Source organism: Orcinus orca, chromosome 7 (genome assembly GCF_937001465.1).
Source record: "Orcinus orca chromosome 7, mOrcOrc1.1, whole genome shotgun sequence".
NCBI classification, from domain to species: Eukaryota; Metazoa; Chordata; class Mammalia; order Artiodactyla; family Delphinidae; genus Orcinus; species Orcinus orca.
The window spans coordinates 17,078,258-17,220,758 of NC_064565.1; the positions used below are offsets into that span (position 1 = coordinate 17,078,258).

The window sequence follows — 142,501 nt, forward strand, 5'->3', positions numbered from 1 at the left end:
AATATTGAAGGAGAAGAACAGAGTTGGAGGACTGATGCTACCCAACTTTAAGACTTACTATAAAGCTACAATAACCAATATAACATGGCATTGGTGAAAGAAGAGACAAATAGATTAGTGGAACAGAATAGAGAACCCAGAGACAGACCTATGTAAGTATCATCAACTGACTTTTGACAAAAGAGCCAAGGCAATACAGTGGCGTAAGGTAATATTTCAACAAATGGTGATGGAACAATTGGACATCTACATGCAAAAAAATGAACCTAGACACAGACCATATGCCTTTCACAAAAATTAACTCAGAACGGATCACACACTTAAGAGTAAAACTTAAAAGTATAAAACACCCAGAAGATAACATAGACGCAAACCTAGATGACCTTGCCTATGGCAATGACTTTCTAAATACAACACCAAAGGCACAATCCATGAAAGGAATCATTGATAAGCTGGACTCCATTAAAATTGAAAACTTCTGCTCTGTGAAAGACAATGTCAAGAGAATGAGAAAACAAGCTACAGATCGGGAGAAACTATTTCGCAAAAGACACATCTGATAAAGGAATGTTATCCAAAATACACAAAGAACCCTTAAAACATGACAATAAGGAAACAACCAATTAGGGCTTTCCTGGTGGCGCAGTGGTTGAGAATCTGCCTGCCAATGCAGGGGACGTCGGTTCGAGCCCTGGTCTGGGAAGATCCCACATGCCGCGGAGCAACTAGGCCCGTGAGCCACAGCTAGTGAGCCTGTGCATCTGGAGCCTGTGCTCCGCAACGAGAGGCCGCAACAGTGAGAGGCCCGCGCACCGCGATGAAGAGTGGTCCCCGCTCACCACAACTAGAGAAAGCCCTCGCACAGAAACAAAGACCCAACGCAGCCATAAATAAATAAATAAATAAAAGAAAACAACCAATGAAAAAATGGGTCAGGGACTTCCCTGGTGGTCCAGCAGTTAAGACTCCATGTTCCCAATGCAGGGGGCATGGGTTTGATCCCTGGTCAGGGAACAAGATCCCACATGCCACAACGGAGGCCTGGTGCCGCCAAATACATAAATATTTAAACAAAAAAGTGGGTCAAAGACTTTAACAGATACCTCATCAAAGAAGATATACAAATGGCAAGTAAGCATATAAAAAGATGCTCCGTGGCATATGTCATCAGGGAAATAAAAATTAAAACAAGAAACCACTACACATCTATTAGAATGGCAAAATGGTACCGGTACTTCGGAAGATAGTTTGGCAGTTTCGGACCCAGTTATTTGTTTACTGGTAGTAATGCCCTGTACCTTCATTGAAGTATTGGTGCATTGGAAGTGTAGGATTAAAATTCCATGGTGAAACCTACGTATATGGATCTGTGAAATAATAAAAAATATATCAGGTCTTTTCCTCCAGCTCTAGGCACAGAGTTCAAAAACACTTGGAGGGAATTCCCTGGAGGTCCAGTAGTCAGGACTCCGCACTTTCACTGCCCAGGGCCCGGATTCACTTCCAGGCTGGGGAACTAAGATACGGCAAGCTCCTGCAGAGTGGCAAAATAAATAAATAAACCAAACCAAAACAAAAAAACACTGGGAATTTCCTGAGTGATAGGAGTGTCTTTTGTTATTCATATCAAGCCCTTTCACCACACCTGTTTTTATGCTAAGGTGGGCCTTTAGATAGTTTCAAGGGAGGGGCTAGCTACATCAGAAAGATCAAGCTCGTGATTATAGGGTTGGAATATCCAGCCTCAGCCCCCAACCTTCCAGGAGCTCAAGACAGCTCAGTCACACGACCAATGATGTAAAAAGATGCCAGGAGAACTCTGGACACCCAAAGTTCAAGGAGCTTCCTAGCGGGTGAACACATTTCTGTGCTGGGCGAGTGTCATGCTCTGACTCCACATATGGGACTTTTTTAGACCTTGCCCTATGGGTCTCTTCCATTTGGCCATTCCTTAGTTGCACCCTTTACAATAAACCTGTAATCGTAAGTATAACGCTTTCAGAGAGTTTCAATGGGTTGTTCTAGTGAATTCTCAAAGCTGAGGGAGCCTGGGGACCCCTAAATGTATAACTGGTCAGTCAGAAGGGCAGGAGGCTCCTGAGACTTGCAGTGGACATCTGAAGTGGGAGCAGTCTTATGGAGAACTTTGCCCTTAATCTGTGGGGTCTCTGCTAACTTGGGTAGTTAGTGTCAAAATTAAATGGAAGGACACCCAGTTGGTGTCAGTGAATTGGTGTCAGGGCAGGATTAAAGTCTCATGATGAAATACAAACACACTTAATCTCATCCTTTGTTGTGGTTTTAATATATGTCCATAAAATCATTGATATTCCTCCCTTTAAGAGATGGAGCCTGTTTACAATAGCCAAGAAATGGAAACAACCTAAATGTCAGATGAATGGATAAAGAAGATGTGGTACATAGACACAATGGAATATTACTCAGCCATGAAAAAGAATGAAATAATGCCATTTGCAGCAACATGGATGGACCTAGAGATTATCATACTAAGTGAGGTAAATCAGAAAAGAAAGACAAATACCGTATGATATCACTTATATGTTGAATCTAAAATACGACACAAAGGAACCTATCCACAAAACAGAAACAGACTCACAGACATAGAGAACAGACTTGTGGTTGCCAAGGGAGAGTTGGGTAGGGGAGGGATGGATTGGGAGTTTGGGATTACCAGATGCAAACTATTATATAGAGAATGGATAAAAAACAAGGTCCTACTGTATAGCACAGGGAACTATATTCAATATCCTGTGATAAACCACAGTGGGAAAGAATATGAAAAAGAATGTACATGCATATGTATAACCGAATCGCTTTGCTATACAGCAGAAATTAACACAACATTGTAAATCAACTAGACTTCAATAAAATAAAATAAAACCTTTGGGATTAAAAAAGAGAGAGATGGAACCTAATTCCCTTCCCCCTGGGTACGGGCTGGATCTAATGACTCACTCCTAATGAATAGAATAAAGTGAAAGTGACCGTGTTGGACTTCGGAGACTAGATCAGAAAAAGCACTGAAACGTCCTCCTTACGCTCTGTCGGATCGCTCATTCTGGAAGGAGTCAGCCGCCACGTTGAGAGGACACTCAGACAGCCCTGTGGAGAGGTCACATGGTGAGGACTGAGGCCCCCAGCCAACAGCCACACGAGTGCACCATCTTGGAAGCAGCTCCCCAACCCCAGCCCAGCCTTCAGTGCCCACAGCCATGTTGACCACCAGCCTGCAAGATCACGAGCGACCCTGAGCCAGCATCACCTACGTGTGTGTGAGGATAAAGATGTTGGTTATTTTAATTTTTTAAGTTTTGGAGCAATCTGTGATGCAGCAATAATTTATACACCCTGTAACATTGATCCAAGAGCCCAAATGTGGATTTCTTCCCCTAAATATTTTCTGGTTCTTATGTAGTTACAGGATGGCATGGTAGCTAAGAGGACAGGCAGTGGAGACGCATACAGTTCGTCATACACTGGTGAGGCCACTGAGTAGCTGTGCCTCCTTGGGAAAGTGCTCACATCCTCAGGGCTTTCGCAGACTCATTTGCAAAATGGAAATGTGAATTGTTCAGCAGAGTGCGTGGCTCTGGGCAGGGGACTCAACATGGAATTGTATTGTTATTATTCAATATTTCGCTGTCATTGCTGCTTACCTACCTCTCAGTACAAAGAGGCTTGCTTCCCTCCTGACCCGTCCCCGTTTGGAGCTGTATCCACCAGGCTCCTAGCCTCTGATTCCGGGTTACAGCTCTTCTGCTGCTCTTTGGACCTAGTATCTCTGTTTGTTCTACAAGGGGGTTGGGGGTTTGGTAGCATCAGAGCACCATGCAGCTGCGGTCGGCCTCCCTGGTGGACAGCTAGAGCCCCTGGGCTGCAGCTCTGGCAGAATCCTCACAGCCTCCCCTGGGACCACCATGTTCCTTGGCCATGCCATCTCCCCCGCCAATGCCCATGCCACCTCTGCCTCCTGGGCTCCATTGTCAGCTGGCTTCTGAGCTCCTTTGCGGTGCTGGCCACTGGGCAGGCAGCAGGCATGAGAGATAGGTCAAAAGTTCCTATCCTCTGGAAGGAGACAAGCACGGACATATCTGTGGTGTGATGTTGCAGCATTAGGAGCACAAGGCCAGAGGAACCCAGGACCCTGAGGAGGGAACACTATCCAACCTGGGGGTGAGGAAGGTTGAGAGGCAAGGATGGAACGTTCCTTGGAGTATGGCTTCAACTGAATGTTGAAATCTACGCAGACCCTCCAGACAGGGGGACCAGTGTGTGCTAAGGGGCAGCAGCGTGAGAGGGGATGAAAGCTCTGGGTATGGGAAATACGTTGGTGAAGGGGGCATGTGGAATGGAGAGAGTGGGTGACCCCCATTCATTCCCTTAATTGGACCCCAAAGCAGACACTTGGCCATTTACCCAAGGTCTTCTTATTTTCACCCCAAAAGGTTCTTTACACAATGACGTGACCCAAAACCATTCCTGAGGGATCTGAGCTCTTAGTGATCTTGTTTATGTTGGATTACTATGTCATCCATTAATCTTACCTTTGGACATAGCTGTACCAGGGACAGTTCCTGAGGATTTCCTGCCCCCATTGTGTAGCAGTAATGATATCTCCTCTTGAAAATTAAGCTCAATCTCACTAGTCAACATTTTTTTTAACATCTTTATTGGAGTATAATTGCTTTACAATGGTGTGTTAGTTTCTGCTTTATAACAAAGTGAATCAGTTATACATATGTTCCCATATCTCTTCCCTCTTGCGTCTCCCTCCCACCCTCCCTATCCCACCCCTCTAGGTGGTCACAAACCACCAAGCTGATCTCCCTGTGCTATGCAACATTTTAACTCTCTTTTTTCTTGTTTGTTCATTGACATGAGGATCCCCAGATAGCCAGGTGAGGGTCTCATCTTCTCATTTAATTTAGCTTAGTTATTCTAGTGGATACATTCCTTCCTTCCTCGAGTTACCAAGACTACTTAAATAATGGAGCCCAAAATCATGGGGTTATAAAGACAAAAAACCTGTGTTAGTCATTAACATTATGAGGGAGGTGACTAGCTCTTCAACTCCTGGACTCAGATATGCTGCCTAAGAGGAAGAAACATGACAATGTATTGCTAACTGATTCAGGACATCGATTGTACCGTGTAGAATAGAAACTTCTGTGAGGCGTTGTCTCTTATCTGGTGCTATAACGGGGTCTTTAATAGGCCATCCCACTGTCCTATAAGGTCAACTGCTTTGGAGTGAACAGGTACATGGTAAAAACCCATGAATCCCATGGGTATTATTAACCCATTGTCTTACTTTTCTTAGGCTGTGTAATAAGTTACTTGATCAGTAGCAACGTTGAGGGACTAAGGGCCCCAGTAAGTCCACAGATGATGCTGCCGGTAGAAACAAGTCAGATAGGGAAGAAAAATCCCTTTGAAGAACTGTCTAACCTAATAAGGAAAAATCACTGCCACCCCCATGATGGAGGGCGACCAATGCAACCAACCAGGTGGAAGACTGGTCCCTGAGGGTATGGAGCCATATTGAGGCATTGGGAATGACAGTAGCCAAATCAGGGTTTTTTGTGTGTGTGAGCAAATTCAAGTTAAGATCTATCCTCTTGGGACTTCCCTGGTGGCACAGTGGTTAAGACTCCATGCTCCCAGTGTAGGGGACCTGGGTTTGATCCCTGGTCAGGGAACTAGATCCCACATGCTTGCTGCAACTAAGAGTTAGCATGCCACAACTAAGGAGCCAGCAAGCTGCAACTAAGGAGCCAATGGCCACAGCTAAGGAGCACACGTGCCACAACTAAGGAGACTGCCTGCCGCAACTAAGACCTGGTGCAAACAAATAAATGAATTAAGTAAATATTTTTTAAAATATATCGTCTTTTTTTTTTAAGTTTTTTTTTTTTTTTTTTTTTGTGGTACGCGGGCCTCTCACTGCTGTGGCCTCTCCTTGCAGAGCACAGGCTCCGGACACGCAGGCCCAGCGGCCATGGCTCAGGGGCCCAGCCACTCCACGGCATGCGGGATCCTCCCAGACCGGGGCATGAACACGTGTCCCCTGCATCGGCAGGCGGACTCCCAACCACTGCGCCACCAGGGAAGCCCCTTGTTTTTAAGTTTTTATTTTTTACTGGAGTATAGCTGATTAACGTTATATTAGTTTCAGGTGTATAGTAAAGTGATTCAGTTATATATGTACATATATCTATTCTTTTTCAAATTCTTTTTCCATTTAGGTTATTACATAATATTGAGCAGAGTTCCCTGTGCTATACAGTAGGTCCTTGTTGGTTGTCTATTTTATTTATTTTTAAAATTTATTTATTTTATTTATTTATTTGGCTGTGTTGGGTCTTTGTTGCTGCGTGCGGGCTTTCTCTAGTTGCAGCGAGCGGGGGCTACTCTTCGTTGCGGTGTGCGGGCTTTTTATTGGTGGCCTCTCTTGTTGCAGAGCATGGGCTCTAGGCACGCAGGCTTCAGTAGTTGTAGCATGTGGGCTCAGTAGTTGTGGCTCACAGGCTCTAGAGCACAGGCTCAGTAGTTGTGGCGCATGGGCTTAAGTTGCTCTGTGGCATGTGGGATCTTCCTGGACCAGGGCTCGAAGCCATGTCCCTTGCATTGGCAGGCAGATTCTTAACCACTGCACCACCAGGGAAGCCCTGGTTATCTATTTTAAATATAGCAGTGTGTACATGTCAATCCCAAACTCCCAATCTATCCCTCTCCCCACCCCTTCCCCGCCGCCCCCCCCCCTCCGGTAACCATAAATTCGTTCTCTAAGTTTGTGAGTCTGTTTCTGTTTTGTAAATAAAACACTTTTAGAGTGATCAATTCCATGCTGTTGTGCCAACATTCAACCTCCACCTCTGCCATCACTGTTCCACTTTGTCAATGAGTAAGTACTGGCTGGGGAAAGAGAGGGATGACTAAAAACCTCCTCTGCAATGGGTATTCAGAATGGGAAGCATTCACATAAGACACAAATATTGTCACATGATGGGCCCATTCTTTCTCTAACCTTGCTATCAGTTTTTCATCTAGCTACTTCCAAATTCCTTACCCTGACCTTAACTCCCACGCACAAATCAGGAGGGATCCTCACTTCATATCATCTATAGGATCGTGCAATGATGTACTGGTTGGAGTTTTGGCTTTGGGAGGATGTCCCATTACCACTGTCTTTCAGCACACCACTGACCTGGGCCGTCGCTCCTCGGGGGTTTATCTTCAGCTGGCTGCCACATATTGTTCAGGGCCATCTGAACGGGGCTTCAGTGCTTTCCTCAACTGGTCTTAGGGTGGGTTGAGGGAGAGATTGCTAGTGGGTGGGTGAGCCAGCTGCTCGTGTGCCTTCCTTGTGCTTCCGGGACTTGCATGAGCCCAATTCCATCCATTTGATGGTGGGATGATCTGACAACCTCCAGCTCATGTTGGGCAGCTCAGTTTCATGGTCATGGTCATCTGGTGCCCCCTAGGTATTCACTCTTAACCAGAGCAAAATCGGTTTCTTAAGGGAATAGTTACAGAAGAGGATACTGCTTGTTGGAAATCAAGTGACTGAGTAAATGTGGGTCTATGTCTGGGTTCCATGACATCTGATCCTCATGCCTGTATCTCACTGACCTGGTTACTAAAGCATATGGTGAATCTTGAGGTCAGGTAGTATGAAGTCCATCCATTTTGTTCCTCTTTTTCAAGACTGCTTTAGATATGCTGGGTCCTTGGGATTTTCATACAGATTTTAGAATCAGTTTGTCAATTTCTAGAAAATAAAAAGCCTAATGAGATAGAGACTGCATTGGATCTATAGACAAATCTAAGAACTGACATTTTAACAATATTGAGTCTTTCCCTAATGACACTGATATGTCTCTCCACTGATCCAGGTCTTGCACATCTTTGGTTAAATTCACTCCTAAGTATTATACACCTTTTGATGGTATACTTGGAATGTATTTTCATTTAAATTTCCAACTGTTTGCACACTGACTTATATTGTGTGATCTTGCTAAATTAACTTTTAAATCCTTGTCATTGTTTTGCAGAGTTCTAGGTAAGAATTTTCTATGTAAAATACAATCATGTCATTTGAAAAAAGAGATAGGTTTGATTCTTGCTTTCTGATCTGCATACCTTTTATTTCTACTGCCTTATTGCGCTAGCTAGTGCCTCTAGTACAATGTTTAATACAAGTAGTGGGAATGGACATCCTTGTCTAATTCCTGATATTAGAGGGAAAACAAGGTATTTACTCCAAGATAAACTGGATGCTGAGCATTAAAACAAATCTTAATAAATTTTTAACAAAGGACTGAAATCATGCAGAGTATGTCCTCCGACCACAATGGAATTACATAGAAACAAATAATAATATTATACCACTTCATGTAAAATGCAGGAAGCTTGAAACTGTATAGATACATTTACAGGCATATTGCAAATATATTGCAGGTTTTGTTCCAGACCACTGCAATAAGGTGAATATCGCAATAAAGTGAGTCACAGAATTTTTTTGGTTTCCCAGTACATATAAAATTAGGTTTACACTATACTGTAGTCTATTGTGTGCAATAGCATTAATGTACACACCTTAAATTAAAAATACCTTAATGCAGGACTTCCCTGGTGGCGCAGTGGTTAAGAATCCACCTGCCAATGCAGGGGACATGGGTTCAAGACCTGGTTTGGGAAGATCCCACATGCCGTGGAGCAACTAAGCCTGTGAGCCACAACTACTGAGCCCATGTGCCACAACTACTGAAGCCAGCGCACCTAGAGCCTGTGCTCTGCAACAAGAGAAGCCACCGCAAGGAGAAGCCCACGCACCATAACAAAGAGTAGACCCCGCTCGCTGCAACTAGAGAAAGCCCACGCCAGCAACGAAGACCCAATGCAGCCAAAAATAAAGAAGTAAATTTATTAAAAATAAATTAAATAAAAATACATTAAGAGGGACAATATTCTATTATATTTATCCACATATTTCTTACCTTTTTTTTTGGCTGCACTGAGTAGCCTGTGGGATCTTAGTTCCCCAACCAGGAATTGAACATGCACCCCCTGCAATGGAAGTGCGGAGTCTTAACCAGTGGACCGCCAGGGAAGTCCCCACGTATTTCTTTTTTTATTTCTCTTGCTCTTCGTTCCTTCCTGAATATTCTATGTAATCAGCCTGAAGATGGTCTTTGCTACCTCATAGTGCACATCTGCTAGCAATTGTCTTAGTTTTCATTTATATGAAAATCTCTTTGTTTTTCCATCATTGTTTAATAATATTTTCAATGAATAAAGCATTCTGGATTTTTTCCGGCATTTTAAAGATGTCATTCCACGGTCTTTGGCTCCCATTTTTCCTGATGGGAGGGTAACCACAGTTTTTATCATTGATTTTCTGAATATAATGCATTATTTTTCTCTGGCTTTTTAAAAAGTTTTTGCTTTATCTTTGGGTTTCACCCATTTGACAATTAAATGCCTAGTTGCCATATTTTGGTATTTATTCTTTGTGGGGTTTGCTTACCTTCTGGAATCTGTGAATGTGTGTCCTTCACCAACTTTGAGAAAATGTTGGCCATTATTTCTTCAAATATTTTTACTACCCCATGTTATCTCTCTTTTCTTTTTTTTTAAGTTGAAGTATAGTTGATTTACAATGTGTTAGTTTCAGGTGTACAGCACAGTGATTCAGTTTTATATATATATTCTTTTCCAGATTCTTTTCCTTATAGGTTATTACAAAATGTTGAGTATAGTTCATTGTGCTATACAGTAGGTCCTTGTTGATTATTTCTCTTTTCTTTCTAGGACCCTAAATACAAGTGTGTAAGGGATTTGAATATTGTTTACAGTTCCCCAAGATTGTGTTCATTTTATTTCCAGTTTTTCCTCTCTGTTCTTCAGATTGGATCCGTTCTGCTAATCTCTCTTCAAGTTCACTGATGCTGCTGACATTTACAAACTGCTATTAAATAAAGCCAGTAAATTTTTAATTTTAGATGTTACATTTTTTAGTTTAGAATTTTCAATTGGGTTCTTTTTTTTTATAGTTTTTATTTCTTTGCTGAAGTTTTAAAGTTTGATGTAGTCCCATTTGTTGATATTTGCTTTTGTGGCCTGTGTTTTTGTGTCATATTCAAGAAATCATTGCCAAATCCTATGCGTGATGCTTTTCTCCTGTGTTTTCTTAGAAGAGTTTTATAGCTTTAATTCTTACATTTAGGTCTTTGATAAATTTTGAGTTAATTTTTGTATGTGATGTAAGGTAAGAATTCGAGTTTATTCTTTTGCATGTGGATATCCACTTCTCCCAACACTATTGGTTGAAAAAATGGTTTTTGTCTTATTGAATGGTCTTGGTATCCTTGCCAAAAATTATTTAACTATATACACAAGGATTTATTTGTGGTCTATCTATTCAATTCCATGGTTCCGTATGTCTATCTTTATGCCAGTATTAGTTTTTTGGTTTTTTTTTTTGCAGTACGCGGGCCTCTCACTGCCGTGGCCTCAAGCACAGGCTCCGGACACGCAGGCTCAGAGGCCATGGCTCACGGGCCCAGCCGCTCCGCGGCATATGGGATCTTCCCGGACCAGGGCACGAACCCGTGTCCCCTGCATCGGCAGGCGGACTCTCAACCACTGAGCCACCAGGGAAGCCCCAGTATTAGTTTTGTTAAGTAAGTTTTGAAATTAGGAAGAGTGACTCTTCCAACTTTGTTCTTTTTTAAGATTGTTTTGGCTATTCAGAGTCCCTTGAGAGTCTGTGAATTTTAGGGAGGATTTTTTTCTATTTCTGCAAGAAAACATTGGGACTTTGATAAGGATTGCATTGAATCTATGGATCACTTGGGTAGTATTGACAACTTAACAACATTAAATCTTATAATCCACTAACATGTGATGTCTTTCCACTTATTTGTGTCTTCTCTAATTTCAGCAATGTTTTGTAGCTTTCAGTGTACAACTCATTTGTCTCCTTGGCTAAGTTAATTCCTAAGTATTTTATTCTCTCTGATGCTATTGTAAATGGAACTTTTTTTTTTTAATTTCCTTTTTGGATTGTTCATTGTTAGTGTATGGAAATGAACTGATTTTCTAAAAATTTTAAATGGGTTTATTCAAGTTACCTTTAAAAATTATTTATTCAAAATAGTCCCTGTCAAAAAATGGAAATAAAAATGTGATTAAAAGTTAAAATAAAGGAGAAGGTTTTCTTCTTCCTGGTATTAAAACGTACCACATTGCAAGGAGGCACGTAATAGTGAAGTACAGTTGAGAAAAGTAGGAAAGGAAAGTGGTTAGCAGTAGATGAAAGGTACCAAGAAACTCTAGGAAGGAAGAAATAAGACAGGATGGTGTTCATGAAAGAAAGGAAGTATAAGAAATCTTGCTCAGAACATGCCCTTCATAGAAACTGCAAGACTCTTTGGAACTGATTTACCTAAAACACCTCCAAGAGAGGTTTTGGCAGTAATGGTATGAATTTCTGGTAATGGTAGCAATGAGAAATTGGATGAAAACGAGAGTAATACTTGAAAACTGGTCTACAGAGAAAGTTTTCCCATCTTCAACTTTCTTCATCTCTGTGTGCACAAAAACAGTAAGTTTCTTAAGTTCAGGAAACACACATACACCAACACAATAAAAACAGTACACACACAAACACCTATTTTTTTTTTTTTTTTTTATGCGGTACGCGGGCCTCTCACTGTTGTGGCCTCTCCCGTTGCGGAGCACAGGCACCGGACGCGCAGGCTCAGTGGCCATGGCTCACGGGCCCAGCTGCTCAGCGGCATGTGGGATCTTCCCGGACCGGTGCACGAACCCATATCCCCTGTATCGGCAGGCGGACTCTCAACCACTGCACCACCAGGGAAGCCCCACACACCTATTTTTAAAATCACATGTAACTTGACACTTCTCCAAACCAATTAAACAAACAAAACCAAAATGCACAACTGAGATTTTTCTCCCCCCAAAATGAATGAATTATCAGGAGAAATGTATAGAGTGGTGTTGTCCCAGACTCTAGCTCTCCTTTCTTTTGGTATTTTTGGAAAAAGACAGCACAATAGTTAGCTCTTTACAGTGTTACCTACAGCAACATTTGCCAGTCAAATCCTACTCATGTACGTGATTGCCCGTCAGTTTTCCAAGTCTGCGTTAGAACAATAAAAAAATAACAGTAACAAAACAGGTTTATTAGTTAAAAGTCATTCCATTTTGAATCACTTCAGGAAAAGTCTAGAAAATGTTGGTGGCTGAGATAGGAAACTGTTTATTGGTTTTATTTTTATTTTAAACTCATATATTTCTTGACTATGTATTAAATGTTTATATAAATATACTTTCTGCAGAGTGAATTAGTATACTTTATATTTCCTTTCTTGCATGGATTTTCTACCAACTCATCTTTAATTTTTAAAGATATCTTTTTTCTTGCAGTGTTTTACTACATCCTTAAGTTATTTTAAATCTCCAAAAAAAGTTTCTAGCTTACAAAATCCTCAGAACAAAGTTACTTGAGAAGCAAACTGATTTTTGCATGTTGCTTCTATATCTTCGCTGAATTTGTTTGTTAGTTCTAGCAGTTCTTTTGTAGAATCTTTAGGATTTTCTACATATTAGGTCATGTCATCTGTGAACAGAGGTACTTTTACTTATTCACCTCCAATTTAGATGCCTTTTACTTCTCTCTGTTGCCTAACTGCTGTGGCTAGGACTTCCAGTACTATGTGGAGCAGAAGTGATGAAAGCAGTCATCCTTCACTTGTTCCAGATCTTAGGGAAAAAGTTTTCAATCTTTCAGCATTGAGTATGAAGTTAGCTGTGAGTTTTCCATATGTTGAGGTAGTTTCCTTCTATTTCTAGTTTGTTGAGTGTTTTGATCGTGAAAGGGTGTTGAATTTTGTCAAATGCAATTCTGTGTCAATTGAGATAAATGTGTGCAGTTTTTATCCTTCATTCTGTTAATGGGGTGTATAAGAGTGATCAAGTTTCATATGTTGAACTATCCTTGCATTCCAGGAATAAATCTCACTTGGTCATGGTGAATAATCCCTTTAATAAGCTGTTGAGTTTGGTTTGCCAGTATTTTGTTGAGGATTTTTGCATCAATGTTCATAAGGGATATTGGTCTGTTTTTTCGTATAATGTCTTTGCCTGGCTTTGGTATCATGGTAATGCCGGCCTCATAGAATGAGCTAGGAATTGTTCCTTCCTCTTTAGTTTTTTGGAAGAGTATGAGAACGATTGATGTTAGTTCTTTTCTAAGTGTTTGGGTGGTATTCACCAGTGAAGTCATCTGGTCCTAGGCTTGTCTTTGTTGGGAAGTGTTTTATTGTTGATTCAGTCTCCTTACAAGTTATAGGTCTGTTCATATTTTCTATTTTCTTCATGATCCAGTCTTGGTAGGTTGTGTATTTCTAGGAATTTGTCTATTTTATCTAGGTCATTCAATTAGGGGGGGTATACAGTTGTTCATAGTACTCTCTTGTAAACCTTTTTTGTAAAATTGGTAGAATGTCTCCTCTTTCATTTCTGATTTTAGTTATTTGACCCTTTTCTCTTTTTTTCTTGTCAGTCTAGCTAAAGCTTTGTCAATTTTGTTGATCTTTTTGAAGAATGAAACTCTTGGTTTCATTAATTTTCTCTATTGTTTTCCTATTCTCTCTTTTACCTCTAATCTTTAGTATTTCCCTCCTTCTGCCAGCTTTAGGTTCTTCCTTTTCTGGTTCCTTAAGGTATAAAGTTAGGTTGTTGATTTGAGATCTTTCTTTTTTTAAATGTAAGCACGTACAGCCATAGATTCTCTCTTAGCACTGCTTTGTTGCATCCTATAAGTTTTGGTATGTTGTGTTTTCATTTTTATTGGTCTCAAGATATTTTCTAATTTTCATTTTGATTTTTTTTCTTCACCTGTTGGTTGTTAAAGAGTGTGTTGTTTAATTTCACACATTTGTGAATTTTCTGATTTTCCTTCTGCTGCTGCTTTCTAGTTTCATTCCGTTGTGATCAGAAACAATGCTTTGTATGATTTCAATTTTTTAAATTTATTAAGACTTGTTTTGTGACCTAACATATTGTCCATCCTGGAGAATATTCTGTGTACACTTGAGAAAACTGTATACTGTGCTGTTGTTGGGTGTATGTTCTGTATAAGCCTATTAGGTACAATTAGTCTAAAGTGATATTCAAGTCCTTTATTTCCTTATTTATCTGCTGTCTGGTTGCTCTATTCATTATTGAAAGTGGGACTTTGGAGTCTCTGACTGTTATGTTAGAGCTATTTCTCCGGTCAGATCTATGTGTGAGTAATCATAGCCCAATAACTTGCCTCCCCAACAGCTTTTTGTTTTGTTTTTATTGTGAATTTTTTGTTTTGTTTTTAATATGTGTATCCTACATAAAAGAGTGCATATACATATATGGGCATTTAAAAACTAAAGCAACTCCCCATTTCCCCCCATTGGCACTTAAAATCCGTATTTTTCTACATAGTTATGTATCCCTTTACAAGGTATTGTTTAGTTTGCCTGTTTTTACACTTTTTATAAATAGAAAAAATTCTTTTACAACTTGAGTTTTTCCTTTCAAGATTATGTTTCTGAGATTTAACTGCATTGATGCATGTGACTGTTTTTATTTCATTTTCACTGCTGTATGTATTTCTGTGTTGAATTTGTTCATACCAACATTGTTAATCTATTCTACAGTTGAAGATGGCTACTGCTCCTCTTTTTTATGAACACTTCTGCTCTGACCCCTGGTGCACAAGTTCAAGAAGTTCTCCAGAGAATATACTTAGGGGTAGAATTGCTAGGGCTTGGAATGTCCACATTTAACATTTTCTACAGTGGTTTGCCAATTTACACCATCCTCAGCACTGTTGCACAAGTGTCCGACACTCGGTATTTCAGACCTTAAAGTTTTTGCCAGGCTGTGAAATTTTATCTCATGGCCTAAATTTGTATTTTCCTGACTACTAATTATGTTGAACAGTGTTTTATATGCTTATGGGCCATTTGTGTTTTCTCTCTGGGCAATTCCTCTTCAATTATTTTGCCCCTTATTCAACTGAATGTGTTGTCTTGTTCTCACTAATTTATGGGACTTCTTAATGTATCCTGGACACTAATCCCATGACAATTATATATACTGCAATGACTTTTTTAGTCTGAAAATATTGAGCTCTGTAACTGTAGATCTCTATCCTCTTTTCCCCTGGCCCACCCTCTTTGCCCATCCCCCTTGACCCATCCCCCTCTGCCCCTGCCTTGAGGTCATTTGAAACAATAGGTTCAGGTGGGAAGGCAACACCCTTAATCACACCCTTAATCCAATCTTCCTGGTGGGTTTGCCCCCTTCATCTGGCAGAAAACTCTCACTAGAGTGAGACTGAAAAGGATGCGAGACCATTTTTTTGTCCCCAGCTAAGACTGTTTCTTCACATTCATTGCACAGCATGGGGGATATGGGGTGGCAGGCGTGGGGGGTGGGGGAGTTGTGGAGCAGCGGAATTCAACTCTTTAAGGCTACAAACCAGGACCCTCAACGAATTTAGAATTCAGGTTGTAGGCAGAGTGGTATTTCCTTCCTTCTCCAACCAGGTGGCTCTCGACTCGGTTTTCTTTTCCTTGTAGAACTTGGCTCAGAGCAGCCAGAATGAGCTGAGTCAACACACGCCAATGTTCTGCCCCCTTTCCACCATCTGTGCTAACCTACAGACTTGGGTGGCACAGAATCCAGCTTCCAAAGGACCACAGGCAACCATTTGACCCAATGTTTCACTACTATATGACTAAAGGCAACAACTTTCCAGCCTGTCACGTCTTTACTTTTATAGCCTCAAACCCAACCCTCTCCATTCACCCAATTTTAAAACTTTAGATTCTGTAACTTGCAGCCCCCAGTACCAAATTAGGATCAATTAATATCATTTAAGATCTGATGGGTAGGACTTCCCTGGTGGTACAGTGGTTAAGACTCTGTGCTTCCAATGTAGGGGGCCCGGGTTCGATCTCTGGTCAGAGAACTAGATCCCACATGCATGCCGCAACTAAGACCCGGTGCAACCAAATAAAAATAAAAATAAATATATAAAAAATAAATATTAAAATAAAAAATGATTTGATGGGCAATTCAGGGCTGAAATAGTGTCTCTATGATGTCTTCAGGGATTCAATTGCTTTTGTCTTTCTGCTCAGACAATGTTAGAATGGGCATTTAGCCTTCACAAGATGGCTGCCTGAGCTCCAGCCTTCACAGCTGCCTTCAAGGCAGCAGGGAGCATGAAAAGGCAAAGGCAAAAGGATATTATTGATCAACCGATTCAGCTCTCCCTTCCAGTTTTCTTTGCCATAAACTATATTTACATAAGCATTTAGGTACTTATTTAGGTGGGAAAGATGATACTCAGATTTCTCTACTAGGTTCAACAGAATATAATGTTGAAGAATGCTACTGTGTGGAGTAGGTAATGGCACACTGAAACAAATGTTAAACAAGGGATACTTAATCTGCAAAGAGACTTATAATAATAATTTAAAGCTTCATCAGCAGGACTTATTCCCATTTAAAACAGTAAGAGATAGGACCACCAGGAAACAAAATCAACTTCTGAGAATATGAAAAGGGATGTAGGGCAAACTAGATGGAAAAACAGTATTTACTGAGTTATAAATATAGGTTTTCCATAAGGTGGACATGAATTTCGTTCCCCTAACTTTGAAATTATTGAGGAATAACTGACACAAGTTATTGAATATATTTAACATGTACAATGTGATGATTTGGTATGCATATACACTGTGGAATGATTACCAAGATCAAGCTAATTAACACATCCATCACCTCCCCTAGTTAGGGACATTCATTTCTATTCAATGACACATCTTGTAAATACAAAATAAAACCCAAATCAGTGGTCAGGGAATTCAAAATTTACCTGCAAAAAGGGCAAGGCAATAAACTCAGAGTCTAGCCTGTCAACTATTTCCTACATTAACATTATGTACAGAAGCACTTTGCCAATTTGTACCCAGCAATTTCTTCTGTAGCTGACTGGGGTCCAGACACTGAGTATGAACGTGTGTGCAGAGCCAAAAGCATTCTCCATGGGCAGGGGTTTATCAACAGACAGTGGAGAGAACTAAGGTTTTATATCTTTCTTGCTTTACCATAATTGCAAATATGCATTTCAGGGTGTGATTTTGTTTTTGAAGATACTTCCCTTGAATATGTGACCTATGGTTACAATGAACAATAATAAGATGAAATTTTAGTTTTGGGGAGCTGACCCACACCACCCCATCTGAGGATCATTACTTTGCGGGATACACTGAAGTCAGCTCACCTTTAAGGAACTTCCCCCAAAGGTCCACCCACCAACTTCTACTCACATCTCATTGGTCAGAATTTAGTCATGTGGTTAGCTCTCCAAGGGAGCCTGGGAAATGTAGTTTTCAGTTGGCCACAAATTGCTAAGCCCCAGCAAGATCAGAGGTTTTTCTTGTTGTTTGTTTGTTTATTTTAACAAAGAAGAAGGAAAGAAGAGATCTTAGATGGGCAATTCTACCTGGCTGGGGGCAGAAAGGAATTTCATTCCTGCAGAATTGTTAGAAGGGCTGAAGAAGCAAGTCTAAGCAATGCTCCCAGAAACGGTCCTGCTTAATTGGTCTGATTAGCCTCAGGAACACTTTTTCTGCTGCCACCCATGCCAGCAAAACGGATGACCTCTGCACAGCCTGCTTCTTCATGTCACTTCCAAATCAGAGCCTTTGATGAGTGCATCTTATTGGTAGAAACTAGGTCACAGATCTGCAAGGGAGGCTGGGAAATGTAGTTTAAAAATTTGACCTTAAGAAGGTGGGATTCACAATTGTGATAAACCAGCATATTTCACTGATTTTAAGAAATGATTTTTTAAATTTTTTATTTATTTATTTTCTTTCCTCCACATTTTCATGTCTCTCAAATCAGGATGCTTCTGACCATTGGTGATGGCTCTTGGCCGTTTGCCAGTTTTGTGATGGAGTTGGCATTGCCCGTACGTGCATGAAACTTCTTTATAAGGTTGTGAAACACCTCCATCAAAAGGGTGCAGGGGCTTCCCTGGTGGCGCAGTGGTTGAGAGTCCGCCTGCCGATGCAGGGGACACGGGTTCGTGCCCCGGTCTGGGAAGATCCCGCATGCCGCGGAGCGGCTGGGCCCGTGAGCCATGGCCGCTGAACCTGCGCTTCCGGAGCCTGTGCTCTGCAACGGGAGAGGCCACAACAGTGAGAGGCCCGCGTACCCCCCACCCCCCACAAAAAAAACAAAGTCTTACTGTATAGCACAGGGAGCTATATTCAATATCCTGTGATAAACCATAATGGAAAATAATATGAAAAAGAATGTATATATGTATAACTGAGTCACTTTGCTGTACACCAGAAACTAACACAACATTGTAAATCAACTATACTTCAACAAAATAAATTTTTTTTTAAAAAGGGTGCAGGGGGCTTCCCTGGTGGCGCAGTGGTTGAGAGTCCGCCTGCCGATGCAGGGGACACGGGTTCGTGCCCTGGCCCGGGAAGATCCCACATGCCGTGGAGCGGCTTGGTCCGTGGGCCATGGCCGCTGAGCCTGCGCGTCCGGAGCCTGTGCTCCACAACGGGAGAGGCCACGACAGTGCGAGGCCCGCGTACCACACACACAAAAAAGGGTGCAGGATTTTCCTGGTGGTCCACTGGTTAAGAGTCCGTGCTTCCACTGCTGGGGGTGTGGGTTTGATCCCTGGTGGGGGAAATTCCACATGCCACACAATGCAGCCAAAAAAAAAAAAAAAAAAAAACCAAAAATAAAAAAGGGTGCAGTTGAGGTATCTGCAGCTTGGAAGAAAATTCTGGAACAAACAGTGCTCATAAACGCTGCACCATCAATGCTCCATCCCCAAATGCAGAACCTATAACAGACTACTATGAGTTAAAAGGGGACCCAGAAGAGTTGTACCTGAAAATATAGAGAACTTCTAGAAATAAGTTAAATGATCTCCTTTGCTTATGCTTTCCTTCTTTGTGTGTTCACAAGAGAGACAGATGTCTCAGTAAAGAAAATGAAATCTTTCAAGAAGAGCAAAATGCAGATTCTAAGTGGTAAGAAAACATTGTGTCAGAGTTTAATTCCCAGTGTTTTCTCTTATCGGTCCATAAAATAATAGGACATCTTACAATTGGGAGCATCTTAGATTCAATGAAATAGTCGGTCAAGCATGGGGAAGGAGTCAAAATATTCTAGGCAACCAGGGCAAAGTCTGCACTGGTGGACAGGACAGTGAGGAAATGTTTCCCGGCTCCTGACCACTGGAGGTGGCATGGTAGGAGCGGGGGAATTGCTGGTGAACGTGGGGTCCTGGACGTATGGGTAGTGTGCCTGGTTCCAAGGGGACAGCTCTCAGGACTCCTCAGGCCACCCTGGGAAGAGCAGGGAGCTGCCCAATGGACAGAACTGCCTCCTGAATGTACCCAAGGCCCAGGAGGGAAGCATGGCTCCCTGGCAACCCCAGGCTCCTGCAGAATCGGGTTCTGCAGGTGGGAGTATCGACCCCTGGGTGCAGAATTCTGCTCCTTCCTAGGGCTTGGCAGGCTGTGGAGCCCTTCCACGCCCATTGTGCCTTTGCTTCCTCCCAATTCCACACCCCACCGTGGGACCATGTGTTTGCTTGCACATTTGTCTCCCGGTATCAAAGCCTCAGCTCTGTGAGGATGGGTACCATCTGTGTGGTTGCCCGACCAGTAACAGAGCTCAAAAAATACTTGTTAAATGAATGAATGAATAAGATAACAGATGACAGGGGCGGGACTAGGACAGTGAGACTCAGAGGGCCCCCAGGTCTGGTGAATGGTAGAGCCGAGGGCTTTGCCCCTCCCCTCATCCCTGTGCATCTCCCACCTGCCGTCCTAGGAGAGACCCCCCGAGAGCAGACTCTGAGATGGAGATCGGGTGCAGGAAGTTTCTGGGGGAGTGCTGTTGGCATGGATGTAAGGGTGTGTGTAAATGAAGTGCACGGAGGGGGAGTTGAACTGCCAGGCAGATGCAAGGAAGGCGTCAGCCAATCCCATGGCAGCTCTGACGCTGGGATGGCCTGGCAGCATTGTCCCAAGCTGGGGCGTGGGAACCAGACCTTTATATGTCATGTCGACCAGCCTTTGGGTGTAGGCGGCCCCAGTGAAGGGGACATGACAGAGGAGGGAAAGTTCCAGAGAGGTGCCCAGCTGTAAAGTGTCAGCAGCCAGCATTCCCAGGGCTGGGCAAGGGTGGGACAGGTGTTTGGACCTAAAGGGGATGCCTGGACAGCACACTGCGGCATCCCCTACACCCACAGGTGTTGTCATCTCAAGACACGAGAAGAAGTTACTCTGGAAGGGGGTGTGTGTGTGTGCACTTAGAAAAAGAAGCCTGCACTTCCATTGTGGCTGGTTTCAGGAAGGTAGATGTGCTGCTAGGAAACTCCAGACTTTACCTGAACGTGAAGGAGCATTTTTGAGAGCGAGTGAAGTTCTCGCCAGAGGAACTGGCACCGTGGTGATGGAGATGACGATATGGGTAATTGGCCGGTGGGATTCCAAGGACAAAAATGTGATTTAGCCAAGTTTGCAGGGTAACAGGTGTGAGGAAGAGGCACGGAAAGTCGGGAGACCTCAGCTCGTGCTGGAAAATGCCCTTACTCTGTGTCTTGGCAAGTCCCCTCACCCACGTGCCTCCGTTTATTCCTCTGTAAAATGGGAATAATATGTCTTGCCTGGTGCCCCTGGCAGATACGAGTCTCCTCCTCAGATCCATTCTCCCATCTTCCTTGGTAAGAAACCCCTGATTTTAGCTGGGCATATGCCATACCTTAAGAACTATATTTCCCAGTTTCCCATACAGCAAGGTGAGGCCAGGTGACTAGGTTTACAATCATTGTAAGTAAGAAGAAATGGTGTGTACATCTTCCGTGAAGAGAGAAGATGTGGGACTTCCCTGGCGGTCCAGTGGTTAAGACTCTGCACTTCCACTGCAGGGGGCAGGGGTTCAATCCTTGGTCGGGGAACTAAGATCCCACATGTTGTGAGGTGCAGCCAAAAAAAAAAAAAAAAAAGAGAGAGAGACAGAGAAGATGTGCCCTTATTCTGCGCCTCTTTGTGGCTAATGGGAGTGCTGTCAGAACAGAATGGCTGGAGCTCCAGCAGCCATTTTATTTTTATTTTTTAATAGATCTTTATTGGAGTATAATTGCTTCACAATACTGTGTTAGTTGATGTTGCACAACAAAGCGAATCAACCATATGCATATACGTGTCCCCATATCCCCTTCTTCTTGAGCCTATCCCACCCCTTTAGCTCATCGCAAAACACCAAGCTGATCTCCCTGTGCTATGCTGCTGCTTCCCACCAGCCAACTATTTTACATTTGGTAGTGTATATATGTCGATGCTACTCTCACTTTGCCCCAGCGTCACCCTCCCACCCCATGTCCTCAAGTCCATTGTCTGTGTCTACCTCTTCCTGTCCTGCCCCTAGGTTCTTCAGAACCTTTTTTGGTTCTTTTTAGATTCCATATATATGTGTTAGCATACAGTATTTGTTTTTCTCTTTCTGACTTACTTCACTCTGTATGACAGGCTCTAGGTCCATCCACCTCACTACAAATAACTCAATTTCATTTCTTTTTATGGCTAATATTCCATTGTATATATGTGCCACATCTTCTTTTCCCATTCATGTGTTGATGGACACTTAGGTTGCTTCCATGTCCTGGCTATTGTAAATAGAGCTGCAATGAACATTGTGGTACATGACTCTTTTTGAATTATGGGTTTTCTCAGGGTATATGCACAGTAGCAGGATTGCTGGGTCATATGGTAGTTCTATTTTTAGTTTTTTAAAGAACCTCCATACTGTTCTCCATAGAGGCTGTATCAATTTACATTCCCACCAACAGTGCAGGAGGGTTCCCTTTTCTCCACACCCTCTCCAGCATTTATTGTTTCTAGATTTTCTGATAATGGCCATTCTGACCGGCATGAGGTGATACCTCACTGTAGTTTTGATTTACATTTCTCTAATAATTAGTGATGTTGAGCATCTTTTCATGTGCCTCTTGGCCATCTGTATGTCTTCCTTGGTGAAATGTCTATTTAGGTCTTCTGCCCATTTTTGGATTGGGTTATTTGGTTTTTTTGATATTGAGCTGCATGAGCTGCTTATAAACTTTGGAGATTAATCCTTTGTCAGTTGCTTCGTTTGCAAATATTTTCTCCCATTCTGAGGGTTGTCTTTTTGTCTTGTTTATGGTTCCCTTGCTGTGCAAAAGCTTTTAAGTTTAATTAAGTCCCATTTGTTTATTTTTGTTTTTATTTCCATTTCTCTAGGAGGTGGGTCAAAAAGGATCTTGCTGTGACTTATGTCATAGAGTGTTTTGTCTATGTTTTCCTCTAAGAGTTTTATAGTATCTGGCCTACATTTAGGTCTTTAATCCATTTGGAGTTTATTTTTGTGTATGGTGTTAGGGAGTGTTCTAATTTCATTCTTTTACATGTAGCTGTCCAGTTTTCCCAACACCACTTATTGAAGAGACTGTCTTTTCTCCATTTTATATTCTTGCCTCCTTTGTCATAAATTAGGTGCCCATATGTGCATGGGTTTATCTCTGGGCTTTCTAGTCTGTTCCATTGATCTATATTTCTGTTTTTGTGCCAGTACCATACTGTCTTGATTACTGTAGCCATTTTAGACTATGCTGTGACCTTGCAAGTGGAAGGTACACATGGCAAAGAAACAAGGTATCAGAAGGCTGGGTTCCTGACACTGCAGAATTCCAGGCACTCATTACCTCTAGGACAGTTTCACAACCTGAGCCCTATTGACATTTTGTACCAGAGAATTCTTTGCTGTGGGGCCTGTCCTGTGCACTGTAGGCTGTTTAGCAGCATCCCTGGCCTCTACCCACAACATGCACCCCACACCCTGCGTTGGGACAACCAGAAATGTCTCTAGAGATTGCCATGTGTCCTCTGGGGGGCAAAGCCATCTTGGGTTGAAAGCCACTGCTCCGGACCAGTCTGTCCAATAGGAATATAATGCAAGCTACAGATTTAAATTTAAAATTTCTAGTAGTAGTCACATTTAAAAAAAGTAAAAATAAATGGGTGAAATTAATTTTAATAGTATTGTGTATTTAACTCAACACAGTTGTCCCTTGCTATCTGCAGGGGTTTGGTTCCAGGAGCTCTGCAGATACCAAAATCCAAGGAGGCTCGAGCCCTTTACGGCTGCCCCTGCCCCCCTATCCCAGGGTTCCGCATCTGCGGATATCGAGGGCCAGCTGTATATTCAAAATATTATCATTTATCATATGATCAGTGTAAAAATTATTGATGTGCTACATTACATTCTGTTTTTCATATAAAATCTTTGAAACTGCTGTGTACTTTGCACTTTTGTTTATTTATTTATCTGTGGCTGCACCTTGTGGCTTGTGGGATCTTAGTTCCCTGACCAGGGATTGAACCTGAGCCCTTGGCAGTGAAAGTGCGGAGTCCTAACTGCTGGACCATCAGGGAATTCCTGTACTTTGTACTTCTTTTTTTAAATAAATTTATTTATTTATTTATTTATTTTTGGCTGCTTTGAGTCTTCGTTTCTGTGCACGGGCTTTCTCTAGTTGCAGCGAGCGGCGGCTACTCTTTGTTGCGGTGTGCGGGTTTCTCATTGCGGTGGCTTCTCTTGTTGCAGAGCACAGGCTCTAGGCGCGCAGGTTTCAGTAGTTGTGGCATATGGGCTCAGTAGTTGTGGCGCACAGGCTTAGTCGCTCCAAGATATGTGGGATCTTCCCAGACATGGGATCAAACCCATGTCCCCTGCGTTGGCAGCCGGGTGCTTAACCACTGTGCCACCAGGGAAGCCCCTTTGCACTTTTAATACACCTCAGTTAAGACTAGCCATATTTCTTTTTTGTTGTTTATCAATTTTTATATTGAAATCTAGTTGATTTACAACGTTGTGTTAATTTCTGCCGTACAGCAAAGTGATTCAGTTATACGTATATATACATTCTTTTTCTTTTAATATGCTTTTCCATTGTGGTTTATCCCAGGATATTGAATATAGTTCCCTGTGCTCTACAGTAGGACCTTGTTGTCTATCTATTCTCTATATAATAGTGTGCATCTGCTAACCCCAAACTCCCACTCCACGCCTCCCCCAGTGCCCTCCACCTCGACAACCACCAGTCTGTTCTCAATGTCCGTGATTCTGTTTCTGTCTCGTAGACAGGTTCATTTGTAAGACTAGCCACGGTTCAATTGCTCACTGGCCACATGTGGTTCATTGGCACCGTATCGGACAGTGTCAACACTCTAGACTTTTAGAACTTGAGGGAGAAATAAACCTCTATCTCATCTGAGCTGTCTTTATGTCGAAGTTGCTGTTACTTGCATCAGAATGTAATCCTAACTTGGACTTGGGGTTTTTTACCCACTGCACACTTTGGAACATTCGAGAAGGAGTGAACACTCAGATTGGTGATGTGCAGCAGAAAAGCTGACAGTGTTTAGGGAAGCTGGGAGCATCCTGAACACTCTCTTGCTTAGTCCTCCCAACGTATCCAAGACGCAGGCGGCGTCTTCATTCCGTAAACAAAGGCTCGGCTCGGAGAGCATGGTCACGTCCAGCCCAGGTGTGCCCTCCCAGGCCGAGGCGCTCAGAGCATAGCACTGGCTGGGTCCCTCTCTAGGACTGGCCACCAGCTGAGTCACTTTGCCAAGGTCCCTCCCTTCCCCAGGGGCAACCCGTGCCTGATGCTACTGGTCAGTGTGAGTATACAAAGACCTGACTTCCTTGTCCCATTTCTAGAAAACTCGGAGGGCCATTCCAGTCCCCGGGTCCCTTTAGGATACATGGAGGTCTCATAGCTTAACTCGCCCGTCTGCCCACATCTTCCCTCCTTCACCCCCACTGCCCACAGCTGCTGATCCCAAGAGCACTCCTCAGTAAATGTCCGTTGCAACTCTGCAACAGAGAGGTTAAGTGACTTACCCAACGCAACACAGCCAGTCCACTCCCCAGAAGTCAGAGGTCACCTGGCCCCTTCTTACTCCCTGTGGCTCCCACTTTGTTGTCCCCCTAGAGAACCACACTTTCTCCTCCCTCGGCACCTTTGCACATGCTGTTCCTCATGCCTGGAGAACCTCCTGCTGTTTTCTTTCATCTACAGAAATCTTACCTACCTTGGAACCCAGCTCAGATTACCGGCCTCTCCTTCCCCAAGGAAGCCTGCCAGGATTATCCAGCTCTAAGATCTCTGGGCAGCCCCGGCAGCCCTAGTGTGGCCCCTGCAGCCTCCTTCGGACACATGCGTGCTCATGGGCGCCACACAGCTCGGGAAGAGTCCCCAGGAGGCACACTGATGAGCGGGATGGGGTGGAAGTCGGGGGGGCTGAACTTTTTGAATGTTGTGCGTAATTCTATGTTATTCCTAGAACATTAGTTAATTGCATAATCGACAGTACTAGTGATTTTCCTATCGGAAGCGTCTCCCATTGTGGGATCTTAGTTCCTAGACCAGGGATGGAACCACGGCCCCAACCATGTGAGCACTGAGTCCCAACCACTGGGCCACCAGGGAATTCCCTCCCATGGTGTTTCATGTCAGTTCAAGTCATTCACATTAGAAGAGCAGCTCCTAAGTAGCCTTTGTGTGAGGACCCCACGCCACGTGCAGGGGACGCATTTCCAAGGAGGACGTGGGCCCTGCCTAGGAGATTCCAGAGCCCGCTGGGGGCACAGACTCACAGAAGATTGCTGCTTCCTCAGGAGGGCTGTCAGCTCCTGAGGGTCTTGGAGACCCCTGCCTCCCCCAGCTGTTGGGTGCACATGGGGTGAGGTGGGCCAGCTGCCCCACCCATGCCCTGGCCTAGGCTGGGGGCCGAGAGGCGGCACCGGCACAGGGCACCGGGTCCAGAGGCCTAAGGTCAGGAGGCTTGGGTTCAAATCCGGGATCTCAGTCCCCTCGCCTTGGGCAGGTCGTTCCAGTGTTTGGAGCCTCCTGGGGTAATCGCAGCGAACCTTGCAGGGCTGTAGAGGAGAGAGTGCATTCGTGAAATGAATGCCTGTGTAGAGCCAGGGCTCAGCAGATGGGAGCTTCTGGTGTGTTCCCTGCCTGGGGCTTTGCCCCTCAGCGGGAGTCAGGGCCCGAGGTACAGTCAAGAGGGCCCCACAGGCCAGACACCAAGTGCAGGAGGGCTCCCGCCTGCCAGCGCCAGGCCCATCCCATTCCCCTGCCTGGGCGGAGTGTACAGCAGCGGGGGCGGGCCTGGCCTCCAGCTGGAGGATGCTGCCCGCTCTGTATTTGCAACCCACTGTCCCCAAGCCTGTGGGCATAATAGGGCCCAAGGGAGAGGCTCGCCCCAGGAGAACACCCCTGCCCACCAGCTCTGTGGGGCCCCAGGCCGCTCCTTAGGAGCAGACACACCTCTGATCCCAGCACGTTTGCCCAGCCTCATGTGAAGAAAGAAACGCAAGGCCTCGGGACAGGAATTGATGGTAACCAAAGAGCACAGGCCCTGAACTCTCAGCTCTGGCCTCGAAACCCAGCTGTGGCATTCAGATTCCTGAGCCTCAGTTTCCTCATCTGTGAGATGGGGTGATAAGCCTACTTCTCAGCATTGGCAAACTCCAGGGGATGGCGCCAGGCCTGGCACAGAGTAAAAGTCAATAGTCCTTCCTGGTGGTGCAGTGGTTAAGAACCCGCCTGCCAATGCAGGGGACACGGGTTCGATCCCAGGTCCGGGAAGCTCCCACATGCCAAGGAGCAACTAAGCCTGTGAGCCGCAACTACTGAGCCTGCATGCCACAACTACTGAAGCCCGTGCGCCTAGAGCCCGTGCTCCGCAACAAGAGAAGCCACTGCAATGAGAAGCCCGCGCACCGCAAGGAAGAGTAGCCCCTGCTCGCTGCAACTAGAGAAAGCCCGCACGCAGCAATGAAGACCAAACGCAGCCAAAAAAAAAAAAAAAAAAAAAAAGTCCATCATAAGTGAACGGTGGACATTTACAAAATGAAAAGAGAGACTGATAGGCTATCGCCTGCACGTCTGTCTTCTCCTGACAGGACTGGGAGCCCCTGGGGCCCAGGCTGGTCCTAACTGTGCAACGATGACAAGTCACAGGCAGGGGTACGCATCCTTGTTCACACAGCATGACTCAGAGGCAGTCTCCAAGGGCATTGCCAATCCTACACTCAGGAGAGTCCAAATCTGGGAGTTCCCTGGTGGTCCAGTGGTTAGGACTTGGCCCTTTCACTGACGAGGGCCTGGGTTCAATCCCTGGGCAGGGAACTAAGATCCCTCAAGCCGTGCAGCATCAACAGAAACAAAAGAGTCAAAATCGAGGAATGGAGTGAAGGTCTGAAGTCACCTCAAGGGACAGAGAAGGCTGGTCATTCCCGAGAGGCTACGCTCACTGACCCTAAGTTTCATCACCCCCTTGAAACGAAGCCTGATCACTCCCATTCACCAAAGGCAAGACTGAGGTTCAAAGGGTCCAGTAATCATCTCTCCGGTGGTGTGAGACAAACCATGTCACCTGTTCGTGGCTTAAAGCCGCATCTGTGTGTTTGCTCTCAGGGCTGCATTCTGGGCAGGGCTTGGTGGGTGGCTCATTTCTGCTCCATGCGGTGTCTGCTGGAGCAGATCCACTGGCCCAGCCAAGACGGCCCTTGCTGGTGGCCCGAATGGGTGGGGCCTGGTGGGCCTTGCTCCCCAGCGGGGTGGTTGGACTCTCCCCTCGGTGTCCAGAGCTCCAGGAGAGTGCAGGCAGAAGCTGCCTGGCTTCCTAGGGCTGACTGGAACTGGAACACCTGTATTCTACAGTCAAAGCAAGTCCCAGGACCATGCTGACGTGAGAGGCCGCATGCGGTCCATTTACCCCAATCCAGGCCCACACATCCTGACGAAGCCAGGTGGGAAAGCTGGATTTGAATCAGGGTCGTCTCCTTCCCATGCTCCCCATGCCCTTTCTCCAGGCTTTTGCACAGGTTGCGTGCTCGTCCAGCCTTGATTTCACAGATTGGCCAAACTTCCGCCCATCCATCAGGAGACATCACACTACCTGGGAGACTTTTCTGAGCTCCAAAATCCTCCCTTGAATTCACAGGGCAGCCTCTACAACCTTGATCACACTGCACCGTCATTGCTGCTCACCCACCGGCCTCTCCAGTCAGAATGCAAGCTTGCATCTCGCACCTAGGACCATGCCTGGCACACGGCAGGTGCTCTGGGGGTATCTGCCCAGTGAGGGAATCCAGAAGAGGGCACGCTGTTTCTACACCACCTCAGAGCACCTCCCACGTGAACACCGGACTTGTCATGGACCCTCAGACGGAGCTTAGCGTTCAGGATATTTATTTGGAGGTGCCCTTGAAATTAACACCCATGCAAGGGATGGGAAGGAAACAGGAGTGTATGAAGAAGGTCCCGTGACAGCTCTGACTGGCCCCACGGGGGATCCTAAGCCTACAACAGCCCATCAGCAGAGATGGCCAGACTTTGATATTTTGTGTGGGTAGTCATTGGGGTCACCCCAACAGGGGGTTACCTTGGGCAAGGAGGCTCTCCGCAACAGAGCCCCTGGGGCGGAAGGCTGCGGGCTGTCTGCTTATAGTCCTGCCTGTAGCTGGTGCAACAAATCCATCCGTGAAGGGGGATCTGAGTGGCAGGAGAGCAGTGGGGAGGTGGTGGGCCCTCAGAGCTGCCCAGAGGAAGTGGTTGCCAGTTGTGACCAGTGGCTGCAGTGGGGCAGGGGGGACCTAGAGAGCAGATTGAGGGAGGCTTTGACTCACCCCCATGCTTGGGGGAGCTGGGAGTTCTGGCCTGCAGTCTCCGGGGGACGTCATTTGCTCTGAATACCAGTCTGGGATAGAACGTGCAGCTCTTCTGTGCCAGGCACTGGACCAACGTGGGGACGGGGTGGGGTGTGAATGTCACTCGGGTGTGGGTCATGGCTCTTTGACCTCCACTCCGTCCTAACTGCCCCACCCCCGTGACCCACTGCCCACACTCCTTCCAGACTGATCCTTCCAAAAGGCAGCTCATACATGCAACTCCTCTGCTGAAAACACACTTAGAATAAAAGCCCAGCTGCTTCTTTGCCAGGGCCTGCCAGGCCCTCTTTGATCTGCCCCACTCACCGTGCCCACCTCACCTCCTAAGCTCTCCCCTGGGTCACCCAGCCCCAGGCCACGCCAAAGTAGGTCAGCCGCAGGGCCTTGCTTACTGTTGCCCTGCCTGGAACCACTTTCCCTCCGGATATTCACAGAGGCATTTCCTCTGAATCTATAAGGCCTCAGCTCAAGGTCGCGTCCTCCAGGAAGCCTTCTCTGATTACTCACTTGATGCACTGCTTTTTAAAAATATTTATTCAGCTAATATGTATTGAGCACTCACTATGTCCCAAGCACTTTTCTAGGCGGTGGGGATAGAACAGTGAATTAGAGAGTCCACAGCCTTGCCCTCTTGGAGACAGACAGTCCATACACAAGCGTACATTAAACAACAAAACAAAACACGATTTCTGAGAGTGTCACAGTGCTATGAAAAAGCAAGAGCAAGGGAAGGGGTCCCTGACATCCAAGCTCACAGCGGCCTCTCCCCAACCGCGGTACCGCTCTGGGGACCCGCCCTGGGCACCCGCCCTGGGGCCGCGCGAATGGGCGCGCGGAGGAGGCGCGTCGGTGACACCGGGGCTGCGGTGATGGTTACCTGGGCCCCGCCCCGGGGGCCGGGATGGAGCCCGGGCCTCAGCCCCCGCCCGCGGCCGCGCCGCCCGCTCGCGGTCGCCGCCCTGGAGGCGCGCTCGCTCCCGGGGAGGACGCGCCCGTGCGGGTCACCAGGTGAGGCGGCCGCTGGAGCCATCTCCCGGCCGCGCGGCCTGGGGGCGGGTCCGGTTGAGGCCCCGCCCCCAGGGCAGTCCATAAATGCGCGGGGGCGGGCGGACCCAGCGGTCGGGAGCGCTGCTGGCAGGTGACCGAGAGAGGTCGGCGCGCCCCGCGTCCCGTCCGCCGCGCGCCTGGGTCGGGCCGGGCTCGGAGCCCCAGCCATGCTGTTCTGGCACACGCAGCCCGAGCACTACAACCAGCACAACTCCGGCAGCTACCTGCGGTAAGGGGCTTGGGCCGGGGTCTGCGGGCCGGGAGCGGGGCGGCCGGGCCAGGGGTCCCGAGCGCCCCCGCTGCGCCCCCGCCTCCCCTCTGTCTGCCCTTGGGGGACTGAGGGAGACCCGCCCAGAGTCCCGCCTGGGACCGACGGACCGACCCCAGCGGGAGCCGACGCTCAGAGTTGGGGACCCCCCCGGGAGGCGGGTTTGCGGAGCCTGGTGCCCGCGGGGGCTGCTTCCCCGACGACCCCGGCGGGCGCAGAGCGCGCATCTCTGGCCGCAGCCTCTTCGGGGCCGTCCGCCTCCCTGTCTCTCCTCTCCCCGCTCGCGTCGGAGAAGAGGAAACTTCCTGCCGTCGGTCTGGAGCCTGTCCCGGGGAGTCTAGTTCCCTGCTCTTTGCCCCTCTCCGCCCGGTCCCTCTCCGAGCCTCGCGTCCTCTCCAGTGTCCTTGCTCCGGCCGAGGGGCGAGTGAGCGGCGAGCGCGGCCCTACGCTGGGCCTCGCGGGCCGGCGGGGGCGGGCGGGGGCTTGGGAGGGACAGGGTCCCCCCTCCCACCAGGTGGTCTTGCGTGTGTAGGCCCGAGGCCCGCACATTGATTGCCCTTGATGGAAATCTTTCTTCTTCTGCAGGGATTTGACTAGTGCTCTTCAAAGGGAAAAGTAAGTCCTGCCTGTCTTGCAAAGTTTTCTCCCCTGTCCCCTTGAAGGAAGTGGCACCTCCGTTAGCTTCAGTTCCTGGAGGATTGTTTTTCCCTGTTGTGCAGCTGGCCGGGTACTAATGGGCGGTCATTTCACTTTCTGAACTCGCCTGAACCAGCTGTAGCCTGTCTTTATTTCCATCCTAGTCACAGTTTATGAAATGTGCCTAATTTAACCCAAAGGGCATTTGGTGTGAGCTCAGAGAAAGTGAATTGTGGGACCTAGGTGGGAAGTCGCTGGTACAGGCTGCCCCACAGTGAGAGCCCGTCCTGCATGCTTCATTTCATTTTTATTTTTGGTCCCTAGAAGTTTCAAGTCAGATTGAGCAGTACAGGTGATTTGGAAATCCTGGCTTTTGATAGATATTTGTCCAGTAGTCGTCCCCGAAGGCATCCCCATTTCAGAAGGCAAAGGAGTGATTGGGTTTATGTAATGTGTCTGCTGTGTTTTATCATGGGCCAGAGTGGTAGGGGATGGCAGAAGTCTAGGGTCTTAATTAAGGACTGATGGCTTCTCTGCAGACCATGGTGATGTCACCAGAGGGAGACTGCTCTGGGGGATGTTAAGCCCACCGGGAAGATTTTTTTTTTTTTTTGGCCATGCCTTGCGGCTCGCGGGGATCTTACTTCCCCGTGCCCCCTGCAGTGGAAGCGTGGAGTCCTAACCACTGGACCGCCAGGCAAGTCCCCTACTGGGCAGATGTTAATCCCTGGCAGAAGGCTGTGTCTGTTCGCTTACTTGAAATGCTACAATGGGATACATTTATTGTACCGCGCCATGCAGTTTTAGGTGTGATTTTGCCTGAATTTTGTAGTTTGTGGCCATTCGGGATGTTGCCATAGATTAGAAATAAGTTTGGAGGTGACCCTGAGTGGAGACGTGAGTGTATTTAAAACTTCCTGGATACCGAAAATGTCATCCTTTTAGGGAATAATTCTCCTCTTGGGCGGGAGGTGCCCCTGCTCCGGAGATGGGATTTTGGGGAGTACCTTTTAGGAGTTTGGTATTGCATTCAGCGGGGTGAGGTGGGGTGCGAGTTGGGGTGAAAGGTCGTTTGGGGAGCATGGATTAAAAAGCATGTTGGTCCACACTCTTTTTTTTTTTTTTGGCCATGCCTGGCATTATGCGGGATCTTAGTTCCCCGACCAGGGATTGAACCCGCGCCCCCTGCAGTGGAAGCGTGGAGTCCTAACCACTGGACAGCCAGGGAGGTCCCCATACTCTATTTTAATTTCACTTCTTGGAAGCTGGGGTGTTCACCCTTGGAGAGGTTGACCTCGGTGAACGCCAAGGTGAGGGTCAGTGAATATGCCTCTGGTCCCCCTGGCTCTAGAGCGAAGGTCTTGTCCTTTTGTTTAGTTTGTGCATTTTCTTTTTGGTCCTCTCCTCACTGAGCGGCACCTCTGCAAGTTGTCTCACCTTCCCAGGTAGCGGCCTGTACTCCCTTCTTCCCTCCTTCTGTTTCATGTCCTGGTGACTTCATTGCTCAGCAAATAAGGATGCCAGGCTTGAAACAAGTTACTGTTGAGTGATGGCTCTTACCCACCCTCCTCCCCTGCATCCCTCCCTTTTTTTAAATTTAAAGGCACCAGCCCATGGATTATTAACTTAACGTGGTCTGGGCAAACACAAAATTATGCAATCGCCCAGGGAGCACGCCTGCCTGCTTCTCCCCTGTTCCTAGATAACCTCTTGGGCTGGGAGTGTGCCCCGGTCTGGGCAAAGGAAGGTGTGGGGTGGGAGAGCCAGGGCCATGGATGGTGGCAGGGCTGGCCCCCCACAGGGGAGGTTTTCCACGTGAGCCCCAAACCAGACTTTTCCTTCTGAGAGTTGTTGCAACATGTTGGGATGTGTGCCGGGTCTGTGTTTTAGAGCTACTCGTTTGTGGTGCTGTCTGAGGAGCAGATTATACCAGTGACTCTGCTGTTTATATAGTGAAGTGGGGTCAGTGAATCTGATTCAGAACCCAGGATGCTCTGAGGGTAGAGGGCACGGGCACTGTTTTGGCATGAGTGTCCGTGCCATAATCTGTTCGTAATCCAGAGAGCATAACCAAGTCTCTCCTGCTTTCAGGTCCTTCATGTTCTCAAGGATTTCTCTTTTCCTTGGGAAGGCACTTAAGAAATACATCCAGAAACAAGTTATCCAGTCCTAGGCTGATGTGAGGCTGATTTTTTGGATCTGATGGGGATTTTTGTTTAGAGGTGGAGGAAAAGAATCTTTGAGCATCTCAGTATTTTCCATTTGGGTAAGAAAACTGAACAGAAACCAAGGTCCTTCTTGTTTTGCGTTTAGGAGATATTAGTATGACCCTTAAAATAGGGCTTATGGGCCAGCTGTCCTTTTTTTTTAGAAGGGTGGAGGGTTGTCTCAGTTTGGGTGGGTGAAGCAGTTTCTCCATTTGCATGGTTTCCAGAATCCGGAGGACAGGAAATTGTCTTGGTCTGAGAAGTGGCCAATAACTGGAACAGTTTATTTAAAAAGATTAAAAATTTTGTTCGGGCTCTTATTCTAAAAGCCAGACTCTTGTGGATGGCAACCAGGCGGCATCTGAATCAACCTCTCGAAGGTCTTGGCGTGAAAGTAGAATCATCCAGGATTGGTCTCCCTCACTGGAAAGCACCTTAGAGTATCTGTGACACGCGGTGCGGTAGGCTGAACCCGCCTGCTGCACCATGCTGGGCTGCGTTGCCCTTGACACCAGGGCTGGCCACATGGCCCTGTCTTTGCGAATGGGCTCCGGGGACCCTGCTCCTGACCCCTCCCTCCTGTGTTGCAGCGACGTCCTCGCCCTGCCCATCTTCAAGCAGGAGGAGCCCCAGCTGTCCCCCGAGAACGAGGCCCGCCTGCCACCCCTGCAGTATGTGCTGTGTGCCGCCACGTCCCCAGCTGTGAAGCTGCACGAAGAGACTTTGACCTACCTCAACCAAGGTAGTCCTGGAGCACCGGGCCGGGGTGGAGCCTGGGGGCTGGGGAGACCGCCCAGGAGCGGGGAGTTGACCTGAATGACCCATTTGGGCCTGTTACCTTGTCAGGGTGGGAGAGTTGGGGTTCGGGAAAGGAGCGCTGGTGTCCTAGCTGCGAGACTTCTGAGCCTCAGTGTTTTCATCTGAGAAATGGACACATCAGCTATGTTTCACTCAGGCCAAATGAGTGAAGGTTCACATTCCTCGTATGGGCCCTCCAGGGAGCAGATGATGCTCAGTGATTGGCAACCATACTTATAATTACTACTTGCTGGGACCACACCCGGTGTCCTTTCCCGGACGTAGATTGAGCACCTTTGGTATACAAGGTCAGCTGCCCTTTCTGGAGCTGTACCCGGCAGTGATGGGAAGGCCCATCCTAACGCAGCCCAGGGGCCGGATTCCACACATGCCAGGCAGGAGCCCTTTGTGGCGATGGGGACAAGCGTGTCCTGGGAGAGATGGCACGGGCGTTTGACTTTGCTTTCCAGCCCCAGTGCTTCCCAGCTCTTTGACTTTTCCTCTGAGCCTCAGTGTGTTCACGTGTGAAATGAGAAGCGTCATTTTGTGAGGTTTGAGAGGACGAAGGCGTGTGAAGTGCCTGTTCCATTTCTGATGTCCTTTATCAGGACCCGTGGACCAGTGGCCTAACCGATGGTGTTTTTGTGGTTTCTCTATGCTGTGTGCCTGTGTTTATTGCCCTTCCCCTCTGGGTCACCTCAGACGCCCTGGCATGCAGCGGATTAGTTGCCCCTGTGTTTAAAGTGAGCAGAGCCGAGGGGCAGGGGGACGCAGTACTTTCTGGAAGGGCAGGGGATGACCGTGTGGTTGCAGTTTATCTTCCACGGGCGGTTTCCTTTCTGCAGAACTCTGGCTTCCCGACCTGGGGAGCCAGCCGGGGGCGGAAGTCCAGCCTGACCTCTGACAGCTCAACTGGCCAGCTTCTGGGCCAGGGACCAGCTCAGAATCAGCAGGTGGCTCGGCGTCGGCCTGTGGACGTGGCCAGGGCAAGGGCATGCTTATCCCTGTGGGGGGCTCTGGGGCCTCAGCTGGTCGCCAAGCCGAGCTCAGTCGGCTCTCGGGTGCCTGGCTCAGGCCCTGAGATCTGTGTTCCATTTGCTGAGGCTGGTGACCGCTGACGGCAGGTGAGCTGGCTGTGTGGAAGAATGCCTCTGTGTGTCTGTGCTTGTTTGCGGAATGGCTTTGACCATTTTCCTTTCTCTTTCACAGAAGGTCAAACGCTACCAACCTGTATATCTTGGAGCAGGGGTTTTCCCCTCTGGGCCTCTGCTCTCTTGCCTAAGTGCAGCATGAAGAAACTGGGTGAGGTTTACAGAGAGCTGAGGTCAGGGGTGGTTCTTGTTCCTGGCCCATCCTGGGGTCAGAGGCCCAGCTGCTGGCCCAGCGCGCCCGCCTCCCCCCTCCCCCATCTCTAAGGCCTTTGACTGCCCCACCTACCTTCTCTCCACCCCATCCCTCCTTTCTTTCAGTCAACTTTCAACAACGTTTGGCAGTCAACACACTAGGTCTTTTTAAAAGAGTTATCCTTTGCTAATATAGAGAAGATAAAAGAGGCAGAAAGAGTTGCCCTTGTGTTAATTTAGTGTATTTGCTTTAGGTCTTTTTAGTGCATTTGCTTTAGTGTATTTCTTTTTTTTTTAAATATGTTCCTAAAATAAATTTATTTATTTTATTTAATTTTATTTTTGGCTACGGTGGGTCTTCATTGCTGCACGCGGGCTGCGGCGAGAGGGGGCTACTCTTCGTTGCGGTGCGCGGGTGTCTCACTGCGGTGGCTTCTCTTGTTGCAATGCACGGGCTCTAGGCGCGTGGGCTCAGTAGTTGTGGCTCATAAGCTCTAGAGCACAGGCTCAGTGGTTGTGGCGCACGGGCTTAGTTGCTCTGCAGCATCTGGGATCTTCCCAGACCAGGGATTGAATCTGTGTCCCCTGCATTGGCAGGCGGATTCTTAACCACTGCGCCACCAGGGAAGTCCCCACAGGGCTTAATCTTAAACTAGCATTTAAATGTAACCTCATTACTAATGTGGTTGAATATTTAAAATATATTTATTAGTCTTTTAAATTTCTCCATCAGTTAAATTCATGTTCTTTGCACATTTCTTATTGGGATGTTTCCATCTCACGGATTGTAAGAGCATACCCTAAATGAAGAATATTAACCTTTTAGCTGCCGTATATTGGAAACAATTTTTTCCCTGACCATTTAACCATATTTATTTTGTGATAACTATATTTATGGTGTGAGATGTATGTCATGGATAGAAATTGACTTTCAACATCTATTGTCAAGTCTTTCAGTTTTCTAAAATGATTTTCCTTTTATGTTTAGAATGCCTGCCCACCCCAAAATCAGCTTAGTGGTTTCCTAAAGTTCATGTAGTGGTTTCTAAATTTTAACATTGCAATGTGCTTGGAATTCTTTTGGAAACGATAATTAGTCATTTAATGATGATTTTGGATTATTACTATATAAAATATATGTATTTCTTTTTTTCTCCCAGCTTTACCAGTGGGATTTATACTTTCATACGTTATATTTGGAGTTTGTGATGTGATGTAAAAGTCTAAGTTTACTTATTTTTCTAAATAGTTGACCTACTAGTTAATGCCTAGTTTACCTCTTATTCTCACTGGTTTAAATGCCACTTTCGAAACATTTAAAAAGCCATATTCTAAACTATGGGTCCAGAAACAGATGCATAGATGTTTGTCCTGTACACCTGATTGTTGCCCCATTTCTAGCTGAACTAATTGTAGCTTGGAAGTATGTTTCCCTTTTTGGGAGTAGAAGTTCCTTTTATCATTCTTCTTAACCTTTCTCAGTCACCTATTCTTACAGACGGATTTTACAACCATTGAATCTTCCTTCTGTACTTTTTAAAAAAATATTTATGAGATCATATACTTTATAAAGTTGTTTCTTACTTCTATTAAACTATTCTTGTAATATTTTCTATTATAAAACCTCTTAGACATCATTTAAAATGTCCGCGTAATATTTCACTATTTTCTTTTATTATTTAGGACTGATTATTGTCTTAACTGCTGGGATGAAATATACAATGTAATTACTTGAGTGTCTGTCTCCCATAATAGAATGGAAGCTCTGTGAGGGCAGAGCCATGTCTGTGTTTTTAACATTATATCCCAAGTGTTAGGCTTGGTGCCTTGATAGTAGATGCTCTGTAAATATTCAGAAAATTTAAAAATAAGGATGATTTATTTTATTTCCATTTCACTTTTCTCTCTCTTCCCCTCTCTCTTTTTTTTTTGTTGCTATTATCAGTAATGCTGTACTTGATATCTTTTTCAATGTACCTTATTTAAAGTAGCTTCTATGCCTGTGTCATACGACAAATAAGCATCAGTTTAAAAGAAAAGGAGCTTTGACATATCAGTCAACAGTCAAAACCTTTCTGTTTAATTAAAAAGTTTGCTATTAAGTGTTTAATGTTTATTGCGTTGGCTCTATGATGTTTAGGGCACTATTTCTCTGAGGCCATCCCATGTCTTCTTTCTTGTGATGATGTGTTTAAGGTTCTCCAAAGACATGGAAGGGATGCTGGATCTGTAAATGAAAAAGTCATTTAAACCATTGGATTTTTCAGTGCAGTGTCAGACCAGTGCCCTCACATCATGGCTAGGATAAGGTGTGTTCCTTGTGGGTGTCTTATCACCAAGCCCGATGGCTAGTTTTGGATACAGTGAAAATGGTTTGAGAACCAAAGTACGTGCTCTTCCCCTGAAATGGAGTCCTAAGGTGAAGGGGTAGACAGCTGTTGAATGGAGGTCTTTGAACTCCCAGGCCAATCTCTTTGTCAGTGGCCGAAGGTCACTGTGGAGACATGTTTCCTGAAGGCTGGAGCCGGAGGCAAGGGATGAAGTAGGTAAGGTGGTGGGAGAGTCAGGGAGATCAGAAGAAAGAGGACCCCAGGCAATCTGTGTAGGCAATTCTGCCTTTGAGATAAGAACAGCTTTGCAAGAATGGCTTGTTATGGAGAAAACTTTGGAATTTCCTACCAAAGCAACTCTTCGATCTTAAATACAGTGATGGATTTTTCCAACAGTCTTATATTCATTCATTCATGGAATAAAACTTCCTGTCCATTGGAAAGAGAGGATGATGGTTCAGGGAGAGAGAGAAAAGCCACGTGCAAAGGCAAGAACGGGTAGGGTGTGGGTGCAGTTAAAGCACACTGTTTATGAAGGATCCTAAGCAATTCAGTATGACTAGGGTTTGGAACATGAGGAGGAGTATGAATGTATATGGCTGGAGAGGTAGACCAGATAGCCAAGATCTCCCGCTGCCTTGCTGAGGCTGAGCTATTGGGCAGCCCTCCCTGGGTACGTCCTTTAAACAACCTCCCAGTGCTTCCAACTCCTCATGTGTAAAAGGAAGGAAATAGAATCCCTACGAAGTACGTGCTACTATGTAGCTAAAATAAGTTAATGCAGGAAGAGCACTGAAAACAGTGTGTGGCACTTTATATGAACTCGCATATTAGCTATTATTAATAGTAAAGTGGATGCATGTTTCCCCTAGTCCTGTTAGGAAGTTAACATGGCCATGAAATTGGGACCTTGATGTATTTTATTTTATTTTTTGCTACTTTAATCCTTTCTTTTCCTAATTGAAAGATTAACACAGGGTTGGTTCTAGAACTAAGAATTGTACCTCTTAGAACTGAAAGGTGGTAGCTTTGGAATAGGTTAAAGGTAGGAAGGCCTGCTGACCTTTTCTGTTAGTTCTTCATTCACTGTACAACCAGATAATAGACGTAACCTGCAGGAGACATTCCTAGGCAGGATGTTAAAATACTGTCTTTAAAATAGTGATCACAGGGGCTTCCCTGGTGGCGCAGTGGTTGAGAGTCCGCCTGCCGATGCAGGGGACACAGGTTCGTGCCCCGGTCCAGGAAGATCCCACATGCCGCGGAGCAGCTGGACCCGTGGGCCATGGCCGCTGAGCCTGCGCGTCCGGAGCCTGTGCTCTGTGGCGGGAGACACCACAACAGTGAGAGGCCCGCGTACTGCAAAAAAAAAAAAAAAAAAAAAAAAATTGTGATCACAGAAAGCGCTGGACCCCTACAAGATGTGAGTTGTTGTGTTAGGGATTACTCTAATTGCAAGGTGAGGACCCTAGCCTTTAGAATTTCCAAAGCACTTTATGGTATTCTTTCTTTCTTTCTTTCTTTAGGCTGCACAGGGTCTTAGTTGCAGTGTGAGGGATCTCTAGTTGCGGCACACGGGATCTAGCTCCCTGACGAGGGATCGAAACCGGCCCCCATGCATTGGGAGCACAGAGTCTTAACCACTGGACCACCAGGGAAGTCCCTGGTATTCTCTTTGGAGTAATTCCCCTAAAATGTATTATTCTCATTTTACAGGCCGAGAGGGGTGAAATCTGGCACGCTTGGGGGGAGTGGTTGAGCATTCATGTGACCGTAAAGGGAATTCTGGGAGGGGCAGGCACCCTTTTCCTAGGGCTCCCTACAGGCAGGATTCTAGGCTAGCACTTCCAGGGTTCCATGCCTGCCGCCTGGAACGCCTGGTGCAGCTCTGAGGGGCCGCATAGGAGCCTTGCAGGGAAGAAGGCCAGGAAGGAGCCGAAATGGAGCCGGGAGAAAATGCTTCCTTGAACAACACCCAAAACCCTACAGTTTCTCCTACTCCACCCCGGCTCCCCATGCCTCCGCCCACCGTGACCTGAGGGAATGGTCAGGAGATAAGAACTCCCAGCGGGAAGTCTTGTTTTCCCAGATCCTAGAACTGAGGCAGCTTCTGCTCTAGGGGGATCACTTAACCTCTCAAATCCTCAGGCTCCTCACCTGTGGAATTGAGCCGGGTAGCATTTTGTGCGTTGCCTCGAAAATTAAGTGAAGAACAAATGTCTGGCAAATGGTACGCCGCATAGTTTCCCCTCTCCCCAATTATATCAGTGACTTTGAATTTAAGGAATGAGGCAAAAGATTAGTTACTTTGTTTGTTATCCTTCCTCCTTAGCTGAAGTTTTCTTTCCAGATTAATTTTTAGCCTGAAGTTTGGGAATATAAACTGAGGAAACCAAATGACCCTTACATACATTACTTTTTTTTTTTTTTAATGCTTTCTCCCTTATTGTTTGAGTATAAAAGTAGCACATACTTCTTGTTAAACAGAACAGCCAAACAGTACAGAAATTTGTACTCTAAAAAGCTTCCCATAATCCCACTTCCCAAATTTTTCTTAGTCATACATTAAATGTATGTCTAATTATATAGGTGCACACACATACGCACTTATAGGAATGTGTGTCTCTGTAAGAGAAATGAGATAATGTTATGTGTACTGTTTTAGCAACTTTGTTCCCCCCGCCACCGCCCCAAACAGTGTATCCTCAAAGTCTTTCCATGTGGGTACATTAAAAACAAACAAACAAAAAAGCTGATCTTTACTGGTTACATTGTGATCCATTGTATGGGTGTTGTGTAATTTGTTCTCTTGAGGAACATTAGGCTTGTTTCCCTTTTTTTCATAATTACACCCAGCACTCCAGTGATCATCCATGTACACATATCTTTGTGCTTAAACAGGAGTGAGAATATCTGTAGAATAAATATCTAGAAATAGAATGGCCGGCACAACATTTTGATAGCATCTGCCGTATTGCCATGCAATAGAGTCAATGGAGTTGCACCAATTTGTCGTTTTACGAACAATAACTATCTGAGTAATTGTTTATTTCCTCCTTATTCACCATTGCTCTTCCATCCCTACACACCTGGAACATAAACTCCCAGAGGGCAGAGACCTGGGTATCTTGTTCACTGCTAGTCCTAATACAGTGCCTGGCTCACAGAACTTCTTTGAATGAATGGAGAATGTCTATTTTTCTATCCTTTTGCCAACACTTTTTAACCTTTGGTAATTAGTGGGGAAAATATAAGGTATTCCTCAATACTTTCCTCACTTCCTCAATGATGCTGAATGTTTTTTCATATTTGATTTGATTGTTTCTATGCTTTTTTGCTTTTCATCTGATTTACCCATTTTTCAAGTGGGAGTTTTCATCCTTTTTAATTTATTTGTAAGGGCTCTTTGCATATGTGGGATAATGTGTTAGAAATATTTTCCCACGCTTTCATATATTTAATTCATTTTTCTTTCATTTGTTTGCTTGTTCTTTATTTTACATAATAAAAGTTTTAATAAATTTTTATGTGATCAGGCTTATTGGATTTTAATGTTTCACATCCCATTTGGGAAAGGCCTTCTGCACTTGAAGATCTTAATAGTATTCACCTGTGGTTTTTTTAAATTTTTAAATTAAAAAAAAAATTTTTTTTTTTAATTTAAAAAAAGTTTTGGCCACACTGTGTGGCTTGCAGGATCTTAGTTCCCTGACCAGGGATTGAACCCCAGTCCCAGCAGTGAGAGCACCGAGTCCTAACTACTGGACCTCCAGGGAATTCCTTTTTTAAAAAAATTAAAAAAATTTTTTTTTATTCACTTGTTTTTTAGAAATGTTCTCCTCCCCCACCCCCAAACCTGGGTCTTTCATACTTTGGTACTTATTTTCGTATGGAAGGAATGAGGTGGGAATCCAACCATCATATTGCCCCAAAATAACTTATTGAACAGGGAACTTTCATTTGGTAGAATATGCAGCCATAAAAAGCATGAAGTGGATCCTTATGTATATCCATGAAGGATATCCAGCATGTGCTATTAAATTAACAAAACAAAACAAAACAAAACAAACGTTCTCTTTGTTGGTAACACCAATTAGGATAATGCTGTTAATTATCCGTTCTTAGAAACTTGGTGGCAGATTGAAAGCCAGGAATTTTGGAGCTGGATACACCCATGTTTCAATTCCTGGCTCTCTGTTCTTTCCCAAGTTACCGAACCTGTCAACTGTGTTTTCTGTAAAATACAGAACAACTTCAGGTGTTGTCTTGAGAATTAACTGAGGTATTGGTTATTGTTGTTTGTTTTTGCTGTGCCAGGATACTTTATTTTGGCTCCATAAAATTTGGAAATGTTTCCTCAGCAAAGGATTTTATAAACCACACAACAAAGCTTAAATAAAAAACCCAGAAATTAAGGAACAAATGTTTTCCCAGATGTCAACTCCTCATAATTCATTTATGAATTCATCAGCTAATAAAAACACTAAGAAGTGAGCTGGGGTTTTGGTTATTGATTTGGTTTTATTATTTCTTTGTTTTTTTTTAAAATAATGTTTTTCTTTTTTTTTAACATATATATTTTTAAATTAATTAATTAATTTTATTTTTGGCTGCGTTGGGTCTTCGTTGCTGCTCACGGGCTTTCTCTAGTTGCGGTGCACGGGGGTTACTCTTCATTGCAGTGCGTGGGCTTCTCATCGTGGTGGCTTCTCTTGTTGCGGAGCACGGCCTCTAGGCGCGCGGGCTTCAGTAGTTGTGGCACGAGGGCTCAGTAGTTGTGGCTCATGGGCTCTAGAGCGCAGGCTCAGTAGTTGTGGCACAGGGGCTTAGTTGCTCCACGGCATATGGGATCTTCCCGGACCAAGGCTCGAACTCGTGTCCCCTGCATTAGCAGGCGGATTCTTAACCACTGTGCCACCAGGGAAGTCCCTATTTCTTTGTTTTTAAGACCAACATTTATTGAAATAAATAGGAGCTTCCTTGTACAGATTTCTTATCACAGCTCAGCATAGAGAAATGATTTTTAATGTTTCAAAGGTCTCCTGGTCGTGTCACATGTCAGTTATGCTTTAAGCAATGGTGGAGTATTTAATTAAATTAAGGTAGAATACTTAGACAATCTAATTCCACGGGGTCCAATGAACTAGGAATGACATATTCTTAAGAATTATGTAAGGGGATTCCCTGGTGGTCCAATGGTTAGGACTCGGTGCTCTCACTGCCAGGGCCCCAGGTTCCATCCCTGGTCAGGGAACGGAGATCCTGCAAGCTGTGTGGTGCAGAAAAAGAAAAAAAAAAGAATTATGTTAAAAATTAAAGAAAACCAGACAGCTCAAGGTAAGGAATTTAACGCTTTTCTATGTATGGGAAGATACAAGAGTCTGGGCTGATTGAAATCATTCCTTTGGTATGCACCTTAGCTACCTAGGGTCAGTATCCTATACTTTCTCACCCTGAGTCTCCTCGGGGTGCATCATTGGGGGGGTGACTGCAGCGGCTGAGGCTGCAACATCCTTTGTTTACTGATGGCAGGCAACATTTCTTCATAGACCTCCAGAAACACTATATTAGAAATTATAATATGAGAACAAATGCAGCATCAGTGAAGCAACACATTGAATAGAGTTGGCCTCCATCGGGATTAATTTAAAGAGAAGACACATCAGCTGTCCTGCCGTGCTGGTATGTGTTCAGAGGTTGGCTGCTGTAAATCTGAATCCAGCCTCCACATTACCCTGAATCATTGTGCTTTTCCTTTTGCTCCCCTGGGGACCTGATGACGCAGGGATGTCCCGATCTGTTTTCAATGGAGGTTTTATTATTTTTCAGGCATTGTGAGGCCAAAAGATAAGGAGACATTACCATGAGAAAGACAGTTTGTTACTCATGGTTCCCACGTGGAGGGCCTTAGGGAGAGGTACCAGGGTCAGTCAGGAGGCAGAGGGAATGAGGGGAGAATCTGGGCGAGACCCTTTCTGGTGGTCTCTAGGGGAAGGAATGGGTGAGGCAGAGAAAGCAGGTTTAGAATTGGCTCTGGGGCAGAAAGGCTGTCCCTAGGTGTCTGGTACCCACCCAGCTCTGGAGTGATTAGGGCAGGGGACTGGTGGAGTGTGACGTTCTGTGAAAACCTGATAGAGCAGGGGATGGACTGGAGTATGGACTCTAGGTTAGTTTGCATATGAAAAGCATACTCTAGGCTAGTCATTTACTATCCCTAAGAATTGGCCAGCCCTGGGAGGGGCACCCTACCCAGGGTTCACAGGGCTCCAGATGTCAAGGCATCAGAAACCCATGGTTCATTTAAAATTACCGGACCTTCTTGGGCACTGCCTTGGGCTGCAGGTTGAGTTACAGGCACAAAGGGGCCACTTGGGAAAAGCTGGATTTCCTATTCTGTTTTAAAAATTTCTTTTGGCCTTGTCCCGCAGCTTGTGGGATCTTAGTTCCCCGACCAGGGGTTGTACCCGCGCCCTTGGCAGTGAGAGCACGGAGTCCTAACCCTGGACCGCCAGGGAATTCCCTGGATTTCTCATTCTAAGTCAGCCATTTTTACTTGTGAGTGTTTTCCCCCCTTCCGATTGAGCTTTCTCTCAGGCTATACAACCATCAACAAACTCTCTTTCCTTTGTTTTTCCCTAATTGAAGTATAGTTGATTTACAATGTTGTGTTAATTTTTGCTGTACAGCAAAGTGATTCAGCTGTACATATATATACATATATTCTTTTTTAAAATTAATTAATTTTTGGCTTCGTTGGGTCTTCGTTGCTGTTCACGGGCTTTCTCTCTGGTTGCAGTGAGCGGGGGCTACTCTTCGTTGCGGTGCGCGGGCTTCTCATTGTGGTGGCGTCTCTTGTTGTGGAGCATGGGTTCCAGGCACGCAGGCTTCAGTAGTTGCTGCACGCGGGCTCAGTAGTTGTGACTCACGGGCCCTAGGGCGCAGGCTCAGTAGTTGTGGCGCATGGGCTTAGTTGCTCCGCGGCATGTGGGATCTTCCCGGACCAGGGATCGAACCTGTGTCCCCTGCATTGGCTGGCGGATTCTCAACCACTGCGCCACCAGGGAAACCCCTCTCAAGATTTTGTAAGGAAATATTTAAGTTAATAGCATCACTGAGTCTCTTCAGAATGACCTGTGACCGATGACCTTGGTCTGCGTTTTCTTTATTTATTTTATTATATTTCTTTTAGATTTTTTTTTTTTTTTTTTTTTTGCGGTACGCGGGCCTCTCATTGCTGTGGCCCCTTCTGTCACGGAGCACAGGCTCTGGATGCACAGCCTCAGCGGCCACGGCTCACGGGCCCAGCCGCTCCGCGGCATGTGGGATCTTCCCGGACCGGGGCACAAACCTGTGTCCCCTGCATCGGCAGGTGGACTCTCAACCACTGCGCCACCAGGGAAGCCCGGTCTGCGTTTTCTGACTCACTCTTTTGGCTGATGCCAAGTTGCCATCATTCATGTAATCGCTCAAGAGAGCAGGTGAGATTATCATCTTCAGAGGTTTTAGCTGACTTGCTGTATCATTGCCCTCCCGTTCCCTTTCTGTGAAGTTTTCCAGCTCTTTCTGTGTTTTTTCCTCTCTCCCATCCTTTCCGTCCCTTTAGAATACGTTCTACATTCTTCTGAGACATCTTTATGATGTTTTGGGCCCCAGTCACTTGGGACTGGAAGGACTTTTTTTTAATATTTATTTGGTTGCACTGGGTCTTAGTTGCAGCAGGCATGCTCCTTAGTTGCAGCATGTGAACTCTTAGTTGCGGCATGCATGTGAGATCTAGTTCTCTGACCAGGGATCGAAACCGGGCCCCCTGCATTGGGAGCATGGAGTCTTAACCACTTTTAAGGGAAGTCCTGGGACTGGAAGGATTTTGATGCCTCTGCCAGTGACTGTCTGGCCTTCCAGACGAGCCATCATCACTCCATGGAATGAAATTTTGGGGGACCTGCTTTCTATTCTCAGTCAAGGTGCAAAGGTGGACCTAGTTGCATCTTTATTAAGTGCTTCCAAGCATTCAGAAACAGTTTGTAACGTCCAAGGACTTTCCCCTGCTGCAGTGGACTTGAGGGCTTCTGGAACGAGTGTAATCTGCTAACTGACGACACACTCTTCAAAAGCGCTTTTGGCTAGTTTGATTCCTGTCACCCCCCACCCCCCACCAAAGTACCTTGGCTTTTTGCTGTAAAAATAGTCAAAGCAGCACACACCAAAATTTCCAGGGGAAAATCAGATGCACTTGTGCTTGGTGCCCATAATTTGGACAACTTCATAGGAACACTTCTGATCAGAGCAGCTCTGCCCCTGGTCAGTGGCTTGGGGGCTACAACTGCCTGCCTGGAGCCTTGAGTGTCGTACTCCTAAACCAAACCTGGGCCTGGCCACCAGGACAGACCATCAGTTTGGGGGAGGTGGTATCAGGTTTAATTGACTTCACTCTGGTCACTGCACAGGTAGGAAGGGTTATACTTTGTATGGCATTGTGGGAAGATAATTAAAAAAACTTTCTTTATTGAAATGCAGTTGATTTACAATGTTGTGTTAATTACTGCTGTACAACAAAGTGATTCAGTTATATTAATATATACATTCTTTTTTAAAATATTCTTTTCCATTATGGTTTATCATAGGCTATTGAATATAGTTCTCTGTGTTATACAGGAGGACCTTGTTGTTTTTCCATTGGGAAGATAATTTAAGTGCCAGGTCTATAAGTGGGTCTCAAAAAATGTTATTTCCCTTCTGCCACCAAATTTGGCTGACTGGAGGGAAGGGGGCAGGAAGGAAGGTCAGGAGTAGATGGGCCCACTTTGCTCTGTGTAAATCAGCTCCTGAGTTAGGTTTCAGGGACCACTGAACTATGGTTAGAATCACTACTTAGAAGAATGTGTCTAAAACAAACATATGGTTACCAAAGCGGAAAGGAGGGGAGGAGAGGGATAAATTAGCAGTTTGAGATTAGCAGATACGAACTACTATATATAAAATACGTAAACACTAGGGACCTACTGTCTAGCACAGGGAACTATATTCAGTATTTTGTAATAAACCATAATGGAAAAGAATCTGCAAAAGACTAGATATATAAGGGCTTCCCTGGTGGCGCAGTGGTTGAGAGTCCGCCTGCTGATGCGGGGATGCGAGTTCGTGCCCCGGTCCGGGAGGATCCCACGTGCCGTGGAGCGGCTGGGCCCGTGAGCCATGGCTGCTGAGCCTGCGCGTCCGGAGCCTGTGCTCCGCAACGGGAGAGGCCACAACAGTGAGAGGCCTGCATACAGCAAAAAAAAAAAAGAAAAAAAAAAAGAATAGATATATGTATAACTGAATCACTTTGCTGTACAGCAGAAACTCACAAAACATTGTAAATCAACTATACTTCAATTAAAAAAAACGTGTACAGATTCTCTGCTCTGAATGAGGAAGGGGTTTTGTGTCTTGTTTTAAAGGAACTGCTGTACACGAGTAGGTACCATGATCTGTCCAACCCCTTCCTTTCCCAAGAAGAGGAAGAAGCCCAGAGGAAAGGTGGAATGTTCCCAGGGCAGGCGTGAGCCCCGGGCTGGACAGATCTGGAGTCTGTCGAGGCCACAGGGAGAGGGGGGAAATGCTTCTTTGTGTCAGTTAAGAGCTGGTGTCCCTACCTCATTCTTCTCCAGACTCTGTGTCCCTCTCACAGTTCCCCATGGGATACTCTTCCTTGCAAGGCCCTCCAGCAAGGAAACCTATCGTTTGGGTGGATTGGTGTTGACTTGGTTGGAGGCCAGAGGTGGACAGCTGGACTCCCTTCCCCCCTTCTCCTTTGCCCCTTTCCTGATGGGGAAAGAGAGGTCTGGAGGGTGGACCTGACTTATCAGCATGTGGAGTGCATTTCTGACAGTCTCTTAGAGAGCAATCCTATCTTCTCTCCAGGGTGGCTCTGGGGCAGTGTTTGGGCCTCAGACCGCCAGCATCAGAGTCTCCCTGAGTGTGTGCTTCCTTCCGTGTTAGAGCTGGGAGGGGCAGGGATCCGTTTTCGCCAAGCACACCTGTGATCGATGCTTAGGTATTCTTGGGTTTGAGAGCCACTGCCTTGAGTATACTGCTGTTCTCCACCTCTTCCAGAAAGAGAGACCCGGACCTTGCGAGGACAGGGTGGGCCCTGCCCCACTCATGGCTCTGTGCTCTGCAGGTCGGGGACTCCCTTGTGCCCAGCCAGTTGCTCTGTGCTCAGGCAGACTTGGGAGGTTCTTGACCTTCCTTATGTGGAGAACACGTGATCTCCATCCAGTGACCAGTTCCCAGTCACTTCCATTGGATGGTTAGGGGACCCTATTTGTCTTGAGTGGGAAGGAGAGACCATACATGCTCTGGGAATTCACAGAGGTGGACCGGAGGAGATTCCTAAGTATTAGGGCTGGAGGGGGCCTAAGATGCCATCTCTGATGTCCTGCTACTGAAAATGTCCATGGACCAGTGTCACCTGAAAGCTGGTTAGAAATGCAGAATCTGGGCTCTGCTGCAGGACACCTAAATCAGATCCTGCGTTTTCCTGCAAGTGACCAGGTGATTTATGAACATTCTGAGAAGCTCTGATCTAGCCTGTCCACCCCGCATCCCACCCCCCTGTATCATATAGGTGGTAAATGGAGGCCCGGAGAGGCTGTGTGACTTGCCTCAGGTGACAGAGTGGGATTTCCATCTGGTCTCTCTCTTTTCTGTTTCTTTTGCGGTACGCGGGCCTCTCACTGTTGTGGCCTCTCCCGTTGCGGAGCACAGGCTCCGGACGCGCAGGCTCAGCGGCCATGGCTCACGGGCCCAGCCGCTCCGCGGCATGTGGGATCCTCCTGGACCGGGGCACGAACCCATGTCCCCTGCATCGGCAGGCGGACTCTCAACCACTGCGCCACCAGGGAAGCCCTGGTCTCTCTCTTTTTAAAGTTGCCTTAGAATGCAATGCACATACCATATACATTCACATACCTGTTTAAGTGTACAATTCATTGTTTTTTAGTTTAGTCAGTTAAATTTGTTAAACCATCAGCACAACTAATTTTAGAGCATTTTTGTCCTCCTAAAAGAAACGCTGCACCTAGTGGCAGTCAGTCTTCATTTTCTTCCTCTCCACCTGCCGTCCCCCCACTCTCCAAGCCCTAGGCAACCACTAATCTGCTTTCCATCTATGAATTTGCCTATTCTCGCATTTAATTTAATCGGTCTCATGCAAAGGGTGGTCTTGTGGGACTGACTTCTTTTACTTAGGATAATGATTTCAAGGGCTATCCACAACGTAGCATGTATCAGAACTTCCTTTCTGCTGCTGAATAATATTCCATTGTGCGAACGTACCTCATTTTATTTACTCTTTAGTGGATAGACATTTGGGTGGTTTCCACTTTGGGGCTATGATGAATGTACTGCTATGAATCTTCAGGTGCAAGTTTTTGTGTGGACCTGTGTTTTTATTTCTCACGTGTATGCACTTAGGAGAGGCATTTCTGGGTCCTATGGCTACCGTGCGTTTAGCTTTATGAGGGCCTGCCAGGCTATTTTCCAAGGCAGCTGCACGAGTTTACATTGTACCAGCAGTAGAGGAGGGTTCCAGTTTCTCCACATCTAGCGCTTTTTATCTCCCATCGTTTTGATGGAATAAAGGGTGGGGTGATGGAGGCCTCTTCAGCCATTTGCCGGCCTCAACAGAGCAGGTGACCTCAAGGCAGGATTGCTGCTGGGTCTCAGGAGCAAACTGAAGCCAGAGAGGCTCCAGCGCTGTGAGGATGCTCTGAGGGTCTGTCTGCCTTATGCTCTCTGTGCCCACCAGCTTCCCTGTGTCCATGGCCAGAGGGCAGACGGTGAAGCCACCAGACGCCCCTGGATCACAGGTCCTCAGCACCCCCCCCCCACAGGGGCTGCTGCGCCCATCCCCTGGTTCCAGGAGGGTAGATCAGATGCTCACCCGAGAGCTGCATCAGTGTGGCTGCCCCCCCTGCGCCCCCCGCCCTTGCCCTTTCTCCGCTCTAAACAGAACCTGACGATGGAGCACTTCCCTGAGATGGTCCCCAGGTGCCCACTCTCCTGGGTGGCCTGGGGGGAGGCTTCGGCTGCCTTGGGGCTGCCCTGACAAGCCCAGTCTGCCCCACAGTGACTGCCCCAGGGTGTCCTCCACGTACCAGAGGCCGAGACCGAAAACGGGGCTGCCCGGGGCCAGACAGTGGTGGTTGGAATATGATCGACCGGGAGGGTCTGGCTCCCACTTTCAAGATCAAGGGCCTGCGAGCCTGTGAACAGCCCTAGCCGCGGCACATGGTTCCTGCTGGGCTGAGCATGGAGGGAGATGCCCGAGTGAGTCACAGTTCTGACCTTATCTTAGAGATTTGCTTTTCTACCCTGTGCTGTCCTTTGTGCTACTAACTTACCTGTGCACACCCCTCCCACCTGTGTAGGAGGGTACCTGTTTCTCCACATCCTTACCTGGACTCTATATTATCAGCCTTTTGAATCTTTTCTAAGAGGCACAGAAAATAAGCTCCTGATTCTGATTTGCATTTCCTTCTTTTCCATCATGAGAAAATGGTGAAACTGAGACAAGCCCTTTGCATTCCTTTTACTTTTTAAAAAACCGGCGGTTTATGTCCACCGCCCATTTTTCTCCTGCCCTTTTGCGTATCGAGCTGCAAGGACCGTGGTATTAGGTTGAACCGAATGCAGTTACCATTTTGTTTTGTTTTGTTTTTTTTCCATAAGTAATCGCTGCATTTTATTATTTATTTATTTATTTAAACATCTTTATTGGGGTATAATTGCTTTACAATGGTGTGTTAGTTTCTGCTTTATAACAAAGTGTAAGTCGTAACGGGTTGCCGATCTGCAGTTTCACGTTATTCATTTTCATAGATTAAGGATTCAGTTTAGCCGGGTGGCTGGATAAAAGTTCATCGTGTAGAAAGTAGTGAATTTCCTGTGAACCAGCAACAACCAAGCGTAGAATGAAACAGGGAAAAGAGAGAACCATTCCTAGTACTGAGAGCAAATCAAACAATTTTAGAAGATGCTAATCAAGTGTCTAGGGGTCTAGACACCCCGGATTCGGAATCAGCCAGCAGTGCGTACGAGCGTGGATCCCAGTCAGGTCTACCATTCCCCAGTTCTGGGTGGCGCTGGAGGATAGGAGCATTTTTGCATTTTGGGGAACAAGGAGAGACTAATTGAGACTTAGTCTAAATTAGAACTAGTACTACTGCTAGTTCCTGCTTACCTTTTACCCATCTTTTCATAACGTGAACATCTTGTATAAACACGGTACGGTGATTGAAACCAGGCAATTGCATGGGCATGATTCTGTTACCTCTTCTGTGTCTTCATTTGAATTTTATCTGTTCCTCCACGATTGTCCTGTTTCTGTTCTGGGTTCCAATCCAGGATCCCACATGGCATTTTGTTGTTATATCTCCTCCAATCTGTGATAATTTCCCAGACGTTCTTCTTCTTCCATGACCTTCAGGCTTAAGAAGTGGTTACCGGTTATTTTGTAGCATGCCCCTCAATCTGGGTTTGTCTGATGTTTTTAGATGATGATGTTGAGATTATTGCCTTTTGGGGTTGAAGTGACATGACGCCCCTGCCAGGGCATCATACTGGGAGATCATGACACTGATATGTCTTACTGCTGATGGCATTAACTTTAATGATTGAGGGGTGTCTGCCAGGCTTCTCTGCTGCACGGTTACAACGTTCCCCTTTGTAACTAATAAACATTCTGGGGAGGAGGAGATAATTCTTTCTACGTCTAGTAATTGAAATGCTACTGTAAGAAAGAGCTTTCTCTCCTCTACCACTAATTTATTTATTCACCTATTTATTATATCAGTATAGACTAGTGGAAATTTATTTTATTCTCTGTGTTGAAATTCAACACTATTGTTATCTATTTTGTTTCTGAAATTGTTCCAGTTGTGGCTGTTGGGAGATCCTTCAGATTGGCTCTTATGACGCCGTGACACACCTCCATCCTTTTTTTGAGCATTTCCCCACTTATGGCACTGCAAGATGCTTACCACAAGCTGAGCATCTTATGTTCTCCAGGCCCCTGTCCCGGAAACAACCCCTTCTCGAAGGGGTCTCCAGGATACGATGTCCTCTTCTGCTGTGGTACAGGCACACACATATTTACTGTCTTCTAAGTGTTTATTGGGGACTCGCTGTATACCAGGCACGGAGCCTAGTCCCTGGCCTTTGTAGGTGGCTGCGAGGAGGTTAAGGCTCAAGGTCACACAGGTGATGGGCCGTCTGGATCAGGACTTGGGTGTGTGGCTTTGGACCAAAGCCTTGTGTGTGAGCGCTCTGTGTTACACACTTGCCCGAGACCCCACTACGCGAGTGACAAGACAGACTACCCTTGCTGAAGACACTGTGGCCTTGCGTTTTCCCCGTCTGCTATTATCTTGGGACTGCTGGCGTCTAGCTGTCCGTTCCCTGAGAGGTAACGATGGCTTCCATTATGTTTTATGTGACATTAATTACCCAAAGCAGTAACTGTTGGAAAGTAAACAACCTGTAAATCTTGGCCGGCCCGGGCAGTTGCCTCCTGTTCTTGGGAACGCGGTGATCCGGGCAGGAGGCCCTGCGCTGGTTCCACTGGCTGGCCAGAGCTACGCTGCAGGGGCACCCGGTGGGCACGGCCCCGGGGCAGGTGGCTGGCAGGGCGGGGGTGTGTCTGTCTGCCCTGGGCACCCCCTCCCCCAGACAGTCCGGAAGAGAGTCAGGTAGCCTGGGGGCTTGTTCCAGCTGGGCTTCCTGGGACTGGGTGACCTTGAATGGCCTTGGGCTGCCAGGCTGCTCAGTGCTGGAGCAGTGGGGAGGGCATGCGGCACCCAGGACAGTGGCTGGGCCCCAGGGGAGGCTCTGCGCTTGTTGGTGGGAGGTGGTAGTTGCGATGGGCACTTGTTAAGCCCTTTCTCCCCGCCAGGCTGCAGGTGCATGATCTCATTTCCTCCCCACAAACCGCAAGAACATTTTGCACATGTAGAGAGTGATGTACAAAGAGGTTCGAGAACTTGCCCAGGACTTGGGAGGGTCTGACTCTACCCCCGTGTGTCTGCCCTGACCCCGCTCTCCTCCCCGCTGCCCGTCCTGGGCCAGGCCACAGGCCGCCGAGTCTTCGCCACTAACTTCGGTGTCACCTCGGGCACATCAGCAACTCCCTGGGCCAGGGTGTCCTTACCCCCAAAATGGACACAGGGATCCTGGAAGGCAGGTTCTCCGGTGGCCGCCCAGAGAGACCTGCGGGTCTGACCTCGTCTGCCTGTGTCTGGTGGTCTGTTTATGGGACAAAGAACTGCTTTCCCCAAATGCCCCCCTGTCTGATTGGCTTTTGAGTACCAGCCTGCTGCTAGAACTCAAAAATGCCAACCATCGTCACCGTGGTCATCTGTTCTGTGCTTGGGACAGTATGAGGCACTACTCCCTCTTTTCTTTGTGTCGTTTTTTCAAAGTCACGTGGAATATATTCCTAGTTACTGCTGAAGATGTATACAATTTAAGAGGGAAGGGTCCTTCTCTATGCATTATTAGTTCCATGTATTTGGCTCACAAATATAGGGATATACGTACTGTAACATTTTAAAATAAAAGTATAATCATTGTGTACATATTATTCAGTGACTTGTTTTTTTCCCACTCGTGTGTGTGTGTGTGTGTGTGTGTGTGTGTGTGTGTGTGTGTGTGTGTTGGATTTTTTCTGTCTATTGTGGATCTAGATCTGCTTAATTTTTTTTTTTTTTGGTTTCCACTGTCTTTTTTTTAAGTATAGTTGATGTAGAGTAGTATATAAGTTACAGGTGTACAGTATAGTGATTCACAGTTTTTAAAGGCTATACTCCATCTACAGTTATTATAAAATATTGGCTATATTCCCTGCGGTGTACAATATATCCTTGTAGCTTACTTTATACATATATAATCTTTTTTATTGAAGTATAGTTGATTTACAATATCATATTAGTTTCAGGTGTACAGGACAGAGATTCAGTAATACATATATATACATTCTTGTGTGTGTGTGTGTGTATGTGTGTGTATATATATATATATATATATATATATATATATATATATATATATATATTCTTCTTCAGATTCTTTTCCCTTATAGATTATTACAAAATAGTGAGCATCGTTCCCTGTGCTCTACAGTAGGTCCTTTACATATATAATCTTAATTTTAAAATTATTTTTTAACTCTTAACTTTTTCAAAGTGATTTTTTAAAAAAATTTATTTTATTTATTTTTGCCTGCGTTGGGTCTTCATTGCTGCGCGAGGGCTTTCTCTAGTTGCAGCGAGCAGGGGCTACTCATCGTTGCGGTGCACAGGCTTCTCATTGCGGTGGCTTCTCTTGTTGCGGAGCACAGGCTCTAGGGCGCAGGCTCAGTAGTGTGGCGCACGGGCTTAGTTGCTCCACGGCATGTGGGATCTTCCTGGACCAGAGCTCGAACCCAGGTCCCCTGCATTGGCAGGCAGATTCTTAGCCACTGCACCACCAGGGAAGCCCCTCAAAGTGATTTTAAATTTCAAACTGTGGAAGAATCGAAAGGTTAGTATAATGAACTTCTCTGCACCCTTCACTAGATTCATCAGTATTTAATGTTTTGTCACATTTCCTTTATCTGTGTATTTTATATATATGTTTCCTCCCTGAATCATTTGAGAGTTAGTTGTAGACATCGTACTCCTTTATCCTAACTACTTTAGCAGGTATTTCCTCAAAACAAGGCCATTCTCTTCTATAACCATATTTCCATGATCAAATTCAGGAAATTTAATACAATACCTTCACCTACCACACAGCCCTATTAAATTGGGCCAATGGTTCTGACACCGTCCTTTTCCGCAGTTTTTTGCCCCGATTCCAGGTCCAGTCCAGAACGATGCACTGTGCTTAGTTGTCCTTTCGTCTGGAGGATCCTCACCCTGTCTTTCACGAGGTTGACGTTTTGAAGAGTATCCAGGCCAGATGTGGGTTTGCCTGGTGTTTCCTCATGACTAGATTCAGGCTGTGTACTTCAGGCAGGGATAGTTCGTGACCTTGTGTCCTGGCTACAGCATCTCCGGGGGCACACGATGCTGTGTCATCTGGTTAAGGGACAGGCCTCGATCTCTGTAACAGCCGCGTGCTCTTCCACAGCTTGGTCTCAACGTAGTTGTTGACCATATAGTTCACTTTTTTGTTTGTGTGGTATTTTTTGTTTTGTTCTTTTTTTTTTTCACCATTTAGTTCATTTTGTTTTTAGCCATAACGGTACTGCTGCATTGAATAGCCTTAGAGAAATATTTTTTTTAAATTAATAATTAGTTGCTTTACAATGTTGTGTTAGTTTCTGCTGTATATGTATACATATATGTATACATATACATATATCCCCTCCTTTTTAGATTTCCTTCCCGTTTAGGTCACCACAGAACATTGAGTAGAGCTCCCTGTGCTATACAGTATGTTCTCATTAGTTATCTATTTGATACATAGTAGTGTCTATATGTCAATCCCAGTCTCCCAGTTCATCCCACCCTCCCCTCTTCCTCCCTTGGTAGGTATTCATACGTTTGTTCTTTACGTCTGTGTCTCTATTTTTGCTTTGCAAGTTCACCTGTATCGTTTTTCTAGATTCCACATATAAGCGTTACTAGGTGATATTTGTTTTTCTCTTTCTGACTTCACTCTGTATGACAGTCTCTAGGTCCATCCACGTCTCTGCAAATGGCACAGTTTCGTTCCTTTTTATGGCTGAGTAATATTCCATTGTATATATGTGCCACATCTTCTGTATCCACCCCTCTGTTGATGGACATTTAGGTTGCTTTCATGTCCTGGCTATTGTAAATAGTGCTGCTATGAACATTGGGGTGCATGTGTCTTTTTTTTTTTTTTTTTTTTTTTTTTGCGGTACGCGGGCCTCTCACTGTTGTGGCCTCTCCCGTTGTGGAGCACAGGCTCCGGACACGCAGGCTCAGCGACCATGGCTCATGGGCGCAGCCGCTCCGCAGCATGTGGGATCTTCCCGGACCGGGGCACGAACCTGTGTCCCCTGCATCGGCAGGCGGACTCTCAACCACTGTGCCACCAGGGAAGCCCGCATGTGTCTTTTTGAATTATGGTTTTCTCTGGATACATGCCCAGGAGTGGGATTGATGTATCATATGGTAGTTCCATTTTTAGTTTTTTAAGGAACCTCCATACTGTTTTCCATAGTGGCTATACCAATTTACATTCCCACCAACAGTGTAGGAGGGTTCCCTTCTCTCCACACCCTCTTCTGTGGACTAGAGTGCAGGAGATGGCATGGTTGGGTCAGAGGCTGTATGTGTTTGTAGTATTGATGGATATTGTCTAAAGGCTGTGACATCCCCTCTCCCACCTCTGACGTGTGAAAACCCATTTCCCCACATTTTGTCCTTGAGGGATGTTAGCAATCTGTTAAACGTTGGCCAGTCTGATAACCGAAACTGCCATTGCATTCTTTTCTTTTTTTAAAAAATAAATTTATTTATTTTATTTATTTATTTTTGGCTGCGTTGGGTCTTTGTTGTTGCGCGCGGGCTTTCTCTAGTTGCGGCGAGCGGGGGCTACTCTTTGTTGCAGTGTGTGGGCTTCTCATTGCGGTGGCTTCTCTTGTTGCGGAGCACGGACTCTAGAGCGCAGGCTCAGTAGTTGTGGCACGTGGGCTCAGTAGCACAGGCTTAGTTGCTCTGCGGCATGTGGGATCTTCCTGGACCGGGGCTCGAACCTGTGTCCCCTGCATTGGCAGGCAGATTCTTAGCCACTGCGCCACCAGGGAAGTCCGCGTTATTTTCATTTGGCCTGTCTTTGACCACTAAAGAGGTTAAACATCTTTGCATGTTCTTCTTGGTTTGGCTGACTAGTTCCAGCTCTGTTATTTGCTTTAGAGAATTCAATGTCAGATTCTGCAGCCATCAGTTAAAAACCTAAAACTTGTTAGTACTGTCCAAGGGGCTATGGGTGTGTGTGTGTGCGTGCGTGCAAATCTAGTTCAGGTAAACTGGTAGCTGGCTTCTGAGAGCTCTGACTTAGCCATCAGGCAAGAAAGCTGAGAGGCAAAGTTGCAAAGTGCTGAGAGAAGTTGGGAGGAAGAGGTGAACAGGCGGAGTGAAAATTATGTGAAAATTCAACTTTCAGTGTCCATAAAAGTTTGACTGGAGCCCAGCCGTCCCCGTTCATTCATATGCTGTCTGTGGCTGCTTCCTCATTACAGTGACTAAGCTGAGGAGTTGTGACAGGTCTTATGGCCCACATGGCTGAAAATAGTTACTGCCCGGCCCTTCTTGGAGAAAGTTTGCTGATGCCTGGGCTGGAAGACATTGGTTATTGTGGGTTACACGAGGGAAGAGCGGGGGAAGCTCGGTTTGCTGAGCCCCTGCCTGTGCCGGGTACCACATAGAGAGCTGCACTTGTGCATTTTATTTAAAACCTCCCTGAAAGAGTCTTCTCTTCCTTTCCCATGTGCTCCTTGCCCTCTTCCCCCATTCTGCCCCTCCCTGCGTGGGGTGGAAGCAGGAAGGTCAACGGGGTGGGGGGGGCAGTGGGAGGTTGCGCAAGAGGGAAGCTTCCATCCCCCTTTGAGTGGCGTCAGGGCCCCTTGGACAAAGTCTAAGCCACTCTTCCCAGTGGTGACCCGGGCTCCCCACCGAGCCTCAGCCCAGCTGAGGGGCCCACACCGCTCCCCACAGGCTAAAGCTGGAGCCCTAAAGTGGGAGGGGGTCACCGAGCTCTGCTGGCCTCTGCAGCTCCAGGGCTAGTGGGGCGCCGGACAGGATCACTGGAGGAAATCCAGGGCCTTAAGGGCTCTGTCAAGGCTGTGGGAAGGCCACACCAGCAGTAGGGCTCCCCTGCTGTGCTGTTGATGGCCTCGTTGCAGGGGAGCCTCTGAGCAGGGGACCTCCTGTGCGCCACTGTGTGCTGGGTGTGTCTTCAAACTTACATCAGCCCGCTGCGTTAACCACCAGTACTGTCCACATTTTTGGAGTCATTTACCCGTCACAAAGTCGTGGGCCCAGAGGGGAGTCTGGGCTCCAAACCTGGGTGCTAACGAGATCCCCATGGTAATCGTACGGGTCTGTAGAACGCTGGCAGCTGCATAGCTGTACAGTGTTGACCATGACTTTATTTAATTATGGTATATGATTATGATTTTCAGTGTGCAGACGTGACGCGCACTTGAAAAAATTAAGTTGAAGTGAGTGGATTAAATAAAATAGGCTCACATTGGCAGCAACACGGTTGGACCTAGAGATGATCATACAAAGTGAAGTAAGTCAGAGACAGATATCATGTGGTATCACTTACGTGCGGAATCTAAACTACGACACAATTGAACTTATCTGTGAAACAGACTCACAGTTGTAGAGAACAGACTTGTGGTTGCTAAGGGAGAGGGGGGTGGGGGAGGGATGGATTGGGAGTTTGGGATTAGCAGATACGAACTTATATACAGGATGGGTAAACAACAAGGTCCTACTGTAGAGCACAGGGAACTATATTCAATGTCCTGCGATAAAGCATAATGGAAAAGAATATGAAAAAGAATATATATATATATATGTATAACTGCATCACTTTGCTGTACAGCAGAAACTAACACAACATTTATTTCAATAAAATAAAAAAAAATAGGCTCGTTACACTGCGCGAGGTTTTGAATTTCAGTGGCAAAACGGTGGGGACGGTGTGTGAATGCGTATGGCGAATGCAACCCCTGCTAGTGTCTCGGGCTGTCCTGCACCCAGCGTGTCACTGGCACAGGGGAGGGGGGAGGGGGCTGGTGTGCAATGGTTGCTCAGCAATGGAGCCCAGGAGATCCTCCCTCTAAGGCAGGGCTGGGGAGTTGGAACCCACAACCAGAATGCAGTGCAGAATGACAGCCAGCTCCAAGAGTGCTTCCTCCATTGAATTCTTTTTCATGCGAGAGAAATACTAGTTGACCCTTGAACAACAAGGATTTGGACTGTGCGGGTCCACTTATAGACAAGATTGAATTCTTTTCAATAGCAAATACTACAGTACTACACAGTCCGAGGTTGGCGGAGCCCAGGGACGCAGAGGAACGGCAGATCTGCCCTGAGGGTCTGCGCCCCTGACCCCCACGTTGTTCTAGGGTCAACTATTTTTTTTTTTAATTTATTTATTTTTGGCTGTGTTGGATCTTCGTTGCGGTGCAGGGACTTCTCATTGCGGTGGCTTCTCTTGTAGCGGAGCACAGGCTCTAGGTGCACGGGCTTCAGTAGTTGTGGCTCTCGGGCTCAGTAGTTGTGGCTCGTGGGCTTTGGGCTCTAGAGCACAGGTTCAGTAGTGGTGGTGCATGGGCTTAGTTGCTCTGCGGCATGTGGGATCTTCCTGGACCAGGGCTTGAACCCGTGTTCCCTGCATTGGCAGGAGGATTCTTAACCACTGCACCACCAGGGAAGCCTGAGTCAACTGTATTTTAATTTCAGATCGACTGAATGCTCTAGAGAATAAGAGAACAAATATTCATGTGCCCAATGCGGTGTTTGCAGCCTTGCCAAATTTGCTTCTGATTTTACCTGTTTCTAATCCTTTTGCCTTTCCTCCCAGAAGCAAAACCATCGTTGTGAAGTTGGTGGTCCCTCAGCGCACGCTTAAATTTTTACTCCTTTATGCATACTTCGCCATAAAAGCGACCAGTATTTTCCCTGTCTCCAAACTTTATATAACTGGTCTCATAGACATCACTGTGTCCCTTTTTTTGTTTAATAGTATGTTTCTGAGATTTCTCCATGTTGACCCATGCCTCTGGAGGGCTCATTTTAAGTGCTGTGTGCTCTTCCGTTCTAAGTCCCATAATAGAATTAATGTGTCTTTCTCCTGTGGCTGGATATAGGTTGGTGACAATTTCTCACTGCAATGAGCAATGCCACAGTGGGCGATTTTTATCTAAGTCTCCCAGTGCATATCAAGTACTTCCTTAGGATGTGCCTCTAGAATTGGTGTGCTTGACGGGGGGCTTGTGTGTCTTTAGCCTAACTCTTTTTTGGGGGGGGAGGGGAGGCAAACTATGGTCCCAATGGTTATATCAGTGTAACACTTCCATCAGCAGTGCCGTAGAGCCCATTCTCCACAGGCTCATCCACACTTGCTACTGTCAAGCTGCAATTTTTGTCCCTCGGACAGATGTTAGATAGTATCTTATTTTACTTTACCGTATCCTGTTTTCTTGTACCGTCCGGCACATCTTTCCATGTGTTTGTTGACCTTCTTCTGTTTCCATAGGGTGACCATATGCCCCAGTTTGCTAGGTCATTTCCCACTGATAGGGACTGCGTAAATATTAACAGCACCCCTGGTATTTTCAGAAGTTTCTCAATATAAATTTTAACACAGATTTTCTTATGTTTTATAAAGGACATCATTTTTCTTTTGTGTATTTGTTTCTTGTTTAAGAAATCCTTTCCTACCCCATGGTCATAAAGTAGTCTCCTGTTTTCTTTAGAAATGTTAAGGTTTTGCTTTTATTTTATGGTTTTCATCCATCGAGAATTAATTTATTATGTGTGATGTGAGGTATGGATTTATTTTTCCATATGGATAACCGGTTATCTCACACTCTTGAAAAGTCTGTCTTTTTTTTAAAAGCACTGCTACATAGATCAAGTTTCCTGGAATCTAAAGGTTTATTTCTGGGCTCTTTTACATTGTTCTATTTGTCCTCATACCAAAAATGTCATGGTTTTAGGTATTGTCACCTTATAGTATGTTCAGGGTATTTTATACTATTACTTTAAAAATTATTTTATTGAAGTCTACTTGATTTACAGTGTTGTGTTAATTTCTGCTGTACAGCAAAGTGATTCAGTTATGCACATTGTATATATATACATTCTTTTTCATAATGGTTTATCACAGGATATTAAATATAGTTCCCTGTGCTATGCAAAGTATTTTATTTTACTTTTTAACATCTTTATTGGAGTATAATTGCTTTACAATGGTGTGTTAGTTCCTGCTTTATAACAAAGTGAATCAGCTATACATAGACATATATCCCCTTGTTCTCTTTTTTATTTTATTTTATTTTTCTGTGTTTTGGCCACGTCTCGCAGAAGGTGGGATCGAACCAGGATCGAACCTGTGCCCCCTGAAGTGGAAGCGTCGAGTCTTAACGACTGGACCTCCAGGGAAGTCCCTATACAGAGTATTTTAAAGGGAATAGGAACATGTGTTTCAGGGAGACTCGTTTATCATGAGGAAATGATATGCTACAGAATGGTCACATATACATCAGATTTCTAAGGCCCATCTTGGTTCAGAGAACTGAGGTCCTGGGCGTTAGGAATTTGAGCCTTAAAAGAAAGGGGAGGGTTTAGGCGGATGGAACAGGGTCATGAAATAAGACAAATATCAAGAAATTCAGGAGAGATATAACAGACGGATTCCTTGAATATTAGAACCAGAAGGGAACTTTTGAAGCCACCGGACACCGTGCGGAGTAGCTTGGCTAAGTGACCAGTCTTTGGAGTCCGGCAGAGCTGGGTTTGATCTTCCACAAGATACTTAACCTCTCTGGATCTTAATGTCCTCATCTATAAAACAAGAGCAATAATGGGTTTTCCTCATAAGATTGTTGAGAGGGCGGAATGAAATAATGCTCACGAGGGCTTAGCAACGTCCCGACACAGAGCTAGATGACAACTACGTGATGGTTTACTTATTTATTATCCTATTCCCTCGATTCTAAGACCAGCATTTTTTCCTTGTCCCACATTTCACAATTCTGAAATTACAACAGGCTTTACTCTCATTTTCTGTAGTGATTTATTTATCCTTCTGGATTATTATTTTTTTTTCCAGAAGTTCAAAATCTTTTCATTTTATTTCAACTTTTTAAAGTCATGTTTGTTTGTTTTTTAAACATCTTTATTGGAGTACAATTGCTTTACAATGGTGTGTTAGTTTCTGCTTTATAACAGTGCATCAGCTATACATAGACATATATCCCCATCTCTCCTCCCTCTTGCTATCCTTGCGGCTGATTGTTTAGGGTGTAGGAAACAGAGGATTTTACAGACAAGGAAATGGAGTCAACGTGCTTTATCCAGGGTCAGGGAACAAGTCGAGTTGGTCATCCTAAGAATCCCCTTTATTTCTAGTCCTAAAGGGGAGAAGGAAGGAGGAAAAAAATACCATCTCGACTGGGATGGGACTCACGGGGCGCTTTATATGCCACCAGATGCTGGGGGCACACTTTAACCAGAATGGAACCAGATGCCTTCCAGAAAGGCGACGTTGAGAGAGAGCCTTCTGCGCAGCAGACAACACCCACCAGGTTGGCTGGGGCCAAGTTTCTGCTCCTGGCTCTATCACTGACTAGCTGTGTGAGCTTGCTCAAGTCAGGCAACCTCTCTGAGCCTCTGCTTCCTTCTGTCAGGTGGGGCTCATAATCTAAACTGCACTGTTGATTCAGGTGAATTAATACCTGGGCACACTTTGCTGCTGGGTAAGCACCCAGTGAATGGAAGCTGTTAGGTGTTCCCTAAAGGCACGTCTCTCAGGGCCACCTCCCGACTACAGTTTTGCTTGGGGTTACTTTTCTCATTCATTCTTCCCTCAACTGTGGAAATCCTGCCCACTCTTCAAAGTTTATCGCCAAGTGTTATTTTCTTATTCAGACCCTTCCTCCCCACCTCCCCCTCTGGATCTCTGTTGTTTCTTATTTGTTTTCTTTTCTAAAAATTTTTAGATTTAATTTTTCTTTTATATTGGCGTACAGTTGATTTACAATGTGTTAGTTTCAGGTGTACAGCAAAGTGATTCAGTTATACATATACGCATATCCGTTCTTTTTCAGATTCTTTTCCCTTACAGGTTGTCACGGAATATTGAGTAGGGTTCCCTGTGCTATACAGTATGTCCTCATTGGTTATCTGTTTTATGTATAGCGTGTATATGTTAATCCCAAACTCCTAATTTATCCCTCCCCACCTTTCCCCTTTGGTAACCATACGTTTGTTTTCTATGTCTGTGGGTCTATCTCTGTCTTGTAAATAAGTTTATATGTAGCCTTTTTATAGATTCCACATATGAGTGATATCATATGGTATTTGTGTTTCTCTCTCTGACTTGCTTCACTCAGTGTGATCATCTCTAGGGTTCGCCTTATGCCGGTTCTGTTTGAGACACCCCAGAAGATTGCCAGCCCTTTGAGGGCGGGAGGCTGTCTTGCTTTTGCCAACCCTGTAGTTTTAGCACAGAACATCGAGTCCCTCCGGCATCAAACAGTACAGTGGTGAGCAAAACAGACACAGCCCTGGGCCTTGACAGAGCCCGCTTTCCTCAGCTCCCACCCATGCCCTGAGGTGATGCCGGCCAAGGAGAGAGATGTCCATGTCCCCCGGGTCAATTCAGCCGTCCTGACCTTGCTCATCAGCCCGTGTGTCACTGGAGATGCTGCTGCTGCGCTGGGTGGGAGGGGGCTGGGGAGGTGTGTTGGCGCCTTGGCAGCCCGGATGGCGAGGGAGCCCGGGCGTCTGTCTGAGGCCTGAGCAGGGCGGGTGCAGAGTGGCTGGGGGCGTTCCGTGAGGAAGGGAGATGCGGTGGGGAAGCAGGGGGGCAGGTCTGTGCTGCTGGTGGAGGAGGCCGGGACCCGGGGCCTATAGTCGCATTAGTAGCTCTGTTCCCTGAGTGGCCACCTGTGATGCTCACGTCTGGGGACTGCTCTGCGCGGAACGGGAGGTGTCGCCTGCCGGGCCTGAGCTGAGCTTGCCCTGCAGAGCCTGGGGTCAGTGTTCATGGGGCCCTGGGGCGCCCGTAAACCCACGGTAATGACCATCTGGGCCTTGGGCCTCATGCCAGAGCTGGCTGCATTCTTCCTGGGGGAAGGTGGAGGACACTGGAAAAACCAGTTTAGGGTGTGTGAGGCTCCATTGCCTGTCGCTATCAAGGGAGTGTTGGCTCCGGAGCCCGGAAACGTGTGAAAAATCTGGGTTTTTCAGAAAGGTACAAGTGTCGATTCAGGTCAGTGAGACCCTTAGGAACTGGCACGTGAGCAGGCCAAGAGTTTGGGGTCCATGCCTTTTCCTTCTGATGGAACGTGCCCAGCAGCGCGACCTGAGCGATGCCGGGGCCTGGTGTGTCTTTCTGGTTTTCACTCGTCCTGGCAGCTGGGCTGGCGAAAGCCGGATGGATGGGTCCCACCTTCCTGAGCAGGGGGCTTCACCGAGTGGGCACCTCTGAGCCAGCCAGCGTCGTGTCCACGCCCACGGCACCGTGTCCCCAGGATTGCGCGGCGTTTGGCGTGTGGTTGTGTGCTCAGCAAATACTTGGAATGAATGACTGAATTTCGTAGTCTCTGCCTGCTCTGTTATTCACTGGGGGACTGAGTGTATTAGTTTCCTGGGGTTGCTTTAACAAAAGGACCGCAAACACGTTGGCTTGACACACAGCAGAAGTTTATTCTCTCACAGTTCTGGAGACCAGAAGTCAGAAATCCTCCAGGGCTGTGGTCCCCGTGGGGACTCTTTAGCGGAGAATCCGTTCTTTGCATCTTCCGGCTTTGGGTGGCTCCGGGCATTCCTTGGCTTGTGGGTGCATCAATCCCATCTATGCTCCTGTGGTCACCTTGCCTCCTCTTTTCCCTGTGTGTCCTCTTATAAGGACACTTGTCATTGGATGTAGGGACCTCCAGGACAAACCAGGATCATTCCTCGTCTCAAGATCCTTAACTTAAATTTCATCTGCAAAGACTCTTTCCAAATAGAAGGTAACATTCACAGGTTCTGGGGATTAGGGTATGGACATATCTTTTGGGGGACTACAATTTAACCCACTCCAGGGAGTCTTAATATTTTTCTTTTTTTTTGTTTTGTCTTTCTTGTTTGTTTGTTTTAATATTTTTCTAATCATTGCTTTTCTAGACATATTAAAGCTGTTAACCACTGGATTTGTGCTGCTCCTAGTTTGCTGTTTGCATTTACGATATAGATGTATATATATCTACATCTGTATCTGTATCTTTATCAGATTTCTCTTTCCCATTGATTTTGGGTTCAGAAAGTCCTTCCCTATTGAGTCGTCATTCACATTAAAACAAAACCTTAGGAAATTGGTTTTTTTTTTTTAACATCTTTATTGGGGTATAATTGCTTTACAATGGTGTGTTAATTTCTGCTTTATAACAAAGTGAATCAGTTATACATATGCATATGTTCCCATATCTCTTCCCTCTTGCGTCTCCCTCCCTCCCACCTTCCCTATCCCACCCCTCCAGGCGGTCACAAAGCACAGAGCTGATATCCCTGTGCCATGTGGCTGCTTCCCACTAGCTATCTACCTTACATTTGTTAGTGTGTATATGTCCATGCCACTCTCTCTCGCCCTGTCACAGCTCACCCTTCCCCCTCCCCATATCCTCAAGTCCATTCTCCAGTAGGTCTGTGTCTTTATTCCAGGAAATTAGTTTTTTAATCCAGTGGTAACTTGGATTAAACCTGCAAAACCCAGGGAAACCTGCGTGAGGTCTGGAGTTCAGTTAATTGTACTGTGCCATGGTCAGTTTCGATAATGTACCGTAGTGACCTCAGATGCCATCACTGGGGGAAGCTGGGGTTGATACTCAGGACCTTTCTGTACTATTTTTGTAACTTCTTGTGAGTGTATCATTATTTTAAAAAATTTTTAAATTTTTGATTAGATTTACCAAGAACAAGATTTACAAATTTTGATTAGATTTACCAAGAACAATTATGAGATCATTTGTTCTCTCTTATTTGTAAAGCATCCTTTATGAAGCTCTGATGTATGCTAAGCTGTTGTAGAGTTGTGGTTGAATTTACTTAGTTTGGAAAAAGTTGATACCATTTGCTAGGTGGTCTTCCCCTCTAGGAATGTGGCATATCCTATTTTTTCAAGCTATATTTTATTTTCCAATAAAATATGTGTCGTTTTCTTCAGGTTATTTGCAGGTCCTTTAAAGTTTGGGGTTGTTCTTACGGACGGATGTTTCCTCCATTTACATTCTTTCACCGGCTCGTGCTGGTTACATGTCCCCAAATAGAATCCCCACACCCTTTCAAATACATGAAATTCTTTTAACTTGAGAAAATGCATTTCATTCTGCAATTAGAGACAATGTTTAACAGGCTTTTATTCGTTCCTTTAAACCTGCTCTCAGGAAGGGTCCGGTCAGTTATTTAATGGAGATTTAAGTATCTGTGTTCTCCATCCGAGTGTATAGGGGGTGTTCTTCATAAAGAAATATGAAGTCGTGGACTTCCCTGGTGGTCCAGTGGTTAAGACTCCGCGCTTCCACTGCAGAGGGCACGGGTTCGATCCCTGGTCAGGGAAGTTCTGCAAGCCGTGGTGAGGCCGAAAGAAAACAGAAAAAAGAAATACGAAGTTGTGTTCTGTAAATTGAACGCTAAGTGTGTTGTTTTCGATTCTATGTCTTTGAACATCGTAGAGGTGCTCTCTCTCTCCAGGGGTCACGCGCGTTACCTTGGGAGCCCCAGGCGCCTCTCCAGGCCGCATGGACAAACTCAGAGCATGATCTGAGCTGTCCGTGGCCTTTGTTCTCTGCTTTGGTCCCTGGGGCCGTGAGGCCTGGGTGGGCCCTGAGGGTGTTGAGAAGACCTCTAGCTGGGGGAGTCCCAAATTTGAAGCCAGAAATGGAAAATGTCCTATTATCCCCCCTCCAGGTCAGTCTTATGAAATCCGACTGCTGGAGAATCGGAAGCTGGGAGATTTTCAGGATCTGAACACAAAATATGTGAAGGTGAGGCTGCCAGCTGTGCCCTTTCTGGGCTCCTGAGGGTGCACTGTCGGGGTCCCAGCACCTGGGCTTGTGCCGGGAGTGCCTGGGAGGTTTGGGGAAAGCTCCAGGGACAGAGGTGGGCTCCTGGTCCCTGGAGTGTGTTGTCTAAGGGGCCTCGGGCGGGCCAGCAGCATTGGGAGCTAGAGGGACGTGGGCTGATGGACTGGGCGCTGGGTTGGACAGACTCGGCTTCCAGCCTGGCTTTGCCTCTTCCCAGCCTTTTCTGAGCGTCAGTTTACTCATCTGTGCAGAAGGGTTTGTAGAGGACCCACGTGTGCAGAGCGCTTAGCAACCCTGGAAAGAAGGGCAGCACTTGTGTTCGTGCCGGCATTCATATTGTTGGGGTTCTGGGAGGGGTGCGGGGAGGAAGCCTCCAGGCAGCTCCAGGCCTTGGAGGGCAGGAGGTGTGTCTGTCTTGGGGATGGTTGAGGGCAGGTTCCTTGTGGGTCCCTCTCAGGACTCACCCTCAGCTGTCCCTTACTGCCACCCCTGCCCCTCCCCCCGCCCAGAGCATCATCCGCGTGGTGTTCCACGACCGGCGGCTACAGTACACGGAGCACCAACAGCTGGAGGGCTGGCGGTGGAGCCGGCCCGGGGACCGCATCCTGGACATCGGTGAGTCTCCCGGGCCAGGAGGGAGAGGCCGACGGAGCTCCAGGCACACGGGGGTCCTTCCTGGGTGCCTTCCGGACCCAGGCCTGTCCAGGGCATCTTGGCGCACTTTTGCCTTGTGTGAAACCCCACAGGAGCTGGTGGAGGTGACCGTGCCACCAGGCCTACCCTCGGGGGTTCACCTTTTGCGGGGGCCTGGGATGGGGTGGCACGCGGGATTCAAGGACCTGCCGTCAGGGAGTGAGAAGCAGGGAAAGCTTTGCAGAAAGATCCTGCCTTAAAGGGTCATGATGAGTGATGAAGGGCTGGGGGGGCCTCACAGAGAGGGGCAGTGGAAATGGAACTGGGGGCTCAGGCGGTGGCCTGCGGTCTTTTATCCACAACCCTTGGGCCCAGATGGGTTTTGGAACTCAGAAGTTGGAATGATAGTAAGGTGTGTAGACCCATAGCTTCGGGTCACACCGCCAACAGGCAGTCAAGCAGAGCAATGTTCCTGCAGCAAAACAGAATGACTCTACACAATGGGGTAAAGGCGTCAAGTCAGGCTTCTGCCCAGTGAGTTACGCAAAACCTAGTTTTCAGAACTTCTGGCATTTCGAATTGTGTAAGGAATTTGGACCTGTAATGAGAATCCTTCCCGAAATATTTGGGAGTGGCTGACGATTGCACTTTTGTGTGTGTATGTGCACAGATATTCCACTGTCTGTTGGTATCTTGGACCCCAGGGCCAGCCCGACCCAGCTGAATGCAGTTGAGTTTTTGTGGGACCCTTCGAAGAGAGCATCTGCTTTCATTCAGGTGAGCGGGAGGGAGCTTGCCCTCGGTGGGGAAGCCGGAGCTCTGGGGTCCTTTGGGCCGTTTCTCGAAACCATCCTTCCGGGGGGCCCTGATGGGCTCCTGCCCTCTGCTGCAGGAAAGGAGGCCGAGAGGGTGGATGGGTGTGTCTCAGAGTCACAGGACTCGGGACGTTGTAGCATCCTGTGTGGGTTTTGCTTATCAGTATGTAAGCTTTTTGCAAAATAAGTATGGCCTAGCATAAATAATTTGAAGTGAAAAGTTTTTTCGTAATTGTTTCTGTTATTAAATTAATTATTTAATTCTCAAGCACCTGCTTGTGAACCTGGCCTTGTGTTAAACACCATGGCAGATAGAGGTGGCCAAGGGCCCAGTCGGGGCCCTGTGCTTCCGGGCTTGCCCCTGGCTCTCTTACTGTGTGTCCCGTTTTGAGCCTCTTGGCTTTCCCACCTGTCTTATAAATTAGAGAGTGAAAACAGAGCCATGACCACAAGGCCTGGTTCATAGTAATCGCTCAGTAAAAGTGAGCGATCTTTTTGCCTTGCATAGTTTCAATACTTGAACTGCATTTTAAAAGAATTATAATAATGTTACCGTTTACTGTTACAATAAGATGAATTGTATTATGACGTGATCACAGTGTTATAGCAAGAAATGTACGTCAAGTGCCTTCTGTGTAACAGGCACTAACGAGAAATAAAGAAGTGGTCCCAGCTTCTGGCCTGGCCTGAGTAACCTGGCCACCAGGCCCTTAGGGACTAAGCTGTGGTCCCTGTTCTGTGGTCTGTGGGATTTGCCAAGGGAGAGTTCTCAGGGGCGGGAGTGAGGGGGTCTGCTGGGGTCAGTGGGCCTGGAGCAACGGCAAGGACTTAGGTGGTCAGGCGGGGCCTCCAAGGTCAAGGGACAAAGGTGAGAGGGCAGGCCCTCTGTGGTTAGGGGATGGGGCGGCCAGCGGCCCGACAGAGTGGACAGCACTGGGGGAGAGCGGAGAGGTGGAGGTGGGTCTGACCGTGTGGAATGGAAACCTCCATTTGGAGAGGAGCCCATGGGCGGGGGGCGGTCCAGAGCCCACCCTCGCCTGCTTCTGGCTACCTGCCCCCCCGCGTCCCCTGCAGGTGCACTGCATCAGCACAGAGTTCACCCCGAGGAAGCACGGGGGCGAGAAGGGCGTGCCCTTTCGGGTGCAGATCGATACCTTCAAGCAGAGTGAGAATGGGGAGTACACGGAACACTTGCACTCGGCCAGCTGCCAGATCAAGGTGTTCAAGGTAGGACGGCCCCGCCAGCTCCATCCGCCGTCACCCGGCCCCTCGCCCTGCCTGGGACGGCGATGCCAAAACGCGGAGGCCCAGCAGGGAGTGCGGCGTCCCCATGAGTAGCCCGGGGCTCCTGCCTGGGCTCTGATGAGCCAGCCTGCCTGCTTTCTTCCCCACAGACGGCCGGGCTTGGCTCTACTTGACCGGAGTGGTGGGATTGGCACGCTTGTAGATTTTTGTTTTTCCTCCCAAGCACTTTGGCCGCACATTCTGTGGTTGCCCATTAGGTTCTCCGTAGAAGTCAAGTTAGGAGACCTCCCGTGTGGGTCCTGACCGTGGATGTGATTTATTTATTTGTTTTTATTGAAGTATGGTTGGTTTACAATGTCGTGTGAGTTTCCGGCGTGCAGCACAGTGATTCAGTTATACATAGACACGTATCTATCCTTTTTCAAATACTTTTCCCATTGAGGTTATTACAGAGTATTTCCCTGTGCCGCCCAGCAGCTCCTTGTTGGTTATCTGTTTTACGTATGGTAGTGTGTATGTGTTAATCCCAGCAGATGTTCTTCCCTTGCCCCTGCGCAGTGGCCTCCTGGTACCTCCCTTCTTTTCCTTTGTCGTCTCACCCCCTGCAGTCTCCTGCCGTTGCTTCTCACCTCATCTGTCTGGACAGAGTATTTCCTAAAGACGGTCCACAGTGGTGTAGCTCAGGGTGGCCCCGCGGGGAGGGAGGGTGTCGGCGGAACCCGCATCATCCTCAGGGTGGGCGGACCGGTGCCGAGCCGGACCACAGGCCCCGTCGCCGGCAGGCTGGACCTGCCCGCCAGCCAGGAGATCCCAGCAGGTGCCCCAGGACGGGGCGCGGACCGGCCCCAGTGCCTTCCTCGTCCTTCCCGTCTTTCACAATCAGGGGACCTGGGGACTTGCCGACAAAGTTCCGTCTGCTGGGGCTGGAGATGCCAGAGTGATTGGCCGTAGAAATAGGGCCTCGTCCCAGAGGAAGCTGGGTCAGTGTTGATCTTCCTGAGCTTGGGATGGATGTGGAAATAAGTGCCCACAGGTAGAACCATCAACTTGGCGGTGGAGTGGTGATCTGGCCTGTTTCCCAACTGGACTGGAAGGCCCTGAAGCTGCCCGTGTTTGCACTCAGGCCACACAGCCGGGCGGCTGGCTTCATCCCCACTGATAGCGTCTGGCCGCCCGAGGGCTGTGGGCAAAGGGTCCTGAGGCCCTCGCCGGGCTCTGTGCACTGGGACACCTTGGTCAGTTAGCGCTGCCACCCTGGGTGGGGAAGGAGGGATGGTGGGGGGAGCGTGAGTTTGTCTTCTCTGCCAGGGCGGTAGCACCCTCCAGAAACCTGCTGCGTCATTATGAAGCCTTGAAACCGGCCTCTGAAGGAAGTTACACTTCTGCCCCATATTTGTTTCCTCTTCCTGCTGTAAAAGAATGACCCAAAGTTGAGTGGCTCAGTACTACATACTGTCTTTTAATGCTGGAGGTCAGAAGTCTGAACCGGGTCTCACTGGGCTAGAGTCGGGCGTCAGGAGGGCTGAATTCCTTTCTGGAGGCCTCAGGGGAGAATCTCTCTTCCCTTGCCCTTTCCGGCTTCTGGAGGCCTCCGCATTCCTTGGCCTGTGGCCCCTCCTCCATCCTCAAAGCTGGAGCAGGTAGAGCCCCTCTCACACGCATCACCCTGACTCCCCTGCTCGCCCCCGCTCCACTTCTAAGCCCCTGTGATTACACTGGGCCCACGGGATGATCCAGGCTCATCTTCCTATTTTAATCTCACGTTGTTGGCCATCTTAATTCCGTCTGCAACCTCTCCCCCTTCTGCCCTGGAAGATAACATCCTCCCAGGCTCTGGGTATTAGGACGTGGCCATCTTTGGGGAGCATTAGTCTGCCGACCCTGTCCACCGGTGCCTCTGGTCTTGTGTGTGCTCCGGGGTCCAGGGTGATTCTGGTTCACCGTGGACAGCTCCGAGGCTGTGCAGCGGGTGGTCTCTGCCTGTCCTGCAGTCCCACCCCCTCCCTGTCACGCACAGACCAGGTCCAGGGTTCCACCAGCTGTCTTCTGCCCTCAGGTGGTGGGCGCGTCCAGTGTGATTCCAGCGCTTACCGAGCGTGTGCCCTGGGAATGGGCGCCGGCCGGATGGTAGGAGGGAGGGGCAGTCTGCGCCAGGGATGCCTAGCCCTCCCCATGGCTCCCATGAGCTTCCCCTCCTACAGCTCGAGGTAGAAGCTCAGGAGTGAGGGCTCTGCTCAACTTCTCAGCCGCACACCAGGCGTTATTGGGGGACTGGGGCCGGAAGCGGCCTTACCATCTCCTGCAGGGGGGTAGGAGCCTCTGATACCCGAAACGGGCTCCCCAGAATGCCTGCGGTGACCTGGCCAGCCCCCCAACCCGCACCAGCAGCAGCTCAGATGGGTGTGCACTGGCGCCAGGCACAGCCCAGCCGAACCGCCCATCACTCTCCCGTCTCAGATCACCCTGGTTACTAGGAAGCCCTGGCTTCTTGGAGCCCGGCCCTGGGGCTCCATGGGGGTGTCTGGGCCGCTCCCTGCCCCGCCGGCTCCCCACAGGCTGCCCCCTACAGGCAGGCTCAGCCACGCTTTACCAGTAATGCTTCTGGGCCGGGAAGAAGGGCCTCCTTTCTGGGACAGGAGGACGGGAGGACGGAGGTGGAGCAGGGAAACCCGATGATGGGAGCCCGGCTGCCGCATGCTTGGCTCTCCCACTGGACACTGGGTCTGTCACTCACGTCCCCATAGGACCCCCAGCAAACCTCCCTCCCTCCAGCCTGGGCATCCCCCTGAGGGCTATTTCCTCAAATCTCCTGAGCTGGGAGTCAAAAGCTGCAGCCAGGATGATCCCAAAGGCGCCATCGAGCTTGAGGATGAACTTTCCTCCCTGACTGCCCACTGCGTGTGGTCCACTGCCAACAGAGTAACGCGCTCAGTTCTGGGTCCTGCGGACTCTTGATATCTGGCCCCGACCACCAGGCCCTGAACTCAGGAGGGGATAGTCCCAGTGGTCAGGATGGTCCCCATCAGCTGGGCCTGCTGGGGTGGAGGCCGGGAGCATGGTCGTAGTCCCAGGACTTGGGGGCAAGGAGGCCCCCAAGATGGCCAAGATGGTGTGCGATTGTAGACCGAGCCCCGGCCAGCAGCTCCCAGCTCATCCACTTCCTGTCACGGTCCACGGGGCACCCACGGAAGGCCCTCGAGGGGTCCTCTCCATTAGCAAGTGGCCACTGGTAAAGCTCTGCTCCCAGCATTTCTGCATGGTCCGCTGAGTGGACCCTGGAGAGTCCCCGTAGGACCCTGTAGCAGGCTCTGAGTCCCTCGGGGTGGGCAGGGGCTCCAGGCGGGTGGACCTGTGTGTCGGATGCCTGGGAGGTGAGAGAGGTGCTTTCTTGTCCATGAGATCCTGCTAGGGCTTCTGGGTGAGGTGGGGAGTGTGCTGGCCTTGGGTGGGGGGGCCCACTGCTCAGCCCTGGATCTCCCCCCGACAGCTGCCTCTGCCTGCTTTGAACTCACTGGACCCCTGTGCTCTGCACTTACAGCCAAAGGGAGCTGACCGGAAGCAGAAGACTGACCGAGAGAAGATGGAAAAAAGAACGGCCCAAGAGAAGGAGAAGTACCAGCCATCCTATGAAACCACCATCCTCTCAGAGGTGAGCCGGCCGGAGCCTTGTGCCAGGGGCGGCGAGGGTGGGTTTAGATCCTTGGAAAAGTGCCCATTTGGGGTGAACGCTTCTACCGAGAGCGCCCGTTAAATCGTTGTGTGTTCCTTTGTCTGGAGCGCTTTCAGTTAAGGCCCGGTGTCCAGGGAGGTGTTTCACAAATACCTTCTAGCTCTCTGCTGCCATTTGCGCATTTCAAAATTAGGTTATTTTTAGTTTAGATTTTTGGAATAGATCATATATTCATGTGGTCCAAATTCAAAAGGTATAAGGGCATCTCCATCGGAAAATATCCTTCCCAGCACTGTCTGGCCTCGGTTTCTCTCCCCGGGGCAGCAGGCGACCCCCGGCTCCTTGTGTATCTGGCCCAACGTTCTCTGCAGATGAAGCCAGTTCATACACGTTTGCCCCATGCGCTCTTTTTTCCCCCGACAGTACGCACACACACTGTTCTGTGGTTGACTGTCTTTAATTCATGGCCTCTCTTGGGGTCTGTTTCCTGTCTGTTCATAAAGAGCTTTCTAGTTCTTTATCCAGCTGTGTAGCTTTCGTTGTCTGGATGGCCCTTTGCTGGACGCTGGGTTATTTCCAGGCTCTTGCCATTTCACACAGGGTACCGTGAACACCTTGTGCGAGTGTAGTTCTGCACGTGGAAAGAATGTCTGCAGCATCTGTTCTCGGAGGGGGATTGCTGGGTCAGAGACTGTAAATAGCTCTCGTTCTTTGCTGTTTGGGTGGATACTGGGGTGCGTTTCCTCTCAGCCCTGCCGCCGACGCCAGCCTGCTCCAGCCGTTCTTCCGTCCAGGCTACCTCTGAGATGCTTCGTACCACAGGTCCCTTTTCCTCCCGTCACGGGTCACTGCTGCTGCTGCCTCTTTTACTGGGCTCTGGTTTTGATTTGAACAACTCTTCCCCGCTGTGTCCTGCCATCGGGCCAGTTAATAGGTGTTGGGCTCGTCCACTGAGTAATCTGACTTACTCAGGAGGCCCTCCGTGGATGCCTCAGGTCCAGTGCTGACCATGGTGGGGTTAAGTCTGGGTTAAGGGTGAGGCCCAGGGACAGGGGGCTAAGAGGCCTGTGGGTGTTTGAGGGTGTGTTTGCGTGTGTGTGTGTGTGTGAAAAGCCATACACAGAAGAGTATGTGCAGCAGGGCAGCAGGGATGCTAATTCTGTGGCTTGGACAGATGCATGCTGGCTTTTCATAGGGTCGAGGCTGACGGTGGCCGGAGAGCCCTGGCCCAGGGAGTCCTGCCCCCTTGCAGCAGGGCAGAGCCAGCTCTGCAGTGTGTGGGGCCGTGCTTGGACCCTTAGCCCTTCCCAGGCCTGGTGTGTGCTCGTGATGCGCCCCGGTGACCCTTCTCCTCCCGGCCTCTGCCTCTCCCCCGACTTCCCCGCTGGAGGACAGGTCCCCTGGCGTGCTCCAGGCAACGTCCCAGCCCCTGTCCCAGGCCAGGTGTTGAAATCCGCACCTGGCCTGTGACCTTGGGAGCTGCCGGATCCCCTCTTGTCTGCTCATCAACCGTCCTGTTCCCCTCCCCCTCCCCCCTCCCCCCCCCCCCCCCCCCCCCCGGGGCTGCAGGATTCGGCACCAACACATTCCAGGCCTCACTCGTAACAGAGTTAAATATTGACCCACCCTGTGGTCGGGTGGGTGATAGTAAATCTCAGGAATGCTTCCGACTGGCCGTGTCCAAAGCGGTGTCGTCACAGGGAAGGGAAGCAGGGAATGCTTGGTGCGCGGGCTACCCCTTGCCGCCCCCAACCAGGCAGCGCCCGATGTCTCTGCTTTCCTTGGGGGATTCTCGCGTGTCCGTTTGAGCTTCCGCACGAGAAGTTCCTGGAGTTCAGGGGTCACAGCTTTCGCGTTGCTGCGTCTCCCTGGTCTGCAAGCGGGGGAGCTCCTGAAATGTGGTAAATGTGCGAAGACTTGGGTTGGAAGGGGGCTGCTCCCGGTCAGCGTGGAGACGCCTCGTCTGTCCCCTCAGCTGAGGCCCGTCGGGAGATTCTGAGCTTCTCTGGTGCTTTCCCGTTGGCAGTGGTCTGTGGCCGCGTGCTCCCTGTTTCGTGCATTTGCTCCCAAGACCCGCCTGTGGGCAACTGGCCTGTCTTGCGTTTTAGTCTCTTTTCTTGTGGACCCAGGAATCAAGGGACCGATGAGGTTTCCCTCTTTGCTTTGACTCCTCGGAAGCTCAGACAGACGCGTGTCATGCTTTGCTTGCTCTGGGGACCGCCTCTTCTCTGCCCTAGTTGGTTTCTTCGGTGTGGCCCGAGCAGCGTGCCCGTCCCCGAGCGCCGGGTCAGCGTGGGCTGGGTGTGGAAGGATCGTGGTTCCGAACCGAGTGGCCCGGCCGGCACCACCGCTGCCCTGCGCTCTCTCCCTGCAGTGCTCCCCGTGGCCCGACGTGGTTTACCAGGTGAACAGTGCCTCGTCCCCAAGCTACAACGGCTCTCCGAACAGCTTCGGCCTTGGCGAAGGGTACGTGCACCCTCTCTCCCTTTGCGGTCCCTGGAGTGACCACGGGTGTGGGCTCCTTTCCTCACTTTCCTCCCTGGGTCTCTGCTCCTTTTGTAGCCTGGCATCGATCTGGGTTTCAGGGCGGCTGACTGGTGTTAACATTCACAACCATTTTTAGCATCACGTGTCCAGGTTCCTGTGCTTGAACACACCTCTAGGAAGGTTGTCTGCTAGGGCAGCCGAGCACCAGGCATCCACCCCCTCCCCCGGTTAGAGTGGGCCGTGCTGCGGGGGTCCTGGGCCAGCCCCCTGAGGTAGCCTGCCTGGTGCCTCCCAGGGGAAAGCCCACCTCCTGGACGGCGGGGGCCTCAGGAGGCAGACCTCTGGACCCTGCAGCGGCCGGAGGGGCTTCAGTTTTTTGGCCGCGCCAAGCGGCCTGCAGGATTTTAGTTCCCGACCAGGGATCAAACCCGCGCCACCCCCCCAGCCCCCACCCCCCAGTGGAAGCGCCGAGTCCTAAGCCCTGGAGCACCAGGGAGGTCCCTGGAGGGGCTTCTTAGATCTTTCTGCCCCCGCGTGCATGGTCACTAGGCAGTGGGACTCAGCTCAGGACCCGCCCTGCCCCTGGGGTCACAGGCCGGCAGCACAGAAGCGGCCTCACTGCTGGTGACCCACCCTGCCGAGGCACAGGCGGTGCTGACTCCGAGGTGACGGGGCTGCAGGGACCAGCGGGCAGCTGTGGCACCTGTCCCAGGGCCGTGGCATCCCTGTGATGGCTCTGCCCATCCTGTTCGTGGGGCCGGAGTGAGGCAGGGAGGGTGCCAGGCGGGTTTAACAGGTGAGGGTAGAACATGCAGAATGGAGCCCACGCGTGCTAGAGAGATAACTACTGATGGGTAAGCGAGACATGAACTTGGTTTACAAGGTGAGGACAGTCCTCCTTGAGAGGGGGCACAAGGAAGGGCTGTCACATTTAGATTCAGCAGACCTAGTCTTAAATCGGCACCTTTCTGGGGGCAAGTTCCTTAACCTCCTGCAGCTCCGGTTTCCTCACGACCGGGGGAGCATGAATTCCACGCAGGGTCAGGGGAACATGTATAAAGTCCCTGGCACCCCCTAGACCCTGATGACGGGCATCTGTAGTCACCGATGACTGGTCTAGGGGTCATCCCCTCAGGGGTCTGTTTTTTTCTCATTGTGATAAAATACACAAAACGTAAAATTTATCATTTTACCATTTTTAAGCGGCTAGGTCAGTAATATTAAGTCCGTTCAAGTTGTACCATCACCACTGTCCATCTGGAAGGGTCGTCTCTCCATGTATCTTTCTCTTGACATAAAAACCCAGGTGTTCAGGTCTCTGCCTCCCTTTGGGGAAAAACGTGAGAATGGTTTTCTCGTGGCGGATGCCAAACTGTGGGTGCCTGTTCGCTGCAGAATAATTCCCCGAGGGACTCCTCTGCCCTCTCCTGGGTGTGGCTGGCCCTTCGCTGTCCCAGCACCGAGTCCCCGTGAGGCGTGTGTCCCGGTCTGCTTGGTCAACCTGCCCTTCCCTCGTGCTGGGGCTCGGGGTGGGGACCACAGCATCTGGCCAAAACAAGCCCTGGAGCCGTAGCTGAGGGATGAGGGTGTGTAGTTAATCAGAGCCCCCATCCACACCAGGGGCTTTGTTAGGGCTTTCCAGGGATGGAGCAGGTCTGTATTTTTCTCGAGGGCCCATTTCATTTCATGAGCCCCAGAGCAGAGGGAAGTGAAGGGCAGGCCGGCGAGGAGCCTCTCAGCCAGGAAGGAGCATCCTCGCCGCTCACCACCTCTCTTCTTCCTTTCAGCAACAGCTCCCCAACCCACCCGGTGGAGGCCCTGCCCGTGGGCAGTGACGTAAGTGTCTGCGGCTGGGCGCCGGCTGCCTGTCCCGTGCGGACCGGGCACCCCGTCAAGGCCCGTCCTCTCTGCCCGCAGCACCTGCTTCCCTCGGCCTCCACGCAGGACGCCCAGCAGTGGCTCCACCGCAACAGATTCTCCCAGTTTTGCCGGCTGTTCGCCAGCTTCTCAGGTGAGCGTCTCTGAATGGTGCTCAGACCCCGCGAGCATCTCGGAACGCTCAGCATGTGCGCTTGGCTCCCCGGGGGCCGCGGTCTGTGCTGGGGACCCAGAGTGGTCACTTGTGGTCACTTGTGTGTACTGGCCCTGGGCCCTGGGCTCGTGGGCGGTCCTGCCCCTGAGGTGTCCAGCCGAGCGTGGCTTTGCGGGAGGAACGTCTGGGAGCCTTTTCAAGGTGCCCCTCCCCCGCAGTGTGGGCTCTGCTTCGCCCAGAAGAGGCCCTTAGCCAACAGGCCAGTGCACACTCGGCAAGCCTCCCAGCCTTTTCCTCGCAAACGCTGCTCGTCGTGCTGTCTCCAGAGCTGTGACCCGGGAGATGGTGGTACAGCCACGGGCGAGAAGGGAAAGCAGCTCTTCCTTCTCTAAAGGTTTTTCAAGCCCTTGCTGGTGGTCCCATCAGACAGCAGCCCTGAGCCGGGGGCACTGGGGGACAGGGTAACAGCCATGAACCTTGCTCCCCGGCAGTCGGCCCAGAGTGACAGAGAGTCAAGTGTTGGCCGAAACCAGAAAACTGGCCCTCAAGGACATCTGTGGCAGTGGAAGGGAACCAGCACCCCATCCATGGTCTTTGAGCTCAGCTTTTCTTTTTTTTTTTTTTTCTGGCTGCGCCGCGCGCCTTGTGGAATCTTAGTTCCCCAACCAGGGATTGAACCCAGGGCCCCCTAACCCTGGACCGCCAGGGAAGTCCCTGAGCTCAGCTTTTCTAAGCATGTTCTTTGTGCTGCGGGTAGACAGTACCAGGGCAGTCAGGCAGGGACCCTGTCCTCGGGTAGCTCTGAGTCAGCGCGGAGGTGTAAACTGCCCATCTCAACACGCCGTGTCCCTTCTGGGATGGGCAGGCTTGGTGGAGGGACCTGGGCCAGCCTGGGCGGGAGGAGGGTGTAGGGGAGCCCCCCCTTAAGCAGGGGGTGGTGTGGGCCGTGCCGAGGAGGCGGCCTTGAGCAAAACCTGGAAGGGCAAGGGCACGAGCCAGGCGGGTGTGGGAGGGTGAGCTTTCCAAGCGGAGGGCAGGCGCAAGGTGGGGCCTGCCAGGTGTGACTACGGAGCGGAGGGCCCCGGTGATGGGGCCGAGGGGGCCGGGCGGCAGGTGAGGTCAGAGAGGCGCCCAGGGGCCCTCTTGGAGAGTGCAAGGAGTTTGGCTTTATTCCCCATGGAAGGGGAGCCAGTGTACCTGCAGTATTGTACGTAAAACTGTATCTTAACTGGGGCAGGAAACGGGGGCGAATGCTGTGGCTTTAGGCCACGTGGCTGTTGTGAAGTTTTCCGCAGAAGGCTGAAGGCATCCTCGTGCCTTGCAGAGTCCACCTGGGCACAGGGCTCTAGGGGACTCCTCGGGCCTCGAGGAAGGGACTCGCCTTCATCCACGTACCAGGATGCTCATAGACAGTTACTCATGATCGCCTCAGACTGGGAGCACCCGCAAAGCCCAGCGGCAGAGAGGGCGTACAGGAGCTGTGCTTTATTCGTGCAGTGAATCCTACCTAAGAGTGGGCACAAATGGTCCACAACTACATGCAGCACAAATGAGCCCTTAAACGGAGCTTGGAGGGAGAGCCAGGCCTAGAGAAGTGCTTAGTGTTCAGTTCCATTCACACAGGTGCTAAAAGCCAAGCGAAACTCCTCTGCATGTGAGAAGTGGGGAGAGCAGTTCCCCAGAGGTGAGGGTGGGGGAGGTGGTGGCCTGTGGGATGGTGGGAATGTCCTGCCTCTTGACCCGGGTGCTGGGTGCACGGGTGCCCGGGCGCGTTCAGAACGGCAGCGTCGGGGAGCCGTGAGCTTTCGTCTCCGGACAAGTGCACACGCGATCACACTGATAAGATACGTCACTGACAGTGATGCCAATAAAAGGTCCAGAGGGAGGGCCAGGCAGCCACAGGCAGTGAGGGCTTCTGAACTTCTGAAAATGCCCGGCGGTTCCTCTGCCTTTGTGAAGCCAGTGGTTGAGCTTCTGACATCTCTGGGGCTGTGATCTCCTCTTGCTGTTTCTCCCTGTGGGATGCCTGTACCCCCTGAGGGTGAGGCTGGCTCGACCCTCCCCCGGGGTCTGCAGGGGCAGCCCTTCCCCCGCACCCTGGGTCACAGGCGGCCCCATGTACCTGCCCAGGTGCTGACCTGCTGAAGATGTCCCGCGATGACCTGGTCCAGATCTGCGGCCCTGCAGATGGGATCCGGCTTTTTAACGCCATCAAAGGCAGGTGGGTGTTGGTGCCCGCTGGGGGCACAGGGTGTGGCTGGGAGGCGCCAGGAGTGGGGTGGCGGCCCCCGCGGGGAAGTGAGATGCCGTGGCTCGCAGCCCACCCTGCCCGGAAAGCCCCCTCCTCCCCTCCCTCCCTCTTCTCTGTTTGATGGGGGCCTTGGCCTCTGAGTCTCAGCCCCTTGGCCGCTTCCTCTGGTTCTTAGATGCTCGCATGGTCCTGGGCTTCGAGCTGCTTCCTGTTGCTCCTGCTGGGGGCGGGGCAGGCGTGGATGGTGTGGTCTAAATGGGCACAGTGTGGACAGCGCCGTTTTCCCTCCGGGTTTGAATCCCACATCTGCCTCTTAGGAACTTGGCAACTGGGCCGAACCCTTAACCCCCGTGAGCCTCAGTTTCCTCATCTGTAGAAGGGGAGGGTGGTCCTGGCTTCCTCATGGGTGTGTGAGGATGAAATGAGCTCAGAATGAGCCAGAGAGAGCGCTTGCTCTGACTGTCACCCCGGAAAACCTCCTATGTTGAGACTGGTGCCCCGGGCGGAGTCCCGCTCTGGGCAGGTTGCAGGACCGGGGTCGGGGGTGGGGGGATCGTCCATCCCCTGTCCCCAGCAAGCCTGTGCGAAGCTGTTAAGATCCTTCCAGACGGGGTTCTGTCCCCGACAGCTCCTCGATGAAAGGCACTCTGTACCCCCGTAGCCTTCTTTCTTTCCCCCTAAGTCCCTCCTACTGCTCTTTCCACCCTGGGTTCTGGAACTTTCTGGAACAACAGAGCTTGGTCCCTCATACCTGCTGTTTATTTCCTCTCCTCCTGCCAGGAACGTGAGGCCGAAGATGACCATTTACGTCTGCCAGGAGCTGGAGCAGAGCCGCGTGCCCCTGCAGCAGAAGCGGGACGGCGGCGGGGACCCCAATCTGTGTGGTGGGTTGTGGGGTGCACCCCACACCCCTGGCCGGATAGAGGGCGGCAGAGTAACGGGAAGAGACACAAGAAGGAGAGGCAACACGAATCCACGGCTGAGGACGCCTCTCTGATCCACCTTTCATGCAGGAGGAGTTCTTGTACTTCATCCTGGGGGTGAAATGTTTGGGGTGGGCATCATCTCCCAGCATGGCTGGTCCAGGTTACCGATGTTCCACCTGGGGAAACAGGGCTGGAGAGGAGCTGTGTCCCCTTAATGCCACTCAGCTACTCGTGGTAGAACTGGAAGTTGGGCTTTCTGGCTCCTCGGCTGGTGACGAGTGACAGCTGTATTCCCAGGAGCGTGTCCTCCTGTGTGTTCCCCCAGCTGGATGAGACTTTCCCATTTGGTTCGGTCGCTGCACAGGGGGGTCTCGGAGCGCCTCTGGGGTACATGGCTCTTTGGGGTTGGCAGTTTTCAGCGTCTTGCTTCTGAGCGTTGTGAGTGCCGAGTCTGATGAGCTGCCCGGCCCCACCCGCGGGGTCTGGACTCTGCGGCGTCTGCAGAGAGAGCCCCCTGTACCTCTCTGCGGGCCCCTCCAGATCAACAAGGATGCCCGAGACCCTGGGCTAAGGGCGTTCCATTTTCTTCCCCTAGCAGGAACTGCTCATGGTTTGCTGTGGGGGAAACTGAGGCACAGCGGCTGCCCCGAGATGCCAGTGCTGTGAGTGGCAGAGCCAGGATCCAAATCTCCGGGCACTGGCCGTTGGCGTCCGGGCCTCAGGACATTTCTGTGAATGTCCGGGTCCTTCCGCCGCGGTCAGCCTGTGAAGGACAGAGCTCGAGTCTCGTGGTTTCCTGCACATGTGGCGAGGGCAGGCGCCCAGCCCACACCCCCAGCCTCAGAGGTGTGGAGAGCGCTGAGGTCTGGCTTCTAGTAGTGGCAGCGTTGGGATTTGAACCTAGGCTGGCCCGCTCGAGGGCCTCTCGTTTCCCCACGCGGCCCCCGATGAGAGGAGTTCTGAGCAGTGGGTGACTGACCGTCCGCTGGCTCTGAGCAGTACTGGTCCCCCCCACATTCCTCCAGGGACAGGAAAGGCCAGAGACAAAAGGTTACAGCCAGAGGGCCGCACTGCAATCCTTCTGGGTCTTTTCTGCCAGCAGTCCAAGAGTAAAATAAGAGAAAGTGGAACTGGCTCTGAGAAGTTGGGGGGAAAAGTTCAATGAGAATTCTGTTATAAAAAGGAATCTTACGACAGAGGCCTGGGATTCTTCCCCGGCGTTAGTTTGGGAAGGAAGGTTACACAGCAACCGCATTCTCTGAACAGGGTCTGGGTGCGGGTCCTCCTATTTGAAATCCTGGGAAGGCGAGTCTCTTGTGTGGCTGGAACGCCATGGCCTCTGCCACCCCTTCAAAGAGAGCCACCGTGTGCGCGTGCGTGCGTGTGTGTGTGCGCGTGCGTGCGTGTGTGTGTGTGCGCACGTGCTTTTAGCATACCAGGCCGCCGATCGGATTTGTTGAACCAAGGGTTCCTTCCTTAGTTGAGTAAGGAGTTTCAGCACCTCTTGTTTCATCCAGCTGTGTTTTACTTTTTAAGGGACTTGAAGTTCCTGGGCATTGCTTCATCCCCCCCCAGTTCACCCACGGGGTTTGCTCCTCCCCGACTGGTTTGGGTTTTTGCTTCCAGCCTCAGGGTCCCTGTTGTCTCAACTGTCTGGTAATATTCCTGGTGCCCCCCCCATCCCGCCCTTTGGGGTCACAGCGCTCCAGCTGACTATTGTTTGTGCCGTGGAGAAGGGTAAGGACAGACCCTTTCTCTTCTGCCGTCAGGTAGCAATTATCTTACGTCTCACTCTTGGCCACAGGGAGCCGTCCAGTAACCCCTTTAACCAGTGGAAGGGAAGGAATGCAGACACAGGATTTTCTCCTCCATAGCAGGCCACACCTCAGAATCACCAGAAGCTTCTAAGAAATGCAGATTTCGGCAATTCCCCGGCAGTCCCGGGGTTAGGACACTCGGGGGCTTTCACTGCCATGGCCCCGGGTTCAATCCCCGGTCAGGGAACTAAGATCCCGTAAGCTGTGGGGCGCGGGCCCCCCCCCCAAATTTTTTTAAATGCAGACTTCAGCCAGCTGTTCCCCCTCCAGCCTCCACCCCTAGATGGGCGTCCTTGGTCCAGGGTGGATGCAGGGATTCTCCATTTTACACAAGTCCCCCAAGAGAGGATGAAACAGGAATGGAGCCTGGAATCTTGTCAGCTGGCGCTGGGCCGAGAGGGAGCCTTGCGGCTTCCAGACGCGTCCCCAGTACAGCCAGAACCCGCGAGTCCATCTGGGGGTGGACATTCTTACAAGCACGTTACTGGTTTGGGGGGTCGGGGAGGGTAGGCGGGCTCCTTTGAAGGCAGCCGCTTGTCCTATAGAAGGCCCTGTCCACCGCCCTGCAGTGTACCACGCCATCTTCCTGGAGGAGCTGACCACCTTGGAGTTGATCGAGAAGATCGCCAACCTGTACAGCATCTCCCCGCAGCACATCCATCGGGTGTACCGGCAGGGCCCCACCGGCATCCACGTGGTGGTCAGCAACGAGGTGAGCACTGCAGCCCCGCCGGCCCGAGGCGCTGGGCCCAGGGCTACGGGCGGGAGCCGCGGACCCACATCCGAAATGCGCCCTGCGGGGCTTGGGGGTGACTTTAGGCTGAAGATGGCAAACCGGGTTCATCTGCCTATGGCCTGCTCTCAGCTGCAGGGGCTGCCCGGGGAGCTGGGAGAGAGGGGTCTGAGGCCACGACCAGGGGCTCTGAATAGCTGTCGCCTCTCCATCTGGAACCCCGCCCTCGGCCAGGTGCCCTGCTCGCATCCCTGCCTTGGGGCGCTTACAGTCAGGGCTGTGAGGACTCAGACGCAGGTGCTCACCCAGGGCAGGGGCGGGGGCTGGGAGGGGGCAGGCCCAGGAGAGGTGACACGGGCTGGGTTGATGATGGAGAGGCCGGGGCTCTCGGGGAACAGAGGCGTCCTCTGCTGAATGGTGAAGGTGCCACAGCCTTCCAGGGTCTGTCTCTGGCCACACAGGCCTCTGCAGGGCATAAGCGGCCGCTGACAGAGGACACAGATAGAGAACACGGCCCCCAGGCGACCGTGCCCTCGAGTGATCAGATCCCACTGCTGGCTCCTGAGGGAGTTATCAAATGGGCTTGATGACATGTTTCAGGCGTTCCTGCCTGTTGTAGAACAAAAGCTTTTAAGCTTGTCTTATCCTGGACCCCTTCTCTTAATAATAGTAATAATAATATAATAACGAGCGCTAGCGTTCCATCAGCGCTTACTGTGTCCCGGTGACTGTTCTAAGTGACTCATTTAATCCTGGCAGCCTCCCTGTGAGGCAGGTGCTGTCATGAGCCCATTTCACAGATAGGAAACAGGCACAGAGAGGCTGCGTAATGGCCCCAGGGTGCACAGCTCGTAAGAGGTTGGGCTGTGGTGGGAAGGCTGGTGACCCGGCAGCAGAGCCTGAGCATCGAGCCCACAGACTCTCCAACCACCCCTGAAATGAGGCGTTTACACAGAACTGTCCTGATAGGAGCAGAGGTGGAACCCTGAGCCCCCAGCCCAGCCCCCAGCAGACCCTCCACCCACCCTGGGAACTCTGCAAGCCTCAGCAGAAAGATGATGGAGGGAACGGTACAGGAAGGGGGGCTGGGAAAGCAGGGAAGTTGTGGGCTTCGGAATTGGACCCATGTCCCCACCTGGACTGGCTCCTCGTAGCCGGGTGACCTTGGGCAAATCTACTTAATGACCTCAGTTTGAGCCTCAGTTTCCATGTCTGCAAAACGGGGATAATTCTATCCATCAAGCAGGCTGTAGTAAGGATAAAATAGAAAACAGTGTCAGGTACCGGCAGATGCTAAATTAGCCAGGCACTTGTTTGGGGAAACAAGTGATGGAGAGATCCTTAAATTTGACAGCGTGTAACATGGAAGGCTTTTAATGGTCTGTATATTTCATAAATCATCATCACCAGGAGCAATCCTGTTGTCACTTGTCATCATAATTGCCCAAGCCCCCCCTACGTGGGAATCCTCCGTGTCATGGGAGTTTCATCCTGGGGGTGGGCAAGGTGGTGTTTTCCTTCCTTTTTAAAAAAATATTTATTTATTTATCTTATTTTTTGGCCGCGCCGTGTGTTAGTTGTGGCACTCGGGATCGCTGAGGCGTGCGGGATCTTTCCTTGCGGCGCGTGGGCTTCTCTAGTTGTGGCATGCGGGTTTGCTCTCTCCAGCTGTGGCGTGCGGGGTTAGTTGCCCTGAGGCGTGTGGGATCTGAGTTCCCTGACCAGGGATCGAACCTGCGTCCCCTGCACTAGAAGGTGGATTCCTTACCACTGCACCACCAGGGAAGTCTCTTCTGTCCTTTTTCATTAAAAAGTAATTCACAATTCGTAGAAGTCGGCAATATAAGCAGAAGGCAAGTGTGAAAGGCCCTTATCTTCCCCACTCTCTTTTCCTAGCGGAGTTACCTTAGGTTGGATGTAATTCTGCCAGCTAACTTTTTGTGCGTGTGCCCATTGCATGCCTGAGTGTGCGTAGGTGTGGGTTTTTAAAAACACACAGCCAGGATCCATTTGAACAAAGGGCCATTGATCTGCAACTTGCTATTGTTGTCACCAGTTCAGAATTCCTTCCACATCGTTACAATCGAGTGTACGGTGGCTGCTTTTTGGCCCCCGTTTCACAGATAAAGCACATGTAGCCCAGTGTTGCTGGCCTGAGCAGGTCCTGTAGGATCGCCGGGACGCGTGAAACGCCCTGAGCATCAGGCAGTAGTGACGACATGGAAAACTCGTCAGTTTGCATCTCACAAATGCATTTCTGCCGTGAAGACAAAAGCCAAGAATGCTCAGAACCCTTGCAATTTCACAGGTCCCTGGAGGGGTTCCTTCCCCCAGCTTGCCCCGTGCCCCCCCCAGAGCAGGCAGTTAAGCCAGTGAAGCAGAGAACAGAACTCAAACGCCACCTCCGCTAAGTAGGTGATTCTTATTCCCCTGAAGTCTCCTTGCCTCTTAACCCCGAATCAGTTGGAAACCTTTGGTTCTTAACTGCCCGGAGCACTGGAGGTGGCCTGGCCAGCCGTGCAGCCGGCCCCTGGGGTGCAAGGGCACTTCATTAAACAAGGCGGTTACTGATTAAGCCCGTGTGGGCCCTGCTTCAGGTTTGGCATGCCCCAGCAGTGGGGTTGCCAAGAGTCCCCGAGGGAGCAGGCCGGCAGCATAGCGTGAATGTACTTCATGCATCATTAGGGCCTGGGGGAGGGGCAGGGGTCGACAGGTGGACGGATTTGCAGGATCTGGGGCAGTCATCGGGGGGGGGGGGGCAGTAAAATGTGGGTTGCACTTTTCATCTGGAAAGGGGTTTTGCTGTCCCATTGGCCAGTATGTGTGTTGTGGGTATGTTTAGGTAGATGTGTACATTTTTCATATTGTTTAAAGGTGTCCTGTGAAATGCAGCATACATATTTAGAATAGAGGAAGCTCATTTGTAGAGTTTAAAGAATAACGAAAGTACTCCATGCCTGCACTCAGGTGAGTGCGGTGTTTGTTAGAACCCCCTTTGTGGGCTAATTTCACGTTCCCCTCCAGTGCTGGTTTGAATTTTATAGTGATCATTCCCTGGTTCTTCTTCAATGCATTCTTTAATTTCACCTATTTTTAAACTTTATAGAAGGGGGATAGGAGTGCCTTCCTCAGGGACTTACGGTTTGTGATTCATGCATGTTGAGGGGCACTGGAGGTCACCGGCCCTGTCGAGCAGCCGGGTGTGATCAGGTCCTAGTTTGTTCCCGCTGCTTCTACTGCTGGGTGACGTGAAGGCTGTTTCTAGTTTTCACTCGTAGAGACAGCGCTGCTCTCAGCATCCTTAGGTGTGTTTTGTGTGTGTACATGCAGGAGCTTACCTAGGGCACCTGCCTGCAGGAGAGATGTGTGTGGTCATCTGTGCTGCGTCCTGTGAACAGTTGTAGAAAGCAGTCATTTAGATGAACGACCCCCCCCCAGAAGAGGATGCCCATTCCCATTGCTCTGCATCCTGGTTACATATATATTTTTATCATCGAAACAGCCTCATTTTACAGACAGCGCCTGGAGACAGGAAGTTGCCTTATCTAAGGTCACCGGGCTGTTAATCAAAACGAGAGCTCCAGAGAGGGGGCTGGTGAGTAATCATAAGCTTCCTGCCCCGCATTTGTAGACGCAGGGAGTGGATTTCTGTTTATAGTTGGTCCTCAAAGGACTCTGATATGCAGAGCCTACTAATCACGAGGGTTTCGTTAAAGCATTTTTTTCTTAATTGAAAGATGGTTTAGTTACAATGTCGCGTTAGTTTCAGGTGTACAGCAAAGTGATTCAGTATATGTGTATATACATATATGTATTCTTTTTTTAGATTCGTTTCCCTCATAGGTTGTTACAAGATACTGAATATAGTTCCCCGTGTAAAGCACTTTAGTTTTTTTATCTGGTGCTGTTTTACACACACCCGCTCCCGTAACGTGTCCTTGTAGGGATTGGAAAACCCAGTCACTAGGAAAAAAGCAAAACGAAAGCAAATCAGGAACAATTGAGTCTTGTATTAAACGTCTACATCTTCATTCCCTTCCAGGCTTCTTTCCATCCTTTACATTCAGTTTTTGTTACTCGAAACTGTAATTGTTTTGTCCATCTACTCTGTGTCACGTTCTCTCCATGAGGGCTAAGCGTAAGCGTGTTCCTGCACTTGCGTAAACGCGGCGCCTGTCATTTCTGATGCTGCGAGCAGCTGGGCTCCGTGTCACTGAGGCTTTTCCGTCTCTGAACTCGTTGAAGGGACATGGTCTCTCTTTTGCCTTTCAGATGGTGCAGAATTTCCAAGATGAATCCTGTTTCATCCTCAGTACCTTAAAAGGTAAAGCCCCCGCCTCCCCGCCTTTTCTTGTTTAATTAAAGGATGTTGGCTGCACTCCCCCCGGGTTAACGGAGTATCGGGGAGGGCAGGCTGGTGAGTGGGGCCTGCATGGGGTGGGCCCTCGAGAGAGTGTTACCTGGGAACATCCTCTGGGAAAAAGAAACACACACTTCCCGGGAAGCCTAGCCTCGGAAACGTGAGAAGTGGTGCGGCTGGCGCCAAGGTCGCTTTGAAAGGGAAATCCTGGCCAGACAGTATGTGCTTCACGAACCCGGTGCCAACGAGAAGTACTGTAAGTCCTCTATATACGAACCTTCAAGTTGCAAACTTCCAAAGATGCGAGCGTGTGTTCATGTGTCCAGTCACGTAAGTTAGTTCACGTGTCTGGCGTACATTGTCACGTGCATGCATCCTCTACAAGTGGTTGTGCTTTTGTGTACTTTACTGTACAGTGTCGTATAGAACACAGTAGTACAGTATCTTTATTTTGAGCCCAGGATGTCCGGAAGCAAGTGTAGAAACAGTACTATATAGCTGATGGTGTTAGTTGGGCACCTAGGCTAACTTTCTTGGACGTACGAACAAATTGGACTTACGAACGTGCTCTCGGAATGGAACTCGTTCGTGTGTAGGGGACTTACAGTAAGACCCGTTTGAATGTTTCTAAAGTGTGGGTCTCTGGGAGGAGTGGGCATGGAATACAGCAGCTGAGTCTGCAGGCCGTGTGGATCGGGGACCCGGGGCTGGGTGGTACCAGGGGGACACGGCGGACCCACCTGAGGAAGGGGTCTGAGAAGGAACTCACATGTCAGGAAAGGTGGGAGACCAGCTGTGACCCCCTGTAGGGCTGGGGCAGGTGAGTGTGTGGGGTTAGGTGGGAATGAAAGCCCCCTGACTAGGCCATAGACCCTGGACCGTGGCCCTGGACCCTCCCCCCTGTTCTCTGGATCTAGCTGCCAGCTGCCTTCAGAGGCCTGGGGGCCGCCACGCCCAGAGCCTCCTCCGACATAGGCCCTTCAGGCCTAGGGCCTCAGGCTGTGGTGGAAAAGCCCGCTGTCAAAAAGAAACTCAACCAGGCAGCCGTGAAGGTGTATGTTGAGATTTCTGCTTTTGTCAGCTTGCTTTTTTCTGCACAGTCTCATTTGGGTGGCCTCTGCCAGTGTCCACGGCAGGGTGTCTGCTGGTACCCTAATCCCATGGCCCCCAGGTGCCGCAGCGGCCTGCCTTTCTTCCTGTAAAACGCCACGTTTATCTCTTGCAGCCGAGAGCAATGACGGCTACCACGTCATCCTGAAATGTGGCCTCTGAACAGAGACGAGCAGGCAGCCACCTCCTACCCTCAGCCCCACGGACCCCCTTGGATGTAGAAATCGCACCCCGGGAAGCTGCGGCGAGGGGGGCCTGGCCCAGCCTGTGAAAGCCACAGACCAACCCCTAGCCGAGACCCTCGGAGGCCATGTCTCTGGCGGGCAGAAAGCCTGCCCCTCCCCCTAGCCCCAGCTTGGGAGCGGTTCCTTGTTTTTCCTCCCAGCCCCGCCATTCTGAAGAGGCCGACGGTGGGGCATCTCCTCTGACGCTCCCCTAGTTGGAGGCTAGCTCACCGGGTACCTGGGTGCCACCTGTACTGGTCCCTGCCTTCACCCTCTTGTCTGGTAACTGGCTCAGTGATGGGGCTGCTGACGAAATGGGGGTTTGCGACCGTTCTCCTGTCTTCGTGTGGGTTTCCCGTCTCCGTGACCCTGGTGAGCATCCGTCTTTCCTGTTACTGGGTGGATCGATGGGAGTTGGGTTTGTTCTGTGCCTCCTGCTTCTTTCATGTTTACCTTGATTCTAAGGGTCTGCTGCTGCTCGGAGCCCAGAGGTGGGCTCGCATCTCTTCACTGCCGGGCTAGACACGCCACGGGGCCACACAGACCTAGTTCTAAGGCCCTTGGGAGGGACAGGGGGAGGCTAGAAAGACTAATTTTAGGCACATTCTCATGAATATAAAAGGGAAGAGAACCAGATGATTCCTCTTGAGCTCCTTCGGTATAATTTTATTTCCTAAGCAACCATGGGTAAAGGAGGACTAGGAAATGAACATTCCATTGTAGGATCACATGACCTTGACTATCCCGACACCAGGCCCTCTTGAATGGACTCAGCAAATCCCATGTAGAGAAGACCTCCAAACTTGCCAGGCTTCCTAGAGACATGGTATCCTCTGGGAGGGCTCCCCTTTAAATGTTTCTCTTTTTTCATTTGTAGAGGGTGTGTTTGGGGCATTTCACCTGCACTGGAATGGTTGGATCACCTTTCTTAGTGGCCTAACTTGGGGGAAATATGAATATCAGTAACCAGTAGACTCAGCAATTAGTCTTTATCTCTGTTTCCTGGGACCCACTGATCTGTACTGGCCTCAGGCTTCAACTCTTTGCTCATGTAAGTTCAACTTACAAAGCACAGTGAGCGCTGTGACCAACTGAGTAGGACTTGACAGCTTTTAAAGTGGAGCTTTGGGGGCATATAGAGATGATCAGAACGGGTAGACCTCGCTTTACAGATGGAGAAACCAAAGCCCAGAGGGGCGAAGCCACCTGCCTGATATCACATAGTGATAGGGTAATGACATAAATCTGTCATCTAAACCAGGACACTTCTGAGAGTGAAAGGGGCTCTAGCAGTAACTGCGTGGGGACAACGGGTGTGGTGTCCTGCGGTGTAAGGACAAGCTTCTGGTTCCCTCTCCTTTTTGGGGGTTGGGGGAGAGGAGCACATAACAGCTTTACTGAGATATGATTCACATACTGTACAAGTTACCCGTTTATAGTATACAATTCTATGATTCTTTAGTCAATTCCCAGAACCACCACATCAATTTGAGAACATTTTCGTCATCCCTGAAAGAAACCCTGTACCCTTGGCAAGTCCTCTCCTATTTTCCTTACAATTCCTCTACTCCTAGGCAACCACAAATCTTCTTTCTATATGGGTTGACCTTTCTGGACATTTCACATATGTGGAATCATACAATATGTGGTCTTTTGTGACTAGCTGTTTTTTCACTTAACATAGTGTTTTCTAGGGTCATCCGTATTGAACATACATCAGTACTGCCGTCCTTTTTATAGCTTAATAATATTTCATTCTCTGGCTATACCACATTTGTTTATCCATCCATCATTTGATGGCTATTTGAGTTGTTTCTACCTTGGAGCTATTATGAATCATGCTGCTATGAACATATTTGTACACGGTTTGGTGTACACCTATGTTTTCTTTTAGGAATATACATATGAGTAGAATTGCTGGGTCGTATAGTAAGTCTGTGTTTAATAACTTTTTGAGGAACTGCCAGACTGTTTTCCAAAGCAGCTGCGTCATTTTACATTCCCATCAGCAGTGTATGAGGCTTCCAGTTTCTCTACATACTGATCAACACTTGCTACTCTCTGTCATTTTGATTATAGCATCCCAGTGGGTGTGACGTGGTGTCTCATCGTGGTTTCGATTTGCATTTCCCTGATGGCTAATGATGTTGAGCGTTTCATCATGTGCTTACTGGCCATTCATACGTCTTCTTTGGAGAAATGTCTATTCACCTCCTTCGCCTATTTTCAGTTGGCTTATTTGTCTTTTTATTATTGAGCTGTATGAGTTCTTTGTATATTCTAGATGCAGGTCCTTCATCAGATATATGAGGTGTCAGAATGTTCTCCGCTTCTGTGGGTTGCCTTCACTTTCATTATAAGAAAGTGAACTTTCTTAACTTTTACCTCTTAAGGGCAAAAGTTTTTAATTTTGATGATGTCTAAGACACCTATTTTTTCTCTTGTTGCTTATACTTTCAGTGTCCTATATAAGAAACTATCACCTAACCCAGGGTCAAGAAGATTTATGCTTATGTTTTCTTCTAAGAATTTTGATAGTTTTAGCTCTCCAATAGTCTTTGATTAATTTTGAGTTAATTTTTATATATGGTGTGAGGTAGGGGTCCAACTTCATTCTTTTGCATGTAGATATCCATCTGTCCCAGCACCAGTTGTTCAAAAGACTATTGGAATCCCCATAGAATTGCCTTCATACCATTGCTAACGGCACCTGATTCTTACTGGATCTTTTTTTCTGCGACATGGGGCTGTCATTAGGAAGCTCACCTTTTTTTTTTTTTTTTTAAACTCAGCCCACGTTTGGCTCCCCCATTTTTACACCTGGCTTTCTATTCTCTTCTTGCCGTCTCCCCCCTTTCCCTGTCTCAATAGTACTGGGTCACGTCACTCTCTGATGTTCTGCAACCTTTCTGGGTGTGTAGCTCTACACGTCAGTTCTAGGGCATCAAGACCAGTCATTTCCTTTTTTGAGGAGACAGAGTCACACAGAAGTGGAATAACTTGCTCAGGGTCCCCCACATCCAGGACTAGACCGTTGATCTTGTGACTGCCGGCCTTTCAAGGTGTCTGCCATTCACTAGACCCAAGAGATGCCACTACCCAGACCCAAGTGATGGCAGGCTGAAATCTTAATTCTAAAAATGTGGTAGGCTACTCTTTTTATTTCTTCATTCCAGATGAGTGTCTAATCAAGATCTGGTACCTTAAGTTTGCTGTAGGTAGAGTCTTCTGTTCTCTGGAATGCACTTACAGAGAAGTAGAAAATAATAAATACAAAAAAAGAATACACATAGTCATTTGGTACCAGAATGTTTTCGCCGCCCAAATCAGCAGCTCGTCCCTTCCACACGGGTCAGCTGAGCTAGCTGTAGGTTTTTGGGTTTTGTTTCTGTTTTGTACATTTTATTAAAGTACAGAAAAGCTGTAGCACTTCCCACCCCTGTCCACTGTCTTTCTTGTGAGCTCCAAGTCCAGAGCCTGGGCCTGCTGGACAGGCAGCCCCTCCCAGAACTGTCCCCTCTGCCCCCACGTATTCTAGGCTGTAGCTTCTCGGCAGCAACACATTTTAAAAGGGATCCGCAGAGGGACAAAAGATGAACCGTGCGCTTGGGCCACTGTCTCGGGTCACCTGAAGCTGAGTGCTTTATTCTCAGGCCATCACATTTCTTTGCTGGGCAGGTGTCTGTTTGCAAGGCTGTGATGAACCTTCTCCTGGTTACCAAGTTGCACCTTTATAATAAAGACACGGGCTTTTGAATGGAGGAAGGGCCGATGGGCCTTTGGAGAGAGCAGGATGGGGGAGGGAGGTCGAAATCTTGGTTTGGGGTCCTAAGCAAAGGTCAGATGTTGCCCTGGTGACCTTTTGCCCGAGGGCCTCTTGGGAAGAGCTGTGAGCCTAGAGGGGCCTTTCCTGGGAGCACAGTGGAGCTGCCTGAACAGTGTGTCACCAGTTTCCAAGTCCAGAGCGGCGTCAGGGGCGGGCTGAATAAGTTAAGGTCTGAAAATCATTAACGAGTTGATGAGGAGAATGGAAAAAAAGCCTCTTTTGCTGCTGTCATGGGGCAAAAGAAGGCAGCCCCCAGGCTCTCAGAGAAGATGGAAAAGCAGGTGACCAAGAGCCAGGGGTCCTGGGTCCCCAGACCCTCACTTGGCTTCTGCCTCTCTGGTCTTGCCTCCTCTCTGGGAGGCCTCTGGGGTCGTGGCTGACTCAGTCCTCGGTGAGTCTGAGGGGCAGCAAGGCTTTCCGTCTTTCCCACCATCAGAGTCTTACTGTGGGCAGGTGGCGTGCGTGTGTGTATTTCCTGGTGGTACTTGGCACCTCAGATGCTCCCGCTTGGGCTGGTGCACGCACCTCAAGGTTTGCACACGTTTCGGCGTGAGGCAAGGCATCTTAGCTGTGTCTTTAAGAATCCAGCCTAGCTCACAACCGGGTTGACTTGGCTCCATCAGCGCTCTTAAGAGTGGCCGCCAGCTGTTCCCTGCAGCCTGAGGCTGGATTCCACTGGCTGGCTATGTGCCTACATTACAGATGCATGTGTGCGTGCGTGCATGTGTGCGTGCGTGCATGTGTGTGTTTATGGATGCACGTGGACCCCTTTCCCTACCCCTGTGTCTGCCATGAGCACAGCCCTGAGCATCCTCTGCTTACCTAGATGCGGTGATTACAGCTGCTCTCTTTAGATCTTACGTGATCCTCCTGGTTTAGACTCCGTTGACGAAGATGGTTAGGGCACCGTTGCCCTCATCGAGGGGAAACGCCCGCCCTAAGTCCCGCTCATCTGGGGAGGGGAGCAGTGCTGGCAGCTGTCATCTGACCAGGACCCCAAAGGAGTCCGTGGAGTTGGTCTTCCTTGAAGCTGCCTCAGGTACCCTCTGTCCGCTAGGGCTGTGTATCCTGTGTGTGACATCATCAGTCAGGCTGGCCAATAGGAAATGTTTGCACACTCTGTCTGATCACCTCCCAGCCCTCTCCCCTCTGTCCTGTGGGGACAGGGCAGTGAGGCGCTGGGCAGCCGTGCCCCCCTGTCCCCCGGCCTCCTTCCCAGCGGCATCCTGAGAGCCGCTTGCAGCCTCCGCCCAGCTCTCCAGAGCTCCCTGCAAAGGCTTCTCCTGGGCTTTCTCCGTCCTTCTGCTCCCTTGGGGAACAGCTAAGTTCTGAGGGGCGCCCCCCCTTGTCATGTAGGGGCCCTTCTAGCGGCAGCGTCCCCAAGAAGTAGCTCTGAGAGGTGGCTTTGCTGTTCTATGCGGGGCAGCTGGTGGGGTGAGGTGGGGAACGGCGGGCACTGCTTAGTCTGCGGCTCAGCCGCTCTGCCCTCCCGGCCGCCAAACCAGCGCCCTCCGAAGAGGGAGTGTGTCAGCCTGTCCTGTGCCCTTCATCCTGGGGAGCCCTGAGGGTGGTCTCCAGGGAGCTAGCAGGGACCAGGGAAGCCTTTTATCATGGAAGGTTCGCAATCCTTTCTCAAAGGCAGAAGAATATAGTTAACCCTGGTACCCGTCACCCAGCCTCTGCAGTGGTCACCCTACACCCACTCGTCAGGAGCTGAATGCAGCTCCCTGCTGGGTTTCGCGGTCTCTTTGATGACAGTGAACACTGAACCCAATGAAGTGAAAGGCATCCTGCACCCCTCCCCTGTTCCATTCCCATTAGTATACCTGTATTACCTAAAAATGTACTCAAAGATTATATTTTGAATTTCATCATCAAAAACGTTATGGAAACTTGTTTTCTCTTACACTGATATAATACCGATTGACCTCCTCTTAGCCTTTAAAGCCCAAAATAGGTCCCATCCAGCCCTTGGCAGAAAAACTGCCCACTGCTGAGTTAGACCTCTGTTACTCTTCCCCCGGATTATGTTGAAGAACATCCTAGAAAATAAGGACTTTTAAAAATAGTAAAAAAAAGTATTTTGTTCGGAGCTTTGAAGCAGGAGAGCCATTCAGCTGAGCAGTCTTTGGACCCCTGCTGCCTGTTGGGCATGCGCCACCCCACCCCCACCCCCCGCCGGCTCTGCCCCAGCCGCTCAGGAACCAGAGCCCTTTGCTCTTGCCCCTTCCCTCCTGCTGTCCAGTTCCTGGAGACCTGCTGGACCCTTGGATCCCCAGGGCAGGGTGCTGGGGTTGGTGTCCCGAGGGCCAGGTGCGGGGAGGGACCTCCACTGGCCCCGAGCCACGGTGGGTGGCGGCCTGCTGACTTACGTCACTGGGACTTTCCTGCCCTGGGAGGTGCAGCCTGACCTTCCCCTCCACGGTGCCTTGAGGACCTCGCAGCTCCTTGGGGTCCCGCAGATCCCTCCGCACGTGTCTGCTGCTCTTCCTCTGTTGAGGGCCCCACCTGTGGCAGCCTCAGCTTGCTGGTGCTCCCTGGGCCCGATTCCCAGCTCTGCCCCCGGAGGAGCCAGCCCCCAGGCAGCCTCACGTGGTGAATCCCTCATGCTGAGGTCCAGCCGGGATGGGACCACCTCCCTGTGGCTTGGCCATCCTTTCTGGGCCCCCCGGCTCCTTCGCTCCCTGTGCAGATGGCCGGAGCCTGCGGCCGGTCCTCTGTTAATACCAGCCGCTGATGCTGGCTGGCCTCGCCTGGGTCACACATTGTGCTCTGTGCTTTGCCGTTGTCTCATTGGAGCCTCCCCACGGCTCTGAGGCCCCCGAAGCCTGGTTTCCAGGTGAGGAAATCAAGACTGAGAAATCAGACAGGGGCCCAGGGTCCTACGACTACTGGTGGGCTGAGCCGGGGTCTGGATCCCACATCCAGACACGCACGCTCTCGCCCCAGACACGCAGGTGGAGGGAGCCCTTTCGTCCTTAGCACTCACTTTTGTGCCGACGTGATCCCTGGGCTCCATGCCCTGGGTGGGGACAGCAGAGAAGGGCATTGTTTTGTGTGCCTCCCGCCAGCCCTCCCCTTGCTGGGCAAAATCTTGCTTACTGCGTTCGCCAATGTTCCTGTATTGAAAGTGATTTCTTTCTTAAAATGCCACTTCCTCACCTTTCTCCAGATTGGGTGACTTCTCTAAAGGTGGCGGGTGTCTTGATTGGGGTGGTGTGGCCCTGGGATGGGTCAGGTGGGTGTGACGGCAGCGGGATGGGTCATGGCGTGGGTGGGGGGAGTGGGCATTGAAGCAGAAGTTGTCACACTGCCACGTTTTGTACCCGAAATAAAGCATATTTTGCACTTGTTACTGTACCATTGTGCAGACGAGAGATCTGTTTGGGGTTCTGTGCTTGGGTCAGAAAGCAAATAAAACTCATTTGTAAGAAACCTCTGTGACTCAAGCCTCTGGCCTTTTAATTTTTTTTTCATTTGTATTGATAAAATGCACATAAGAGGAAATTTACCATCTTCAACATTTTCAAGTGTAGGATCCAGCGACAAGTACATTCACACTGTTGTGCAACCATCACTACCGTCCATCTCCAGAAACTTTCCGTCTTCCCCAACTGAAACCCTGTCCCATGAAACAGCAGCTCCGCCCCCTCCCCCTCCCCCCAGCCCTGGCACCTACCCTTCTGCTTTCTGTCTCTACGAAGGTGACTCCTCTGGGGACCTCATGTAAGTGGGATCTTGCAGTCTGTGTCCTCTTGTGACTGGCTGATTTCAATCAGCATCATGTCCTCAGGGTTCATCCACGTTGTACCCTGTGTCAGAATTTCCTTCCTTTTTTTACCCGCCGTGCCACGAGGCTTGTGGGATCCCCAACCAGGGATTGAACCCGTGCCCTCAGCGGTGAAAGCGCCGAGTCCTAACTTCTGGACCGCCAGGGAATTGCCAAGAATTTCCTTTTTTAAGGCTGCATAGTATTCCTCTGTCTGTACACACTACATGCTGCGTGTGCATCCCTCTATCCGTGGACACTTGGGTTGCTTCCACCTCTGGGCTATTGTGCATAATGCAGCCGTGACCATGGGTGTGCAAAATATCTGTCGGGATCTCTGCCTTCACTTCTGGATACACACCCACCCGGAGGTGGAGTTGCTGGATCTTAGGGTCCATTCCCACCGGTGGTGTACAAGGGCTCGAATTTCTCCGCATCCTTACCAACACTCACTTTCTCTCTTTTTCCTTCTTTCTTTCTTTTCTTTTTTAGCTAGTACCATCCTCATAGGAGGCCTGGGGTCTTTGAAGCTTGATCAGTGGGTGGGCTGTTTTGAGCCCTGCTGGGGGCACATCTGCAGTGGCCACCACCCTAGACCCTTGTCACCGCCTAGCCCAAGGCCAACATGTGACCTTGCACAGCCTGGCACAAGGCCTGGCAGGACCGGGCTCCCAGGGACAGGAGGGAGCAGCTGGGGTGAGGGTCCCGGGGCGGGGGACAGCTTGATGTTTTCCAAGATCCAAAGGAGAGTGACGCCATGGGGGGCTTGGGGTAAACAGATGGAGGTCGGGGATCAGGTCAGATAAAGCTGTGCTTCTCTGGGTTTACGATCTTACCCAGCACACGCTCACCTACCCATGAACAAGAGTCTCACAAAACAGTACTCGAACGATTGCATTTCACCTTTTCTTTAGAAATGCGGGTCCTGACCTGGCAAGTTGACTCCCCAGCCCACGGGTGGGCTGTCCCTTGCATTTCGACAAGGCTCACACAGGGTCTCAGTGGGCAGGGAGGGGAGTTCTGGGTTGTTTTCTAAGCACAGTGGGACACAGCCATGGAGGTCCTTAGACTAAGAAGGGATGGATGGGATTGGGTTCAAAAACTCAGAGTTGGGGACTTCCCTGGTGGCGCAATGGTTAGGAGTCTGCCTGCCAATGCAGGGGACACGGGTTCCCTGGTCTGGGAAGATCCCACATGCCGTGGAGCAACTAAGCCAGTGCGCCACAACTACTGAGCCTGCGCTCTGGAGCCCGCGAGCCACAATTACCGAAGCCCGCGCGCCTAGAGCCCGTGCTCTGCAACAAGAGAAGCCACCGCAGTGAGAAGCCCGCGCACCACCACGAAGAACTCGGGAGCTCGTCAAGGCCTCAGAGCCGTTAGAGGCTGGAGCCTGGGGGTTACCCCGCGTCACCCTATCTTTCTTTCTGGCTTTGGCTGCTGGCTGTCCAGATGACTGTGTGGCCTCTGTCCCAGCAGGGAACTCAGACATGAGCAGCAGGGCTCAACAAGCCCAGTGGTGTGTCCCCAGCAGTGCTCTTGGCTTACCCTGGGCAGGCACTCCAGCGGCTGGAACCTAGAGCCGCCCGGGCTCAGCAGTAGCTGCCCCCGCCCATCGATCTGCAAGAGAGCCAGCCACGCCAGGCAGGCGAGCCCCACCAGGCACGTCCCAGCTGGGCAGGAGCGGGGCCACACCGCAAGATGCTCCATTTCCAGCAAACGTTCCCTTAGCCACGATGTGGGCATGAGGCTTCGGGGATGACTTGCATGGGATGCCCCATTTTCAGGCAGCAGGATGGGCTGCCGTGGTCCTCAAATTGGATAGGGTACTAGGGTCCTCCAATTGCATCAGAGTCACCTGGAGATCTTGTCCAAGGGACTCCTCACGCCCAGGGTTTCTGACTCTGCAGATCTGAGCTAGAGCCTAAGATTTTGTATTTCTAAAAATTTCCCAGGTGGAACTTCCCTGGCCATCCAGTGGTTAAGACTCTATGCTTCCACTGCAGGAAGCGTGGGTTCGATCCCTGTTCAGGGAACTAAGATCCCGCATGCCGCACAGTGAGGCCAAAAGATAAATAAATAACTAGAAGGTTCCCAGGCAATGCTGCTGGTCCGGGGACCACACTTTGAGAACCCCTGAAGCAGTGGGTAACTGCCGTGGTTCCAAGTCAGCTTTTAGCTTTGTCACCTGGGCGATGTGACAACTTTTCTGTGCCTTGCTTTCCTCATCCATAAAAGGGGACTAATGATGCCTGTTTCCTAGGATTTTTCTTGGGATTAAATGGGTTTAAGTTATGTAAAGAGTTTGGAATGGCCCTGACAGGGAGTGGTAACTTTGTAGCCCCTGCTGAGAACCAGTGTCCTCAGCTTGAGATTCCCTGGGAAGGGGGAGGGCTCGTAAGGCACAGGGCTGGGTCCCACTCGCTGTCTCCCATTCAGCGAGGCAGAGGTGGCGGGGGACGTCTGAGGATTTGCATTTCTCCCTGGTTCCCGGTGGGTGCTGTTTGCTGGCGGGGGGACCACCCTTTGAAAACCACTGCCCTGGAGGACTGCACCCTCTTGAAGAAGCATCCAAGTCACCCAGGATGCAGACCTGGGTGGGAGCTAAGGGGGGGGGCGGGGGCGGCGGAGGAGTGGGCGTGACTGGAGAATGTTAGGTCAGCGGACACAAAGGTCACCAGAACCTGAGGAGTGCGGTCACAGCCCTGGGATCATCCATCCTCAGTCTGGGGGAAGCTGATTTGGGTTGTGAAACCGGTTTCTGCCCCCAACCCCCCACCCCCGGGGAGGCAGGAGGCCTCCTGGCTACAAGTGTGGAGGCTGCTGGCTCTCCACTCCCCTGTTTACTCTGGACCAGGCGTGGCAGCCACACTGAGCCCTTCTCCTGAGTCCTGGGCTGCAGCAGCTCCCACGTCACTGACTGTGGTTGTCCCCATGGAAGACCAGAGAAAGTCACCAGTCGGGGACGGGGGCACACTCTCTGGGCCTCTGCCCTGTGGGCTGGAGAGTCCACCAGGAGGGTGTCGGAGAGGATGGGCCCTCAGGGGCTGACTCACAGGGACAAAACCCCCAGGAGCCTGAGAGAATCCGCTCCACTCCAGCAAAGCAGAGCCCCTAAAGGAGAGCTGTTCTCCCAGCTGAGCGCAGGAACCAGCAGAAGTGCTTCTCCCTCTGCATCCTGCCCTGGCCAGAGCAGTGGACAGGGCCCAAACCGTCCATGTGTTCTGCCCTCACCTGGTCCGTGAGCTGGGAAGGGCAGGTGCTGGAGTTTCTGTGCTGTAGGCAGAGGCACCAAGGCTTAGCTCGGAGAGGGTTCTTGGCTCCGTCACGGGGAACCAGCCCCTCAGGGGTAGAGCCAGGCCTGGACAGACCCCAGCCCAAGCCCCCAGATGAACACGCTTTCCAGAGAAGACCGTGCCCCATGGCTGCCCAGGGCTCTCTGGGGAAGGGAGCCTGGCGGCTGGGAGCTCAGCTGGGTTGCATATTAACCTGCCTTGATTGGGCGGATCAATATTTAAACTCAATTACAAGGGAAAGGGGTTATCTGGAGAGAGTTTTTCGGGCAGGAGTGGCTATTGGAATATCTGATCATCTGAGAGGCTGACATGGAACGGGGGTGGGGGGGTGGGGGGAGGGGGGAGGGGCTGGACCCTGAACACGTCCAGAGGGGAGAAAGGTGGATGGAGGGACATCCTTCCTCCCTCCTTCCCTCCCTCCCTCCTTCCCATCCCTCTGTGGACCCAGATCTCCTGGTACCAACAAGATACTGAGCTTGCCAGCCCCACTCTTCCTCCGAGCTCCCACGGGCTCCTGGGCATAGGCTGAACTGTCCGTGTGTCTGAATGCCTCCCTCACTGGGAAGAGCTCCTAGAGGACAGAGGGTGGTCTGCCTGATCACTGCCACTCTGGGGTCCAGCCCAGGGACTGGCAGGGAGAAGCCTCTCCGGGAACGTTTGTTGAATGACTAAACGAGAGCAATATGGTGGTGGGCGAGTGAAAGAGTGGGAGCTGGAGGCCCCAGAGAACGAGTGCCTGGATGGGGCAGGGGACCAGCTGGCGTGCCTTGGCAGGACTTCACGTGAGTGTATTCGCTCACAGCACAGGGAATGGGGCTATGGCCGTAGGGGTTGGGGAACAGGACAGTTTGGATGGGAGAGTAGGGAGTTGGGAAAAGGACCAAGCACGGGGCAAAGGAACACTGGGTGGGTCGGCGTGGAAAGAGCCCTGAGTCAGGTACCCACCATGGGCCGAGGGTCTTACAGACTTTTGAATGAGCTAGAGTACACCACCAGGGAGCGTTTTTTTTGTTTTTCTTAAAAACTCTCCTTATCTGCCTAAAAGCAGAGCATTCCGAAAGAATTCAGCTGTCAAATCCCTTCCCCGGGGGTTTTATAACCAGGGAAGGTTGACTCCTATCACCAGAGAGAAAAAGTCAAGACGCCTTCCCTTGGATAAGACATCACCTAACAAACATTGTCACAAAATGATCATCCCTCCCTCTGTTCTCCTAAGGTCCCACTTGTCATTCTGGAAAGCAAATGACTTGTTTTCCCCTTAGCGCCCTTCTCCCCCACCCCTTCCCCTATGAAGATGGTATAAAAGTCCCAAATTCTATCTGTCTCCTTGAGTCACATTGTTCTGTGAACTGCTGTGTACACGAGGTTAAAGTTCTGTCTTTTCTCTTGCTAATCTGCCTTCTGTTCATTTAATTCTCTGGCCCCCAATCACTGAACATCAGAGAGGAGAGGGAGAGATTTTCCCTCCCTGAAATTTTGTGAGCTCGCTCAGTGCTCACCGCACCTTTTGAGGTGGGTGTTAAAGTCTCCGTCTTGCCCAGGAGGAGGCTGAGGCTCAGAGAGGCTGGGTCGTCTACTCAAGGACACACAGCTGGTCCAGAGCAGAGCTAGGCTTCTGACCTGCATCTGTTGGCTCCAAGGACTGCCAGGGACTCCAGGGCTGTGCCAGGTGGCTCTGGGGAGGGGGTGATGGAGCCAGAGGTAGGGAGGAAGCACCTGCTTGTTGAGGTGCTGCTCTGAGCCAGGAAGGAGGATCCAGGACATCTAGGTAGGTTGTGGGATGCCCTTCCTCCCAATTCTTTTTCTTTTTCTAAGTTAAAGTATAGTTGATTTACAATGTTGTGTTAATTTTTGCTGTACAGCAAAGTGATTCAGTTATACATATATACTCTTTTTCAGATTCTTTTCCATTATGGTTTATTACAGGATCTTGACTATAGTTCCCTGTGCTGTACAGTAGGGCCTTGTTGGTTATCTGTTTTATATATAGTAGTGTGTATCTGCTAATCCCAAACTCCCAATTTATCCCTCTCCCCGTTTCCCCTTTGGTAACTGTAAGTTTGTTTTCTGTGTCTGTGAATCTGTTTCTATTTTGTAAATAAGTTTATTGGTATACTTTTTAGATGCCACATATAAGTAATATCATATGGTATTTGTCTTTCTCTTTCTGACTTACTTCACTTAGTGTGATAATCTCTAGGTCCATCCATGTTGCTGCAGATGGCATGAAATAATTCTTTTTCATGGCTGAGTAGTATTCCACTGTATATATGTACCACATCTTCTTTATCCACCCCTCTGTCCATGGACATTTAGGTTGCTTCCATGTCTTGGCTATTGTGAATAGCGCTGCTATGAACATAGGGGCGCATGTATCCTTTCAAATTAGAGCTTTCTCCGGGTACCTCTCAACTCTTCACACCCTTGGTGAGGTCATGTACCATGGTCCCCATCTCAGCCATGTCCCAGCTCTGCCCTTGGGCCACGTAAAGGGGTGGATGGAACCACGTGTTCTACTTAGTGCTACTTAGTGCTTTGGGTGTCATTTATTTTTAGGTTGTTAGCGACTTAAGAGAAGAATGGGTGGTAGAACAACTCAACTGTCTGTGAAGCAGCCACAAGATAACGTTGAAAAGAAGGCTACCAAGAATATAACACAGTCCCACCAAGATAACAATTATTAGAAAAAAAGATTAAGTTGGCGATGCCCTGAGAAGAATTGATTACTATAGTCTCACATTATGGCCGTATTAGGTAAGTAATGCTAGACGCCATAAAACACTCCCTAGACGTCAGCCAACACAATAAAGATTTATTTCTTCTCTGTGTCCCAGGCTGATCTGGGCTGCTGGGCTGTGTTCCGTGTGGTCATTCAGGGACCAAGGTTCCCTCCCTCTGGGGGTCCCGCTGTTTTCTAGGGCCCCAGAGCCCTCCGTTTGACCCTTCGCTCCAGAGAGAGGACGGGCTGAGACCCTGCAGGCTGGGAGGAGAGACTTCAGAGACCAGCCTGAAAGCAGTCCCCAGCAACTTCCCCTCATATGACCGTGGGCAGAACACGGTTGCACGACCCCACAGGCCCCATTCTTGGGCGGCTGAGAAATGCACGCCAGCTGTAAGTCCAGCATTCACTGCCTCCATGGCGTTTAATAATAAATAAATAAACCCACGATGAAGAAAGGACTTGCTGACACATCGGGTGTCACCCCTGTGCCCGGCTCTGTTCAGGGTCTAGACACCAATGCGCTCCCAACGGCCCTGCTCAGACGCCATCCACAGCCCCGTTTCAGGAAGGAGAGAACTGGAGCGGGAGAGGCTCATTACCTTGTCCAAGAGAGAATCTGAACCCCAGTGTTTTGGCTCAAGCCTGTGTCCTCAATCACTCCTTGACTCTGCCCTGACAGAGACACAATCTCAAAAAGGTAAAAAAAAAAAAAAAAAAAGCCAAAGGTAGGGTGATGTTTAGGGGCTCTGCGTCAAGATTCATTAATTATTTTTTTCTTAGCCAACAGTCACTCTGAGCCCGCTGTGCTGTGTGGCAGGCAGGCACCTTGCTGGACAGGGTGATGCAGGGGGACCCTCCGGCCCGTGCAGGTAGCGGAGGGATGCAGGGCTGTGGACTCCCATCTCCTCCAGCCCTCTCTGAGGGCCTCTACTTACCTTCCCAACCTGAGTGTGCAAAGGTGCCTTTAAGAAAAAAAAGGGCATTGTTTTTGGAAAGACAAAACCAGCCCGCAGGTTTCCAACGCCCCGTCCTGGGTGTTTGTGTACAAAACAGAGGCTGGGCCTGGGGGTGCAGGGCTGGGCTGGGCGGGGGCACACAGGGCCCACTGTGAGGCGGGCTGAGGCTCCTGGGCCGGTCCTGACCGTCTCTGGCACAGAGGTGACGGAGGAGGCGTATCCACTGCTTCCATGTGACCCGGCTGCAGCAACACCAGCCGGACCTGTGTCACCCGGCCCTGGACGGTCAGCACGGCCAGGAACCCTCGACATCGCCCAGTCCAGGGGTCTTCAAAGCCATCCCCCCCAAACCTTCCTTCCGCAACGTGTGTCTGTGCACCCCAAACTCTGCTCTGAGGGGCCAGACTGGGACGGGGTGAGGGCACGGATTTATGAGAGGGGCTCTGAGGATGCCCAGGGTGCGGAGGGCCAGGCTGCGAACAACTCTGAGCTTGTCTAAATGAAACAGAGCAGGACCCTTTGGTCCTTGTTCCCATGTCCTCCGCCCGCCTTTTGTCTGTGGAAAAACTTTAGCCAAAGAATAAGTTTAATCAGAGAAGCGAGGAAATGCAGAAACAAAGGAAAAGAGTCAAAGGAGACCAAATAATAATCGTTTAGTCATTAAGCAGACTCAAGGACTTTTAGTTCCTTCTCAAGGGCTGTAGATAATATTCTGAGCCATATCCATTGAGCTGTCTTATAGATACTGGAACCGCCAACAGGTGGAAGAAGTTAACTACGTGATGACCAGCCTGTCGCCATGACCTAAGCTGCCACAATTCCAAGAACTGGCCTCAAAGAAATGGGAACAAACCGACCCTGGAACTGAAGACTAACTATTCTGAAAACAATCAAGATGATGGTGGTCAGACCAACGATGACCAATTTCAAGGTGACGGTCAGAGCCGACTGTGCTGTTCCTGCACGTAGCCCCCTCCAAGCTCTTGTCCCCTGATTGTCAGGGTGTGGGGGGGGAGTTGGCCTTTGGACAGGCGTCCGCCCACCTGCCTCGCCCCAGTTGCCGGCATCCAGAATAAAGCACACTTTCCTTTCCACCAACCTGGCCTCTTTATTGGCTTTTGAGCGGCGAGCAGCTGGATCCCACCCTTGGTTACATAAACTCTTCTGTTGCTGCTTCGGGGGAAACTGAGGCCCACAGAAAGGAAACAGCATGCCCAGGTCCCCTGGCGTCTGGGGAACCCATCCAGGCTGAGAAGGAAACCAGGTGCCCAGGTCCTCCGGCTCTGTCCTCCAACTCAGGCCCTTCCCACATCAGAGATGTCAGGAACGTGCCCGGGAGTGGGTGGCTCCTGGGACAGCGTGGCCACTGAGGGTGCTGGGCTGGGCTGGACCCAGAGAGCACGGAGAAGTCTTCAGGAGACAGGGATGCAGGGAGAAGCTGGAGCGGGTGAGGATGGTGGATGCGGGCAGCTGAACATCGAGGGGAGGCCCTGGTGGCCAAGGCACCTGCCCAGAGGGTAGCGCCCGAGACAAGTGGAGGCTGGCTGTCTGGCTTGGAGGGGCCTCGGCCAGGGGCAGCTGAGTCCCTGCCTCCGAGGGAAGGGTCACAGGAGTATTGGTGTTGGGAGGGTCTTTGTTCCAGACTCCCGTTACCACCACTTACGGGATGCGTACACCACGGTTCAGGCCAAGTGCACAGTAGACCCAGTTAAATGGCCACATTTTTTTTTTAATTGGAGTATAGTTGATTTACAATGTTGTGTTAATTTCTGCTGTACAGCAAAGTGACTCAGTTATACACATATATACTTTCTTCTTTTTTTAAAAAAAATATATACAATTTTTATTTGTCAGTTATACTTCAATAAAGCTGGAAAAATATAATCCCAGAGCTCAAAGACTGAGGGGTTAAAGCACCGTTCATTCATTCATTCATTCGTTCAACAAACACTCTTTTAAAAAAATATTTATTAATTAATTTATTTAGGTTGTGTCGGGTCTTAGTTGCAGCATGCGGACTCTTAGTTGCGGTATGCATGTGGGATCTAGTTTCCCGACCAGGGATCAAACCTGGGCCCCCTACACTGGGAGCACGGAGTCTTACCCACTGGGCCACCAGGGAAGTGCCAACAAACACTTTCTAAATAACCACCTATGCCAAGCCCTGAGCTCAAGTTGCTTATAATCTAATGGAGAAATAAATGTACAGACACATAAATGCAATATACTATGTTAATTGCTATAATAAAAGGATATTAAAATTTCAATGAGATTTTGGATGAGTGGCTGAAATCTGTGTAGTAAATTGTGGAATGTTTTAAGAGGAGGTATAGAGCATCTCTGTGAAGTATTGTGAGGAGTTCCCCAGATAGACAGGTGGTAGGGAAGGCTTTCAGACAAAAAGAACAGTTTGTGCCAAGGAGCAAAAGTATAAGAAAGCTGGTTGGACTTAGGGTTCAATTACTGTTGAATACACTACAAGTGGAAGTGATAGAGAGTAAATCTAAATGAATCATCTGGGGTCAGATCATGAACGATTTTGTGTGCCACACCAAGAAATCATCCTACAGGCAACGGGAATAACTGAAGAAAGTTAGGCAGTGGAATGACATGAAGAGATAAGTGGTTTAGAAAGATTCTGTAGCAGTGTAGAGGACATTGGGAGCTAGCTCAGCAATGACGTAACCAATAAATACACGAGATGATAAGCCACTGTTAGTGAAAGTCCACAGAAACAAGAGTCAACATATTTACATCTCCGAGGACCATAGATGATGTCGGACGCAGCCTCCTCAAAATCCAAAATCCTATGAACAGTGAGTTTGAGGCACTTTAAACTTTCATTAATGCTCTCCTCAAAATCGTTTTTTTTTTAACATCTTTATTGGAGTATAATTGCTTTACAATTGTGTGTTAGTTTCTGCTTTAGAACAAAGTGAATCGGTTATACATATACATATGTTCCCATATCTCTTCCCTCTTGCGTCTCCCTCCCTCCCACCCTCCCTATCCCACCCCTCTAGGTGGTCACAAAGCACCGAGCTGATCTCCCTGTGCTATGCAGCTGCTTCCCACTGGCTATCTATTTTACGTTTGGTAGTGTGTATATGTCCATGCCTCTCTCTCGCTTTGTCACAGCTTACCCTTCCCCCTCCCCATATCCTCAAGTCCATTCTCTAGTAGGTCTGTGTCTTTATTCCCATCTTACCCATAGGTTCTTCATGACCTTTTTTTTTTCTTAGATTCCATATATATGTGTTAGCATACAGTATTTGTTTTTCTCTTTCTGACTTACTTCACTCTGTATGACAAACTCTAGGTCTATCCACCTCATTACAAATAGCTCAATTTCGTTTCTTTTTATGGCTGAGTAATATTCCATTGTATATATGTGCCACATCTTCTTTATCCATTCATCCAATGATGGACACTTAGGTTGCTTCCATCTCCTGGCTATTGTAAACAGAGCTGCAATGAACATTTTGGTACATGACTCTTTTTGAATTATGGTTTTCTCAGGGTATATGCCCAGTAGTGGGATTGCTGGGTCGTATGGTAGTTCTATTTGTAGTTTTTAAAGGAAACTCCATACTGTTCTCCATAGTGGCTGTATCAATTTACATTCCCACCAGCAGTGCAAGACTGTTCCCTTTTCTCCACACCCTCTCCAGCATTTATTTTTTCTAGATTTTTTGATGATGGCCATTCTGACTGGTGTGAGAGGATATCTCATTGTAGTTTTGATTTGCATTTCTCTAATGATTAATGATGTTAAGCATTCTTTCATGTGTTTGTTGACAATCTGTATATGTTCTTTGGAGAAATGTCTATTTAGGTCTTCTGCCCATTTGTGGATTGGGTGGTTTGGTTTTTTTTATTGAGCTGCATGAGCTGCTTATAAATTTTGGAGATTAATGCTTTGTCAGTTGCTTCATTTGCAAATATTTTCTCCCATTCTGAGGGTTGTCTTTTGGTCTTGTTTATGGTTTCCTTTGCTGTGCAAAAGCTTTGAAGTTTCATTAGGTCCCATTTGTTTATTTTTGTTTTTATTTCCATTTCTCTAGGAGGTGGGTCAAAAAGGATCTTGCTGTGATTTATGTCATAGAGTGTTCTGCCTATGTTTTCCTCTAAGAATTTGATAGTTTCTCGTCTTATATTTAGGTCTTTAATCCATTTTGAGCTTATTTTTGTGTATGGTGTTAGGTAGTGTTCTAATCTCATACTTTCACATGTACCTGTCCAGTTTTCCCAGCACCACTTATTGAAGAGGCTGTTTTTTCTCCACTGTATATTCTTGCCTCCTTTATCAAAGATAAGGTGACCATATGTGCGTGGGTTTATCTCTGGGCTTTCTAGTCTGTTCCATTGATCTATATTTCTGTTTTTGTGCCAGTACCATACTGTCTTGATTACTGTAGCTTTGTAGTATAGTCAGAAGTCAGGGAGCCTGATTCCTCCAGCTCCATTTTTTGTTCTCAAGATTGCTTTATCTATTCAGGGTCTTTGTTGTTTCCAGACAAATTGTGAAATTTTTTGTTTTAGTTCTGTGAAAAATACCAGTAGTAGTTTGATAGGGATTGCATTGAATCTGTAGATTGCTTTGGGTAGTAGAGTCATTTTCACAATATTGATTCTTCCAATCCAAGAACATGGTATATTTCTCCATCTATTTGTATCATCTTTAATTTCTTTCATCAGTGTCTTATAATTTTCTGCATACAGGTCTTTTGTCTCCTTAGGTAGGTTTATTCCTAGGTGTTTTATTCTTTTTGTTGCAGTGGTAAATGGGAGTGTTTTCTTGATTTCACTTTCAGATTTTTCATCATTAGTATATAGTAATGCCAGAGATTTCTGTGCATTAATTTTGTATCCTGCTACTTTACCAAATTCATTGATTAGCTCTAGTAGTTTTCTGGTGGCATCTTTAGGATTCTCTATGTATAGTATTATGTCATCTGCAAACAGTGACAGCTTTACTTCTTCTTTTCCGATTTGGATTCCATTTATTTATTTTTCTTCTCTGATTGCTGTGGCTAAAACTTCCAAAACTATGTGGAATAATAGTGGTGAGAGTGGGCAACCTTGTCTTGTTCCTGATCTTAGTGGAAATGGTTTCAGTTTTTCACCATTGAGGACGATGTTTGCTGTGGGTTTGTCATATATGGCCTTTATTACGTTGAGGAAAGTTCCCTCTATGCCTACTTTCTGCTGGGTTTTTATCGTAAATCGGTGTTGGATTTTGTCGAAAGCTTTCTCTGCATCTATTGAGATGATCATATGGTTTTTCTCCTTCAATTTGTTAATATGGTGTATCACATTGATAGATTTGCGTATATTGAAGAATCCTTGCATTCCTGGAATAAACCCCACTTGATCATGGTGTATGATCCTTTTAATGTGCTGTTGGATTCTGTTTGCTAGTATTTTGTTGAGGATTTCTGCATCTATGTGATATTGGCCTGTAGTTTTCTTTCTTTGTGACACCTTTGTCTGGTTTTGGTATCAGGGTGATGGTGGCCTCTTAGAATGAGTTTGGGAGTGTTCCTCCCTCTGCTATATTTTGGATATACTTTCTTCTTTTATATTCTTTTCCATTATGGTTTATCCCAAGAGATTGGATATAGTTCCCTGTGAGACAGGACTACTGCCCTTGTTCTCTGAGGAAAAACCTCAGGCTTAAAAGCGTTGACTTGCATGTGGTAAAGGCTTGGCCAGAAGGTGTGGGCTAACACCCTGAAAGGGGGGTTCTGGCTGCACAGAGCTCCCTCCCACCTCTTCACATCATCTTTCCCATGGAGGACACCACCTACGCTCAAGACTGGTGGCCTGATACCTGCATGGTGACCAGCAATCTCGGTATAAGATGCTGCCTCTTGGGGTGGGGCCCAGTTTAAGGAAAGCGACCCAAGCCCAACCTCTCCATCCTGTCCCCTTTGGGGTCCAGCAGGGACAAAGGACCAAGAGGGACCAGAGTGACATCTGGGGACCTGAGTGTAATTCCATTTCTCTAACTCAGTGGGACATCTGCCTCCATGGATGAAATTGCAAACAGATTACGGAACATCCACGGGTGAATGAGGGTGTTCAATTTCATTCATTCACTTCTTTATTTTCGCTACTGTCTTCTGTATTTTAAAATTGATCTCCATCTGGCCAGGATTCTTGACACTTTAACTTCAAAGGGGTATCGTGGCCAGGACAGACTCAGGAGTTGGGGTTAGGCCAGGGAGCAGGGACACAGCCGTCCCCAGCGAGGCCTGGCTTCCACGTCAGGGGGTGCCTTGGGCTTGGCTGGGTGCCCAGGTGGGGAGGGAGTGTGACTGGGGGAAGCCTGACTTTCGGGTCCTGCCCCACACCTGCAGCCCACAGCTCCTGGTGTGCCAGTCCTGTGCCAGAGAGGTCACCTCCATCTGCCTTTCTTTCTAACACTGGTGGCTTTGCTTATTGAGAGGTGCCTTCTCTGCTCCTGCTGGGGTGGGTTTGAAAGGCCCAAACTGGCAGAGCACAAAGGGTTTTGGAACATTTTCATGGACACCCCATGCTCTGAGGTGGTGGAGGCCAGAGGAATCCGAAGGCCCTGGGAGGCTCCTGCTGGGACAGGACTTGGGACAAGCTGCTTGGGTCCCGGGCTCCCCCAGGGCAGCAGGCCTTTCCTCCCACTCCCTTTAAGCCGGGAATGCGTTGAGGGCAGAGAGCACTTTTTTTTTTTAAATTTATTTTATTATTTATTCATTTAGGCTGCGTTGGGTCTTTGTTGCTGTGCGCGGGCTTTCTCTAGTTGCGGCGAGCGGGGGCTACTCTTCATTGTGGTGCACGGGCTTCTCATTGAGCTGGCTTCATTTGTTACAGAGCACGGGTTCTAGGCGCACGGGCTTAAGTAGCTGTGGCATGCGGGCTCAGTAGTTGGGGCTCGCGGACTCTAGAGCGCAGGCTCAGTAGTTGTGGCGCACGGGCTTAGTTGCTCCGCGGCATGTGGGATCTTCCTGGACCAGTGTCCCCTGCTTTGGCAGGCAGATTCTTAACCACTGCGCCACCAGGGAAGTTCCCAGAGAGCTCTTTTGTAGAGGGCGTCCTTTCAGCCAGGACTGTGGCAGCATTGCGTAGATATCATCATGCTTTCAAATATAAAGTAGAAAAAAGGTCTGTCTCACAAGTGGCTGCTTTATAAGTAATATGGTATATACCTCACATCAGGACAGGAACATTATCGCTTAGAGGACAAGATGTGTACCACGGGCCTGCATTTACCCAAACATCCGTAATTCTTAAAACCATCCTGCAAGGAGATACTATTATCACCATTTTACAGAGGAGAAAATGGGGTCTCAGAGAAAACAAGTACCTTGTTCAAAATGACACAATCAGAAAGTGGTGAAGGGACTTCCCTGGTGGTCCAGTGGTTAAGAATCCACGCTTCCAACCCAGGGGGCGCGGGTTCGATCCCTGGTCAGAGAAGTAAGATTCCACAGGCCTCGCAGTGCAGCCAAAAAAAAAAAAAAAAAAATTCGTGGTGTAGCCTGGATTCATCCTGAGTTCTGGAGCTCTTCAGCTGGGCGGCACTTTCGGGACATCCTCAGGTTTGGACAGGATGCCCAGGTGTAGGGAGGCTCGGAGCCCACGAGGTGCCCTGCAGTTGGGACCAGCCAGCCTGGCTTCAGAGATGCTCAGTAAAGACCTCTCAGTAAGCGGCACGTGACCATCTCAGAACGTGACAGTGAGTGAAAAGCCAGGAAGAAGGCGTGTTGCCCAACTTCCTAGCTCAGTAAAGAAGGCACAGCTGCGAGCGTTTAGGGATGCTTAGGAGGTCAAGTTCAACAGAAAGGCGAGGAAGTGATGGCTGTGAATGTCAGGCTAGTGGTTAACTTGGGGGGGGAGGGGCAGGGCAGTGGGGGAGGATTCGAGGTTTGTGGGGGTGCTGGGGAACTGCGGTGGTCCATTTCCTGCCCCAGCGCTGACTTAATGAATGTTGGCTTTGTGATAAATCACTGAGCTGTGTGTCTGTTTTGTGCCCTTTTCTGTATCCACGTTAAGTTTCACAATAAAATAGGTTTGAAAAAGAAAGAAAGAGAAAGAAATGCTCAGTTCGTGAAACATGTCATTCTGCAAAAGAAGGACCCGCTCCCAGAGGGCTCCCAGCTGGAGCGGGCAGTTCCCTCGGACCGGAAGGATCGTCTGCTGTCCTCTCCTCTGGACGCACCTGCTTTGCTTCCAGTCTCTTCCACAAAATGGTGTTGGCCACGCTTGGTTTCGGGTCCATGTTCTTCGTGCTTGCTTCGTGCTCCCCTCCTGGGAGGCCAGCCCATCTTCCCCCAACCCCACAGTCATGCCAGGCAAAGGCCAGAGCGGTTGTCCATAGTTCTTGCCTGTCGAAACGGCTCTGGCTGACAGCCCTGGAGAAAGAGGAGGCCTCACAATGGGTGGGAGCAGACGCGGTCCTCTGCATCCCCTGGCCATGTGCTGGCCCAGCCCCCAGGAGCCAGACCTCAGCTGCCCACCATGAGGCATTTCAGCCCACTCCTGGCCAGCTGGCACACGACAGGGCTCAGGCAGATCTGCCCTGACCGCTTCTCTGAGCCCGGAGAATAAAGACAACCGTACTTCCTCCCAAGAGCAGGTGCCTGGTTTCAATGCGATGACACGGAAAAGGCACGGGTGCTTATGTGGAGAGGGCCCGACCACGTGGCTTCCATGCCTAGGACGGCCTTCCCTGCCTGCAGGCACAGACCTCTCCACTGACATCCAGCCCACCGTCCCTCGGACCCCTCACCTGCTGCAGGGAGCCCTCTGAGCGCCCCCAAACTCAGGTGGGCCAGACACCCCCCTCCAGCTCCCACAGCCCTGGGCTTGCCCCAGCGAAGACGCTCCACCCTGCCCTGCCCTCCCCTGGGCCGAGAGACAGCTGGAGCACAGGCACCTGTCTTACTCACATCCCAGGTGCTCTGGCCCCAGCCCAGGGTCTGGATGCAGCAAGAGAGGTATCCACAGGTCTCAGTAAGGAAGCTCTGGAGACCCTGAAGCCCCGCTGAGTTGCAGGCAGCTGACCAGCCATCCAGAGCAAACCCCAGCCCTCCGTTCAACGCCCCTGGTTCCGCGGGTTACTCTGGACACGGCCGATTCGAAGGGCAGACCAGTTGCTGAAGCCAAAGAGAATGAGGGTCACTTGAGTGCTAGTTTAAACGCACCAGAGGGGCTCATCTTTTAAGGAAAGCCTGTGATGAGTTAGTTCTTTGGGAGAGTAAAGGATTCTTTGGTAGAGCAACAAAGCCCATCTAATTTTTTTTCTTATATAAATTCAGAATGTGGACTTTGGGGGCCTGGGTTCCCTGGGACAGCGATTAGCATGCAGAGAATGCTCTTTAGGGAAGGTGCTCCTTAATAGGGAATGCTCTTGAGGTCCGCACTGCAAAGGAGGGGAGGGGATGAAGCAGGCAAGGGCTTGGAGAAGCTGGGCTGCCAGGCAGTCTGGGGGGACGCTCCGCGGGCCCCACGGGGAGCTCGAGGCTGGACCACATTTCAGAGTTGCCCCCCAACGTGGTGAGAGAGCCACACTTTTACCCGCCCTGATAGTTGGTCCACGGAGGCTAGTCACCCGGGAGGGGCGTGGTTTGAAGGCGAGAGGGGCGTGGCTTGAGGGCGGGGATCCTTGCAGAGACGGTGGGGTCTGGTTGTGGGCACCCCACCCTGCAGCCTGGAGAGAAATCCCTTCATCCCTGAAGGGGAATCTGGGGGCTCATTAGTATCCACCCCACTGCCCCGCCCATCACGTGAAACTTTTTTTTTTTTGCCGTACGGGGGCCTCTCACTGTTGTGGCCTCTCCCGCTGCAGAGCACAGGATCCCGACGCGCAGGCTCAGCGGCCATGGCTCACGGGCCCAGCCGCTCCGCGGCGTGTGGGATCTTCCCGGACCGGGGTACGAACCCGTGTGCCCTGCATCGGCAGGCGGACTCTCAACCACTGCGCCACCAGGGAAGCCCACGTGAAACTTTTATAAGGAAAAATCAGGGAACGCTGTTTCTTGAGGGTCTACTATGAGCTAGACTCTGCTTCATTCTCTCGGAAAATCCTCACAATGGCTTTGCCAGATGGGTGTCATTACACCATTTTCCAGTTGAGAAAACAGAGGAGAAAGAAGGTCAGTGGTCAGGAGCGTGTCAGAGCTTCACTCCCCGACCTCCTGCTGCCGGGCTCCCTGCTGAGAGCCTGCGTCCTCTCCATCCCGTGTCCCACCTTGGCTATGACCTTGGGGAAGACCAGAGGCCTTGTGCTGTGTGTGGAGGAAGACAGTGCTGGTAGGGCAGGGGATGGTAAGAGGGGCCGCAGCCGAGATCCCCCGTTGCCTTTACCCAAGGCCATTCGGACAGGGGGTGGAAGGCCCACGTGACTTCCCTCTGTTGCAGGAAGGGGAACCCCTTCCCGGGCCCGAGAGTGGGCTGTTGTCTAACACTCAGAAATGAATTGTCCGAAGAGACACACATGCTGATGAAGAAAGAGACTTTATTGGGAAGTGGCGCCCACCCGGGCAGAGAGCAGCAGGGTAAGGGAACCCAGGAGAGCTGCTCTGCCACGTGGCTCGTAGCCTCTGGTTTTATGGTGATGGGGTTAGTTTCCGGGTTGTCTCTGGCCAATCACCTTGCTTGGCCCGTGTTTGGTCTGACTCAGGATCCTTCCTGGTGGCTCATGCATCGCTCAGGCAAGATGGGTTCCAGCGAGGAGAAGTCTGGGAGGCTGGCAGGACATATTACGGGCTAGCGTCTCCTCCCTCCTTTGGGCCCCTCCCGAATTCTTCCAGTTAGTTTTTGGCAGCAGAGCCATGTTCCTTATGGGGACCTTTTGTTGTGAGACAACTCATGCACATGGCCATCACCGTGCCTGGCCAAGGCGGGCAGTTTCAGTCAATGGTTCCCTAACACCTCCAGACAAGGGCATGGGTACCTTTCAAAGGAGGCAGGGGAGGGTCCCCCAGCACCACCTCCCTGGTGGCAACTTGAGAATAGGGTCTGGCCCAGCGTCCCAGCTGGAGGCCTTGATTCCACCATCTGCTCAGCCTCTAGGGGCTGGACCAGCGCCTTCCACTTCTCCCCAGAGTCCGCTAATCAGATTCATTTTCTCTCCACCACTAGGGCGCGCTGTAGACCCCCGTGATGTGCGGGGCTGCCAGTATCCTGCAGCAGGACAGCCGGTCCCTGGGAGGCGGGCTTTGCTTCATTCATTGCTGGGTCACCCGTACCTGGAGCAGAGCGCAGACAGGTAGGTGCCCGGTGTAGAGCACATCCCGAGTGAAAGGATGGCAAGCCTGGGCCTTTCCAAGTGTCCCCGCCACCCTGTCTCACCTGTCTATCCACCATCTATCCTCTTCTGCATCATTTATCTATATCTCTCGAAATTTATTTTTTCTAAAGCATCTCAAAGTAAGTTGCAGATATGATGAGTTTTACCTCTAAATAGTTCAGTGAGTGTTTCCTAAATGCAAGGACATTCTTTGACATAACCACAGTACAATGATCCACATTAGGAAATTGCAGGCAGCAGGGTGGGCGGCCCAGGGATGCGGAGATGGCTCGTGTGTCTGAGAAGCACTTCTGTGCTGAGGGCCCGAGAGGGGAGGGGGAGGCCAGACTGCAGAGCAGGCAGCCCCAGCAATCGAACAGGCCTGGAGCTAAGCTGAGTGTTGAACTTCACCTGAAAAGCAGGGGGAGCCGTGCAGACTTGCGGCCTGGGCAGCTTGGGCTCTGGTGCTCACCTTAGCCCCTGTCTCCCGGGTCCCTCGGGAGGCCACGGCGATCATCCCGGTGGTTGAGGGTCCTCGGTCCTCGGGGCTAACCCGGTCACCCTGCTCAGTTCAGCAAGAACAGAATGTACTCAAGGAGCCCAAGGAACAGGGAGTGGAAGGGCAGGGAAGGAACAGAAAAAAGTGAGTGAGAATAAGGGTCTGGCACAGGCCAGGCCTGTTGTGTAACCTGCGTTGACGTCTCCCAGTGGGTGAGTCACCGTTCTGCTCAGAGCGCCCACTCCTACCATATCTACACACAGCCTTCCTGCTCCAGCTGCCTGGCACTGTCCTCCCTGCCCTGTGCCCTGGGGCTGAGCACGAGAACTTGGAGGTGTTCAGAATGGGGTTCAAATCCTACCATGGCTGCTGTGTGAGCTTGAGCAACTTGCTTGGCGTCTCTAAGCCTCAGTTTCACTCCTCTAAAGCCTGAATGGCAGTCTATCCCTTGTAGTTCGTGGTGGGAATTAGCTGGGATGGTCGGTGCCTGGGTCTGGCTCACCTGGATGCTCCTGCCAGGGTGCCTGGCACTTAGTAGGTACTCGGAAGGTGTCTGAGGGAGGTAAACCCATACGATAGCGCCTGGCCTGTAGCAGACCCTGGGGAAGTATCAGTTGTCTTATCTGAGGCCTTTAAACCATCCACAGTTACGACCCCCTGCATCTGCTCCGAGGCGGGTAACCCAGTCTGAGCCCACTGTGCTGAAGGTAATGGGCGCTCCTGGCGGGCAGGTCACGGCCACACTCCCCGCCTACGTGTGTGCTCCCATCCTACAGAGACGCCTGCACATGGAATTACTGAGGAGGGGAAAGCGGGGAGCTCCAGCCAGGGGACCAAGTTGGGGTGCTGACGGAGGTCGTAGGCAGGACTGCAGAGGCTGGTACCCGGCCATGGGGACCCCAGGCACTGCGCTGCATGGGGGAGAATGTGGGTGTGCTGATGGGAGGGGTGGGCTGCCAGGGCCCTTCCCCCCAACCCCATCCCCAGGTAAACCGACACCTGGCCCTCCGCCCGCAGGCCTGCGCCTCACCTGCCTCTTTTGGCTGCTCCGGGAGATGTGAAGGTGTTGCAAATCGCTCTGTGATGTCCTGGAGCCATACCAAGTCCCTGGCCCGTAGCCCACCCCTCGGGGCTTGGCGCCAGCTGCATTGCCCCTGGGAGACAAGCTGCCTTTTACGACTTTGGTTTGAAGGGCTGGGTCAGCGGCATCCTCACCTGGCTGGCAGCGGAGAGGTGCCTCTTTGAAGTTCAAGCAGAATCAAGGTGATCAGAGGTCGCAGCGCCGGGCTGCTCCCATCCCAGGCCGCAGCCACCCAAAGGTGTTTCTGTGCTGAGCGGGGTAGAGGCTAGGAGCCTGTGCTCTGGAACCAGACAGCCTGGGTGCCGCTGACTCGCTGTGTGACCTTGGACAACTGCCTTGCCCTCCCTGCTCAATTCTCTCATCGGTAACATAGAGGTGAGAAGAGTCCTCACCTCAGAGCAGGGCTGTACCAGGTAAATGAGTTAATGCAAGTAAACACTTCCGAGCAGCCCCAGCTTGTGGGTGCTGTGCAAACATGAGCCATCACCTCGAGAATTCAGGGACAGCACAGATCCTTCCTAGGGGCGGGAGGAGGCCAGCCTTCCCTCGCCTGACCCTCCAGCCCTCTGTGATCCAGCCCTGCCCACCATCCACCCTCACATTTGACCTCTCCCTTCCTTCCACGGCAGCCCCAGGAGCTGCTGTGCTTCCCTGAGCTCCTCCGCCCACCCATGCAGGCTGACTCCTACCCGCCACTTCCCTCACCACTCAGCTCAGTCATCCCCTCCTCCAGGAAGCCTTCCACTTAACCCCATGACGTGCTAACCTCCCCCAAAGCCTGCGGGTTTGAAGAAATGGAGGATCCGAGAGGGGTGAAGCTGCCAGAGCAGAGGGCTGGGACTTGGCTTCAGGGCTGGCCAGCTCCAAAGCTGGTGCCTTTCCCTCTAGCCTTCCTGCTTCCCTCTGTCAGGGTTTGTGGAGGGGATGCTAGAATGTTGCTGTGAGGCTTGGAGGGGCAGCAGCCATTTTGTCACCATGAGGCAATAAGCATAAAGGAAAAGCCTCTCAGAGAATTTGAAGCCAAATGTATTCTTATCTTGTACAACATCTAAAGAAGGAATGTTACTGTCACAGCCATTCAGAAGGGGAGTGTCACGGAAGCAAACACTGGCAGTGCCCACCCCAGCAATGCCCATGAGAAGGAGGCTTCTTAGTCAATGCCCTTTCAGAATTCTGGACGCATCGGCTTATCCAGCTCTCTCTGTGCCACATTCATGCTCCAACTCACGAATGGTTGTTGGTTTTCTGACGAAGGTCTGCTCTGGGGGAGAAGGCACTGTCACAGGCCAAGAGCGGTTTCCATCATGTCCCAGGACTGCTCATCATAGACAAATGCATAGGCCTGAAGGTTTACACATATGAGCCCATCCCGAGAGATGGAGCTGTGAGTGGGGTGTCCCGTAAATCAGATTTCCAAAGTCTCGCGCTGTGGGACTCTCGCCCGTGAGCTTGAGAACTACAAAAGATGTGCAATGCCTGTTGAGTGAACAAGGGAATACATTTTCCCTCCCCCACTGCAGCTGGGTTCCTGAGGGCAAGATCTGCATGTGTTTCATCCCTGAGTGCCCAGAATGGGTCCCGGCCCTGGCAGGGGTTCCCACGGGGGTGCAGATGATCGATGGCTGGTCAGGGTGGGCAGTGAGACCTCCAGGGAGAGGAGGAGCCCCCCAGAGGACAGAAGCCCAGTTGCTCCCGTCCACTGCTCCCGACACCCTAACTGACCCCAGGTTCCCTGGGGACCCTCAGCCCATTTCCGGAAGCACTGAAGGGACGTGTCTCTCCCAGACACCTGAGTCCCTGCCACTGTCTTCGGCTGTGGTCTGGGGCTGCAGGTGGGTTTCCTACAGAGGAGCTGCTCTTTGAATCTGCTTTACTTTTTCCAGAGTCTTTCTCTAGAGGGTTTCTGAGTTCGATTTGGTTACTCATCACACAAGGGTTTCTTGAGCCCTCCATGTGGGTAAAGATTGAGATCTGCCTGCAGACTGGATCCCATTAGGGTTCAAGTCCAGGTCTGGGTCAGGACCAGACTGGGCTGCTGGATAAGGGTAAGGTTTAGATCCAGATTAATCTTAGAGCCAGGCCAGAGGGTCAGTTTTACTTCACGCATTTGCCCATCTTGTAGGATGTGGAAATTGGAGTCAGAGTTTATAGGACTTGACCCTCTGGGACCCGCTGCTTCCCCGCCTCGGCTCCCACCGCACCTGCCAGTAAAGGGCTGACGGGCTCTTGTGAGTTTTCTCCCAGGCCGTTTGGTGATGACACCAGCTTCCCAAGGCCAAGGCCTTCCCAGGGCCCTGGCCTTCCACTTACTGGGCAACCTGCAGCTTTGGCCAGATGGCTGGGGGAGCAGTGCTCGTATCTGACAACCTGGCCAGGGGCACTCGCCTCCCGCCATCCTGGAGTTCCTTCACTGCCAGCCTCCCACCCTCCGCACCCGGCCTTGACCTCCAGAGATGAATGGCGATGCTGTCAGAGATCCCAGCAGAGCCAAGTCCCCGGAGCCTTGTGAGCCCAGGATTGGAGGCCGGCTCAGGGCGAGCAGACAGTTATCTCTGGCGCTCGTCCGTCTGAGATGGGGCTGCTGCACCGAGAAACACCTCAGAGCTGCTCTGGGTTTGCCCAGGTGAACGGGCCCAGGCAGCTGGGGGGAAACCGAGGGCAGGGGCGTGGGAGAGGGTCAGGGTGACAGAGGAGCACAAGGCTGGCTCTGGGGCTGCCACGTCCTTCTGGAGAGAGGGAACATGGTGTACGTGCGTGTCCTCAACCAGGAAACCTGATGCTTGTTGATCTTGAGCGCCTGCCGGAGTCTCGGCCCCGGTTCTGGGCACGCACCATGCAGCCTGCGAACGCCAGATCTGGGGGCTGGCGGCGGAGGGAGGCGTGTGGGACCTGGGTGGACGTGGGTCCCTCTGCCATCAGGGCAGCCGGTGAGGCAGCACCTCCCGAGGGACAGCTGGAAAGCACCTACTGGACACCGGCCATTGCTCACAGTGCATTGGATGCATTGTTTCATTTCATCCTGGGAGCAGTTCTGCAAGGGTTCAGCCTCATTACGCAGAGGAAGGAAGGAAAGAAGGGTCAGCGAGACTCAGTTACCCAGTGAATCAAGGAGGCAAGGACGCACAGCAGGTGCAGCATGAGTAAAACCCCGGCCTTGACATTGTTTTTATTTTAAAGAACACCCTTCCTGTGTGACAGAATAGAGGCCCCCACTATCTTGACCTGGGTTCACCCAAGCAGAGACTGAGGCTCCTGGCCTCTGTGTGAGACCTTTTTGGGGGAGTGTGACCCCCTGGGAGATGGAGCGATGGACAGGAGAGTGAACGGGCTGGGATGGAGAATGGATGCTCGCATGGGATTGATGGCAGACCGCTGAGTCCTGGCTCCGAGAGCCGCACACACTCTGCCTGGGGGAGGGAGGAGGGAGGTTTATCCTCAGGCCCCTGTATCCCACCCTTTCCTGTTGTCAATGCGTGTCTGCCAGGCAAGGTGTGCTCAGTGGACGAGAACTCAGAGCTGGTCCCCGCAGAGGTGCCCAGGTGGCTGGATCAAGAGGCAGGTGAGGTCCAGAGAGCTGTGCAGACAAAGTGGCTGATGTGTCCGGTCTCCTTATCATACAGCTGGGGACATTGAGAGGGGACGTGAAAGGCCATGCCTTGGTGGCTGGGGACTGGTGTGAGATCACGTGACACTCAGACCACTGAGGTGACCACGGTCCCCGGCAGGTGACAGGCAGAAAGAAGGTTGCCTGGCTCTGGGTGTAAGTGTAGCGTCTGTGTGTGTGTGTGTGTGTGTGTGTGTGTGTGTGTGTGTGTTATACATAGAGAGAATTTTTGGAGCGACAGATAGGTGGCCAGGAGTGGAGCATGAAGACAGCCCTCTCTGGAAAGTTCTCAGGTGTGTGCACCCCATATAAAGAAGGACGCCCCCCACCCCGCTCCAGGGCTATAGGAGGTCGGACCCCAGTGTCCAGGCCCCCATGCCAGCCTTTGGAGGGGTGTCAGGCCAGCCCAGGCCCAGCCAGTGCCATGACATGAGTCAGTCCCGGGAGGAGAGGGGCCGGGGGCTGGGGCGCGGACAGCCCACGCCCTGGGCTGTGGAGCTGTTCCCACTGGATCTCGGGTAGCCCAGGGGCCTAGAGCGAGAATGATGAGTAACTGGGCTTCGGCATCCAAGTAAAACCTACCCCAAACCCCAGACCAAACTGCCTCGGGCGCCTGCCAGCTACCGCTGCCAGGATCATCAATACGCATTGTTCCCCTAGACGGGGCCCCTCCGCACTTTCAGCCACGAGTTCCGGGGGCGGGCTAGGTGAGGCTCACACCACGTGGACAGGCACAGCTTCGTGGGATCTGTTCCCCAAGCCGCTCTCCCCACAGCCTCCAGCGACAGGGTCATGGGGAGGAAGGTAGCTCTCGGGCTGGATCAGGGTGGAGAGCCTTCACCAGGCCCTGAAAGCTGGCTGACCTTGGCCTCGGGCTCCTCAGCTACTCAACAGGGTAATCACGTGGCCCTCGCGGTCTCATAGGGTTGGCGTGAAGGATGCAGGAACTCCTGAGAAAAACATGGAGCTGGAGTGAAGTGCAGTGTCCCTGCTATTCTCAGCGTGCTGGGAGGCGTCAGGCTTCGGGCAAAGGGTGGGGGGGTCCTGGTCGCACAGGCCTGGGTTCCCACGTCAGCCTCCTCTATGCAACGCACGTGACTTTCTAAGCTTCAGTTTCCTCATCTGTGAAATGGAGCCAGTGAAGCTGGAGGCTGGGCAGGCCTGGCTCTCAGCCCAGTGCCGGGGGCTGGGGGACTTGTGACCATGACACAGAGACCCTGCAAGGTGACTCTCTAGGTCAGGCCAAGCATCACGGACAGAACAGGGGCCACATCCTCTCTGGGAGGCCAACGTCAAGACACACCTCTTCCATGAAGCCCTCTTGAGTCTTTCCAGCGCTGGCCTGGGCCCCTTCTCTAGATAACTAGATCCCACGGCCTCTAGGCCATTCTCTTTAGCTCTTAAGCACTGCAGGGGATACTGTTATTGGGGTGGGAAGTGGACTGTCCAGCAGACTTGCCCCTCGCCCTATTTGAGAGGAAAACCCCTTTAATGGGATACTGGCAGGAAATAAGCCACCCGCTGTGAAAGGGGGCAGGTGTACCCTCACCTAGTTCCTGGGCATATTGACCAGGCTTGGCCAAAAGGACACTCCCATCCAGGGCTCAGAATCTTAAGCAGTGACATCATTCAAAGGGAGAGTTGGACTCTGTTCCCCATGGCTGCGTCTGTGAGCGGTAGTCCTGCAGGCCAGCCGTGGTGGGGTGGACCTTGCCCAGAGCACCTGGGGCTGTGACTTGGCTCTGCTTTTCGCTCCTGGCCTCCTTTGGCGCCTGCCCACTTCCTGAGCTTTGTTCTCTCACCTTCCTGCCAATTCTGAGCTCCCTGGCAGCCAGAGTTGGGTCAGGTCTCTGTTGTTCACTCAACACACATATTTGCCTTGCATGATACCAACTGTTTCAGGCAAGCAAACACTCTTTCCCTCAAACGGATTACACCCCCCCGGGGCCAGGAATGCTGCCCTCCACCCTGATGTATCGCCCACCGAATGCCTCCCCGGGGGCATGTACACCATGGTTAACTTAATGAACACTGCTGTGTGTTATGTATGAAAGTTGTTAAGAGGGTAAATCCTAAGAGTTCTCACAAGGAAAAATATTTTTTTCTATTTCTTTAATTTTATATGTGTATGAGATGGTGGATGTTCACTGAACTGACCTTGATAATCATTTCATGACATATGTAAGTCAAATCGTTATGCTGTACACCTTAAACGTATACAGTGCTGTATGTCAATGATATCTCAATTAACCTGGAAGAAAAAAAACTTTTTTTAAATCTTGTTTCTTGGTTGAAATTTCCAAAGGTTTATATTTCCTCTCCCAGAAAAAAGCATGAGTTCCTTGAGGAATAAGACTTTGTATTTTTCACCTTTTTATCCCTCACAGCATCTGGTGCATAGTACAGGCGTACCTTGTTTTACTGCGCTTTGTTTTCGTGTGCTTTTTTTTGGGCGGTACGTGGGCCTTTCACTGTTGTGGCTTCTCCCGTTGCGGAGCACAGGCTCCGGACGCGCAGGCTCAGTGGCCATGGCTCACGGGCCCAGCCGCTCCGCGGCATGTGGGATCCTCCCGGACCGGGGCACGAACCCGCGTCCCCTGCATCGGCAGGCGGACTCTCAACCACTGCGCCACCAGGGAAGCCCTCGTGTGCTTTTTAAAAAATAAATTGAATGTTTGTGGCAACCCCGTGTCAAACAAGACTATTGGTGCTGCCATTTTTCCAACAGTATTTGCTCAGTTCATGCCTCCGTGTCACATTTTGGTAATCTTTGCAATATTTCAAACTTTTTCATCACTATTATATTTGTTATGGTGATCTGTGATCAGTGGTCTTTGATGTTACTAGTGTAATTGGTTGGGGCACCGTGAACCATGTCCATACAAGATGGCAAACGTAATCTATAAACGTGTGTGTTCTGACTGTTCCACCCCCTGGCTGTTCCCCAATCTCTCTCCGTCTTCTTGGTCCTACCTGTTCCCTGACACACAACAATATTGAAATTAGGCCAATTAGTAACCTTACAGTGGCCTCGAAGTGAAAGGGGGAGTCAAATAAAACACTAGAAAGAAAGCTTAGTGAGGAAGGCATGTCGAAAGCCGAGACAGGCCGGAAGCCAGGGGCCTTGTGCCACAGTTAGCCACGTTGCGGATACAAAGGAAAAAATCTTGAAGTGAAAGGGCTGCTCCCATGAACTCACGAATAATAAGAAAACCAAAGTGGGGAGGGGTGTGCCTGGAGGGCTGGACACCCTTCTGGAGCTGAGTTACTTAAGAAAGAAGATGGTTTTCCCCTCTCTTTGGATTACCAGCCCTTGGTTTGGGGCAAAAAGAAAACATCTGCACGTGGCAGATGAAGGAACGTGCTGGTTTTTGATTTCCCCAGCAGCACGTAGGTAAATAATTATTATCAGTTTGGCGCAGTTGGGTTCAAGGGTGACTACGTGAGTCTTTCAGTACTGATGGTTCTAGGGAAGGGGCGGGAATCTGAGTCATTCCCATAAAGTCTTAGTGCATGAAAAAGCCAGAGGCACCTCCCAGGAGCTGGGACAGGCGGCAGAACAGGGTAGAGCTGGGTTTGGCCTTGGATTTTACAGCCAGCATCTCTGGGCATTCGCTTTCCTTCCTGACATGTTTATACAACAGAGATGGTTGTTGCCTGGATTTAATACATGTTTTACAGTTGGTTATAATTTCTGACATTGGAAATGTCCCCACGTATCATGGAGGGGTCAAACTTCTTTGAAGAGCAGAGAAAAATTCCCCAGGATTGCCATGGCAATGGAAGTTGTCACTATGCCGGGCCAGAGCCAACATCACTTTGGATCTGGACCCTGGATAATGTTGCAGTGTCTGGGCTAATTGTCCGTTCATTCATTTATCAGTTTATTTGTTCTACTAATTTGCTCCTTATTTATGACCCTACTTGGTTCTGGTCATTCTCCTGCTCTGACGTCCAGGGCAGCCTAGATGAAAAGATGAATAGTCAAGACGGGAAATTCTCTGACACTTTTTCTTAATTTCCTGTGCCAGCTTGTCTTTCTCAGGCCAGGCTTTAAATATTGGAGAGCAAGGAATGCAAAAGACAAAGCCTATCTGAACCTCACTAGGGCATGTGGTAAAATTGTGTGCGGTCTCCTTGTGGACCAGACAGAGAGAGACCATGTCAGGAGCATGGGTGTTGCCACTTTCTAGCTGTATGTCCTTGGCGACTTACTTAGTATCTGTGACCCTCCTATCTCCTCAGCCTGCAGAGTAAGGATAAAACTAATATCTACTAGGTACCCAAAACCCTGCCAGGGCCTATGGTAAGCACACGACATGTATAATCTGATTTTTGTCTCACAACAACCATATGAAGTTAGGACAGCCAAGTCTTTCCTTTCATAGAAGAGGAAACTGGGAACTTAGAGAGGTTAGTACTTGTCCCTGGTCACGGGCTGGTTGATGGTTTAAATGTCTGAAAACCAGTTTCACACATTTTGTTTTGTATTTTGGGTGTTCAAGGTGGAAGGGTAAGTTTGGTCCCTATTAGTCCATCATGCCCTTCCAGTGTTTTGGGAAAGCTTATTCCTTAGATGGCCCCTCAGGAAGGGCTTGTAGGACAGTATTCCCCAAGTTATCATGTTCATAACATTTTTCTATGGTCTTTTTACATAGAGGTTTATTAGGTTGATGTAAAATCTGTGACATATTGTTTGAATGTGTTGGATATGTTATTCCATTGTCTTCTGGCATGAAGAATTGCTATCAAAAAGTCTGATGATGATGTGGTTATATTTCCCTTTTAAGTAACTTGGTCTTTTTGCCAGGATGCCTAAAATAATTTTTTCATAAAGTCCAATAATTTTACCGGACTATATCTTGAAATTGGCCATATAGGTTACTTTCTCTAGGATTGTGATATGCTCTTGCACTATGTAGTCACAAATTCTTTTATTTCAGGAATGTTCTCTCAAATTATATATTTTAGTCTTTGTTCTTTTCCTTTGCTTTCATGGACTTTCTTGAAAAGTCCATTATTATACATATGTTGTATCTTCTTTGCTTTATCTTTTACATCTATCATTTTTCTTTCAGTCCTTATTATCTCTTTTAAAATAGTTTTAAAAATATGTCTTCCTTTCCATCTTGTCTTTATCTTAAGGCATTATTGTGTTTGTTCTTTCTTGTGTTCCTTCTACTTTTTTTTTTTTTTTTTTTGCATTATGCGGGCCTCTCACTGTTGTGGCCTCTCCCCATTGCGGAGCACAGGCTCTGGACGCACAGGCTCAGCGGCCATGGCTCACGGGCCTAGCCGCTCCGCGGCATGTGGGATCTTCCCGGACCGGGGCACGAACCCGTGTCCCCTGCATCGGCAGGCGGACTCTCAACAACTGCGCCACCAGGGAAGCCCCTAGTCTTCATTTTTAAAAGATTTTTTTCTTTTTTCTAGTTATGTCCCAAGTTCTGTCACTTCTCTTTTCAAAGCTTCCTATTCTCTAGTCACCTCATCTGTAAGATTTTCTAATTTTAATTTATACTTTTCTTTAATAATTTTTATCATTTTCATAATACATTTTAGCTTGCTTTTTAATATTGGATTATAACTTCTATCTCTTGTATACATGTCTTTCTGGTGTGTTTTATTGTCTGGGGGGGATATTTATTCTCTGGTTCTTCTATATTATTATATATACATATAATACTCCCCATTCTCCTGTTTCCTCAGAATTATCTTCTTATGGGATTTGATTGTTTTTTTTTTTCTGTTGCTCACTTTTTATCTGCAATGCATTTTTCTTGCTTTTAGCATGTAAATGTGTGTCAGAATACCTTTTTTGGCTTCATCCCTGTAGAGTTCCCTGGTTTTTTTTTTTTTAGAACAAAAAATATTTTACTGAAACATAAGATTTACAGAAGTTTCCAGACAAGCCATACAAAATGGTCATAAGCTTTTACTTGAAGGGAGGATTCTACACTTGACAGCAAAGTCACAATGTTATTAGTGAGGGCTGTGATGTTTGTTTAATGTTCCCGTGTTGGTTCAAACAATGAAGCTTGTCCATCTACAGCATCTGAATAACTAGCATATTCTAAAGAACTGGTTAGCTGCTTTTAACCAGTACAATTAGATCATCATAAAAGGAGGGAAAGGAGCCCATAAAATAAACATAAAACTACCTCCCCCCCAAAAAAAATAATAAAGAAAAACACCCACATCCTTGCAGCTAACCCTGACAACTCTCTTCATCCACAGTGCTTTATACTTAACCCTTGTTGGGGGAAACGAATAAAAGCAGAGAGGCGCCACTGTTTCTAGATGTTTCGCAGCAATCCAGATGATACTTCTAGCCTCTGCTCGTGTTTTACAGCAGTGGATCAGGACCAGACCTAGATTTGCTAATGTAATAAATGCTAATGGCTTTTATTCTGCAGTGTTTCTAAGACTATGTCCATTAAATGGAAACAAAAAAGGAAGAAGTCTTGGCAGAACAGGAGAAGTGATGCACACCTGATGATCAGATGGATTTAAACATTATTCCTGGCATAGAGCCTAGTCCATGCTCTAGCTGTTTCTATGGCTTGGGCTTTGTTGCTCTTCCACTGCTCCGACACATCATTTGCTAATGGATCAGCTGGATTGGAAGCACTTAACAAAGGCTTGATCTATAGCAGAACTGTGCGGATCTGCAGTGCTGGGGACCGCTCAAAATATCTAAACATATTCTTCCCAACTTGTCTACATTAGGATGACAAATTCTGGTCATGAAACATACTTCAGGGGCTGCCACTGGGTATTCATCTGGAAGGAAGAGTTCAAGTTTAAAAGTCCCCACCTCGGGCTTCCCTGGTGGCACAGTGGTTGAGAATCTGCCTGCCAATGCAGGGGACACGGGTTCGAGCCCTGGTCTGGGAGGATCCCACATGCCGCGGAGCAACTGGGCCTGTGAGCCACAACTACTGAGCCTGCACATCTGGAGCCTGTGCTCCGCAACAAGAGAGGCCGCGATAGCGAGAGGCCTGCGTACCGCGATGAAGAGTGGCCCCCGCTCGCCTCAACTGGAGAAAGCCCTCGCACAGAAATGAAGACCCAACACAGCCATAAATAAATAAATTAATTAATTAAAAAAAAAAAGTCCCCACCTCAAAGGGGAACCCTGGGGTCCAGCAAGGACCACATGAAAATAATGCGTGTTGCTCTCATCTGGTTCTGCTTTGATGCTGGGAACTGGTCCAACCAGCAAATGTTGGGTTTCCTTGATAATCCCATGGGGCAGCCCGGCCATCTTGTCAGATCCCAAGATGGGCCTCTGGTCTCTTCTCCCTATAGCTTCCTCTTATGTTGTTTTCACAAAATGATTAAAAGCATGGCCTCACACTCTTGGAGATCTGACTACTCTCTTCCCCTCTTCTGCATTTTAAAAAAAATTTTTTAAATAAAAAAAATTTTATTTATTTATTTTTGGCTGTGTTGGGTCTTCATTGCTGTGCGCGGGCTTTCTCTAGTTGCAGCGAGCGGGGTTTACTCTTGGTTGTGGTGCGCAGGCTTCTCATTGTGGTGGCTTCTCTTGTTGCAGAGCAGGGGCTCTAGGTGTGCGGGCTTCAGTAGTTGTGGCACACAGGCTCAGTAGTTGTGGCTCGCGGGCTCTAGAGTGCAGGCTCAGTAGCTGTGGCGCACGGGCTTAGTTGCTCTGCTGCATGTGGGATCTTCCTGGACCAGGTCTCGAACCCCTATCCCTTGCATTGGCAGGCAGATTCTTAACCACTGTGCCACCAGGGAAACCCCCCCTCTGCTTTTATCTGGACCTTTCTTTCCTTTGCTTCTACTCTCCTTATCCTGCTCAATTTGGATTCTGTTTCTTCTCAGTCTGGATCTCTGCTTTGGAAAAGAGCTTTGATTTGTTTGTTTTAAAGATTTTTTTTTTTGATGTGGACCATTTTTAAAGTCTTGATTGAATTTGTTACAATATTGCTTCTGGTTTATGACTTTTGGTTTTTTGGCCCCGAGGCATGTGGGATCTTAGCTCCCCGACCAGGGATTGAACCCACGTCCCCTGCATTGGAAGGCGAAGTCTTAACCCCCGGACTGCCAGGGAAGTCCCTGATTTGTTACATTTCATGAGTTCAAGGGCCCATAGTGCTCCAGTGCTATCAGCTCTGTCATATGGACCCATTGCACTTGCCTCCTGGCTGGATCCTTCAAAACCTAGTTCTCAGAATGGCCCACAGCACTTTCCAGTTAGTTCATCCTAGTGACTTGGGGCTTCTTCCGTCTTAGGAGCCCAGATGTCGCCCTATGCACCATGCAGTCCTTGTAGCTTAGCTACCAGTGGGTTATTCCCACCTCCTCGTATCAGGAGAATACTGGGGAGATCTTACCACCTAGTTTTGTTACAGATGTTGTCCGTGGGGCTTCAGTTTTGCTATCTTCGTTGCTCTGTGAGACAATTTGGGAAGATTTAAAAATACCACCACCGTCTTCTAAGAATTCCGGTGTGTGTTGACTATTTTTTTGGTTTGCACAGTTCAGCTCTTAATCTTTTCTGTTGATCCCAAATAAGAACCAAGACTGATACAAAAGTATGACCACACGGGAGATGCAAAAGAAGTGGGGACATCGCTTCCAAATAAAGTGGTCACAGGCTGTGATTTCAGTTCCCATTAAAGAGAGCAGAACATTTCGACCATAAGAAGTGATGACCTGCCCCCTCCACTCTGGTCAGCCCCTTGGGTGCAGTATTGCATTCTGCTCTGTGCACCAGAGTTTTAACAGACACTCATCTGGAAAGTGTGTTTAGGAAGGAGAGGCAGTTTGAAAGTAGGCTACAAAAGTAATTGTTGAGGGAACGACCATAACTGGTATAATTTTCCGACTGCTGCTCTATGCCAGGCACAGTCAACAAACATTACTGATACAATCTTTACGGCAACTATATAAGTGCTATTCCTGTCATTTCCACTTGATAGATGAGGCTTTAAGACATGAAGAAAGTTGTCCAAAGTAACAGAGAAAGCAGCAAAGCACAAATCTATTTGTTTCCAAACCTGTACTTTTAGACATTTCAGTAAGGAAAAAATTAAGATTTTTGAAAACAATTTGGCACCATATGACTCTAAGAATGTTCCAGAAGGAAGGACAGGACTAACGTGAATTGATGACTTTTTACATGCCGGTCACCGTGTAAAAGCTGTCTAACTTCATCCTCAAAATCAAAAACAAACAACCAAACAAACAAACAATAAGAAGCATGTTTCAGTACCGTAAAGGATCAGTCAGGACCCCGTCAGGAGATAGAAACCATATTTATACAACGAGAAATTCATTTAAAAAGTGTTAACCAGGGGGACTTCCCTGGTGCTGCAGTGGTTAAGAATCCAATGCAACCAAAAAAAAGGGTTAACCAGGTATAAAGTTGTTAATTAGGTAACTGAAAAAGTAAGAAGGAAACTAAGTTATTGCCAAGGTAGTAACTGCTGGAAGCAGCTAGTACCCTGGGGCTGGCGAAGGGATGGAAGAGATTAGAATTATTAAAACGTAATAATTTTACCTAATTAATTAAATTGTAATTGGAGGAGAGGGCCTGTGGAGCTGACGCTCAGATCTCTGGAGTGTAGGAGATGCTGCTGAGTCTCTGAGATGCAGCACCAAGGGGCTAGGTTCTACGAAGCCTGGGAAACTGCAGACTGGATCTCGCGGCTGCTGTGGGAAGGAACTCCTGCCCTGGGGTGAAGCAGTGTGGCTGGAGTGATGGAAAGCAGACAGGCAAGGAGCAAGTCCTGTCCTCCTCCGCCGGCCCTGCATCCTCCCTCCAGCGCCCCTTGTGGGCTGAGCCTAAAATAGCGCCCGCTGGCGATGCAGAAATGTGGTTTCAGCATCACAGCCTCAGCATCACAAGGCACAGGAGAGAAGGGTGGCAGCAAACGGAGGCTCAGAAACGTGCTTCAGGGCTCAGGGCTGGTGAACCGCTCCCACTCCACTCTATTACCCAGCCTTCTGCACCGCTGGCTGCTTTATGGCCACTTTGTTCATTTCCTACAGCCCAGGGGCCGACCTAGCCTCTTCTGGTACTTCTCTGCCCTTGGCCAGAGCCCTGGCCTCCATGGGAAGCACAGCCTGACATGCGGCCTTGGAGCTCGGGTCCCAGGAGCCCTGGAGCACGCTCTGTGCTCCCCCCCATGCCCCTGATCTCTGGTGACACATTCCCTGACTTGGCCTGAGCCCCTGTCCTGGCAGGCCCAACTTCTCAGTGGTAACTTGGTCCCTTCGTTCCCAGCTCAGCCCGGTCTGTCACCTGCCTCTCAGAAGCCTCAGGCACCATGTCTGGGCCAAGCCCCCGAGGCAGGTCCCCAGAAAAGCGGTCCGCAGGGGGCTTCACACGTGCTGGCCCATGTTCTGAGGGGCAGGACAGTGGTCCCAAGAACAAGGAGACTTACTCTGGGGTGGTGGGCTTGTGGGGGAGGAGGTGCCCTGTGCCACGCACCCATCCCACGCAGGCACCCCACAAAATATGTACTGGGGGCAGACTATGTGGCAGGCGCAGTGCTTGCTCTGAAAATACAGTGGTTACGAAGGTTCCATCATCCACCATGATGGGACTCGTGGCCGAGTGCAGGATCCAGACCACAGCCAAGTCGGGAGAGGAGACAGGCGTGAATTTCATTCTCTCAAGTCGTTAGTTTTCTTTAATTCCTTTAATTCCTATTCATTTCTATTTTGAAACTTCATTTCATTGGGAGAGTACATCCCTGGTGGATCGCCGTTCGTTCAGGGTTCCCTTTCTTTTTCTAGGGTTGCCTCTGGGTGCTGAAAGGCTTGTGTAGCTCCACGGACAACTTATACTGCAGGGTCCCTGAGTGCAGCCCACTGTCCAGCAGGTCCAGCCGCTGTCCTGGGGCTCGCTCAGAGCCCCTTCCTTGGGCTTGTGCTTTTTCAAGTTCTGGCCCCAAAGCAGGGCATCAGGCCCTCTCCCTGAGACCTCCCCTTCACTGGGCCTTGATGAATTTCCCATAAGTACAATCGTCCCCACAAGCAAATGAATCTCTAACTGCAAATTATATCAGAGCCATGAAGGAGAGGAGAGGGCACTCTGAGTGGAGAGAGAGCTTGTTTCAGTTGTGGAGGAGCCAGAAAGTTCTCCCTGAGGGGGTGACATTTGAGCTGAGAAGTCCAGGAAAGATCTAGAAGGATCTAGTGAGCAGAGGACACAAGAGCCCGTGTGAAGGCTCTGAGGGGGGAACAGGTGCCCTGGTCCGAAGGGCCTGTGGAAGCTGGTGTGAAGGGCGTGGGCCCAGCCGTCCTCTGAGGGAGTTCGCTGGGGTCCATCTAATCAGCGTCTCCCCAGCTGTCTCTGTCCTCCTGGGAGCAGGTGTGTGCTGTGTGGCCACCCTGCGGCTGCCCCGTCACAGGACTGCAGGGAACTGAGAGAGCAGCTCACGGTTTACACGGAGCTTCACCCCATCTGCTTCCAGACTCTGAGGTGGGGTCTCCTCCCCCGTGAAACCCTTCCGGACCACCCCCAGGGAGACACTACCCCAGGTCCTCAACCCACACCTGTGCGCCACCTGCGAGGTGGGTCCAGCTGGGCTTCTGCACCCCACCCCCTCTCACTCCGGGTCTTTCCCTCCCTGACCCCACCCTGAGGTTCCTCTTGTTTCTCTCCACTTTCACTGCACTTATGGTGACGAAACAAATAATGATGAAGGCTTTCACACTCAAGCTGAGAGGCTCCATCTGTAAGCCTTCCCAGGAATTTTGCATTTTTATTTTATTTTTTTCTGTTTTTAAAAACATTTTTATTGGAGTAGAGTTGATTTACAATGTTGTGTTAGTTTCAGGTGTACAGCAAAGTGAATCAGTTATACACATACCTATATCCACTCTTTCTCAGATTCTATTCCCATATGGGTCATTAGACAGTGTTGAGTAGAGTTCCCTGTGCTATGCAGTAGGTCCTTGTTGTATATCTATTTTTTATATAATGGCGTGTATATGTTAATCCCAAACTCCTAATCTATCCCACCCCCTTTTCCCCTTTGTTAACCATAAATCTGTTTTCTATATCTGTGACTCTATTTCTGTTTTGTAAATAAGTTCATTTGTATCATATTTTAGATTCTACACATAAGTGATATCATAGGGTATTTGTCTTTCTCTTTCTGACTTACTTCACTTAGTATGATCATCTCTAGGTCCATCCATGTTGCTGCAATGGCATAATTTCATTCTTTTTTATGGCTGAGTAGTATTCCATTGTATATATGTACCACATCTTCTTTATCCATTCTTCTGTCAATGGACATTTAGGTAGCTTCCATGTCCTGGCTATTGTGATTACTGCTGTTATGAACACTGGGGTGCATGTAAATTTTTGAATCATGTTTTTCTCCAGATGCATGCTCAGGGGTAGGATTGCAGGATCAGATGGTAGCTCTATTTTTAGTTTTTTAAGGAAACTCCATAGTGTTCTAAAGTAGGTATCTTATTTTATCCATTTTGCAGGTAAGAGAATTGGGATTCAGAGAGGTTAAGGGATCCATCCATCTCAACACAGTGAGGATGGTGTCAGACCCCAAACCCCTATCCCCACCGCCACACCCTGTGGCCTTGCTGTGTGTCCCATTGCCCCAGAGCCTCCAGGTCTGGGAAGGGTGTGGCAGCAGGGCCCTATGAATGGTTTTCAATCTATGAATTTTCATTCCATCCTTGGCCTTTGACCTCCTGGACCAGGGGTCGGGAATTTCCACAGGAGGTGTCCGAGTATCAAGTGTGATGCACCCTGACAGCTCCCCAGGTGTTCAGTGACAGTCTGGTGGAACCAAGCAAGGGGAGAATAGGGCCTTAGCCAAGGCACCCGAACCACCGGGAAGTGGAAAGGGCTCAAGTGTGTGGTTTTCCCGATGCATGAACGGGCAGGGCTAGGGGAGCAGCTGAACAATCCAGGGGTGGTGGGGGGCTAGGCAGCAGCTGGGCAGAGTCTTCCTGACCCTCAGGAGAGAGATGGCAGCTCTCCCTCTTTCTCACCCACCTCTTACTTCTGACCCCACCATGGAGGGTAAAGCTAGGAGTGGCTAATCCCTGTCTCAGTTCCCAGCACTCCCACTGCAGACATGACTAAAGAACACTGGGCTGCAAACCCCAGGGCACAACCCCTCTCAGGTCTGGAGCCTTGGAGTTACCAATCTTGTTACGTAGGGGAAACCCCCATTAAGACCATCAACAAGAGGGGTGTGGCCAAGATGGCGGAGCAGAAAGATCCTGAGATCACCTCCTTCCACGGGCACACGACAATTACAACTATTTACAGAGCAATATTGATGAGAAAGTCCTGAAGACTAGCAGAAAAGATCTTCTACAACTAAAATCTATAAAGAAGAAACCGTGATAAGATGGGTAGGAGGGGCAGAAACACAGCATAGTCAAGACCCATATCCCCGGGGTGGGCGACCGGGAGAATAATTCCAATTCCAGAGGTTCTCCCCAAGGAGCAAGGGATCTGAGTTCCACACTAGGTTTCCCAGCTTTGGGGTCCTGTACTGGGAAGATGAGACCCGAGAATGTTTGGCTCTGAAGGCCAGCGCTCAGAGGGCTACGGGAAACACAGTCTCCACTCCTAAAGGGCGCGCACAAAATCTCACGCTCCAGGACCCTGGGCAGAAGCAAGTAATTTGAAAGGAGCCTGGGTCAGACCCACCTGCTGGTCTTGGAGAAGCTCCCATCGGACAGCTCACTGCCACTGCCCAGCGTTATGAGAGAGTACCGTACTGCATACTGCCAGCCTGGGAAAAGATCAAAACTCAAAATTCCAAGTATGGTTTCTACTGAATGCGTATCACTTTTGTACTATTTTCAAGTCAAAAGACCGTAAGTTGAACCATGGTCAGTTGGGGACCAGCTGGAGTCTAACATTAGTGTAATTGCAATTTTCAAAGGAGAGAAAGAGAATGAAAGCTATATTTGAAGAAACAATGGCCAGAGATTTTTCAAGTTGGAGTATGATTATAAACTCACAAAACCAAGAATATCAATGAACCCCAGCACAAGAAACACGGATAAAACCACACCACGGCAGGTTATAATCAAATTGATCACAACCACTAATAAAGAGAAAATGTAAAAAGCAGCCGGGGAAAGAAGTTATGCTACATATGAAAATGAATCAGACGTTGCAATAAATTTCTCTTCAGAAAAACATGCAAAGGGTAGAGCAAAATATTTAAAATTTTGTGAAGAAACAGTAGCAACAACAACAATAATTTAGAAGTGGAAAAAGTCTTTTTAAATTAAGGTGAAATAGATTAGAAATAAGAAAAAATAGATTTTTTCAGACATACAAATCCTACAAGATCTGCATTTCCAACCCCATGCAGACTCCCAAAACATAAAAGAAAATACAGAGAAAATAAAACTCTGGAGAAAAGAATTATGTAAAACGTGTGGTTCCAACTTCTTTTTTTTTTAATTTAATTTTTATTTTATATTATAGTTGATTTACAGTGTTGTGTTAATTTCAGGTGTACAGCAAAGTGGTTCAGTTATACATATATCCATTCTTTTTCAGATTCTTTTCCCATATAGGTTCTTACAGAATGTTGAGTAGAGTTCCCTGTGCTATATGTGGTTCCAACTTCTTGATTTTTAGAAATGAAATAAAGATCCTGTAAGATTCTGTGAGCCCCTCTAGGACTTTCAGGTCCAGGCTTGGGGTCACTGAACGTTACCACCTGAGACATTTGGGATGAAGGGGGGAGATTCTGGGGGGACCAGGCAGGAGAACGGGTGAGGGATCCAGGTGGGGGGCAGGCTGGGGCCTTCGCAGGTTCTTAGGGAGGTATTACTGGCCCTAATTTGGAGTCAGGTCTGCAGACCAGCCCTATTCGGGATTCTGTGTGAAAGGAGGGGTTTTGCTAATTTAAACCCCAGCTTCTTTCCAAGAGGGATGGGTGGGGTTTAAGGAAAATCTCTTGCTGGGCTGAGACCAGAGCAGGGGCTGGAAGGGGGCTGAGAGAGAAACTCAGGGGAGCTGACACTCCTCCTGTGACACAAAGAAAAACTAGGATTTCCAGGAGATGGGAGAGTCTGGGAGGAAAGAGGCTGGAATGAGAGGGGCCGGGTGGCCTGGGATGAAGGGGCAGGGGCATACTCCATGTGGAGAAGGGGCTGGGAGGCTCTTTTTTTTTTTTTTTTTTAAATATATTTGTTTAGTTTTGGCTGTGTTGGGTGTTCCTTGCTGCACGCAGGCGTTCCCTATTTGCGGTGAGCGGGGGCTGCTCTTCCTTGCTGTGCACGGGTTTCTCATTGCGGTGGCCTCTCTTGCTGCAGAGTATGGGCTCTAGGCACGCAGGCTTCAGTAGTTGTGGCACGTGGGCTCAGTAGTTGTGGCTCACGGGCTCTAGCGCAGAGGCTCAGTAGTTGTGGTGCTCAGGCTTAGTTGCTCTGCAGCATGTGGGATCTTCCCGGACCAGGGCTCGAACCCGTCTCCCCTGCATTGGCAGGTGGACTCCTAACCACTGCACCACCAGGGAAGCCCTGGGAGGCTCTTAAGAACAGGATGAAGCCTGATGCTCTGTGTGTTCACCCCTCCTCTGTACTTACAGAATCTTTAGTACAAGGAGCCGAAAGGGAGGGAGGGAAAGAGCGAGAGAGAGAGCGAGAGAGAGAGCGAGAGAGAGCGAGAGAGAGCGAGAGAGCGAGAGAGCGAGAGAGCGAGAGAGAGAGAGAGAGAGAGAGAGAGAGAGAGAGAGAGAGAGAGAGAGAGAGAGAGAGAGAAGGAGGGAGGGAGGGAGCTGTCTCCCATCTGGTTTGTGGTGGGCTGAGCCTGAACTCGGGGTAATCCTTCAACAAATTCGCAGAAACCTTGGGGGACGCCTTGAAAGCCATAGAGCAGAGAACGGGGGTTATGAGGCTATTAGTCAAAGTGTCTTCAGTTGCTGCTCAGGAGAGAAGCGCCCATGTTTCTTTTCGACTAAAATGTGAGGGTTTTTTGTTTGTTTGTTCGCTTGTTTTGGTGATTCTGTACAGACACGACCCTGGCCCAACCGTTCAAGCGAAAGAAGGCAAAAGGTCCCGTTCGGGTGAGTGCAATGGGCTAAAGGCCCTGGGGCGCACTGTCGGGCACTGGGGCTGGGAATGTTGTGGCCTCGCCCTCCGCCTGGTCCTGAAGCATTGCCCAGGCCACATTTCTGGCCTCACCCTGGGCCTGAGCCTCTGCAGCTTTGATGACAGTGTCACCCCTGGGCTCTAGACCTGGCTGGGGACGCAGCCCTCCTCGCAGGGACCATTCCGGGTCGGCAGAGCCCCCCTGGAGCCCCGCCCCTCCCCGTGCCGCCGTCAGAGAACAGGCTGCCTGGAAAGGGTGTTTGTTCCTACCCAGAATAGTGTGTTCAAGGCTCATTTGCCCTCAACTCACCTGGCCATAGATTGACGGCTCCGATGCCTCGGGGCCTGGCTGGACAAAACTGGTCCCGGCCAGGCGGACCTGTCCGCTGGCTCGTCCCACCCCTCCCTCTGGGAGGTCTTTTTCTGGAGGGAAAAGACCTTTTCTGTCTCTCTGCAGCCTTTTCTTTGTCACTTCCTCTGTTTCTCACATTTTCTTTCTCTGCTCCCTGCTCCTCCCTTCTGTCCACAAGGGCAATATTTCTTTGAGAAAACCAGCTACTTTATTCACAAATGAGAGTCTCAGAATTAGCCCTCAAACCCTATCTTTGGAAAAAATGATGGGGGGACCCAGCCAGCCGGGGAGGGACTCTGGGGAGGGGGAGGTGCTAAAAGTGGATTTGGAGGGAAAATGTTCATAAGAGTTTTCAGTTTCTGTCTTTGACCTTGCCCATACGCCTCCTGCAATAATAAGAATAAATACATAAATAATAATAATGGTTAATCTTAAGGTCACAATTTACTGTCTGTCAGGCGCTGTGCTAGCTATTTCACGTATAATATTGTGTCCAATCACCAGAACAGTCCTACAAAATTGGCCTCATTGCCCCTTTTAGTGGTTGAGGAAACAGAAGCTCAGAGAGGTCACTCAGCTTTACATGGCAGCACAGCACCCATCAGACCCCTGCACAGACGTGTCCTCTGCACCAGGATGGCTGTGTGTGCTGATTGTTTTTGCTTTAGGAGTTGAGGGACGTGGGGAAAGGGCCGATGCCACCTTGTCATTTGCCTCGGGAGGGCGACATGGGGGGCTGTGGATCCCTGCCTGTGGTTACTCAGCTGGTCAGCAGTGATGAAACTCAAGCATCTGACATCCGGGAGAAGTGGGCGCAGGACCATTCTTGTGGCTCTTTCCCTGGTGTGTCGCCCCGACAAGCCCCTGCCCCTCTCTGAGCCCCACTTTCCCCATCTGAAAGCGGGGACCCTAGAATCCACTTATGGGGCTCTGTAGAGCCGTCTGGCTGGAGACACTATGAAGAAGGGCTTTCTTTTTCAAACTTGAATTTCATCATATAATTGACTTCTGCCTGAGACTTTCCTAGCTGAGAGCCCATCCTGTGAATCTTGAGGAATTAAGCAAAATGATGCTTCAAAAAAAAAAGCAGCTCTATGGATGTGGCTGTAATGAAGCTGGGTTCACAGGGTGTGTCTCTCCCCAAGACAACCTACCCAACCCCATGACAGAGGGATTGTCTCTTGATTTACAAGTGTTTTCCTTCACCTTTTATTGTCTTGTAATATTTTTTTGAAGAAACAGAAGAGTTTGTACTATAATTTCCTACAACCCGCTCCTTCCATTTCATCCCCGTGGTATTGTTTAACATCCTCCTCTGTCTCCTTTACTTGCTTTAAATTGGTAGAGCTAGCGGCTTGATTAGAATAGGCTTGGTTCGGAGTTTGGCCAAGCCTACTTCCTGGTTATTCGGAGGCACACGATACCTGGGTAGCTTTCTTTTTGTCATGTTGGCAACTCTTGGCGATCATTGCCTCGATCCATTAATTCATTAGCTTGCCCTCAGAGAGCCTGACTTAGCAGGTCTAGGCTAGGGCCCAGGAATTTGCATTTGGTTCCCCCCAATGGATTCTGTTGCAGATGGTCCACGGACCACAGTTTGGGAAATAGCTCTAAAGAATACTGAGCGGTCGGGGAAGGACCCAAGGCAGTGCTTTTCAGGGGCGTGTGTTTAAATAAAGGACGGCTGCAGGCAATGGCGAAGAGCAAGGGGGCAGGGCAGTGGGTTGGTCTGTCCAAGCAGGGAGGACTGCTTTATCACTGACCTTGCTGGGGATTTCTGGCATGTGGTGATAACACACAGGCCACCTGGTGTGTCTCTGCACCCGCCAAGGGACTCTCGCAGGGAGATGGACAGTAGAACGGGGGGCAGTGCCAGGCTGACTTATCTTTCATAACCAGGTAACTGGGAGCCACATCTGGTTCTTGAGCAATAGGAGAGGGTGTGGCCACGTCACAGTTTTCTCCTGGGTCTCTCCTTCCGCCTCCTGTTTTCGTGAACCAAGAGAACAGAAGTGGTCCAGGTTTCCTTGTTCCAAAGAGGCTTTCTGGAACCTTGCCTTGGACTCTAAAACCACTTACACTTTGTTCCTTGTCTCTTTGGTCTTTAAAAAAAAATCCTTCTGCTGCTTTCCTGGCATAGCCAAGTTGGGGCTGTTAATTAACTTGAGAATCCTTGTAAAAAAAAGATTAAGAAACGGCAAAGCGAGCGGGTAGCTGCGCTCCATTCCCAGAGGGAAAGAAAACATGTTTATGGAGAGGAGAGAGGACAAAGGATGGGGCTGCCTCTCTGTTCCACTTGGCTTTTATTAGGGGAGCATGAGGGCCGGGGGTGGGGTCACCTGGTCAGGGGGCTTGGCCTACATCTTTTTGGCTGAAGGGTCTGCTGGACTGTCCAGGCGACAGCCCCGTGCCATGTAGTCCCAGCTCTGCCGTCACTACCTCTATGAGCCTGTGTTGCCATCTGTAAAAGGGAGAAAATGCTGTTTTAGAAGGTCGGAGGCGGGAGCGTAAATGGCTTAACAGCATATCTGGCTAAATGTAGGTGCCTAATAAAGGTTTAAGTAGCGAGAGCCGAGGGCTGCTGTGAGGCCGGGGAGCTGCAGACAGAGGGGCTGATGCGTGTCTGTTTCCTGGTGGGGCTTCTGAGCTCGTCTGAGGATTGGCATAGCCGTGTTAAGATGCGATTCCATTGTGTGTTTGTTCAGGGCAAGGGCTGCATTGTATGAACATTTACACCCACTGGAGCTGTGAGAACACCTTGCTGGTACCTCTGGGAATAGTTACTCTGAGATCCCTCAGGCAAGGCACTGCCCCACATCCGGGCTCCCTGGGTAAAGGCTGAGTCCTATTCATTTCTGGGTCCCCGGCCCCTCCCAGGGGCACATGGCAGGTGCTCAATGAAATCACCTGCATTTCTTATGGAAGCACTTGTTTGCTTCAAAGATTACATTGCTTTAATTTTTTTTTTTTTTGGGCGGTACGCGGGCCTCTCACTGTTGTGGCCTCTCCCGTTGCGGAGCACAGGCTCCGGACACGCAGGCTCGGCGGCCACGGCTCACGGGCCCAGCCGCTCCGTGGCATGTGGGATCTTTCCACACCGGGACACGAACCCACGTCCCCTGCATCGGCAGGCGGACTCTCAACCACTGCGCCACCAGGGAAGACCCTGCTTTAATTTTTTAACGCTTCTTTACTTCATTATTTCCCCCAGAACATCAAAGTAATATTTTTTGGTTTAATAACATAGAAAATACAGAGAAGTTTGAAGAAATTACACATAATCCCACATAAAGTTATTTTCTAAGGTAATGCCTGCTTTCTTGTTAATATACAGTATAAATATCTATATCTATTTATCTATCATCGATCTATTATCTATCTATTATCTATCTTTAATCTGTCTATCTGTTATCTATCATCTATTATCTATCTATATCTATCATCTGTCTATCATCTATCAGTCTTTCATCTATCATCTATCTTCTATCTATCATCTATCTCTCTATCTATCTATCTAGCTATCAATCATCTATCTATTATCTGTCATCTATCTATTACCTATCTATCATATATCTACCTATCTATCATCTATCTATCTATCTCTATCTATCTATCATCTATCTGTCTATCATTTATCTATCTATTAATCTATCAATCTATCATCTATTATCTATCTTTCATCTGTCTATCTAATATCTATCTATATATCATCTATCTATTATCTATCATCTATTATCTATCCATCAATCACCTTCTATCATCTATCTCTCATCTATTATCTATCATCTATCTATTATCTATCATCTATTATCTATCTATCTATCATCTATTATCTATCTATATCTATCATCAGTCTTTCATCTATCTATCATCTATCAATCTTCTATCTATCATCTATCTTTCATCTATCTATCCATCTATCTATCTATCTTATGATGCCTAATGCCTGGTGTTTATTGAGCCCTCCCTCTGCCAGGCACTGTACTTAGCCATCTCAGCCGTTATCCTATTTGAAGGCAGGTAGGCTGGCTCTGGGGATAGCCCTTACCCCCACCCTGTCCCGCCTTGGTGATGGGGGTGGGGGGAGGATAAGGCATTAGGTGAAGGGACCGGACCAGCAGACGTTCTGGAGGCATTGAGAGAAGGGTGAGGTCCCCTGAACTAAAAGTGTCGGGGAAGGCTTCCTGGAGGAGGTGAGATTGAACCTGACCTGGAAGGATGGAAAGGGCTTCCTTCTACTTGAGCGTGAGAGCCCGGGAACCATTCCCAGCACAGGTGCCGTGTGACCATGGTCTGGAGGTGCAGGCGTGAGCTTCTGATTTTTTGGAATGCTGGTCTTATCACAGTCCCCCTCAGAGCAATCCCGGGGGGCAGGAGGGTAGGACTAGTTAAAGCCTGGATGCTGGAATCAGACAGGCCTGGCTGGAATCCTGGCCATGTCCTAGGGCCGCAGGAAGATCATGTAGCATCCTCGTGGGTACCTCGGGCAAACAACGCTGCCTGCTTCACAAGGAAGGTGTGAGAATCAATGACAGCCTGGTGCCCTGACTTGGAAGCAGCCTGGCACAGGGTCCGTGTGCAGTAAATGCCGTGGATACTAGCGGTATTTCCACAGGCCAGGGAGGAGACGGAGCTCACAGAGCCACTGGGCCCCTGCTCCCCAGCGGCCATGCTCCACCTTGCATGGAGACCCTGAGGTGCACACAGGGAGGATGGCCGAGCCCAGATGGAGCTGGTCTCGGGGGTAATGGGCTCAGGAGGGGAGCAGCCTTGGATGAGGCTGTCAGGGGCAGTGGTTACCGCAGCCCTCTGCACGGCCCGGCACACTTCCCTCCTTGCCTCGAGCTCACTGAAAATCCAGCCTCCCTTCAGGGTCAGGAGGCGTCTTAAGGTCTTGGCCGTGGTCTGGAGTAGACGACTGCCCATTCAGTCTCGTCCCGACTGCATGGCTGACCATACCCTCTGCTCTTTCCCTTGCAAAGGAGCTGGGGGGCCCTCTGCACCCCAAAGTGTGGCGGGGTCCTGCAACTCCACTCTCCTCCCCTCAGTATAGTGTGCCTCCTTTCCTGCCTTGCTGGCCCCCTTGGGAGAGGGTACACTTAGCCCAGCCCTGAGGGGCCAGCCAAGGTCACCCCGACTCCCAGCCCCCTCCTCTCTCTGACTCACCACAAGCCTATTGCACTTTCCTTCCTGAGCTTGGGGAAGCGTGGAGGGCGCGTCCCGGGCCCAGCGATGGATGGCCACACACAGGAGGCCCCGCCTTCCACTGGCCCCTCTGGTTCACTGTCTGGCAGTTTCAGCTGCTCCCATGACCCTTAGCCCCCGCAGGACGTGCTGGTCATTTTCTTTTATCACTGCTTTGTACCCCAACCCCGTTCATTCACCAGTGCTTTTCAGGCCAGAACTGAGTGCCTATCACCAAAAACGCCCTTGGCTGTTGGAGCAGAAACACGCGCAGCATTATACGCACGTTTCAGAGGTATTTGGACCCGTATTTTTCATCTCACCTATTTCTCTCTCCCCAGCATTGTGTCCCATTCCTACGTTTGCTGAGGGCATCTGCGTGTTGCTCTGCCCCGGACTCAGCCACCCTCTTCCTAAGGACTGAGCGGCTTCTGCGGGGCAGCCGGGGCTAGGCGAGGCTTGGGGAGTCAGACCTTACTGTGAGGTTGTGTCCTCCGGAGCTCACACCCAGGTCGATGAGACAAGACCTCTGTCTTCAGAGACACTTCCCACTGCCCTTTAAAAACTACTCTTCATTAAAGAAATTATACCCCAATAAAGATGTTAAAAAAAAAAAAAAAAACTACTCTTCATTTTGAAATAATCATAGACTCACAGGAAGTTGCAAAAATAGTGCAGAGACGTCTGTGTACCCTTCACCCAGCTTCCCCCAATGGTATCGTCTTACATAACATGTTCTCAAAACCAGGAAATCGACATAGGTACAACTTTACCGATCTATTCAGTTTGCATCATTTTTACATATCATGTGCACGTGCGCACGTGTGACTGTGTGTATCTATACATTTTAACCACAAATACAGGTTAAACATCAAGCTCCAGACCCAGTCCATCACTCCAGAGTCACACACCAGCTGTGTCCCTGCCTCGCCCTCTGCAACCCTGGCAACGACTAATCTGCTCTCCTTCACCGTAATCTTGCCATTTGGAAAGTTTTATATAAACAGAATCATACAGTACATAACTTTTTTTTTTTTTGGCCGTACCCCACGGCATACAGGATCTTAGCTCCCTAACCAGGGATCGAACCTGCACCCCCTGCAGTGGAAGCGCGGAGTCTTAACTGCTGGACCGCCAGGGAAGTCCCAGTATATACCTCTTGATTTTTGTGTTACCTAACATAAATATATATGTGTGTGTGTAT

The 142,501-nt window shown here is 49.5% G+C and overlaps 1 protein-coding gene and 1 pseudogene across 4 annotated transcripts; one reads left to right on the top strand and one right to left on the bottom strand.

Annotated features, from left to right (window-relative positions):
• The first annotated feature begins 30,050 nt into the window (after positions 1-30,050).
• On the top strand, positions 30,051-92,099 carry TFCP2L1 (transcription factor CP2 like 1). Of its 4 annotated transcripts, XM_033440383.2 has the most exons (16): positions 30,051-30,208; positions 30,833-30,862; positions 33,681-33,832; positions 66,247-66,323; positions 66,872-66,977; positions 67,666-67,772; positions 68,885-69,037; positions 72,594-72,704; positions 75,100-75,191; positions 77,000-77,048; positions 77,130-77,223; positions 79,375-79,465; positions 80,276-80,379; positions 82,808-82,950; positions 87,244-87,295; positions 88,557-92,099. In XM_033440383.2, the coding sequence occupies exons 1-16, from the start codon at positions 30,147-30,149 to the stop codon at positions 88,601-88,603; spliced, it is 1,470 nt and encodes a 489-aa protein (XP_033296274.1). In that variant the 5' UTR covers positions 30,051-30,146; the 3' UTR covers positions 88,604-92,099. The 4 variants fall into 4 exon arrangements, with proteins under 4 accessions (XP_033296274.1, XP_033296272.1, XP_004276554.1 ...); XM_033440381.2 differs by having other exon boundaries at positions 77,000-77,223; XM_004276506.3 differs by lacking the exon at positions 30,833-30,862.
• Positions 92,100-126,156: 34,057 nt separating this feature from the next.
• LOC101288336 (ubiquitin-conjugating enzyme E2 N-like) lies at positions 126,157-126,951 on the bottom strand (annotated as a pseudogene).
• Between the last annotated feature and the right edge of the window lie 15,550 nt (positions 126,952-142,501).

Coding starts and splice junctions, on each gene's coding strand:
- TFCP2L1 (XM_033440381.2), top strand. CDS start 30,147: ATGCTGTTCTGGCACACGCAGCCCGAGCACTACAACCAGCACAACTCC. Junction 66,324..66,871: donor TGAACACAAAATATGTGAAG/GTGAGGCTGCCA, acceptor CCCCCCGCCCAG/AGCATCATCCGCGTGGTGTT. Junction 67,773..68,884: donor GAGCATCTGCTTTCATTCAG/GTGAGCGGGAGG, acceptor CGTCCCCTGCAG/GTGCACTGCATCAGCACAGA.